The sequence below is a fragment of the Lutra lutra genome, chromosome 12 (assembly GCF_902655055.1).
Source record: "Lutra lutra chromosome 12, mLutLut1.2, whole genome shotgun sequence".
In the NCBI taxonomy this organism is placed as follows: domain Eukaryota; kingdom Metazoa; phylum Chordata; class Mammalia; order Carnivora; family Mustelidae; genus Lutra; species Lutra lutra.
Window position 1 is genome coordinate 48,776,252 of NC_062289.1, and position 144,179 is coordinate 48,920,430.

Sequence of the window (144,179 nt, forward strand, 5' to 3'; positions counted from 1 at the left end):
GTAATGGTTTGAAAACCATAGGACTATAGACTCAAGTCCAAACTCTTCAGTCTTGCCTTCAGGACAGAGTATACTGCCTCTCTTATGAATATCCCCTAGCTCTGCTCTCTAGCGGTGCCACAAGTCTAGGAAGTATGCCTCCAGCACTGAGGAAGGGGAAAGAACACCACACAGAACCCGGGCTACATTCTAGTTCTACCCCATTGGAATCTTGCCAAGTCACTAATTCTCTTTGGGCTTCTGTTTCCTTATTATAAAGGGAGGGGATTCAACTAAATTCGCTCTAGGGCCCCTTCTGATTTGGTATGTTAACATTTACACATTCAGGTGAATTTCCCGACTTAGAGTACATTATCTTTTCCTTTCTGCTTCTCTAGGTTAATTTATCCTAAGGCACAGTTTGAATTCTAATTATCCTTACTGTTTGTGTTTGTTTCGTGGCACTCATTCTAAGGTTCCTCAACCTCTCAGGCATCTTTCTATGTTTATATCTGGTCTCCCACGGGGTAATAACAAGATTTCACACATCTCTTTGTATGTGGTAAATACACAAGGATTGGTATTTTTAAGACCATGAATTACTGCTTCTGCCATTTGTTTTATTCCAACAATAGCTATGTTGAAAGCTCATTTTTGCCCACTGAGTCTTCCGTACTATACCAAAGGTTCCCAATTCATATCCTATTCATCCTAGAAATTTCCTTTTATCATAGGCCTTGCTAGTCATCACCTCTTTTCCAGGCAGTAGTCTCTAAAAACAGGTCTCTTCTGGCCTCTGTTGGTCTGACAGGAGACAACTGTTTTTTAAATTCTTTAAGCGCGCTCAGGTGTGAGCACACTGGAGTTTTGTAAGCAACCATTCTGACAGCATCAACTCAGCAAAGAGAAAGATTTTGAGATGTCTCTTAAACTGCCAGGCTTGCTGAGAACAGACGGCAGGATGGTAAAACTTGAGATGTATTTCAAATGCTCATTTCTGAAGTGGTATTTTTTAAAAATTAAATTTCACAGTTATGTTAATATGTCAAGATTAACAAAATGAGATTTTTAGGGATAGGTTTCTTTAAAATCTTGCTACTTTGGAGGAAATTTGTAAAATTTTCCTAATTCTGATACATCATTTAGTATTGTGCCTGGTAAAGATAAATATTTGTTAAATAAATTTATAAGCGCTATTTGGTTTATGTAAAACTATTCCTTTTTTGGTTTGTGTAAAACTTCCTAACTGAATTAAGAAGTGAAGGCAATCTGAGGAAGGTTTTTCAGTTATTTCTTTTAGAGGGTCCAAGAATGTGCTCTACACATTTTTATTTAAAAAAAATTTAAACAGTACCTCCAACGTGGGGCTTGAACTCATGACCCCAAGATCAAAACTTGCATGCTCTACAGACTAAGCCAGCCAGGCGCCCTCTATGCATTTTTAAACACATGCTAGACGCAGTTTATCATGTGTTACTAATACACTGAGCCTACAAAACCAGCCTTTCTGGTTGGACTTTGGGAAATTTTTCACTACATGAAAGGTGTTGGAGAATAATCTCCTTCATTTTGTGCTTTTCTCAAGACATCTTACGTCTTCTGTATACATTTAGGTAGCCATGATTAACTCACTGAGACTACAGCCTCTGATAATCTTTGGTTTCACATGCTTTCATCAGGATACTTGCTTATCAAGGGCAGGAAAGCTGTTACTTATGTGTTAAGTGCTAACCTATAAGTTTTACACGTTTCCAAAGCTTAAAATCAGGTCTTTGGGGCACCTGGCTGGCTTAGTCAGTGGAAAGTACAACTCTTGATCTCGTTTGTGAGTTCAAGCCCCATGTTGGCTGTAGAGATTACTTAAAAAAAAAAAATTTAAGAAGATTATAGGCAGGAGTGGGTGGTTTAGTCCGTCAATCCTCCGACTCCTGATTTTTGGCTCAGGTCATGATCTCAGAGAGTCTGCTTGAGATTCTCATACCAGCCTTGACCCTCCCCCTCCTCTCTCTCAAATAAATACATAAATCTTAAAAAAAAAAAAAAGCTTATAGGCAATCTGAAATTATATAAACTACATATAAATAGGATTGACATATTTATATTAAATATCTAATATGTCTAATGCTTTATAAATAAGGCTCTTTTATGTACATTTTAAAAAAAGATTTTAAAAATTATTTTTAACCTCTATACCCTACATAGGGCTCAAACTCACCACCCCAAGATCAAGAGTTGTACAGTCCACTGACCAAGCCAGCCAGGCGCCCCTACATCATCTTTTTAAGTTTGAGAATGTAGTATGTGTCATGAAATAGTTTTGCATTTAAATGCATCCTTCTAACTCGTGTTCTTAAGAAAGTTTTTTTTTTAACTTCATTTATTTATTTTAATATTTTACTTGTTTGAGAAAGAGAGTGAGCACTAGAAAGCACAACCAGGGGGAGTGGCAGGCAGAGGGAAAAGCAGGCTCCTCGCTGAGCAGGGAGCCCAATGCAGGGCTAGATCCCAGGACCCTGACATTAGGATCTGGATATTTAGCCAACTGAGCCATTTAGGTGCCCTTGACCAGTTCTGCCTTTAAATGAAGTAACAAGGGGGAACCTGGGTGGTTCAGTCAGTTAAGTGTCTGCTTTTGGCTCAGGTCATGATCACAGGTTCTTGAAATCAAGCTCAGAGGGGAGCCTGCTTCTCCCTCTCCCCACCCCACTCGTTTCTATTTGTTCTGCACGTTAACAAATAAATAATCTTAAAAAAAAAAAAAAGAGCTGGTCAATAACAGATAAAAGGGGAGGGGGAAAAAGAAAAGGAAGAGGGACCTCAGTTTACCTAACCTCACAGGTTGACCTTTAGAGAAAATGAAAAATGCTAGTTCCGAAAGGCTGGATTACTGTCAAGCTACCAGGAGGACAATCTCTTGCTTCCTGTCTGTTTAGGGTGCCTGTTACTCTTTTCTATATTTTTTTTTAAAGAGAGAGATATATTTTTCTTTGAGAAAGTGTGGGAGCAAATGTAGTGGGGAGGGTCAGAGAAAGAGAGAGAGTCTTTCAAGCAGGCTCCACACTCACACAGAGCTCGATCCCAGGACCCCGAGATCACAACATGAGCAGAAACCAAGTCAGTCACTCAACTCACTCGGCCAACAAGGCACCTCTTAGGCTTCCTTTTAAAAAGGAAAACCCATTGGAGGTATAGAGCTCTAACTGCACATCCTGTAGTGTCCTGTTCAAATCCAGGTGTCTCTCAGATTTCTGGCCACCATACTATAGTGGATATAAGCTCTGGTTCTGTAGGCGATCCTGGGCTCTAATTTCAACTCTTAGTTATCCGAGGTAGCCAAGAGATTAATTCTGGCCCTTGAGAAACAGGGAAAGTTATTGGGTTGGCCTTCTGGAAAATCTTCTCTTTTTTTTTAAGGATTTTATTTATTTGACAGAGGTAGCACAAACAGGGAGAACAGCAGGCAGAGAGAGAAGCAGACTCCTCACTGAGCAAGGAGCCCAAAGCAGGACTTGATCCCAGAACCCTGGGATTATGCCCTGAGGTGAAGGCAGATGCTTAACCGACTGAGCCACCCAGCTGTCCCTTTCTGGAAAACTTTTCAAGTTTATTTATTTAAGTGATAATTCTCTACCCAATGTGGGGCTTGAACTCACTACCCTGAGATCAAGAGTTGCATGCTCTTCTGATTGAGCCAGCCTGGCGCCAAGCCCCCCATCTCCATCCCCAAGTTTATTTAAAGTGGAAAACTTTAAAAGGGACAGAAGCAAATGACATATATTTTTCTTTTCCCTTCCTTCTGTCTAGAACATGGACATGATGACGGAGGTGGCATAACTGCTTGATAGCGACAAGGATGAAGGCCACATGCAAAGTATGAAAGAGCAGAAAGTTGGAGGAATCTGGATCTATGAGGGTGTCATGGGGTTGCACTGACGAGCCTTGAACTGCTGACCTCCAGACTTTTTAATGTGAGAAAAATAAAACCAGTCATTTGTTGTTTAATCTGTTTTTTGGGTCCATTTTTTTGCAGCTTAAATGTTAAGCTGACAAATGAATTCACAAGATTATTCAAGGATTAAAAGAGAAAAATCTATGTGAAGAGTATAACACAGTTCCTGGCATATAGCAAGTTACCACTGAATGGTTGCTATTATTTTGGAGAGGTTGGTTGACTGCTAACAGGGAACAAAAATCAAACATAGGATAAACAATTTGGGAAGTGAAGAAAAGTGCTGAATAGATGCTATGATAGGGTTGTAAAAAAATTCAGAACACATTCAGAGCCCAGCCATGCATGCTCATAAGGGGTCTGACTTATAGTAGATACTCATTATATGTGATTTCTTTTGCGATCCTTTCTGAGAACACAAACTGATGTCATTTATTCATATGAGAACCTTGATCAATGAAGGTGAGACTAAGAGAATTTTAGGACTCTGAGAAGGGCTTTATGTAAACAGTTAGATTTCAGTGAGGCATTCCATTCAGTGTTTCATGTTCTCCTGCTTAAGCAGTACTGTCAAGATATGGATTAAAGAAATACTCAAAAAAGGCACTGATAAACAAAATGCCACCGGAAATGGTGACACAGATGTGGTCTGCCATCTTGATGACTCAAGACACTAGGTCCTAGAGGAACAGAAATTTGCTGAATAGAGAAATCTATTTTGTTGCCAAATTGGAAGTTAATAATGTGAGTCATTCCAGAGAAACAATACTACTGAACTTGAACACATGAGCAGAGAAGAACTTCACAAATTCAGCTTGAAAACTGCACCAGCAAAGTATAATGAAAAGAGCCATGTGAAGACCTGGAATATTATGATCAGATCAGAGAACTACGTTAATTTGTAACATAGTTATATGTGGTTGTGATTGAGCCTCCAAAGCTATGCACTGCAGAAAAGTAACACATTTCAAGTAAACAAAAGAAAGAAACTGGAAAGTTTAAAGGACTATTAAAATTTAGCCTTTTTTTTAAAGATATAAATATCTGACACTAGAATGACCCATAGAAGCACAACTGTTCAAGAGAATGAAAAACACAAAGCCACTGCTGAATGTAAATACCAAGGGGAGGCTGAGTAAAAAGAAAAGATAGGAAAGGCAACAAATCACAGACTACAACTATCATATTTTCAAAATTGTAATTAGGTATTACCAAATAAAGTAAATAAACAACTCTTAAGTTAGAGTGCAAAATGAAAGCACCTTATTGTTTTAAAGGCGCAAAAACAAGACAATACAACATAAGCGTATCCACATTTTAAATAGTTGTGTGGTGGGTAAATGCCATTTAAAAACACTTTCAATAGAAAAATGATTTATAAGTCAGTTTACAGAAGATCAAAAAAAAAATCAATGTTTAATACCAACTTTAACTATAAATAACTAAAAAGAAACAAACTGCCCCCTATTGTGCTTTTGCTTCAACATCTATATCTTCTGCTCTTTGCTTTTTGGAGAAAACATTGCATTGTAAGGCTGCCGTCTTTTGGGACGAGGACAAGGATCATGATCTTCCTTAATGTAACCTTAAAAACAAATGACAAATTTAGAAGATTGTATTTGCAACATGTATTTCTTTCAGTATATACCAGGTAACATCTGTCTTATTTAATGCACTCTAGTTTACATGATTCTCTGATTATTAGCTGTGCAATGTTAATGATTTCACTACTTAGCATCAGTTTCCTCATTTATACTAACAATAATAGCAGCAAACATTTATCAAATGTGTTGTATACATTATCTCAGCTAATGCTTACATTCCTTTGAAGAAGCTTCCACTATATCTCCTTCACAGATGAGGTGACGGAGGCCCAAGAGGTCAAAGAACTTGCTCAAGTTCACAAAGCTATGGATGTGGAAGAGCTGGGACTTTGCCCAAGATAGGTCTAACCTCCGGAACCAGAGCTCATGAGTACTTTCCTAGTCTGTCTCCTACATGTTCCAAATGGAGACAAACCCCTAAACAAGAACTCTTCACTATTAGAATTCCAGGTGCTTATCAAAGGCTTTCTGTGGCAGCTACTTCTTTACGTATGTGCCCCTATACTCTTCAACCACCTGATTCTCCTAAGGCATCTTGAATCACGTGGTCTGCATTCTGTCATATCCCCTTAAGGTCATGGTAGGTGTAAAAGCACAGGCTCTATTTAGATTGTTTAATTCTATTTGATGACCAGGCAGCATCATTATGTCAAAGGGAATGTAATTCGGCTTGTTAATGGGGAGAGTGAAAATATGGGAATAGTCACAAGAGACTGCACCTTTTGGAAAAACTATCTTACTATTTGATATCCTCAGCTTCAAAGCTGTATACATTCTCAAATCATATTAAATGTCAGTGCCATATTTGAACGAGCTACTTGCAACAGTCCTCTAAACAAAGGTTCTTTTTACTCAGATGTGGTTTATAAATACCTAGCATTCGTAAGTGAGGTTTTAAAAGCTAAAATTCAGACTAGTTGCTTTAAGAAGATGCTCTCTTTTTAACAATATAACTTTGTTAGCAACTTTTGTAATGTTATTATTTTACTAAAAGTCATTTTGATTATATGATAAGAGAAATTAACTTTCTGAAATTTGAACGATAAACAAGGATATTGAACACACAATCATATTAAAGTGATTATACACAATCTCTGATTTCAATGGCATGACTCAGAGTTAAAGATGAGCCTTTTATCTTTAGGAATTTGTTTTTATGTCAAAGAACTAGCCCTTGAACAGAAGGTAAGAGGAACCGTGGGGGAAAAGTCTAATGGTTAGACTTGGGTATATACAGTATTTTAAAAAAAGTAATTACAAAATGTTATAATCTGTACTTTCACCTCTTTCCATACACGTCTGAGTGGAAGGAAAACCAACTTCCCAGAAATTCTCTGGTGTGTTGGGTGGAATGTAGCGGAACCGATGTCTTGAACAGGAAGCCAATTTCTTTTCTCTTTCTTCTGCTGGAATATCTGCATAATACTAATAATAAAAACTGCTAAGTTTTTCACTTAGAAATAATAAAGGGACTGTTAGGCTTATTGATTATAAACTAGAAGCTACTAAAGAAAGCAGTTAAAGTATTCAGCACATTAAGGAAAACAACACTCACTGAAGATAATATTAGTAATTAATACTAATAGTAACTAGTGCTGGTCTGTGAAATGTTTGCTCCACAAATGAGAAAAGGAGCTTGGAGCTTGTATCACAATGTAAACCAATATGCTGCTTTTCTCATCAATAAGGTCTTACAATAAAAAACAAAAAAACCCAAAAAACAAAAAAAACCCCAAATGCCAGCTTAGCTTTACAGCATGCTGAGTAATGAGCTGATTTATATACTTGTGCAAACTCAACTATCAGGCCAGTAACAAAACTGTACTTTGAACAGCACTTTTTTTCAGTTGTTATTTGGATATAACATGCGTGTTTTGAAGTAATTTTCTTATCCAAGTTTTTACAAATGAAAAGTTTAGCTTTGAATGTTGAAGCCTTCATGATTTCCCCCTTTAAACTATATATTTTTTCCAATTAGGATCAAAGACATATGATTTTTTGCAATTACAACCCAAAGAACTTGAACTTCATAAAAACAAGGTTAAAATTTGTATGTAAAAAGTGTACAAGTCCTTCAAGCTCTAGCCCTAAGAAAACAAAGCAGCAGTATAAAGCTTAATAGAACACATGACAGGATCACACAATCCAGCTAATTCCACCTCATACTTGAGAAACTGAAAATCAAATTGATGATTTATTGACAATATCTTCTATTGAAAGTGGCAGACTAAGGGCTAAAACTTAAGTTTGAAGGAAAGGTGTTTTGAATACCTCTGAAACAACTTTTTTGGGGGTTATCTTTTTCATCTTTCTCATTGCTGTGAGTACAAGTCTTGGTTACCTTAGCCTGGACATGGGATGGGATGACCCTAATTAGAGAATCATGATTATCAATTTAGAGAAACACTGCCACCAAATTACAACACATACAAGAGCAACAGTGGGCTGGTGTAGCTGTAACACAGTGAGCAACCGGGAGAGTGGCAGAAGATAAAATCAGAAAGAAGTGGGGTGTCATCCTTGATAAGGGCTTTGGGTTCTATTTCTGAGCCCAATGGGAAGACACGTAAGGGTTTTGGGCATAGAAATGACATGATTTAATTTTTATTCTAAAAAGATCATTAGACAACAAAAGATCATTGTGTTAAAAAGCACATAGTGAAGACAGAAATCAAGTAGATGTCCATCCTAGCCAAGCCACTCGGTGCTGCTGCTCTCAGGCCCTGTCCTGCCCCTTGATACCCAGGATCCTGGATTCCCAATCCTCTGGCAGGAAGACCAGGAACTGAAGCACTTAGTGCCGACAGAAGGACCCTTTTTTTTTTTTTTTTTTTTTTAAGATTTTATTTATTTATTTGACAGAGAGAGATCACAAGCAGGCAGAGAGGCAGGCAGAGAGAGAGGAGGAAGCAGGCTCCCTGCTGAGCAGAGAGCCCGATGCGGGGCTCGATCCCAGGACCCTGAGATCATGTACTGAGCCGAAGGCAGCGGCTTAACCCACTGAGCCACCCAGGCGCCCCGACAGAAGGACCTTTAATCCCAATTTCCCCACTGGGGGCAATAAAAACCATTAACATCTCAGAAATATCTTTCTTTAAAAAGAAAGAACATAAAAAAAAAAAAAAAAAGAAAGAAAGAACATACACTGTGAGGAGACAAGTATAAAAAAGAAAAACGAGGACAGAGGTATATGGGAATTCTCTGTACTTTCTGCTCAGTTTTGCTGTGATCTAACACGGCTTTCCAAAAACAGTTGATTAAAATAAAGCAACAGAAGGAAAGCACTTAGAAGCCAATTATTTCAATAGTCCAGACAAGATGAAATGGAGCCTTGGTCCAGGGGGATAGTGATGGTCATATCAAGTGCATGGAAATGGGATAACTTTGAAGATAGAACTTGTGGGATTTGCTGATAGATCCATTACTGAGATATGAAAGAAGAGAAGATAACTATAAGAACTTTGGTTTAAATAGCCAGAAGAATGGAGATAGAGAAGACTCAGGTGATGTTTGAGAATCAGTGGTAGAAACTGTTTCCTTTTGGATATGGTGAAATGTGAGATGATTATTACACTTCCACATGTGTATGACATATTCCACAGGTAGAATGTATTGGGATACATTTAAGAACTGTAAGCATACAGATAGTATTTAAATACACAGGACTAGCACTTTCACTCCTGGTCATGACAGAGTTAACAGGGAACAGATTTCTCCCCTATCTTAAACAACAAAAATATTGGAATAAAATGTATGAGACAACGGTTTTTATTTATTTAGTTTTGAAGATTTTATTTATTTGAGGGGAGGGGAAGCACAGAGGGAGAGGGAGAGGGAGAAGCAGATTCCCCACTGAGCAGGGAGCTTGATTCAGGCTTGATGCCAGGACCCTGGGATCATGACCTGAGCTTGAAAGGCAGACACTTAATTGACTGAGCCACCCAGGCGCCCTGAGACAACGGTTTTTCGAGCCTGAATAATAATATAGGAAATGATTTCTGAGAGAAGGAAGAAATATGTGTTTCTAGACAAGAACTTTTTTCTAACTGGTAGTGTTAGTTCCAGATTGTAAAGAATTACAGTTTTAACTCAAAACTGGAGGCTTGACCGTGGTCTTTAGTTAAGAAATCATGACATGTTCAAATTTGTGTTACGAAAACTCATGATACAGATTTTGCTTGTACTGTCAAACTGCTTTCCAAAATTGCGATCTCTATACTCCCACTGTTAGTTAAGAGCCTATTTCTCACCAAATGCTTACTTACCTGCACTACAAGCTATCCATAAATAACTTTAATCTGCTGGTTGTCAAATTTTCTAGCCCACAGCTGTTAAAAGGAAAATTTAAATGGAACTAAATCACTAGAGGCAAGCACCTAAAAGCCAACAGACAGCAAGGGAAGAAATAAAAAAACATGTTTCAAGAAAACACAGAGCCTGCCTGAGATACTTAGTGATTGGTTGGTTAGTACTACTTCTACTTCAATAGTCCAAGATAGCCAATGTATAAAAGGAAAATATAATTGTGTTCTAAGGATGACATAGAGCTTGCTCATTGCATTGTGTTTAGAAAGAGTGGGGAGAAAGTTAAGAGATTACAGTTATACCAGTTATTTAGGAAAAAAAAATATGAATATATCTCATTTCCTGAAAGTGCTGGGATAAGAAATAAATGTTAAAGTTTCCTACTAAAATATCGGAATTTTCCCCAAATAGTATATGAATAAGGAAGGGCCTCTGCTGTAATACAACACTAGGGGAAAGAAATTAAACAAATACAAATAAACACAGAAAAGAAAAATGGCACAAATGTTTTTAAGTTGGTAAAAAGAACGAGGACTTATTTCCAGATTCACTTAATGAAAATCTGACAGATTGAGGGCTTTCATTTCCAAGTATTTAGATCTTCCAAGTCACAGCCAGTGTGCTCTTTACTTACCCATCCTGCTATTCCTGGGTCAAATGAGGTTTCTACATAAAAATATAGCTCTATGATTTTTAAATCATGCATTTCTAATCTATAAAGCCGTATTTTAAAAAACCCACCAGACAGGATTCACATTCGTACTTACAATTTCACATTCCTTACATGTGTGTCCAAGCAATTTTCTTCTCTCTTCTTTTTTCCGAACTACCTCAATATGAGGAAAATTTTGTAAGCCAGTCTCTCTGGAAGAAAAATGAATTAAATTTAAAAATTAATCCATTTGTTATTACAAAGACCTTTGGCTTAGATTTTTAATTAACGAAGGTGAGGGCCCAGAGGAGAAATAATCCCCATTCATTCATTTAATTTGAAATGTTTACTAAGTATGTTAGAAAAACATATTTTTTCATGCATTCTTCATTAAATCCTTATTAGGTGCTTACTGTATGTCAGGTATTTTTATGTATATTGTTCTCTAATTGGAAAAGATTATTACTTTCTATTTTTACCTCTGATTGGCTGAATATAATATGTAAGATAACCTAATTTATTATTATTTAAATATTTTATGTATTTACATAGAGAGAGAGAGAGAGAGAGAGAGAGACTGAGAGGCGCTTGGGGGGAGAGGCAGAAAGAAAATCCCAAGCAGGCTCTGAGCTGAGCATGGAGCCTGATGGGGCTCGATCTCACAACTCTGAGATCATGACCTCAGGTGAAGCCAAGAGTCAGACGCTTTTAAAAAATAATTAATTAATTAATTAAAAAAAGATTTTATTTATTTGACAGAGAGACACAGTGAGAGAGGGAACACAAGCTGGTGGAAAGGGAGAAGGAAATGCAGGCTACCCACTGAGCAGGGAGCCTGATGCGGGGCTAAATCCCCGCTCGGTCCTGGGACCATGACCTGAGCAGAAGGCAGTTGCTTAACAACTGAGCCACCCAGGTGCCCCAAGAGTCAGATGCTTAACTGAGGAGTCACCCAGGTGCCCCTAAAATAACCTAATTTAGAAAGAAATACTGTACTATTAAAGCTGGGAATTGGTGTTCTATAACATAACCAAGAAAGAGAGTAACTATCTATTAACTCAGTTTTCTTTAAGAACTTGTATTTCTGGGCTAAGCCACTCCCCCACCCCCCAAAAAGAGATTTTTCTCTGTGTACATTATGTGTCATTTTCTCTAAAAATTTCTTTTCTTTTTTTTTTTTTTTTTAAAGATTTTATTTATTTATTTGACAGAGAGAGGGAGGTCACAAACAGGCAGAGAGAGGGGGAAGCAGGCTCCCTGATGAGCAGAGAGCCTGATGCGGGCCTCCATCCCAGGACCCTGAGATCATGACCTGAGCTGAAGGCAGAGGCTTAACCCACTGAGCCACCCAGGTTCACTCTAAAAATTTCTTTTTCTGCCTCCACACCCCCTGGATTCTTCAAAATGTTAGGAATAATTATTTGTGTTTGTCCTTAAATAGATCAGATCCTACTGAGAACTACTGGGAACCTAGGAGGGTCAAATCCACTGAGGTATGGATTAATGAGGTATAGAGGGCTTTGGGAAGAAAAAGCAAGCAGAAGTACAGATGTTTTTAACATACTGTATCCTGCTTTAAGTTTTAAAGCTCAATATAGAAAAGACCAAACTTACAAAATAGGTAAATAAAGACTTGTGATGGTATACATATCTGTTTATATTAGAAACATCCCCAGAGAGCTTCAAGAGCCCGGCTCACAAAAACTGATTTGTAAAACGACTTGTTGGGATGGTATCTACTCCTCTGAAGCATTCTGATCCCATGCCCCTGTAGTTGGCAAGCACTTTCTCTCAAAGGGAAGCTTTAATTGCTCTATGTCAAAGTATACGAGGTTATAGTCCTGTGGGGGCTTAAGCCCAAGAACTCTCAACTTTAGAGCAATCTGTAAGTTAAAAGGACAGATAAAAATTGCTTTCTTTCAAATGGACTCTTAAAAGCTTATATAGGGTACATTTTGGCTGTATCCTCTCCTCTGAGTATTGTTTATTCTGCTACTGTTTTTCTAATGCTGCAGGGAATCTCCTACGACTGGCATCTGTACTAGACCTTAAAGCATCACCTAAGAGATTACTAAGCTTCTTGTCCCTCATACAAAACAAAAATCAGGGTTTGCTAGTATTGTTTGTGGGGAAAGGAACAGTGCTAATTTTAAGATTTTTGCCATCCTCATGCCTTATACCCACCTCCTATGTCTCCAGCTATCTAGTGGTTTCAGAATAATATAAAATTACTCAATATTTTTAAGAAGTTAGTGGACTTTCAATATCAAACGTTTGAAATGACAGTTCTTACTCGGCAGTCTTACTTTAAGGACTCTATCGCAAAGATACACAACAATATAAAAAGAAAACGTACAACATTATTCACTGCAGCATTCAGTGTTAGCATAACTGTAAATACTCCAAATACCCATTACTAAGGAATAGACTATGGTACAAACAATAAAGTACTGTGCAACTAAAAAGAGAAATGCAGAATACCACTATACGCTATTATGAGTGATTTTCTAGGATATATACTTAAATGAAAAAAGCAAAAGCAGAACACAAAAAGTATACATAGTATTCTACCATTTTTTAAGGGAAGAGAGAATGACTAAATATTTCTGTATAGATATTGGCTTTTATTTTTTAAAATGGATTGACAACCCTATTTTTAACCAAATGGTTACCATTTGTAGGGGTAGGGGGCTAATATGGTAGAGGGGGCAATGATAGAAACCAGCTATATTGGAATATACCCTGTTTTGTAGTTTCTGATACCATGTATATATTTTACATAATTTAAGAAAAGAATGAAAGAGAAAAGAAACCACAAAATTCAAAGGCAAAATAAAACAAACTCAGGGACTGAGTCACAGTGACACATCTACACAAAAAGTAATTATTCCAAACGGCTTTAAAACACAGTGCCTGGACTGTACATTCAGAATATACCTTTTCTTTTCACTTTTAGAATTTTTATTTTATGAAAAGATGCAGATAACATGGTTGTTCCAATAGAATATATCTTAAGAACAAAAAAACCCAAAAAGGCATCTTAAACCATTTTCATAAGTCATATTATTGGTGATAGTTTATATTATTCTGAGACTGCTCTATATATTAAAAAATAAGTTAGGGACGCCTGGGTGGCTCAGTTGGTTAAGCAGCTGCCTTCGGCTCAGGTCATGATCCCAGTGTCCTGGGATCAAGTCCCACATCGGGCTCCTTGTTCTGTGGGGAGCCTGCTTCTCCCTCTGCCTCTGCCTGCCACTTTGTCTGCCTGTGCTTGCTCTCTCTCTCTCTCTCTCTGACAAATAAATAAATAAAATCTTAAAAAAAAATAAAATAAAAAAATAAAAAAAATAAAAAATAAGTTAAATGAGAAATTATGTTGTAGCACTGAGAAGTGGGATTCTTATTAGGGGGAAGTAGGTAAGATGTGAGACAGAAGAGGTTATTACATAAAAAGTTCTGAACTTGAACTGGTGCTATCAATGTGAAAAAGTGTAGTTATCGTAAAAAACGAAACAAAAACCTTAATCCTAACTGTCCACCTAAAAGTTCTAGAAACAATGACTAACTGTGGCAATGAGCAACCCTAGTAGTTAGACTAAAACACATGAAACATTTAAATCCATTAGTCATAATGACCCCACAAATAAAAACTCCCTAGTCACATTTGGGATGCTAGGGTACTATTTCTTTGGAGAACTGGTAAATAAAGGAATTGAGCATTTAGCAACAAAACAACAGCTCTTATCTATTAGAGTCTTACAGGCATCAATAAAAATTTGTCTTGGCCTGTCAGATCTCTAAAATTCTCAACAGAAATAAGTAGAAAATAAACTTTGCTTCTTAAGTGACTCAATTTTTTAGCATCATAACTTGAAAAAAAGACATAAAAATTTTTTTTTGAATTGAATTACTATGCCTAAATTCACTTCTAGAATGATTAGTACATGATTAAGAGTTATAGAATTTGCCATCGATGGGGAAGCTGGAGGCTCAGTCAGTTAAGCATATCACTTCAGCATAGGTCATGATCTCAGGGTCCTGGGATAGAGCCCCATGTTGAATTCTCCCACTCAATAGGGAGGCTACTTCTCCCTCTACCTCTGCCCTGCCTCCTGCTTATGCTCTTTGTCTCAAATAAGTAAAATCTTAAAAAAAAAAAAAAAAAAAAAAAAGGAATTGCCATCTTTGAATAAAAGGCACAAAGCAGCATTATCGTTCAAAATATAAGATGTGCAGGGGCGCCTGGGTGGCTCAGTGGGTTAAGCCGCTGCCTTCGGCTCAGGTCATGATCCCAGGTCCTGGGTTCGAGCCCCACATCGGGCTTTCTGCTCAGCAGGGAGCCTGCTTCCTCCTCTCTCTCTGCCTGCCTCTCTGCTTACTTGTGATTTCTCTCTGTCAAATAAATAAATAAAATCTTTAAAAAATATATATATATATATAAGATGTGCAGTTTTTCTTTTAAGGTTTAAAAAATTCTCATGCAACAATTCTCAAGCATAACCAAAGACTTGCCACCTAAAGTCTGATACTATATAATGGTTACAATATATAATAACAAATTCCTAAAGTTCATATAAAGTCCCTACTAAAACAGAACAAGAATAAAAACATTTGTTATAAGAAAGAGAGAAAATAACTATTACCACTGTCAAAAAAAGAGTAGTGGTGATATAGATTTCCTTATTTGTAATATTTGTCATTTTTATGCTTGAGTCCCTCTGTCATTAAATCATAAGGTAATGACACAAACTTGATTTTAACCAAAGTAGCAATTTAACAGTTCAGAGGTACTCCGACAAAGATAGTTCTGTTGTACTTCCAATCACATCGCTGGTATTAATCAAGACCAACTTACCTTCCATCATCTTTAAAATATGGCTCCACAAATGCTTTCTGTTTGACTTTATCTTGTTTATCACCAGGAACTGTAAACAAAACACACATACCATGATCTGAATGCAGAACTGAGAAACAGCTTTTTTGGAACAAGAACGACCTATATCAGAACTTCTATTCTTTTCAGATTTCATACTCTAGGCTCCTGGGCAACTTGTTTAAGTTTTCTGTAACTAATTTTCTGTTTCTTTTTCATCTGCACAATGAGATGGGTGCTGATTATCTTGTTCACCTCAGAAATACTAGAGATAAAAATCTTACTTATAAAACTATTAGATTTAAAAACTATATATACAAAGCACATGTACGTATGTGTAGATTGTATATAAAATTATTTTAGAATTCAAAAGAATTATTCTGATGCCCATTATCATTTGGCACCAAACAACAATAAGCAACTTTTAATATGTTTCACTTACTAGTCCTGCTGATTTTTTTTAAAGTAAGCTCTATGCCCAGCATAGGGCTCAAACTCACGACCCTGAGATCAAGAGTCACATGCTCCACGGACTCAGCCAGTCAGGCATCCCAGTCCTGCTGATGTTTATAATGTGTCTCTGAAGTAGATTAACTAGGAAATAGAGATTAAAGAATTTCACCAGAAAATTGGTGACAAAGTAAGAACAAAAGCTTATGCACCCAAATCCCGAGTTGTCTAGACCCAAACAGGCAACTGCTATTGTGTATTCAAATAATCAAAATTAATCATGCATGGGGCGTCTGGGTGGCTCAGTGGGTTAAGCCTCTGCCTTCGGCTTAGGTCATGATTCCAAGGTCCTGGGATCAAGCCCCGAACTGGGCTCTCTGCTCAGAGGGAAGCCTGCTTCCCCCTCTCCCTCTGCCTGTCTCCCTGCCTACCTGTGATCTCTCTCTCTCGGTCAAATAAGTAAATAAAATCTTTAAAAAAAATTAATCATGCATGGCACTAAGTTCTGGACATGCAATCTTCAAGAAGAGAAACCAGGTCTCCTATCCTCATGGAGTCTACACCACAGTGAGGGAAACAGACATTAAGTAAGTCGATAGCTAAGGCTTTTCTAAGGAAGGATATGAAAGATGGTAACTGATGAATAAAAAGAAGTCAGCTACAAGAAGCAGGAGTAGAGAATGTTCTAGGTGAAGGTCCTGAAATGGGAAAAAGTTTGGTATGTTATAAGAACTAAGAGAAAGCCAGTGTGGTTGAGATTGAGTGAAGAAAGGTGTTAGGAAAGATGAGATTGGCGATGTGGGCAAGCACCAGATCATGATGGGCCCTGGAAGCTGAAAGGAGTTTGAATACAAAAGCAAACCACTGAAGACTTCTGAAAAGACTACTTTACTGAGGGATAATTTATATAAGAAACACACTGATTTTAAGATACTCTGATTAATTTTGACAAATGTTTACTGCTGTGCAACTACCATCCGAATCAAGAGAGAGAACTTCCATTGCCCCTAGAAGTTTACTCCTATTCCTCTGCTTCTCAAACAGATGACTGTTCTCTGATGTCTCTCTCCTCTCTCTATGGAGGGATGATTTCTGCCACCACAGCTTAGTTATGCCCGTTTTAGAACTTTGTATTAATGGAATTACATAATATGTATTTTCATCTTTTGGATCTTTCTAGCTAACAGACTTTTAGAGATTCATTGCTGAGTCTAGTACCCTCCTTTTTGTTGACAAGTGGTATTCCACTATATGAGTTTACCACAATTCATATTTAATCACCTGTCGATGGACATTTGGGTTGTTTTAGTGTTAAGCTACTACAAATAGCTATGCTATGAACATTCTTGAACACAATGCTCTGTGAACATGTTATCGTTTCTTTTCTTTATATACCTAGGAGTGGAATTGCTGGGTACTACGCTAGGTGTATACATAACTTTAAAAAAACCTGACAAATCTCAATAAAACTGTTAAAAACCTTGCTGAACTCCTTTCCATAGTACAATTTTATATCCCTAACAGCAAAGTGTGAGAGTTCCAGCCTGCTCTTCACTCTTGCTAATGTTAGATAGCGCCAATCTTTTTAACCATTTCAGTGGGTGTGAGGTGGTTATCTCAGTCCCTCTTGTCCAATAATGTTGAGCATATTTACATGTGCTTATTGGCCAAATACCTTCTCATTGAGGGTTTTTAAATAAGAAGATAATACAATCTAGTTTACACTTAAAATAAGTGAGTTTTGAGTCTCTGCAGAGAATGTACTGGAGTAGAGGAAAAACTGTCATAAAAGACCAGTCAGGAGGCCTGCAGTAGAACGGTGGAGAGAAGAGTGGTTTAGACTAGGGCAGTGGCTATAGAGATGGAGAGAAGTGATATGAAACATAGTTTGGAGATGGTACTGCCAGGGTATCTATCAGACTGGGCATGAAAAGGTAAAGAAGAAGTCAAATATGACTCTCAAATTTCTATCTTTAGTAACTGGGAGAATAGTTACTGAGGTTTAATGAGATCAGGAAAGGCAGGGAAAGACCAAATTTGGGTAAGAAAATAAAGATTTCTGATTTGAATGTATTAAGTTCAAGGTGCTCATAAGATGTCCAATAGGTAGCCGGATTTGAGTTCGGGGTTCAGAAGAGAGAGGACAAAGCTAGGAGTAATGAATATATAGAAACATCTTCACTTGGTGTCCATAATAGCACATACTCTGGTTTCCCTCCTACTTCACTGGCTCCAGCTCCTTTTCAATTTCCTTTGCTCGTTCCTCTTTCTCCAACATTTCAAAGTTGCCATACCCCAGAGGTCAGAACTTGAAATGCTTCTCTTCTCTATATTTGGGTGATCTCACTCGGTTTCACAGCCTTAAGAACCATCATGTACTTGCTGTTGACCTCCTGCCCCCTAAATTATTTCTTTATTCTGGATGTCTTGTCTAAACTCAACACATATCAATTATCTACTAATATTTCCACTTGAATGTCTAGTAAGTATTAACATGTCTAGAACCAAGCTTTTGATATCCTCCCTGAAATTTGTTCTTTCCTGTGAGGAAAAGACTAGGTAGAACTTTGTGAAATGAGGGTCAAGAACATGAAATACATGAACAATAAAATCCTAAACTGTGCTCGCTTCGGCAGCACATATACTAAAAATCCTAAACTATATGCCTAGGTGACTGGGAAAAATGAAAAAGCCTAAAAGGTCATTTGGTAAGAAATAAAGGGAACCTGGTTTGGATATTCTAAGTTTAAGTTGTTGAAAAGACACAAAAGTAGCATTTGCATTTACATTATATTTCCTATAAGAAATGCAGGACTGGGATTCATCAGAGAAGACAAATTAGAGATGCAGAGGTAGTTAATAGAAGCACGAGAGAAAAGTATATGTGAGGAAGAAAACAGTCTTGGGATACTCTAGGAAGCAGAACTTTCCAGAGAGCGAAAGAACAGTGTGGAACTGCCACAAAAGATAAGTGAGAAGAAATTTTGGGATGGTCAATGTGAGAAGTAACTTTAAAAAAAAAAGGGACAGAAATTAATAATTATATCTTGTAAAAAAAATACCCCCCCTTAAGTGAAAACAACTAGCAAAAGGCTCTTCTTGGGGGATAAAAAGTGAACTGAACAATTGTAAACTTTTATCACAAAAGTTGGCTTGGATCACGTTTTTGCTACGGATTAAGCAACCATGCTGTTCTGTACCTTTGGTTAGGGTCTCAATTACTTTGAGCTAATAAGGGCTGTATTTTTTTATTAAACCTAATGGGAAGTATAAGGAAAACATAATCAAGATGGACTATTCCATAGCAGAAGGTATGCTCATATATAACCTTTGCACTAGACTACTTTTTTACTCACAAAAAGGAAATGAGACATTTAGCAAGAATTTTAACTTTCAATTCAGATTATTTAGTTAAGAGATTCACTTAGAGTATTCTTCTTTTCATTCCCACCCTGCACTATAAACTACTGCTTCTAATTGAAAGTAATTTTATTATTTATTTTTTAATTAAAAATATTTTATTTCTTTATTTGAGAGAGTGAGAGAGAGCTGAGTGGGGGGCAGAGGGAGAGGGAGAAACCGGCTCCCTGCAGAGCAGAGAGCCCAGGTGGGGCTCAGTCCCAGGATCCTGGAATCCTGACCCAAGCCAAATGCACACTTAAGTGACTGAGCCACCAAGGCACCCTGAAAAGAATTTTAAAAAGACTGATACATAGAGTTACATTATTTTGTCTGGGAAGGTAAAGCATTCAAACAGAAAATTAGTCTGAATTTTTTGCAAAACACTTTCCTTCCAACTCTATTGCAATGATAATTACTAAACAAAGAACCTTGCCAAAACTTTTTATATGAACTTTATGCACAAGTTACAAAGAAATCTGTGTATTCAATCAAGATTAATTTCTTGATGTTTTGATGAATATTTTATGGTCATATAGTAATATAAGTCATATAGTCATATAGTAATATAAGGGGAAGCTTAATGAAAGGGACTAATTTTTTTTCCTCTCTGAGCTATTTTCTTGTAATTCTTTAATTGGCCTGAAATTATCTCACTATCTATAAGAAATTTATATAAGAAATACGAAATTTTAGTTATTAATATACACCTCATCAAGTCTTTGTTAACTAGTTCATTGACTTACTGTACTGAGTAACTGAGAAGCCATGATTAAAAAGAAAATAGCCTTACTGTTTGGTTTCTTTGTGGTAGTTGACAATCCCTCTTTTTCATCTGCCACCTGGGGGAAGCTGTCTGCCAAACAGGATTCATATTCTTCATGTGTTGTCCGATCGAACATATCTTCCAAGCTATCATTCATTTTTCTTTCTCCATCTATGTAAAAGAGCACTGGCTTAAGGCAACAAGCAAGCTTTTTGCTTTCTATGCAGACCAATGTGAAACCTGTAGTAACTGCCACACAATACATTTGCCTAGAATGTACACGAGGCAACAGTAAACCCCCAAGCATAGTTACTGTATTTACAAAGATTTTATGGTAGGGCTTTAACTGTACTTTATTCATGTGCAGAGAAAGCTACTTTTTGTTATCATTACATACATAAAAATCTTTTCCTCCCTATTAGCTCATGTATAATTCATACTACACTAAAATGAGTTCTACCAAAAAACTGTAAGGAACAGAAAATGCATAAGGCATAATGCATAATGAATGATGAAAAATACTAAGCTTAAATAAAATGTGCATAAATAACTGACATTAAAATCTACAGAATCTTGCTCATCTGCTTATTTTTCTAATGTGGTAGCAAAAGAAGTATTTTCTTATATATATACATATATATATAGACATATATACATATACACTACTATTATCATCAGTAACACTTGGTAGTTGAGTATTGATAGAAATTATGAATTCAATTCCTCATTTGCTATGTTAAGTGCTAAATTTATCCTCAGAGTACTAACTACATTTCCCAATATATAATCACACTTTGAAAAATGGCAGTTTACTAAAAAACAGAAATAGGGGCGCCTGGGTGGCTCAGCAGGTTAAAGCCTCTGCCTTCGGCTCGGGTCATGATCCCAGGGTCCTGGGATCGAGCCCCACATCGGGCTCGCTGCTCAGCAGGAAGCCTGCTTCCCCCCTCTCTCTCTCTGCCTGCCTCTCTGCCTACTTGTGATCTCTGTCAAATAAATAAATAAAATCTTAAAAAAAAAATTTTAAAAAACAGAAATAGATCCAGTTGGCTAACGCACACAATAGAGCAGAAGTCTGCTGGGATTCTTCTCTATAAAATAACTACCACCTCCCCCAGTCTATGGTGCTCTAGCACTCTTACCCTGTTTCATCTTTCTCCAGAACTTGCCATCATCTATCATACCACATATTTGATGGTTTCTCCCCTTAAATCAGAAGGTAAGTTCCATGAAGTAGGTACTTTTATTCTGTTTACTCATTATTTCCAGTTACCGAAATACTTCCCTTTATAGAACTGAAGCTCAATATTTACTCAATGATTGCAAATACTAATTTTTTTTCACATTGAGGATCAAATTTGTAAATAATATACAACTTCTACGTGCTAGGCAGTGTGCTAGGTATTCCCAAAATATTCTGTATATGATGTTAGTAAATCACAAGGTTAAATCATTAGTTTTTTATTCTTAAATAAAAATTAAAAAAAAATTTTAAATTTTAATTGTTTAGAGAGAGAGTGTGAGTAGGGAAGGAGTAGGAGGGAGAGGGAGAGAGAGAGACTCTTTTTTTTTTTAAAAGATTTTATTTATTTATTTGACAGACAAAGATCACAAGTAGGCAGAGAGGCAGTCAGAGAGAGAAAGGAGGAAGCAGGCTCCCCGTGGAGCAGAGAGCCCAATGTGGAGCAGAGAGCCCAATGCGGGGCTCAATCCCAGGACTCTGGGATCATGACCTGAGCCGAAGGCAGAGGCTTTAACCCAATGAACCACCCAGGTGCCCCGAGAGAGAGACTCTTATGGAGACTCCATGCCCAGCATGGAGCCCAATGCGGGACTCAATCCCACCATCCTGAGATCATGATTTGATGCTTAACCAACTGAGCCACCCAGGTGCCCCACTAGTTTATGCTTTTGTTGGTGTGACGTCTGACTGAAATACTTGAAACGGAGACTATATCCTTATTAATCTACCATATCATCTGGGAAGTCTAATACACAGTAGAAATATAAAACACATTTTTAAACTGAAATACTAGCAGTATTTGGGGAATTTTATTGGTATGATTCATTTTTAACCAATTCTAAGTATAAAAAAGATCTACCTCATGGGTAAAATGCACGGACTGTCTTTTTCCACACATGGCTTTAAGAATATCTTCTACCCCAGGTGCTGGTCTTACACTCCTCCACTGCGTGGGAAGGGCTGCTTGCTTGCTTTGAACTTGGGTAGGTCTTTGTGACACTATACAACTTCTAAGGCCAGATCATAAAAATACCATGCACTTCTGCCTTACTCTTTTTGGGATGCTGACTCTGGGAACCTAGTCTCCACATGATGAGGAAGCTCAAACTAGCCCACGTGGAAAGTCTGTATGGAGAAGCCCTGAAACTGAGTGAAGGGAGATGCCAAGCCACCCTCATACTACACTATGCTTGTCTACCCTCTGCTGTTCCAGCTCTAGCTACCATTGGCCTACAAATGCGTAAGAGACCCTGGGACAGAACTGTCTAGCCAAACTCTTCTGGAATTCCTGAACCACAGAAACTATGAAGGTTAAGAAAATGACTGTTGTTGTTTTAATCCTTTAAGTTATCAGAGTGATTTATTATATAGCAACAGTATTCACAGTATCTTATGTAGCCAAAACTGTCTCCACTCATTAGTTCAATTTAACCTCATTTCCACATGATAATGGCTTCAAACATATTTGGGAAACCATCATATTTTTCAAATTAAATAGATAAACTTGAAGCCAAAGTAGTCATGCTTTGTTTTGCCCGCTCTTTCTTTCTTTCTTTCTTCCTTCCTTTCTTTTTTGACAGAAATAAGGAAAATATCAGGAACTGGTACCAGACAAAACAATCTTAAAAGCAAATTACCTTCTTAAGAAGAAAGTTACTTAAGTATCATTCACTATAAAAGGACAACAAATCACTGTTTTTTTTTTTTTTTTTAATACGCAGTCCTTTCAACGTGGGTAGCCAACTACTTGATTGTATGGTTACTCATTCCTAACGAACAAAGAATTAAGGCAAAGACTACTACAATTTTTCCTCACTTACTGCAATTAGGGCAGCAAGAGAGAAAGCGTTTCTTTAAAAGATTTATTTATTTGAGAGAAGGGGAGTCAGAGAGAAAAATAGAGAGAGTGTGAGAGTGAGAGTGAGCGCATGAGTGGGTGGAGGGGCAGAGGGAGGGAGAGAGAGAGGGGAAGCAGGCTCCTGGCTGAGGAGGGAAGCCCGATATGGGTCTCAATCCAATGACCCTAAGGTCATGACCTGAGCTGAAATCAAAAGTCAGATGTTTAATTGACTAAGCTACCCAGGTGCCCCGAGATAAAGTGTTTCAAAAGAAGTGGGGACATGACTGGCTTCAGCCCTGGGCAAATAGATTACAGAATATTCAGAACATGATAGGAAATGTACATACAGAGTGTCCTTAGTTTCTAACAGATTGATCACTGGAAAATGTCCTTGCTTTTGGCACTGCATCCCCTGTGGCAGGTCCTAACTCTTCAACATGAGTGTTAAGTGACATTATTCCTGGGCTACTTGATCTCATGCCATATGCCTCTGTAGTCAGGGATGTTGCTGACATGATACCAACCAAAATCCTTCCACTGTTCCTGCCTCTTTTGGAAAATCAAGGCTTTAGATGAAGAATTAATAGTCTGTTACCAGAAAAGGCCAGACCCATTTTCTGTAGAAGCAGAAATATGACAGAGTAACTCAGCATATACACTATTATTCTTGGTTTACTGCTAACTTACAAGTCTATAAGGTAGAATTTCTCCTTTTCACCTTAACAAATTGCTTTGCAAATTCCTATTTCTAAAACAGGACTCTTAAGATACCCTTTTACAGAAAATTATCTAGCGATAATACCAGGGATCAGCAAACTTTTTCTTAAAGGGTGAGTCAGGAAATATTTTTGGCCTGTGGGCCCAGTAAGATCAGTTGCTACTACTCAGCTCTGCTGTGGTACCATGCAAGCAGCCATAGGCCATAGAGAGACAAATGTGAGGCCGTGTTCCAATAAACCTTTATTTATAAAACTGGCAGCAGGCTGTGGTTTGGTGAATCCTGCAAACAATTTTAAGTTTTCCTAGAAAAAAGAGACTTTGGCTAAAGATTTTTTTCCCTTGAAATACTGAAACTGAGCTTTACTAAGAGAAACCTATTTCTCAGAAGACGAAAAAAAACCCTGGTTTATGGTGAAGTGGTCACTTTTGGTCATCAGTGCAATGGTATGACTATAAATGTCCCTCCACATTTTTATTAAATTAAAAAAAAATCAAATCTTACTTGGACTTTTCTCTCCCTTCTGCTCCTGATTCTTCATTTTTAAAAGCACAGTTTCACTAACCAATGTGCAGTCCATGTCCACTGTCTCTCCTCCTGCTAATCTTGACTGACTGCCATCCTAAATATTTAAAAATTCAAAAATTTTAACAATTATCCCGCATGGCCTTATATATTACTTTTTAAAAATTCTGGTAAAATATACATAGCATGACATTTATCATTTTTACCATATTTTAAGCGTACCCTTCAGTAGCCTTAAGTTATATTTATTTTTACCTTAGGAATATATATAAATTAAGGTTTTATGTCTGTAAGACATTTTAGCTTCAACATACAAGCATCCTCTCTCAAGCCCATGAAAAGAAGGACCACTGCCAAGGAAGGGAGAGTTGTGCACCACTGAATTCCCTGGGCTTCTCCTCCCTTTCTTCTCCAGTTGGCCTCATGGTAATGAATGTCCATGTACACACAAAGAACAAATTTCATACTGTAGCAAGTTAAATACTTCATTAATATCCTCCCAACTGAAAAAGAACTTCTCAAACTATATAGAACCCAAATATAATCCAAAAGAGTTATTTCCACTAGGAATTTTAATTATTATTTTTTAAGAGGTAGGGAGGAGAGAGGGGGAGAGGGAGACAGACAATCTTAAGCAGGTTCCACGCTGAACGTGGGCCTGGATCTCACAACCCTGAGATCATGACCAGAGCCAGAATCTAGAGTTGGATATTTAACTGAGCCACCCAGTGGGGTGGGTGCCCAGATGCCCCAGAATTTTAATTTTTTAAAAAACATACAGTATTTTAAAAATAGCCAACTAGGAAAATAAATTTTTTTCTTGATGGTAACATTAAGTTAATCAAATCATATAATGAATCACTTTGCTAAAATATAAAATTATCAAGGGGCACCGACCGTGGGGCTTATTCAATTAAGTGTGCCTTCAGCTCAGGTTATGATACCAGAGTCCTGGGATCGAGCCCTGTGTCGGGGTCCTTGCTCAGCGAAAAGCCTGCTTGTCCCTCTGCCCAAACCCTTGGTTGTGCTTGCTCTTTCTCTCTCAAATAAATAAATAAAATCTTTAAGAAATATCTATCTATATACATAAGTTATTAAAATATATAACTAGAATTTTTCATTATTTTAAAACTATAATAATATTTTCCAGAAAAGTTCTTTTTTAAAAAATTTTTAATTTTCTTTTAGAGAGGGAAAGAGAGAGGAGGGGTGGGGGAAAGGGAGAGAGAGAATCTTAGGTAGGCTCCATACCCAGTGCAGAGCCCAACATGGGGCTTGATCTCATGACCCTGACATCATGACCTGAACTGAAATCAAGAGTCAGATGCTTAACTGACTGAGCACCCCCAGGTGTCCCAGCAAAGGCCTTTAAAGTCAGAAGGTATTTTACCCTTTCAAAAATATCATGAAGTTAGAAGAATAAGCATTTTTATTTCTTTTTTTTCCTGAATAAATAAATCAGGTTTTAAGAGGTATTTGATTATCTTAAGGTCACAGAGTGAGTTAGGGGAGGAGGGTGACTAACAACTTACTAGAATAACCACATGGAGCTTGGTTTTACTTTCTAACTTACCTTTGTATCTATTACAGTAATATCCATTTTATATTGAGAAAGGTCTGCTCCTGGATCAATGCTCCACTGGATATTTTCAAAGGATACATCTTCAATAAGGAGGAAAAAATACAATTAAAAATGGATTTTTAAACATTCTTATTACTTTAAAACATTATGGGATCCACAGAATAGGAAAAAAGATTTGCAGATCATATAGCTGCTAACAGGGTTATATCTAGAACATATAAAGAACTCTCACAACTCAATAATTAGACAAATACTCCAATTGAAAATGAGCAAAGAATCTGAATAGACAGTCCTTCAAAGAAGGGTACTGGCCAATAAAGCACACGGTAAGATGTTCAATAGCATCAACCACCAGGGAAAGGCAAATCAAACCACAATGAGATAACACTTCACACCCAGTAGGATGGCTAGAATAAAAAAGACAGATAATAACAAGTATTGGTGAGAATGTGGAGAAATGGGAACCTCATGTGCTGCAGGGGAGAATGTGAAATGACATTGACACTTTGGAAAACACAAAGTTCCTCAAAAGGTTAGAGAGTTAGCATACGGTCCAATAATCCTACTCCTATTTGTAACTCAAGAGAAATGAAAATATACATTTACATAAAATTGTGTATCAATGTTTATAGCAAGCATGATTTATAATAGTGAAAAAATTGAAAGTAAAAGAAGTCACAAAAGATCATATATTGTATGATTCCGTTTATATGGAAACACCAGAATAGGAAAATCAATAGAGACAGAGGACAGATCAGTGGTTGCCTAGGACTGGAGAAGTGGGGAGAGGAATGCAGAATGACTGCTAATTGTATTGTTCTTAGAAAAAATATTTTTACTCAAGTATAATTAACATACAGTGTTACATTAGTTTCAGATATACAATATGATTCAACATTTCTATACACTTCTCAGTGCTAATCAAGAAAGTGTACTCTTAACCCCCTTTATCTATTTCTTATTTTTATTTATTTAATTAACATATAATGTACTATTTTTTTCAGGGGTACAAGTCTGTGAATCATCAGTCTTACACAATTCACAAAGCTCACCATAGCATATACCTTCCCCAGTGTTCATCACCCAGCCACCCCATCTCTCCCACCCCTGTCCCCTCCAGAAACCCTTAGTTTGTTTCCTAAGATTAAGAGTCTCTTATGGTTTGTCTCCCTCTCTAGTTTCATCTTGTTTCATTTTTCCCTCCCTTCTCCTATGATCCTCTGTCTTGTTTCTCAAATTCCTCATATCAGTTAGATTATATGATAATTGTCTTTCTCTGATTGACTTATTTCGCTTAGCCTAACCCTTTACCTATTTCACTCATTCCCACCCCTCCAACCTCCCCTTTGGCAATTATCAGTTTATTCTCAATATTTAAGATTCTGTTTTGTTTTTGCCTCTTCTGTTTATTTGTTTCTTAAATTCCACATGTAAGTGAAATCATATGGTATCTGTCTTTCTCTAACTTACTTATACCCTCTAGGTCCACCCATGTTGTTGTGAAATGGCAAGATTTTTCTTTTTTATGGCTGAGTAATATTCCACTGTATATACATAACCACATCTCTCTCTCTCTTTTTTTTTTTTTTTAAGATTTTATTTATTTATTTGTCAGAGAGCAAGAGCGAGCACAGACAGACAGAATGTCAGGCAGAGGCAGAGGGAGAAGCAGGTTCCCTGACGAGCAAGGAGCCCGATGTGGGACTCGATCCCAGGACGCTGGGATGATGACCTGAGCCGAAGGCAGCTGCTTAACCAACTGAGCCACCCAGGCGTCCCATAACCGCATCTCTTTTAAATCCATTCATTTATCTATGGACACTTGGGTTGCTTTCATATCTTGGCTATTGTAAATAATGCTGCTATAAACATAGGGGTCCATATATCTTTTAGAATTAGTATTTTCATTTCCTTTGGGTAAATATCCAGTAGTGGAATTATTGGATCATATGGTAATTTTATTTTTAATTTTTTGAGGAACCTCTATACTGTTTTAATAGTAGCTATGCCAATTTGCATTCCCACCAATGGTGCATGAGCCTTCCTTTTTCTCTACATCTTTGTTAACATTTGTTATTTCTTGTGTTTTTGCTTTCAGCCATTCTGACAGGTATAAAGTGATATCTCATTGTGGTTTTAATTTCTATTTCCCTGATGATTAGTGATGTGGAACATCTTTTCATGTGTCTTGGCAATAGGATGCCTTCTTTGAAAAAATGTCTGTTCAGGTCCTCTGACCATTATTAAATTGAATTATTTTTGTTTTTGGTATTGAGTTGTGTAAGTTCTTCACATATGTTAGACATTAACTTAATGGGTACTGTTCTTTTTGAGGTGATAACAATGTTCTAAACTTTGACTATAGTGATGCTTGCACAACTCTGCGAGTATACAAAACAACGGACCTGTACACTGTGATGAGTGATTTTTATATCAAAAATAGTTTTAAAAAGTTAAAACTGTAACACTGTTTGGGGGCGCCTGGGTAGTACAGTGGGTTAAAGCCTCTGCCTTTGGCTTAGGTCATGATCTCAGGGTCCTGGTATCGAGCCCCACATCGGGCTCTCTGCTCAGTTGGGAGCCTACTTCCCCCTCTCTCTGCCTGCTTGTGATCTCTCTGTCAAATAAATAAATAAAATCTTAAAAAAAAATTGTAACACTGTTTGGAGGAGTTTTCAATGTATGTGGATATGAATGACAATTACATAAAGCACAGTCACAAAACACAAAGTGGCATAATATTAACTTTAAGTAGATTGTGGAAGGTTAAGTGGGATTTATAAGCCCTGGAGCAACCATGAGAAAAAAAGCCCAAAATCAAAAATGTAAAATAAATAAATAAATAAATAAATAATCAGAAATGAGAGTGAAAAGAAGTGTTTTCATACAGAGACTGAAACTACTGCTAGAAGAACAACTGAAGAATGTGCTTCAGGAAAAAGGGAAAATAAACCTTGAATAAAGGAAAAATTTTGAATGAAGAAGAAAAGCAAAAATACCACATAGGAAGTACAGAAATATTTCATGGCCGAAAACCAAAAAGACTCATTTTAAACACAGCAAAATTATGAAAAGATTAACATACCTATGAAGAGTAAAAAAGGTTTTCAAGTAAGAAGTTTAAAAACCTACATAAATGTGTGTGTATATGTGTGTGTGTGTGTGTGTGTGTGTGTGTACACACATATGTTTACACATATACATGTAAATGCAAAGAAAAAGGACAGGCTACCTGTGGGGTGAGGAACAAGGTTTAGATGATGAAAATTTTACTTTATGTATTTTAAAATTCCACATAGTTTAAAATTTGTAAAGCTTCTGTAAAGAAAATAAGAAATTACATAAAATAGGTAAGTCCACAAAATCATCTATAAAAGTAGGTTTTAAAGACCTCAGTTCATTTTTTCAAAAAGCATGAGAGCAGGAAAATCACATGTAAAAGGAAACCAGGGAGAATCATCCTGTAAACACAGAAATATGCAGGAAGAAATGTTTTTCCTAGAACAATTCAATATATCCAAAGAACGTATATTATATAACACTCAAGATCATTAAAAAAGAGTAGAAATGCTATTTTCTTTTTTGGAAATACTATTTATAGAAAACATACCTTGACTGTTTTGTACAGACTTTGTTTTAGCAACTCTACATGGATTTAACTGAAGGACGGATGTAAGTTCACATGCTCCACGGACTGACCTGGCTATTTTTACTGGCTCATGAGAATCAGCTCCCTTAAACAGAAAGAATTATTAGCATCTAGATGAAATCATGAACAACCATTTTAATAAAAATACTTGAACATTTAACACAAACCTTCACATCCTTGAAAAGATTCTCGGTCTCCAAACTTTCACGTGGACGTAGAGGGATTTTAAAGATGGGATTTTCTTCCTTGATTTGTAATGGTGCTTTATTATCTGGAGATGATTTACCTAAGGACTGGAGGATGCACTCCTGTAAACAGGGTTCCTCTGGGGCATCTCTGGTTAACACACAGCTCCCGCTCAAGGTTTTGCGGCTCGAGGAAGAGCCCTTTGGAATGGGCTTCAAGGCCTCATAGAGAGTCACTTGCCTAAATCTGATTTTAGAGGTCTCACTTCCTTGGCTTTTCTCTTGACGCTGAATAGCTGAAAACCGATCAGACAGATCTAGAGGTTTATCCATCACATAGTCTCCATTCATGGAAGAATGACTATCCAGTAACAAGGGAAAGGCGTTTTCTTTATCAAAAGAGGCTTGGGGGCTGCTTACTTCATCTTCATTTTCTTCCTCAATTTTCTTCCTTTTGGATGTTCTGCCTCCCAGTGACTTCAGGGGTATCACAAGTTTGTCTTTATCAGTGACAGCATCTTTAATATGATCAAAACCGTCCTGTTCATTTTTGGATTCACTTACATTTTTATTGATAAGCATCTGTGTATTGGAAGATGACTGGCTAATGATCTTGTTCCCTTCAGACCCAAGATTATGATGTGTGAAAAGGACACTATCTTCAGATTTTGATCTAGTTTTCTCTGATTTAGAAGTAGAAGTGTTGTTGATGGGTGCTGTTTTCAGAAGGTTTTTTTTCCCAGTCTCTAAGAGAGAAGGGGATAAACTTGTATTCAAACCTAAACTACGTTTCATATTAGAAGTAGCTCCAAATACAGGAGAAGATACCCGAGTAGTCAATTCTTCTTGAGGAGGAGTCTTTGACTTAGAATCTGAAAATCTAAAAAAAAAAAATAAGGAGCGGTAAAACTTTTTTCCTACTAAAGAAATAGGGTAAGGATTTTAAGACAAGCATCTGAGAAAACTTACACTAATACAGAATTATTAATAGTAAGGGTCTTAGACTCAGTATGGTATTAGACTCAGATGATTAACCAACATTTTTTTGAAATAGGGTAGAGCTGTCAGCTTTTTTCATTTGGCTGACAAAAAACAGAGGAAAATGATACAGTAAATCTATCTTAATACCTTGATATTCTTATCCATAAATATTTTTCCTAAGTAATTCAGAAAATTTCACTATATAAGAAAATTATATTTTATTAAATTCCACTGGAGACTCAAATTCTTTTTTTAGTATGTAATCTTGTCGTAAGTGACTTTAAGAAACTTTACAGAATTGAACATAACTTAGGAGCCAGTCTGCCTGTAGCAGAGCAGATAGCTGTGATAGCAGAAGGAATATTAAGGTTAAGTCTGAAGATGTGGAATGGGTAAGAGCTCTGGCTCTAGTCATTAACAGCCATGTGGTGTTAAATCAGGCATTTAATTTCTGTGGAGCTGCGTTTCTGCTGACTAAAAAATAGGAGCAATAAAACCTACTTTAATGAATTACTTTGGTGACAAATTAAACATGATAGATGCATCTAAAAACCAAAAGCACTTTTAAAAAAGCAAAACAATACACAAATATAGTTATTATTAGTGGATGTTCTGAGATTCTTAAATGAGATACAACGCAATCTTGAAAATTCATCGAAGCTTTTTATAGGAGCATTTTATACAACATCTTTCTTTTTTTTTTTTTTTTTTTTTTTTTCTTTTATGAGAGAGACAGAGTGAGAGAGCATGAGAGGAGACAGAGAGAGAAGCAGACTCCCCATGGAGCTGGGAGCCTGATGTGGGACTCGATCCCAGGACTCCGGGATCATGACCTGAGCCGAAGGCAGTCGCTTAACCAACTGAGCCACCCAGGTGCCCCAACATCTTTCTTTTTATAGGAGCATTTTATACAACATCTTTCTTTTGGAAATACAAACACAGAAGGGATGACTGGGTCTTGATAGAGGCAGAGGAACAAGGCTGGAAACTCTTAAATAATGCTTCACAGAAGTACAAAAAGAACCTAAAAAATAATATCCATCTATCTCTAGTAATGCAAAAGGCCCTCAATTCATCATAAAGTGGGGAAAAGATGTATTTTTTAATTAATTATTTATTTGAGAGAGAGAGAATCTCCAGCAGACTCCCCTCTGAGCATGGAGCCTGATTTGGGGCTCAATCCCAAATGACCCTGACTGAGATCATGACATGAGCTGAAATCAAGAGTAGAACGCTTAACCAATTTTGTCACCCCGGTACCTCATGGGGAAATATTTTTTAAAATAAAAATTAATAGAGGTTCCTTGTTGGTTCACTTAGTAAAGCACACAACTCCTGATCTCAGGGTCCTGAGTTTAAGCCCCTGTTGGGCATGGAGCCTGCTTAAAAATAAATAATAAATAAATACAACCGGAATGACAAACTATATGCTGACAGAAATAGTTGGATTACACAGAACTCACTGTAATGAGATCTCACCAACAGTCTGTAAATTTTTTTAACCAAAGTGCCCCAAATTACCTTAAACTATCTTCATTATTTCTTATAGATTCCTCAAAAGGTTGTTTCTTGTGATCTTCTAGACATTGATAGAGTTCATCACCAAGAGGGCTCATGGGACCTTGAGATTCCTTCAATAGTTAAATATAAATACATAAATACAATGGAAGATTATTCATTCTTAAAGAGGAATGAAATGTTGATACATGCTGTGATGTGGATGAACCCCCAAAATAGACTAAGTGGAAGAAGCCAGACTCAAAAGCCACATAATGTAGAATTTTCCAGAATAGGCAGACCCTTAAGGATAAAAAGCAGACTGGTGATTGCCAGGGGCTGTGGGTAGTGAGGAATGAGGATCAAATGTTTAACAGATACAAGTATTATTCTGGGGTGATGAGAATGCTTTGGAACCAGAGACAGGGTAGCTGCAGAATACTGTGAATATATTAAATGTCACTGAACTGTAGACTTTAAAATGGTTAATTTTATGTTATGTGCTTTTCACCACAATAAAAAAAAAAATAGGACGTACTTTTAAGTTTAAAGAGAGAAAGCCATCAATATTTTACTATTTGAAGTAAGTACATTCTATTTCTGGTATGTAACATTCCATCAACTCTAATTCCAAAACACATTAAGATGAGGCAGAAGGAATAAAGATAATTATTTATGTTGATAGTAAACAAATTTAAAAGAATCCTTTAGAGAGCGGTGCTTCTCAAACTTTTACATGCATTCAAGTCAACTGGGGACCTTGTGAAAACACAAGTTCTCTTGCTGTAGGTCTGGCGTGGGGTCTGAGATGCTCTGTCGCTAACAGAACTTTAAGGTAATGAAGATGCTGTTGGCCTATGGATCACACCTGGAGCAGCATATCTTTAGAGATCAGCTCCTTAATATATTTGGTGTTTAAACTACTTACTTGTCAGATTTATGGGTAGGAGGGAATTAGAAACCATTAAGATACATTTAAAGTTCAAAGGTTAAAAACTACCCACTACCACTGGAAGAGTGGTTTAAAACTAGAAAGAGCAAAAACAAGATCCAAACGTAATGAAAAATCAATTCAATTTTTAAAAATTTAACAGTAAGACAATTTTATAAGAGCAAATATACATTTACTGACTAAAGCAAAGGAATAATATTTTAAAGTTGTATCAAAATAAAACTTAAAATTGAAGAGTTAAGTTTTCTGTTTTTAGGGATCACTTAAGGAAAAAAAGTGAATGTGCCTGATGTAAGTAAGGAAGTACTAAAACAATGAAAAGAAATTCATGGGATCAATTTCTAACTCAATCCCTAAGAATTAGATTGCACATATAAAGACAAAAAGCTAAAGCATCTATAGCAGTCCCAAGAACTCAGCCTGTTTTCCAAAACAAACCCCAGTTAAAGGATATTGAAAAGTTCCAATAAATTCTGACACCAACCTTAAGGTTTAAGTCTTTCATTGGGACAAAACAAGGTAGGAGTAGGGAGGATAGAGGAAGCAAGGAAGGGTTGGCCAAACCCTCCAAGCCATCACCATTTTCCCTAAATTTTTACTCAACCCACAACCTAGGATATAAAGAATTCTATAGACTCCAGGTCTTTCGGATGCTGGAGTAGATAATATAAATGGGCCTTTCTAACCATATCAATTTTGTTCTAGGCCTTTATCCCATGATCCTTGGATAAAATAACTTTTCTCTTGCTCAATTCTCTAAAACTTGACCTAAAAGGACACCAATTAATTCATATTATCACCAAACTAAACAGTTACTTACAGATTCTTCTGGAACACTAAATCCAAGTGTTTCAGCAACAACTGTAGCTAAGTTAAAAGATGACTTATCAGTAGGACAATTGCTTGTTCCATGTGTTTCTAAGTAAGAAAAAAAAAAACCCTGCAATTACACAATTGTAGAAATGAGATATACTGAAAAATACAAAAAAGGAAAAAAAGAAGCTCAAAGAACCACTCTATAGATGGCACTGGACAATTTTAAAATTCTGTGCAAAGAAGTCCAAAATATCTATTATAATAATAATAAATTAAATTGCAGGTACCTAGCATTTACATTTGCCAAGTTTTTTTTAGCTAAGATTTTCTATTTTTCCTAAATGAATAGAATGCAACGGGCAGATTATTTTTCTTATTGCCACTGAAAAAACCCCAAAATTCATATATAATTGTGCTGGATTTCTTGCGGTCTGAGATATAGCATGAATATAAAACTGTATTTGTAGTATTTTTCATGAAAACATATTTTGTGGGAGAGATTTTCAGCACTGCATAATTTAAGATTTAAGCTAACACATATTTACAGAAATCATCTGTGTTCAAGTATTTAACAAAGTTCTATGTGTATAGAGTTTCAACAAATCAACAGGTATTGATGGGACACATACTATGTTATAGGCATTGTGCTAGGCACTAGATGAGAAGAAAGAAGGTTCTTGTCCTCAAGGAGTTTAAGGACTGATACAGGTGAAACAGAAAGGTGAAAAGAATTGCAATAAAATGTGATAAAAATTAAAGGTACAAAACGAGAGACTTAAACATAGAGAAAGGACTCCTAAATCTGTCTTGGGTTATCAGGGAGAGTTATAACAAGTGATGCCTAAGGTGACCCCTTGGTCACCTTAGCAAGAGGATCTGGAGAGGTCACCTGGGCCCAGGCACAGAGGGAAGGACTCTTAAGTTAATGTGAAAGGGTTTAGACACGTGAAATAAAACTGCATGTTTAGAGAACTACAGGTGTTTTAATTGCTGGAAATCAAAATGCAGAAGATATAACTATAGCAGGACATAAGCCCAGAGAGGCCAGTGAGGGACCTCTCTCACTTTCTCTCCTCTCTCTCTCTCTCAGGGATGTGGAGAGGTGAAGAATGGAATCCCTCCCCTACTGGATTCAACTGGAATGAATGGGAGATAATACAGGAGAGCTACTGAACACAGATCACTTTTTCAGCTTCAAAGAGAAGCTGTAGCTAAGGACAGAGAAAATTAAAATTATTTTTAAAAAGATGGAAAGTAACATATGCGTATATTGAAAAGAAGAAACCTGAAGAGAAGCTGGAGATATAAGAAAAGAGGACAACTGAGGGAGCAAAGTCCTGGCAGCAGCAGACAAGAATGGGCTCCAGAGTGTAGACAAGTAAGGATCTGCCACACTCAGTGTTATGTCCCCAGCACCCTTTGCCAGACAGTCTGTCTATACACATGTATACACACACACACACATACACAGTAATATGAAATGACTTGTTAGCTTTTAGAGAATAAGTTTTGTACTCACATTAAGTGAATGTGATTAACCTTGCCCAACCCTTTCAACTGAGCTCTGGATCTCATCTCCTCTCACCTTTTCACGGATGTAGCAACTATTCCCTCTTTCCTTAGAATTATTCATCTCTCTCTCTGTATTTGACCATTCCATCAACTTAAAAATACGCTGCACAGGGGCGCCTAGGTGGCTCAGTTGGTTGACCATCCACCTCTTCGTTTTTGGCTCAGGTTGTATTCTCAAAGTCCTCCGATCGAGCCGGGTGTCTGGCCCCTCGCTGAGTGGAGTCTGCTTTTCCCTTTCCCTCTGCTCCTTCCCCCACCCCGCAGCTTGCTTTCTCTCTCTCAAATAAATAAATAAATTAAAAAAATATGCTGCATATGCTATAATATCCCATCTTTTAACATCCTCACTTGACCCATTTTCTAGCTACTGTCCCATTCTCCTTTCCCTTTTACCATAAAACACCTTGAAGGACCAGTTTGCAAGTGTTCTCTCTGCTTACTCTGCTAGCTTCTTTTGACAAGCAACGATCTAGCTGAATACCATTACATTTTAACAATTTGTGTTACGAGTTTTAATACTCCATGATCTGCATGAGACCACATCCAATGGTCAATTTTCAGTCTTCATCTTCCCTGACATAGTAGCACTGTCTGCCACAGCTGGCTGCCTCTTTCTCTCTCCACATGGCTTAAAGGACACTACTTTATCTCATTTCTTTTTTAAAAAGAATATGTATTTATTTATTTGAGAGAGAGAGAGAGAGCAGAGGGAGAGGGAGAGAAGGAGACTCCTTGCTGAGCACAGAATCTGATGCGGGGCTTGATCCCAAGACCATAAGATCATGACCTGAGCAGAAATCAAGAGTTAGATGCTTAACCAACTGAGCCACCTAGGAGCCCCTACCTCAGTTCTATCTTTCTGGCAGCTCCTTCTCTGGCTACCTACTTTCTTGGTTCCTCCTCATTTTCACAACCTCTAAATCACCATCTAGTCAGCTGTAATATTGCCTTTAAGGAGGTGAAAAATGGTTCTGAAAGCAAAGGAGTCTTTTTATGCATAAAGCACTTATATACATACACTAGTACTGTAGGTTGGTAGTATTGAATTTCCATGGAAAAGTGGTTAGGGGAAAAAGTGTCTAAAAAGGCTAGGGTGGTGGTAAGAAAAATAGCTGAGAATCACTACTTTATATAATTAATCACCCCAGAGCTAAGTACTTTAACTTCCTCCCTTCTCTATCTACATTCAGTTGCTTGGTAATCTCATCTAGTTTTCTGACTTTAATACCACCTACATGCTAACAATTTCCATTCCTATCTCTTAGACCTTTCTAAACTCACATCTAATTACTTATCCCAAATCTTACTTGAATGTCTATCTAGCATCTCAGAATATTCTCAAAAAACAAACTTCTGATTTCTAACCACCCCATCCCCACCCCTACTTTATAAACCTGATGCTCCTGGTCTCTTTCTTCTTAGTAAACAGTAGCTCTAAAGAACAGAGTTGCCCAGACCAATCTCCCCCTCACTCACTTGGCCCCAGACACAGAGGCTTCCTTAATGTTCCTCCTAAAGAACCAAACAACACCCTGATCCCAAGGCCTTTGTGCTCTGACTTCTCTATCTGGGGTGTCCCTTCCCCCAAATCCACATGACTCCCTTGCTTCCTTACGTCTCTCCTCAAGTATCACTTTCTAAAGTGAGGCTTCCTAATATATTTTTTAATATTTTATTTATTTATTTGCAAGAGAGAGAGTGAGAGAGAGATCACGAGCAGGGGCGTAAAAGCAGAGGGAGAAGCAGACTCCCTACTGAGCAGGGAGCCTGATGCAGGACTCGATTCTAGGACCCTGGGGTCATGACCTGAGCCTAAAGCAGATGCTTAACTGAATGAGCCACCCAGGAGCCCCCTAATATCTCTTCTTACCCAGCTTTATTCTTTAGAACACATGCTTCTACCTAATATGTATTTATTTTCTTTCTCCCTCAACTAGATTGTACGCTTTATGAGGTTTAGGGCTTTGTTTTGTTCAGTGCCTGGTATACAGTAGGCACTCAAGTATTTGTTGGATGAATGAATAAAGCACAGAAAAGCCTGTTTACTTAAAATTATTAGCTATTTGTATTAATATGGATTAATATGATTAATAGGTATTAATATGGATTAATATTACTATGAATTAATAATAGGATAACATGACTTTCCAATATGAAAAAGACTGCTATTCAACCAATAAGACAAGCAAAATCATATGGAAAATACTGTCTAATTCAGACTGTTGGCCACTCTTGCCCACCAGTAATCATAAACTTTAAACTTATAAAGTAAATCTCAGTATGTGCTTACTAGCCACCGGGGACTGACTCTGATCACAAGTGTCAGCCACTAGAATTTCACTTTCATTAGGTTTATGTTGTGGATGAGCTGAAGACTTTGGAACTTTTCTCAGTTCTGAAGGGAGAAAAAAGATTACATATAAATAAATAATTATGATACAAAATACCAAAATATAAGCCAAAACAAACTTGTCTTTAAGTGTATTAGAAGTATTATTTTACTGAAAAAATTTTTCATATTCCTATAAAGAGTTCTTTCTTTTAGTTTCACTAAGAAACAAAGAAGTTAGGACTGTGAGAGAAAAGGACTAGAATAGATAAGCTTCTTCTAACCTAACCATCCTAGAGTTCTAATATTTTAATACATCTTTTCCTTATATATTTGTTGCAAATCAGTAGGCTCATTTAAAATGAATACTGCATCATATATCTTAACAATCTTTGTTTTTAGAGTTTTTATTTATTGGAAGGAAATCCCAAAACATGCTTTATTAGAAACCATTCCAATGTTTAAGGATTTAATTTAATGAAAACCAAAAGAAGGACAAAGTAAAGGTAAAGAGACTTTTATTAACTATAACTAGAAAATAATATAACACCCTATAAACTTTAAAATAAGGAAGGGTAATAATAAGGGAAGAAAACCAAGTAAACAAGTTTTAAAACAATTTGCATGGCTCAAAAACGATCTTATATTTCATAACCAAAATTTTAGATTACCAGTAAAAAGGGATCAGAGCAAGATTAAAACAGACAAATTAAGTTTTAAAATAGTTACAGGTTATTTTGATTTGATGAAGAAATAAACCCAAAGCATTATACAAGATATAAAAAAAGACTTTCCTAATAAAGAAAACTGCTGTAATTTGTTTTTTTAGGTATTCTTACAGATGGATTTAAACATGATCTAATATGTAGAGGCTTATCTGTAGTGATTCTGTCAGATAGCAGACTAAAAGGCCAAAGAACGTTCACTTTAGATTCAAGACCTTACATTTTACTTTATTTAGTTCTTAATTAAATGTAAGATTTGTAACAGTTCTTTTATTTTCCACTAGATGGTGATGCAAGCTCATATAAAATGGAAAAAAGAAATGGTGCCACTTTTCCATATCAAAGAATAAGATCTACTTATTATTTTAAAGGCATAGCTACTCTTAGTTTATTTGTATTATGAAATTATCTCTAGAAATATGTACAATCCTTCCCGCCAAATGCTTTCTTTGTTACAATTTAGGTAAAATGAAAGTCTTTACTTCATATCAATATTAATAGAAATAATGACTGTATCATATCACATGATAAATTTCAGGGCTATATGCAAAGGCAGTTCCAAAGTATTTAGCAGAGGTGGTAAATGGACCTGGAGTTAGAAATACGTCACTGATTAAGCCACAAAGTAGATACTTTATAAAGCCATTTCTTGGTTACCATCAACTGCTGCATATTATAACTAAAACAGCCAGTTAAAGCTACTGGTAGGAGGAGCTATGGGTAAGACATGGAAAGTACAAAAGTTTAGCTCCAGGGTGATCTGAATTTGAATTCTGACTCATCTACTTAGTTGACAAGTGACCTGGAGTCAGTTATCTAACCCCTCTGAAGAGCAAATCTTTCTTCGTTACAAAATGAAGATACAGCTACCTTCCAAGCTTGTCAGAAGGATTAAAATACAGTAATAACTCACTTGAATCACTCAGCATATACCTGGCACACAGTAGGTGAAAATTAACATTAAGTTCCTTTCCCTTTTTCCTTCTAATCCCACTCAGTTATAGACATAGGGATATTTTTTTAAATAAAAAGAGAAAAACCTATACACTACATTTATAAAATGCTGGGGGTTTACATATTCAGAGAAGCAATGCATGACTATACATAACATAGGCAGAAAATGTTGTGACGTACAGTTGCAAAGTAAGTTCTGTAACAGCGACTATCTTCCTTCCCCTAGGTGGAAGAACAGAAAAACTCACCATAGCAGAACACTCCTGTATACACTATAAAACTCAAAAACCCTTACCGTTTGCACACACGGACTGCTCTAGTGTAGTGTGTGTTTGTTCTATGTATCGGACACGGAGGTTCTCTTTTCTTCGGAGCCGATTAACGCCCGAAAACGAAAAAGCTGTTATTGGTGAATCTGGAATAACATTTTCCTCAGAGTCAAGATCAGCCGCTTGGTGCTGTTGATCATTTCTAGAGGAAAATAATGATAAATGCAAGAAAATTAATGCAACACATATTTATTAAAACATCTCTATTTAGCATGGACTTATAAAAGAACACAGGTATGAAGCTGTAAGAGATGTAATTACTTGCATTTAATACTCCAAATCTAAATACAAGGATTAGAGAAGTATTCAAATGTTTAGAGTGCCAAGTGGGGAACACTACTGTAAGAAGTGAAGTACAAAGTATAGTTGGGGGTACCTCGAGGTGAAATGAAAAGAACTTCAAATGGGAGAGAAAATGAGCAGAGGAGCTACATATTTGAGTGAAGGCATTTGATACTCTGCACCTGGCATTAGAGAAGGGCAAGCTAGAACTACATGAGCAAGAGCCTTGATTAAGTTTGTGCATAACTTAGAAAGCAAGAGGAGAAGAGTTAATTAAGGTTTTGGAGCTTGGAAATAATGTGACAATTGAGCAGCAAGACTGCAACATGGACTGGGACAGAAAGAATGGAGGTAAGGAATCAATTTGGCAGTGGCTATCATGGTCCAGGCAAGAGTTTCTATGGGTTTGAATTAGAACGCTGAAAATAGGGGCGCCTGGGTGGCTCAGTCGGTTAGGTGGCTGCCTTCGGCTCAGGTCATGATCCCGGAGTCATGGGATCGAGCCCCGCATCAGGCTCTCTGCTCAGAGGGAGCCTGCTTCCTCCTCTCTCTCTGCCTGCTTCTCTGCCTACTTGTGATCTCTGTCAAATAAATAAAATCTTTAAAAAAAAATAATAAATAAAAATCTCTTTAAAAAGTGTTGAAAATAGCTATGGAGAGGAAGGGGCCAATGTTAAATACTGTGGTAGTAAAATCAACATGATTTGGTAACTGACAAACACGGGGTGATGAATAATACTAACAGTGGTAACTACCAATATTTGTTGGAGGTTTATATTGCCAGGCACGAAGTAGAAGTGCTACATGCATCAGTTTAATTATCACAACTGTATGTGCTATAAATACCACTCTCACTTTATAAATGAGAAAATGAAGATATGGAAGTTAAGTCACTTATTAAAAAATTAGTAACAGAAGCAATATCTAAGTCCCGGCAGAAAGATCCCAGAACAGTAGTGAGAAGCACTCAATGTGTTATCCTTAGTGTAGACCATGAGACTAATAATTGACTATAAGTAGGATTCACACTTTGAGTTTCCACCACTGCTTCTACCCGGCCCCCTTACAATCTACTCTCAACACGTCAGTCATAAAAGCCCTACTAAAACTTCAGTCATAGAGTATCACTCCTCCGATTAAAACCTGCCATATCTCCCCATTTCACTTGAAATACAAGTCAAAATCTTTTAGATGATCTAATTTTCCCCCTCCCCCTATTACCTCTCTGATCTTTTTAAAAAAAATTATATTCTACTCCAATCACCCTCAGTTTCTCAATCTACCCACTTTAGGTTCCTTGTTCTAGCTCTCCCATCTGCTTGGAATGCTCATCCCCAGATAACACTTAGCTATCTCATTTCCTTTAAGTCCTTGCTGAAGTTTTACTTTGCCATCAGTGCCTACCTCGAACATGCTCTTTAAAATTGTAACCTCTTGGAGTGCTTGGGTGGCTCAGTTGATTGAGCGCTGGACTCTTGGTTTTGGCTCAGGTCATGATCTCAGTGTCATGAGATTGAGCCCTGCATTGGCTCTGCACTCAGGAGAGACTGAGATTCTCTCCCTCTCCCCACTCCCTGCTCATGCTCTCTAAAATAAACAAAATCTTTAAAAAAATAAAAAAAATCTAATTTTAACCTTGTTCCCACACCTTTGGTACTCCTGTTCCTTGTTACTCTGCTCTGTTTACTTTATCCACAGTATTTATGGCTTTCAAACTTAGTATGTAATTAATTTGTCTATTGTTCACCTGCCAGAATGTAAGCTCAAAGAGGATAAAGAATCTTTGGCTCACTGATGCATCAAGTGTCTACAATAGTGGGCACTTGGTACATACTCAATAAATATTTGTTAAATGAATGAATATGAGAGATTCCCAGAATCTATTAGAAAAATAAATTTGTGCTGATCCAGGCATGTATTTTTGCCCAACTCAAATCTAAGACCAATGACACCTAAAGACTAGGTTTGGACCGATTTGTGGTTATTGAGTAAACAGTTATTTAACTTGAACTCAACTGACTTTCCCATGTGAAATGATTACTGATCTTATTGGTCAATTCTTTTTTTTTTTTTTTTTAATAATTATTGGTCAATTCTTCCCAGTCTGTCAGGCATTCAAGGCTTTATGTGAAAAAACCAGTCTATCTATTATACTCATTATCAATTTGTAATACTATTTCCAAAAAAAGAAGCAGTGAGAATTTTATAAACTATGACCAACAGATTTAAAAAAAAATTACAATATTAATTTTTCCTAATACAGATTTATATCTTAATTTCCTGGATAATATCAGTATCCTATAATTTCCTGGATAATATCAGTAGCCTATAATCCTATATTCTATACTAAGGAAAATCTTTAGAGCTAATATCTACTTTTTAACTGTCTTATTGTGGAAAAACAGAGTAAGTTAAGGTCATATGAGAAAGCCTTATAAATTAATGGAGTGTAAAATCTATCTGACCTTGCCTTAACCAATCATGTCACAGGCTATCTGCCTATTAGTCATGAAAATTCAACCTGGAACATGAATGAGTCACAAGAAATTGATTTCCTGGCAGAGTCAACCTATAAATAGTGGGGGTCAGAAAAAGAAAATAAAAACAAAGCCTAAAAACCCTAGATCTAATTAGAGGCGTCTAAGCCAGTACAAGTCAATAAGTACTGGTTTTGTCTTCTTTTGTCATAAAAGGGAAATTTGAAAAACCAAAACAACTTCCATGTATTAACCAAGTCTCTTCTTTAAAGCATTAGTCTCACTAATTTTTGAGAAATGTCAGAAGCTCATGCTATAGCTTCAGTTATTATGCACACTGGTTTACTTTCTTTCACTTTTCTAACAGCACAAGAGTAAAATTTTTTTGATTGTGTGTTTTATTTGTTGGCCTTCCCTTAAATTCCTTTCAAAATAACTTAAATTGTTTTTTTTTCTTAAGACCTATAAAGATTCAGGGTCTCACTCTGTAAAGAGTCTACAAAAAAGTTTTTTAACATTCAGCTTTTCTCCTCTAAAGAACTTAGTTAAAACATGATTTAACTTAACGAAGTAGTTCTAGCCATCAAGTTTACTTAAACATTCTGATTTTCAAAAAAAGGAAACAAACCCTAAAACACGAACTAGTGAGTCTGCTACCCTGATCTCTTAGAACCAGTATGCACTTATAATATTCGTAATTCAAGTAAGACTAATTTTAATTCTGAGGAATGTTTTATTGTATATGAAGCTCTCACAGGAAGGCATGTGACAATGATTCTCTTGATATCATCTCCTGAAGAATGATAATGAAGGAAATATGTAGTAGTATGCCTCGGGGTTCCATCCTCAGGCAGATTTTGCTCAACATTTTTTTAATGATTTTGATGAAGGGCCCTAATGGAATATTCATCAAATTGGTCAAAGACATAAAGCTGAGAATAAAAGCTAACTTAATACATGGCAAGAAAAAAAATCAACATATGAAAGACCCCCCCCCCCCCAGAGGTTGGAATAATGGGCCAAATCTAACAAAATAAAGTAGAACAGGTTAAATGTGAGATTATAAGCCTCAAAGAACTGAGTCAGAAGAGAGAGAATCCAGGTTCTGCCACCTACACAGACAGATAACCTTTGGAGGATGCTTTAGCATGAAACTACAGAAAGGGTATACAAACTCTGAAGTGAGGAAGACCTGGATTTAAATGCTAGGTCTGACACTTATCAGTCACGGTGGATAAGTCAGTTAACCCTTCTGAACCTTGGTTACCGTGTCTATAAAGTATGGTACTGTAATTTCCCACTTCCTTTTTGCAGGAAAGCTGTGAAAAGTAATATATGTAAAGATGAAATCCACTGCCCAGAAAATAGTATTTAATCAATAGTGCTCTTATTTATTTTTTTAAAGATTTTATTTATTCGACAGAGAGAGACACTGCAAGAGAGGGAACACAAGCAAGGTGAGTGGCAGAGGGAGAAACAGGCTTCCCACCGAGCAGGGAGCCCGATGTGGGGGTTGAACCCAGGACCCTGGGATCATGACCTGAGCCGAAGGCAGATGCTTAACAACTGAGCCACCCAGGCGCCCCAGTAGTGCTCTTCTTTTTAAAATGAAGGAGCAGCTAAATGGTATAAGGTTTCTTTGACAATCTACTATGAAGCTATGACTCCTTTTTTCTTTTTTTTTAATATTTTATTTATTAGACAGACAGAGATCACAAGTAGGCAGAGAGGCAGGCAGAGAGAGAGAGAGAGGGGGAAGCAGGCTCCCTGCTGAGCACAGAGCCTGATGCCAGGGCTCGATCCCAGGACCCTGGGATCATGACTTGAGCCGAAGGCAGAGATTTTAACCCACTGAGCCACCCAGGCGCCCCAAAGCCATGACTCTTAAGTCCTATATTTTTATCTAAAACAATATATCTACAAGTAGAGGATAGGAAAGACTGGCTTCAAGGTTCTAGTCACAGTAAGACCAATAAGAATCAACCAATAGGGGTGCCTAGGTGGCTCAGTAGGTTAAGGCCTCTGCCTTCAGCTCAGGTCATGATCTCAGGGTCCTGGGATCGAGCCCCGCATCGGGCTCTCTGCTCAGCAGGGAGCCTGTTTCCCCCTCCCCCTCTGCCTGCCTCTCTGCCTGCTTGTGAGCTCTGTGTCAAATAAATAAAATTAAAAAAAAAAAAAAAAAGAATCAACCAGTAATATTTATGTGCTGTGACCACATTAACATAAGTAGAAAGATACAAAAAATGGAGAGAGCAAGATTGCCCTATTAGTCAGACCACACCTAGAATATGGAGTACTTTTATTTTTCTTTCTTTTTTTAAGAGAGAGAATGCATGCGCGTGCATGGTGAGGAGGGGGAGAGGGAGGGAGAATCTCAAGCAGACTCTCCACTGAGCACAGAGCCCAACATGGACCTCGATCTCTGGACCCTGAGATCATGACCTGAGCCACAATCAAGAGTGGGACACTTGACCGACTGAGCTACCCAGGTGCCCCTAGAATACTGAGTTCTTAGTTAGGATAATGACAAACTAAAACATTAAAGAGAAATGGTCTTTGGGGCGCCTGGGTGGCTCAGTGGGTTAAGCCGCTGCCTTCGGCTCAGGTCATGATCTCAGGGTCCTGGGATCGAGTCCCACATTGGGCTCTCTGCTCAGCAAGAAGCCTGCTTCCCTCTCTCTCTCTCTCTGCCTGCCTCTCCGTCTACTTGTGATCTCTCTCTGTCAAATAAATAAATAAAATCTTAAAAAAAAAAAAAAAAAAAAAAAAGAGAAATGGTCTTTGAAGTCCTGAAGTAATGCCTCCTGAGGAACAGTTTAAGAACAGAGGATATTTACCTTAAGGAAGAGTAAGACTCAGGAGGGCCCTGACAGTTGTCTTCAAGAATGCAAAAAGTGGCTCAGTGGTTTAAAGCCTCTGCCTTCAGCTCTTGATCCCAGGGTCCTGGGATCAAGCCCCACGTCGGGCTCTCTGCTCAGCAGGGAGCCTGCTTCCCTTCCTCTCTCTCTGCCTGCCTCTCTGCCTACTTGTGATCTCTGTCTGTCAAATAAATAAAAAAATAAAGTCTTAAAAAAAAAATGCAAAAAGTAGAAGAGGGGGTAAAACTTGTTTCAGATACTCGCAGAAAGCATAACCAGAATCAACAAATAACCTGTAAGTGGACTGAATTTTACACAAACTTGGAAAGAACTTTCTATTAATATCTCACTAGAATTAAACAGGTTTGAGAGATTAAAATTACAGTGGAAGTGTTCAAACAATGGTTATTTGTTAATGAAATTATATAAGGAATTCAATTTGGAAAAAAGTGAAAATGAAACGAATATTACAGTCCTTGAATGTCTAAACTGCTTTGACCTTCACTGATCCAGTATATCCATTTCCTAAAACACAGAGAGCCATGACCTTAACACTTAGCTTATTTATTGCTTTCTGTGACTGGCAGAGTTGAATATACGTATATGCATACACATACACAATTTTTAAAACTTTAAGAGAGCAGATTTTTTTCTGAATAACTTCTTACTACAGTGTCACTAAATAACTATCCTACCATGTAAGTTATCTGTAACATTAAAACCAGCTTAGGTCAGAATTACCGGATTTAACAAGCAGAGGGGTAAGTCTAATGTTTTTTCTAAGTGAACGTTCAGAGGAATTTCAGGCACTAACAGCATAATGTTACAGTGGTTTAGGGAGTGAAAGAAAAAAGATACTACTTGCCATTTTTTTAAACTGCCAAGCAAAAGTATATTTGTTTAAGGATAGCAAGCTACAAAAGAGGTTGGCTTATGAGAATAACAACTACCTTAAACTTCAGAAGCGAACTTAAAGGCACACTAGATAAGCCCCTACACTGTTCTGATTCAGACATGTCTGAAATAAAAGATGCATACTTCGAAGCTCATCCATATGGTTACTCTTTACTATAATTTCAAACTTTAGCTTTTATTTCTTTTCTAAAATATCAGTGAGCTTTAACAGAAAAACTTGTGGCTTTCAGAACACTAAAAGTAAACTAATTCTGAGTGAATCTGAATTCATATTTCACAAAGAAAATGATATTGTCCAGTTTCAATTAACTTTATGTGCCTTGGTTTTGGAAGCGTTCATGTTTCTAATCCCATATTAACCTCTACATGCTCATTATCTTTTTTTTTTTTTTTAAAGATTTTATTTATTTATTTGACAGAGAGATCACAAGCAGGCAGAGAGGCAGGCAGAGAGAGAGGAGGAAGCAGGCTCCCTGCTGAGCAGAGAGCCCGATGCGGGGCTCGATCCCAGGACTCCGAGATCATGACCTGAGCCGAAGGCAGCAGCTTAACCCACTGAGCCACCCAGGCGCCCCTACATGCTCATTATCTTATCTTTGGTATTCATAAATACCAAGGCTGAGGTGTTCAGAATGCCATAAGCTACATGTAAATCACTTCACAAACCATTAATCAATGTAGGCCAACAATCACTTATCTGCAATCTTTGGAACCAGATGTGATGTGGAATTCAGATTTTTTTTTTAACACGATGGGTTATATGGAGCATATACAGCTTATTACAGATCCCCTCCAGGGGAGCCTGAGGTATCATCCTGTAGTTGGGCACATTGCCATTTTTACAGCAAAGCACAGGAATGCTCACGTGAGGTGGGATTGATAAGGACTATATAAATAGCATCCTGTGAGTTGGAGTGAGGTTAGGTTGTGAATACCATTAAAAAAAAAAAACAACTTTTGGATTTTAGAATCATATATAAGAGATTGTGGATGTATGTTCTAGCTTACATCAATGTGCGGTAGGAATAAAACTGGAAAGTATTGACATTTTCAAAATGTATGTTTGATAATCTCAGTCTGATCCCACAGCCTTCTTTCTTCACCTGTCATTCCCCTTCAAAATTCCCTTCACTAATATTTAGTGGACTGATAAAATGGGAGGATTATGAAAATCCTATTGGATATCCACTACTTAAAAGTATATACTGATAAGGATGTTAATTCCACATATAAGATATGTTTATACATAAGACAGTAACTATTCTAGTATATGTGCTGCCGAAGCGAGCACAAGACAGTAACTATTCCAAAGACACAATAATGTGTCACACCCACATAGTTTACCAAAGATTTTGTAGATTTCTGCTCAAATGCAATAGAATCTTTAAGAGCCCTATAAAACCACAGAGACTATCCTGAATCCTAATTCTTAAAAATATTTCTAAGTTTTATATAAATGGGAACTAAGAACTGGCTATATCTCAGCTCTGTGACAGACCATATCCAGAAAAACAGATTCTTTTTCTGAGATACTGTTGAATAATGGAAAAAACAGAGGTGTTTAAGTCAAAAGATAGGGGTGGGAGTGATAGACTTATTTATCCTACTAGCTGTGAGACAATGGCAAGTTATTTGACTTCTGTGAACTTTGGTTTCCTTGTCTACAAAAGCAGAGATAATAAAACCTTGTAGAATCATAGTGAGGATTAGAAATAATAAACATAACGCACAAAAAAGAGTAAAGTACACAGAATACAAGTTATTATTTTTATTCTGTGTGAGAAATGGGGGGAGAGGAACAGAAAAAGGAAGAAGTTTTCCAGGTCTGCAAAGTGTGTAAGAGGAAAAAGTTATTCAGATTGCTTTTATGAAGCTTTTGGGTCAGGGCTGAAAACTCATATTTATTTAAAATAGAAGTATTGGGGCACCTGGGTGGCTCAGTCGTTAAACGCCTGCCTTCAGCTCAGGTCATGATCCCAGAATCCTGGTATTGAGCCCTGCACGGGGCTCCCTGCTTGGCAGGAAGCCTGCTTCTCCCTCTCCCACTCCCCCAGCTTGTGTTCCCTCTCTGTGTCTCTCTCTGTCAAATAAATAAATAAAATCTTAAAAATAAATAAATTAAAAAAATGTAAGTATTTCAGGGGCATCTGGGTGACTCAGTTGAGTGTATGACTCTTGGTTTTGGCTCAGGTCATGGTCTCAGAGTGAGATTGGGCCCCACTTTGAGCTCCCTGGAAACTACCCCTCACCCCGGCTCATGCTCTCTCCCTCTCTTTCTCTCAAATAAATAACAAATCTTAAAAAAAATAAAATACAAATATTTCAAAAAAATAATTATAAAAATTAAAATGTTTTACATTACATTTTTTTCTTTATGTACACATTAACCTAATAGATACATATACACTCTTCATGTGTACTCCCAAAAGAGTGATTTTTTTTTTTAAAAGATTTTATTTATTTTATTTGACAGACAGAGATCACAAGTAGGCAGAGAGGCAGGCAGAGAGAGAGAGGAAGGGAAGCAGGCTCCCTGCTGAGCAGAGAGCCCGATGCGGGGCTCGATCCCAGGACCCTGGGATCATGACCTGAGCCGAAGGCAGCGGCTTTAACCCACTGAGCCACCCAGGTGCCCCAAAAGAGTGATTTTCTTTACGGTATTGCAGAAAATTGTACCATTTTTAAAAATGAAAACTGCAACTCTTAATATCTTCAGTTTTTGTATAGCTAAATGTAATAAAGGAAGAAAATTTGAGGGAAAATATTCAATTTTCTGTTGCAATTAAGGAAAGATACTTACTCAATTTTCTGTTGCAGCTGTTCAGAAAGCTTTTTATTTTCTTCCTGGAGAGTATTCTTTTCATTCACTTAAATATAATATGAAAAACAAGCATATGTATGTTAGGCTTTTTCAATAATATCAATAATTATGGAGAAATTAGGATTTCTAATTCTAAGCCATAATGTTAGTCAGAGTTAATGTTACTGTGCAAGACTAATCTGTTACTTGGTAGTGATCACTACATCGCATATTGTGCCAGTTCTATGTAACTGATTAACTGATAATTTTATTTTATGCTTGTGGGCAAAAAAGAAAAAGTACTTCATGTACTGGGGAGTACAGTTTAATTATTCCTACTGAAGTCAAGAGAGCATTCCATCTGCTACTCAGCCCTACTAATTCCAAATACCATTTTAGTAAAAGACCTTTATCTTAAAATAAATCTGATATTAAAAGTAAAATAAGACCAAAGAGCAGTATAATTTTTATAACATTAGCACATTTAAGTCAAATTCTCTTCCTTAATCATACCCTGTTCCATAATTACAGCATCAGTAATTTAAATATATCCACTGAAATAGTATTTGTTTGAATCTACCTTGACTAAATTTTCCTGTCTGTGTTTATTTAATTTAGAAAGCAGAAACTCAATTTTGGGCCAAATTTCTACTTCCGTCAGCACAAAATTATTATAGTATATAATAGATACTTTATATATACATATAGTGTACTTTATATATGTGTATATATATATACTATATATATAGTATACTTTTGTATGTCACTAGCTACACATGTACTTCCCTAGGAGGAATATCCAAGAGCTCACAGTAAATATGACTAATCTCTAGAAATAAAGTTAATCATATTCTAAACATTTGTTAATAATTTAGTGGTTTATAAATATAAACATAATTTCCTTCATTGAGTAAATAAAACTTTTTTGGCTATCTATAATTATGTGAGGCTACTAAACTACCTTCTATGGAGGATCTTAAAAAAATTAAGATATGGACAGTGTCTAGAGAAAAGTACAGCTTAATGAGGGACCAGATATTACTTAAACGTATTCTATACTGTTAAAAGCAGAAGGACATTATAGAGGTACAGAACTAAAGGAAATTTCAAGGAGAAACAGGTTACTTTGGGTTCTTGAGAAGATGAGGAAAGGATTCATCAAAGACAGGAAAACTGAACCAGATTTTTCTGGGGTTTTTTTTGTTTGTTTCGTTTTTTTAAGATTGATTTATTTGAAAGAGAGAGATCTTGAGTGGGGGGAGGGACAGAGGGAGAGAATCTCAAGTAGATTTCCTGCTGAGCATGGAGCCTGATATGGGGCTCGATCTTACGACCCTGAGATCATGACCTAAGCCGAAACCAAGAATGGGACGCTTAAGTGACTGAGCCACCCAGGCACCCATGGACAGAGTTCTATGCAGAAAATTAATGAAGCAAAGTTAGAAAAAAAGATTGGGTATAACAACAAATGGTAGGAAGCCTTCAAAATCAGGTTAAGTAATCTGAACTTCATTTTAAAAGATTACCAGGTTTTATTTTTCATAGCTGAATGATGGGAAGATTGGTTTGTTAATATGTACAACCTATACCAAGGTGAGAAAAAAAAGCACTGACAAGTCAGGTGATCCTTAAAATATGAAATGAGTATTTGGACTAATGTGGAAGGTACAGAAATAGGATTTGAGCACAGGCAGAAGAGCTATTACAGACGCAGAATCAGTAATTATTTGGCAATTTATCCTCTACAAGGTGAGAGAAATCAAAGATGATCTTAAATTTCTAATAAAGATGGTTTTACCTGACTCTCCCTCTCCAAATGCCAATGAAATGTCAAAGCAACTCTAACAATAAGTCAACTGCAATACTGACAAGTCAGAATGGTTGCCACCAGCAGATCAGAACTAAGAAAAATTCACTAATGTTTTAAAAATAGATAGACTCAGACTGATGGTAAAATCTAACCAAAGAAAAGGCCTTTTCCTCAGAACATCACATTAATTCCAGTATAGGCAGAATTCCAGAAGTTGCTGAATGAGCAAACAGTTGCCCTTAAGCTAAAATCATGAGAATAGATTTCCAGAAGTATTAACATTGGAGAGTCCATTAATAAATACTGAGACAAGGAGATCAGGGCAGTAACTTACAGTAATCACGACAGAAGGCACTCCCAGAAGTGCCTAGAAGACAAACTATCCATATACCCTACAGAAAATCTCTCCGGTCAAGTTTCCTTTTCTTCTACCCTCTGCCATTGAAGTAGGGCTCCTGTAAATCAGAACCTGCACTCACTGTTAGCAAAGTAGGCATTCTTCCTTGAGCTAAAGAAGTTAAGTCTACATTTAACAAAAGCATTAATTTAGAGACATCTATAATTATAAACAATTAAGGGTCAAAAACCAAAAAACTTAAAAAAACAGTATTTTTTAAAAAAAGAACTAAAAACTAGGACTCCTGGGTGGTTCAGTCAGTTGAGTGTCTGACTCTTGTTCAGCTCATGATCTCAGGGTCATGGGATTGAGCCCTGTGTGGGGCTCCACACTCAGCACAGAGTCTGCTTAAGATATTCTCTCTCCCTTTCCCTCTACCTCTTTCCTCCCCCAGCTCTCTCTTTCCCTCTCTGTAAAATAAATAAATCTTTAAAAAAGAAAAGGAATTAAAAGCCAGTGGAAAAAAAATTAGCCTCTGGATAAGTAGTTTTAATATAGGAAACAAGATATCTGATGACATCTTCAGATTTCAAAGGCTGATAGGTTCATTAAAAACAAGCAACAGGTGACCATGAAAGAAACAAAGGTCATAATCATTAAAAGCATAATAAATGGGATGAAAACAGACTAAATGTGAATGAAGACAGAATATCTACCTAAGGGACTCCCAAAATTCAGCATAAGAGGATAAAGTTACAAAGTGTAAAGAAAAATTAGACAGAATGGGAGGACCTGGCATCTTAATAATCTGTGTTCCAGAAGAAGAAACAGAGAGAATGGAAAGGGATACTTAAAAAAAAAAAAAGTAGAAAAAAAAAAACCTTTTTGGGCTAAGTAAACACTTGAGGATTGATGGATGAATTAGATATTCTTTTTTTTTTTTTAAGATTTTATTTATTTATTTGACAGAGAGAGATCACAAGTAGCAGAGAGGCAGGCAGAGGGGTGGGGTGGGGTGGGGAAGCAGGCTCCCTGCCAAGCAGAGAGCCTGATTCCGGGCTGGATCCCAGGACCCTGGGATCATGACCTGAGCCGAAGGCCGAGGCTTTAATCCACTGAGCCACCCAGGTGCCCCTGAATTGGATATTCTAACAGTGATCTTACTATAAAACAACTAGAACCTACAGAAAAACATAATTTTTACTAACTGCTGAGCTCACAGGAAGAGAAATGCAAGGGACTCCCACACCACCACACAATCATCAACAAAAACAAAACTGTGAGCTAAAACAGAGCAGTGTAGGTAAGCAGATACTGGTATCACAGCCCTGGTGGAGGGACTGAACCTGAGATATCCAGTTTAAGCCCAAACTCCTGGAATGGATCCAAAGTAAACCTTATCCTTACCACTAGAGTCAGCAGAAGATAACTCCGATATGGATTCCCAAGTATTTCAGATAATAGAAATATCTTATGTAGTAATGAAATGGTTAAAGATTTAAAAGATGGAATGTCCAAAATGAACACATTACAAGTGATTACAAAAAAGTGGGTAGACAGATAAGGTTGAAATAATCTGAGCATCAATAATAATGATCATAACTGAGTGACACACATTCAATATATAAAATCCTATGGGTTTATTATACTCAAAAAAGAGAAAGCCCCACTTTCATCAAAAACAAAATGAAACATCACACACACACACACACACATAACCTATTTGTCACCACTGCAGGTAACTATTACAGAAGACCCTACTCTGAAAACTAGCAATTAAAGGGAGAAAATTAAGATGCACCATGCCTTTCTAGTAGGAACTATATTCCAAGGTAGCCAACAGTCCCAATTTATAAGGGTAAAATCCTATTTTCCGAAGAACACAGCTAATAAATGTAGAAAGAACAGAAATGAAAATTTAGCATTTTATAATCTCTAAAGAATCAATTCAGGAAAGGCTCACCAGTAGATGTGAAAACCATTATGGAAAGACAGAGAGAGAATTATAATTTTTGCAAGATTTCATAGTATCACACATCCATCCCCCCCACTCAGATTACTTGGTGGAGAAAATGTGACTCTATTCTAATAAAGAAACATGGCTATCACCTTAACCCAGTGATCAATCTTAGAATCCCTAAGAGTGGAATAACCTGAAAATATCTGTCTCCTGATACAATGCAATATGAAGTAGCCAGCGTTAGCTAAGAAGTACTGTTGTCAAAAAAAATGTTTAATCTAGACTTAATCAAGCCTTCACATCCAGTATTTATTCAATAAGAAATAAAGAAACAAGATAAAATGTTAAAAAAAAAATGCAGAAGGTGGCAAAATTTTAGGAAAATGACCCTACTTCAAGAAGCCAATGTTATGAGGGTGCCTGGGTGGCTCAGTTGGTTAAGCGTCTGCCTTTGCTTCAGTCACGATCCTTGGGTCCTGGGATTGAGCCCTATGTTGGGCTCCCTTCTCAGTGGGGTGTCTGCTTTCCCCTTTTCTTCTGTTCCCCCCCCCCCCCCCCGCTCTTTCTGTTGTCTCTTTCACTTGTGTCCTCTCTCTCTCAAATAAATAAAAAATCTTAAAAGAAAAAAAAAAGCCGATGTCCTGAAAGAAAAAAAAAATAGGAAAGGGAACTATTCTATGTTTTAAAATGATAAATGCATTGTGTATGAGGGTTCTTTACTATCCTTCCTACCTTTCTGCATTTTTAAAATCATTTCATTAAAAAAAAAAATAAAGAAGGGGGCACCTGGCTGGCTCAGTCAATAGAGCATGCAACTCTTGATCTTGGGATCATGAGTTCAAGCCCCATATTGGGCATACAGCTTATTTAAAAAAAAAAAAAAAAAAAAGAAGACGAAGAAAAAGATGACTAGGCAGACTTGAAAAAGAACCAAATAGAATTTTAAGGAATGAAAAATTTGGTTACTAAAATAAAATAACTCAGCACAAGAAAACTATTGAAATACTTAGTATATTGAACAAGACAGTTGAAGGGCGCCTGGGTGGCTCAGTGGGTTAAGTGTCTGCCTTCGGTTCAGGTCATGATCTCAGGGTCCTGGGATTGAGCCCCGCATCGGGCTCTCTGCTCAGCAGGGAGCCTGCTTCCCCCTCTCTCTCTGCCTGCCTCTCTGCCTACTTGTGATCTTTCTCTCTGTCAAATAAATAAAATCTTAAAAAAAAAAAAAAAAAAGACAGTTGAAATCACTCAGAACACTGCAAAGAGAAACAAGAGGATGAAAACAGGAAAGGGATATCAAGTGATATGAAGGACAGAATGATGAGGTCTCATCCAGAATCCAAAAACAGAGAATGGAGAAAACACAGTATTTGAAAAGCCAGTAGCTGACAGTTTTCCAGATATGATTAAAGATGTGGTTTCATAGATTTTGTAATATATACTAAACAGAATTAAAAAAAAAAACCTTGGTTAATTGGTTAACTGAATTAAAATTATAGAGCACCAAAACAAGAAAAAAAAATTTTAGCAGCAGTCAGAGAAAAATGATTGTTACCCTGAAATAGCCTTACAAAAGTAAAAGTAAAAGTAAAATAAAAACATCTGTGGATAAAAACTAAGTTTAGAACCAACAAATACTTTTTTTTTTTAAAAAGATTTTATTTTTTTTTATTTTTTAAAGATTTTTTTAATTTATTCATTTGACAGATAGAGATCACAAGTAGGTAGAGAGACAGGCAGAGAGAGGAGGAAGCAGGCTCCCCGCTGAGCAGAGAGCCCGATGCGGGGCTCGATCCGAGGACCCTGGGATCATGACCTGAGCCGAAGGCAGAGGCTTTAACCCTCTGAGCCACCCAAAAGATTTTATTTATTTATTTGAGAGAGAGAGAGAGAGCAAGAGAGGGGAGAAGGTCAGAGGGAGAAGCAGACTCCCTGCAGAGCCGGGAGCTGGATGAGGGACTCGATCCTAGGACTCCGGGATCATGACATAAGCTGAAGGCAGTGGCTTAATCAACTGAGCCACGTGGGCACCCCCCTAACAAATGCCTTCTAAAGGATGTATCTCAGAAAGGATAATAATCCTAGAAGGAAACTGAGGTGCAAAAGTAGTAATAAGCAAAGAAACCGATAAAATATGTAGGCAAATCTTTTAAAAAACTGTCTTAGTAAAGTCATTTTTAGAGAACCTTCTAACTTAGAACGCTAAGAAAAAGGAAATGAAATGCTTAGGCATAAATAGCATGTAAGCAGAGTTCAGGTGTGTTAAGGTCTGTGTATTATTCGAAGGTGGTCAAGATACTAACTTTATATTTAGGAACGCATGGTAAAATTTCACAGTTGTAGGGCGCCTGGCTGGCTCAGTTGGAAGAGCATGTGACTCTTGATCTTGTAGTTGTGAGTCTGAGCTCTGTGTTGGCCTAGAGCCTACTTAAAAAAATTTGTTTTCAAGGTTGATCAAAAAGATATAAAGAATTAAAAAACAAAAAGTAAAGTATCGGATACAAATAAAATAAGAAGACAGACATCCTCAAAATTCAAAACTGGGAAAGTAAAAACATAAAAGAAAGAAAAGGGAGGAAGAAATCCAAATAGCAATGAACAGAAACATGAAAAAAATCATATATATGAAGGCCCTGGTGTTTTTTATTCTTATGATAACTTGGGACTTGACCTTGGCAATTTTTCTTTTGCTCATTTTAAGGTAAAATTAGTTTTCTTAAACTTTACCATAATCATACAGGTAGTGTTACTAATGGTGCAATTCTGAGACTACTGTGCTTATGAGATTTAAAAAATGAGTAGTTGGGGGTATTTTCATTCTATCATCCCTGTGTCTTTGAGAACCAGGCTTCTCAGTGTGGGCAGAGATAGAGATGCTATTAGAGAAAAGGTTAACAACAGATCTACAGTCTTGAATTTGCATTTTAAAAGTGAATTCATGAGGTATTTTGTCTATCTGAAAATTAGGCAAAGGATATTCAAGCTATTCTCCAAGAAGAAATGCAAAGTGAGTATCATGTAAAAAAATAACCTGAATAGTTAGAAGGAGAATGCTAATTTAAAAAAGGTATCATTCTTTACCCATAAGATAGGGTATTATTAATTCCTGCATTTTTGCTCGAAGCTAAAGAAGATGCAGGGAAATGCATGTTTTCAAACACCTCCCCCCACCAAAAATCAAGCCGTCCATCAATAGCAGAATCGCCAAATGACATCTGTGCTATAGAATATAATGCAGCCATGAAAAAGAACAATGTCTTTAGTCCTTTGAAGAGTTTGGCTATTTTTCAGATAGCCAAATTTGTTGGTAATTTGATTATTAGGTATGCAGAAATTACCAGAGATTATTGCTATACTAACAATAATTAATTGTAGATCTCAACTATGTTAACCAGAGATGTAATAGTTTTCTACTTACTGATAGCATTCTTATATTCCTAAATAAACATATGTACCCATTCACACATACACACCACAGAAGCTACAGACTTAAATTAACATGTAAAGACTTCTAAGTCATAGCCTAAAATGAATTAAAACATGTCATAACAAGAAGTATGGTATGATCTCATTAAAATTTAAGAGAAGAGAAGAGGGGAACACCTGATTGGCTCAGTCAGTGGAGCATGTGACTCTTGATCTCAGGGCTGTGAGTTCAAGAGAGAGAGAGAGAGAAGAGAGAAAGAAGGGATAAAACAAAGGAGAGACAGACAGAAAGATAAACCTGGACCCGGAAAGATACATTATCAGATTGTTAACAGTAATTATCCCCAGGAACAAAATAAAACAATATTCTTTCTCTTTTGAAACAATGAGGTTATACATACTCATTTATTCTTGTTTGAGTAACCAGAGGATAGCAATATAATAGAAAAAAAATAGAAGATGGACTTAGTTTGGAAAAGAAGATAAATTAATTAAATCTTAGATGTGTTGGTTGTGAGTTGTTTATAGAGAATCAAGGTAAAGGTCACTAAGAGAGTATATGAAGTGTTAATAGAGAATAAGGTTAAGAGAGGTATTAGATGAAAAGAAGGTTAAGAGAAGGCTAAGAATGTAAGGAAACCCTACATTAAATGTGTAAGGAGACTCAATTAAAAACGATATATTTGTAATAATATGTCATGAAAACCAAAGAAAGTATATACTTTTGTAGAATACTAAATTGTATTTTTTGTATTTAACTTTACTAAATACTAGTTAAATTATATGAAATAAAGATAACACTAAAGAAGGAAGTACAGACATAATGGAAGGAAATTTCTTTCTTGCTTTATAGCTAGTGGGACTTGAGGGCCAATGTGGATAGTATTGAGCCCACCTTTTTGTACCCTATTTCTTACTAAAATAAATATGAAGTTAAATCTACAGAAAGGGAATAAAGGACATTTGAACTTTTGCCCACATGAGGAAAAAATGTATGTGAACAATCCATTTGATCACAACGATTTTAATAATAGGTTTTAACAACAGTACATTATACTTTAAATAATTAATGAAGAAAAGGAAACTCACTAAGTTCTGTGATAAGTTTAAGATTCTGCTGCCGGATATTTTCAAACTCTTGCTGTTTTTTCCGCATGTGCTCTTCAGTTACTGCACAGCGATCACATAATCCTGCTCTTAACCTAGGAAACAAAAACAAAATATTTTTAGAATAGAACTTAAATGTTCTCACCAGAAATTAAGTTTATGAGATCATGGTTCTGTTAATTAGTGGAAATTCCTTCACTATGGATATGTTCACCAAATCATTATGATGTACACTTTATTTTACAATTTTATTTGTCCATTATACCTCTGTAAAGCTGAAATTCAATTTTTTTTGAACTACTAAAAGATACTTCATTATATTTGAAAGCCAAGATTTTTATGCTTTTTGAAGCTCTAAAGAACTGACTTGGTAAATACAGAGAAAATTAACTAGTTTAATGATGTATTATACCGTTAGCAAACACATAATGAATGTTCAACTTTTTTAGCTGAATGAATACTAAAGGTCCAAGAATACTAAGTAAACAAACAAAAAAACAAAACAACCTTTATATTTTGTTCCTTTCATCATTAAAAAAGCCCCAAAGTTAGGGGCACCTGGGTGGCTCAGTCGGTTAAGCTTCTGCCTTCAGCCCAGGTCATGATCTCAGGATCCTGGGATCAAGCCCTGAGTCAGGCTCTCTGCTTGGTGGGGATCCTGCTTCCCCTCTCTCTCTGCCTGCCTCTCTGCCTACTTGTAATCTCTCTCTCTCTGTCAAATAAGCAAATAAACTCTTTTTAAAAAAAACCCCAATGTTAGAAAAATTCACAAATGTACTATTATGCAAAAAAAGTTTTAAAAATAGTTTTCACTGATTATTTGAGTGCTGAAGGGAAGAGGGCAATACATATATTGCACATAGGGGCTGGGGAGTGGTAAAGAGAAAGGTGTACCTCAAAATGTTGATAACAGTTATGTTATAGGTACCAGTATTATAGGAGATTTTTTTCTTAGCGTTTTTCTCTTTTTCAAAATTACTCTAATTTTATTATTTGTTAATCAGGAAAAAATATAGTTAAAAAGGAGACCCCACATCAGAAATTTGGAAAATACATAATCTGAAGTACTAACTTTAACTTGATAACCTATCAGTAAGATACTAAGCATTTAAGTGTCTATGGAAGTCATAGCATGGTAGTATAAGCCATGAGGTATAAGTTAAGGAGGTAAAAAATTAAAACTGCACAACTAAAACAAACAAAAAGAACCTAGGGAATTTTACAAGAAAGTAAAACTCATATCAGCAATGTTGATATGGATGTAAAAAATAAAGATTAGAGATCATAGATAGGATGCAATAATAAAATCAGAATGCCTAGAATGAAGAAATAAAGAATTGGACATCACAGTTTAATTAGAGTATGTTCCAAAGACAGGAATTAGGACAGTCAAGATCTTTGAAACCATTTTATACGACAAATATCTAAGTAAAGATGACAGAGTTAACATTTCCATCAACTTTTGCTCCTTCCCAGGATCCTACAAAACTATAGCAAAGATAACATGTATATTTTTAAAAACACAAACCCACCAGGACAGGCCTAATGGGAGAGAAAACAAACAAAAACCTTAAAGCTTGGGTGGACAAAATTGAAACTCCCTAGGAATGCTGAATCCTAAGCCAATGATGGGAAAACTCTAGAATTGTTGTCCAATATGGTAGCCACAGCTACATATGGCTATTCCAATTTAAATAAATTAAAATTGAAATCGAACTCAGTTATGCTCAAGTACTCAAAAGCCACATGTCTAGATGTTACCGTATTAGGCAGTGTAGATATAAAATATTTCCATTATCACAGAAAACTATCAGACAGCACTGACTTAGAACCAACCTGATATATAAAGCAGAATTTGCAGAAGTTTAAAAAATTGGTACTCAGCGTGAGTGATTTACAGTATCTCAAGAAATCATCATACCAACATATTTTCTCCTATATTCTGAACACTCAAGTGATCACCCCTTCCATTCCCAGCAGAATACTGCTAGTTGAGTCTCCAGAGGGTCTAAAACAGACACTGGTTTGGGAGATATGAGGTACAGGTAAGGGCAGGAGTAAAATAATCAATGTCTATGCATGCCAAATTCTCAGGCCCTAGCCTAGGCCCTCATCATCTATTTGGCTTCCAGAACTTTGGTAGCCAACCCTATTACACATTCCAGGAGCAGAATAAAGGAGCCTCCTCTAGGAAATCAGATCTAAAGATACTGACATTAGAGAATTATCAGTGAAACACACAAGGCAGATCAACCTGCAGGGAAGGTCATAGCCTACAATTCCACTCAGAGCTTCCAACTTTCATCCACCTCTCTTAAATATGAATAGATAATGAAGATCAACAGATAGCTGAGATAAAGTAAGAGACTAAAACATGAGGCGCCTGGGTGGCTCAGTGGGTTAAGCCTCTGCCTTTGGCTCAGGTCATGAGTTCAGGGTCCTGGGATCGAGTCCCGCATTGGGCTCTCTGTTTGGCAAGGAGCCTACTTCCTCCTCTTTCTCTCTCTGCCTGCCTCTTTGCCTATTTGTGATTTCTCTCTGTCAAATAAATAAAATCTTAAAACAAAAAAAAGAGAGAGACTAAAGACACTAAAAAAAAATGAGGGTTACTTGGGTGGCTCAGTTGGTTATGAGTCTGACTCTTGATGTAGGCTCAGGTTGTTGTCTCAGGGCTGTGAGATCAACTCCTGCGCTAAGTGCCGCATCTTGCTCCGGCTCAGCAGGGAGTCTGCTGGAGATTCTCTCTCCGTCTCTCCCCTTCCCCCAACTTGCACTTGTGTGTGCTTTCTCTCTCTCTCCTAAATAAATAAATCTTTAAAAATTAAAGCTACATAGAAAGAATTAAAAAAAAAATACCACCATTGTCAAACTGTAAAGAATACTCTCAGGAGAATTGAAGAAGATACCAAACTATGACATGAAAATAGGACTGCAGTAAAAGGAAATATCCTGGGAACAAAAACAAAAAATCCTAGAAGTTAAAAATATAGCAGCAGGAAAAACTCCAAACTCAACAGAAGATGAGAAAATAAAGTTGAGAAAATCTCCCCAAAAAGCAAAGAGAAAATAGAAAAGATAAGAAAACCAGAGCATTGGGGCGCCGGGGTGGCTCAGTGGGTTAAGCCTCTGCCTTTGGCTCAGGTCATGATCTAAGGGTCCTGGGATCAAGCTCCGCATCAGGCCCTCTGCTCAGCAGGAAGCCTGCCTCCTCCCCCACCCCCACCTTTCTGCCTGCTGCTCTGCCTACTTGTGATTTCTCTCTCTGTCAAATAAATAAATAAATAAAATATTTTAAAAAGAAAAAAAAAAGACAAGAAAACCAGAGCATTATCCTTATAATGTTTACCATATCAATAATAAAGAGTTCTAGAAAAAGTGAGTCTTGGGGTGGGGGCAGGGGTGGGCAGAAAAGGAGGAACAAAAAAACTAAGACATACAGAAAGCAAGATGGCATAAATCCAACTGTATCAATAATTACATTATTAATTGATAAAACACTCCAATCAAAAGGCAGAAACTGTCAGAACAAAAAAATGAATCAACTTTATGCTATCTACAGTAGACACATGCTTTTTTAAAAAAAGATTTATTTATTTATTTTAGAGACAAATGGCATGTGCATCCTGAATTGAGGGTGAGGGGGGTGGGCAGAGGAGCATGAAAGAGAAAGACTCTAGCAAACTCCCCTATGAGAGCAGAGCCCCATGTGGAGCTTGTTCTCACCACCGTGAGATCATGACCTGATCCCAAATCAAGAGTTGGTTAATGACTGAACCACCCAGGTATCCCTACAATAGACATACTTTAGATTCCAAGATACAAATACACTCAAGGCAAAAGGATGGAAAAAATATATACCATGCAAACAAAACCAAAAGAAAGTTGGAGCATCTACCTTAATTAATATCAGACAAAACAGACTATAAGATAGAATGTGTTACTAGCACAGTAAATTTTATAATAAAAGGGTCAATTCATTACAAAAATAGAACAATGATAATATAGGCATCTAACACTAGAGCCCCAAAATATACACAGAGCAAAAACCAAGAATTTGAAGGAAAAAAGGAAAAAACAAATTCAACAATAATAGTTGGAGATTTACACTCTCAATAATGGATAGATCAAGTGAGATGGGAAATCAGCATAGATCTAGCAGACCTGAAAAAAACCAACAACCACCCTGACCTGACATCTATAGAACATGCCACCTACAACTGCTGAATGCACATTTAGAACATTTGTCAGGACCATTTCCTAGGTCACAAAACAAGTCTCAATAAGTTTAAAAGCACAGAAATCATACAAAGCATGCTCTTCTATCACAATGGAATTAAATTAGAAATCACCAACAGAAGAAAATTGGGAAAATCCACAAATCTGTGAATCTTAAACAATGTACTCCTAAATAAACAATGTGTTAAAGAAGAATTACAAGGTAAAGTATAAAAATAGGCCACAGCATACATGCACATATAAAGCAGTGGTCAATAAACAATAAAAAGTTCTTGAAGACTAAATATGTGATTATCAAAATAATCTTAATAGTAGGGTTGGAAAATAAAATAGAAAAGAAATATTCTAGAACATGGGGAAAAAAAAATAAGTAACAGAAATCAGAGAAAAGATTATAAAGAATCGGTTTATGACTGAGAACTGCTCCAGGAGGAGAAAACGTAAAAATGGAGAGGGGAAATAACAGAAAAAAATTGCCAGACCTTAACAGATACCAGCCTTCAGGTTAACAGGCTGAGTGTCCAACACATTGAAGGAAACACACATACCCTTCCCTCACATAATTTTAGAATGATAAGAAGGTCTTAAATTCCAGGAAAGAAAAAAAATCTATTATCTATAAAGGAATAACATTAGAATGGTATCAGTTTTATCAACACTGGATGCTAAGAGATAATGAGAAAATGTCTTCAGTCTGGAGGAAATCTATTTTGAACCTAGAATTTTAAATCTATTCAAAATATCATCTAAATCAATAGAAAATAACATTTTTAGACAAGCAAGGACTCTGAAAATTTACTTCCTGTGTACTTTTCCACAGTTATTTGAGGGTGAGCTATAAGAAAATGAGCATAAAAAACCAATAAAAGGAAAAATAAGCCCACATTTTATCAACCTTTTCATTGGTATATATTCAAGGTCTAAAATAGTGTCTGGCACAAAGCTGGTACCCCATAATTATCTGCTAACTTGAAGGAAATAATGGACTTAATGTAGGGATCCAGTGAAGAGAAATCCCAGAATGGCAGTTGTAGAATAACCTAGAAAGTAAATGCTCCAAATTAGTACAGGAAGTTTTTTAGCCCAAGAAGTATGCCTTCAAGAAAAGGAACAAAAAGGATTATAATCAATAAATAGAATAACTAACACACTATATAATATTAATGACCTAGTAAGGAAAACATGTTTCTTATCTCAACATGAAAAAAAGTAGTTACAACTTCTAGGACAAGCACAGCCAAGCTCATACAAATATGTCCTTGTCATAGCACATTATGGGCTGATTTGAGGTTAATTTGAGCAGCTGATTTGAAAACAGAGTAGAAAAGTAACTATGTGGCCTGGACATTAGAAACAGTCTCCTTGAGTGGCACAGAGGTCATGACATCGGATCTATAGAGAAGAAAATGTTATCCTGGCTCAGCAGAGAGTATTTACAGAGTCAATAAATAAACACTATTTACTATTTTTCAGCTTCTATAATTAAATTATAACCCAAATACAAAAGATTGAGATCTGGTAACAGAAAACAATGTAACCATTGTCAAGACTGTCAATATTACTTACATGGAAAGATTCAGGTTAACACAGGGAGGGAAGTAGAAGAGAAGAAGAATGACACAGGGAAAGGTTGAAGTATCAATACCTTCCTCCAAATACAGTGGTGAGTTCAGGGAGACTGTTCAGACATTTTCCTAAAACATATTCCTTGTAAAGACGTACTTTTACATAAATGTATGTATTAAGTTTCAAAGGTAACACAGAAGAACTAAAATAGTAACTATTCAAAAATAACACGAGAGATAAAAAATATTCTCATTGTCATAATAAGAAGTAAACAGATATTATCTCAAATTGATAAATCAAGTGTTAAAGTAAAAATACATCATTGATGGGGTGCATGGGTGACTCAGTCATTTAAGCGTCTCAGAGTCTGCTTGTCCTTCTCCCTCTCCCCCTCCTCCATTCGTGTGCTCCTTTTCTCTCTCAATAATAAATAAAATCTTTCTTTTTTTTAAAAGATTTTATTTACTTATTTGACAGAGAGAGATCACAGCAGACAGAGGCAGGCAGAGAGAGAGAGGGGGACGCAGGCTCCCCGCTGAGCAGAGAGCCCGATTCGGGACCCGATCCCAGGATCCCGAGATCATGACCTGAGCCGAAGGCAGCGGCCCAACCCACTGAGCCACCCAGGCATCCCTCAAATAAATAAAATCTTAAAAAAAAATAAAAAGCAAATACATCATTTAGAACTTTGGAAAACTAAGAACTGTGACTGACAGGGGTAGGAAAGACAGGTACAAAAAAACCTTTTTTTATAGTAACTACGTATCTTTATAATGTACATGCATTACTTGAATAAAAATTCAAAAGGGAGAACATAAAGTAAGCTAGATAGCCTATTCCTTTCATCACAGCATTTAAATTTAACAGTATTATATTCTCAAATACTTTGTATGACATCTTTTTGAGTATTAAGGCACTAAAAAGGATATATACTTTCTTGTCTTTCTGCTATTAATACTTGTGTCTTCAGATTCTCAAGCATTTCTAAAGCTAACGGTAAAGTCTATTTATGCCTTTAAAATTCCAAAGAAAATAAGTCTCTGTAAACCATTCCAAAACCCAAACACTATTAAACTATTATAAGAGGAAACTCAATTTTAACTATTTGCTTAAAGTACCTGACATTTCGTATTTACATTTCTCTTTTAAACATTGCTGTGATTAATAGCTTAGGGTCCATGTAATAAACATTGAAATAGCTGACCTGACTGTGGTAAATAATTTATACACAGAATTACTAAGCCATAAGGGCCAAAGAGAACATGACATTGAAAAGTCATTGAAGGGGTGGCTGGCTGGCTCAGTCAGTAGAGCATGTGACTCTTGATCTCAGTGTAGTGAGTTCAAGCCCCATGTTGGGTGTAAAGCTTACTTAAAAAATAAATAAAAAGTCAAATAAAAAACAGAAAAAGAAAAGTCCCTGAAAAACACTGAAAGAGGTAAATGGCACTGAACAATTCTATGATTTAAATGTCATTCTACTAGTCAGTTTGTCAGTAAAAATTAACACTATTGTTTCTAAGAAATCAAATCTAATACATTAAAATGTCATGACGTATCATCAAAAAGAATTCCTTGGAATCCCTAGTTTTCAAGTTCAAAAATGCTACTGATATAGGTAGCTATAAAATGAAACAATATTCCCTAGCTTCTTTATTACTTCTAGTTTTCTCCAATTAACTGCCATTCTTGATAACAATATCTGTGGAAAAGTGTCAACTCTTGATTGCTTCCAGATCCTAGTTTAAATTTAAATGAATGTGAGAAAATATGCTAGCTCCTATTTCCATCAGCAAGGTTCCACCGCTTTCCTCTTGCCTATTTTCCACTGATGCTATCAGAGAAAGAAACAGCCTCAATTTCACGGGAGAATGAATGCAATTTCAGTCGCTGTATATAGGTAAGAGGGAAAGAAGAGTAATTCTAATTGTAAGATCAGAAAGCAACAAATATCGTGAGTTATACTTCAGTTTGTTCATAGGGATGAAGAAGTAAAACCTTTCATTTTGCAATTGGAAAACTTAGCAGATTAACAAGTATGCTCAATTATTTGCTATACCCCAACAAGATTTCCTCAAATTTATTCATTTTCAAAATGAATAAATTTTCAAAACATGTACAAAGAGTACTGTACGTGCTAAAATACAACAGTGCCCTGTCTTTTCTTTTAAAGAGTTTATAGTGTATTAGAAAAAGAGAGGCAATAAAAAAGTAATTACGGCAAAGTAATTATGGCAAAGAATCATGACAGTGGAAATAGGGGGTACTATGAAAGTACCCAGCAGAACTAAACCCAGTCTAGAAAGTCAGAGAAGGTCTCCTGAAGAATATATTTAAATTTAAACCTATGAGTAAGACAAAAAGAGGACATTTAGTCTAGTACTTGAAAAATAGTTGCACAACCCTAAGTCCTCTGATTATGAGTACAAATTTTCCCTTTCAATGACAGATGAAATACAAGTTTCCTATGACTGCCAAAAATGCTTTTAAAAATACTGAAATCTATTAGACAATCATTACTTAACTGCTTTGTTCAGATTTTTTTTTTTAATGCATTCTATCTACTCCACACAGTAACTATTTCTTAGATTTAGTGAAATACTTTGTTTTCTCTAAGGAAAGTCTATTATAACAGCAGTAGTAGAACATAAAGCAGCCACATAAAATTATAACTTTTTAGTATCTAATTTACCTTTACTGAGTAATTCCTCTCATCTAAACATCTCACAATGTTTTTACATTAGCATAAAAATAAAATTTGTTTCATCCTATGAAGAGTAAGCAGCAAGTTGCAGAATTACTGTTTAGAAATTTTAACAAAACACGTTTTGCTTTTTAAAGGTCTTAGCAAAACATTTACTTTTATAGTTTTTTAAAAACTTGCTATAGATATCATTCTCATACAAAATAAAACTAAAATGAAATTTTAAGTAAGGCAGAACTTTACCAAATGTTATCTACTTAGACATTTAAAGACAGAACAGAATTAGTAGCAATTTAAAAGAAATAAATTAAAAAAAAAATCCCCAAAAAGTCAGACTAGAAAGTGGACAATGCTGGGGAATTAATATTTCAGAGTATCTGTTTCAATAGATGCATATTAAGTCAAGTACAAATACTTTGATATGATCAGTCTTTACATAACATTTACAAAATTAAGAAAATATACAGACAAGGCTTCAGGAAAACAGAAACTGGGGGGGTTTGTAAAGTCAAATTTAACCTAATTATCCACAAACTGTCATCTAGCGATTGTTTCTTAAATCTTTGCCAGCTCAGTTTCCTCACACATAAAATGGTTTTACTATCTACCTTACAGCATTAGTGTGAGATCAGGTGTTAGATGTCTGGATACAAAGTGAGCCCCCAATACATATCAATCGCTGGAGAGTTAAAGCCCGAGAAAGATGTCCTCTCCACCATTCCTCCCAAATGCTCCACTACATATCCAGAGAAAACAAGGATATGCCTCACTACACTAAGAGAAGAATAGCTGATGATTTCCTTTTTTTTTTTTTTTAAAGTTTTTTACTTATTTATTTGACAGAGAGAGAAACAGCGAGCAGAAGAGGAAACACAAGCAGGGGGAGTGGGAGAGAGAAGCAGGCTTCCTGCTGAGGCTTGATCCCAGGACCCAGGGATCATGACCTGAGCCGAAGGCAGCTGCTTAATGAATGAGCCACCCAGACACCCCTGGACTTCCTATTCTTCAAATGTTTCAAAACTTTTTTCTCCCTAAAACTTTTGCATTTGTCTGTTCTCTTTTTATCTCTTCAAGTTTATCTCTTCAAGTTTAGTTCTTCAAGTGACTAGCTCTTACCTGAATCATTCAGGTCTCAGTTCAAATGGCACCTCCTCTGAAAGGCCATCCTTGACTCCCATCCCTTCACTTCCAAATCAATGTCTATGATTACCTACTTATATCATTCCATTTTATTTCTTCATAGCACTTACAGTCTGAAATCACCTTATTTGTATGACTCACTCCAAACCTCTGAAAATCAAATATCAGCTCCATGACATACCATGGACAGTATTATCCCTAGCACCTAAGAGCAACACCGAGATCATAGTAAAGACTCAAATATTTATGAATCTGAATCAAGGGCACAGTATAAGCTTGAAATTCAAATTCACAGCTATGACTCCGAAGCCTATGCAGCTTTATTCCACAACAGGCTGCCTACGGCAGTAAACTGCACACCCTCTGGGACAGCAGTTGTGGAAGACAAGTGTACAACTGCAATCTGCCCAGGTGTGGATTATCCCACCACTAAAGGTACAAAGGCAAACTCAAACCACCAGCCCTTCTGTAACATAGACAAAATAATAACAAAAGAAAATTATTAACTGTTATTTATTATAGGTAGTTCAAGGTCTTAAATAGCACTTACAGTTCAGATGGAGGAATATAGCAAATCCTGGAAGTCTTTCTAAATCTAGGGTATTAATCTCATAGGTGTGAAAAGTAAAGTATGTATCTGGAAGTAAAGTAAGTGATAGGCATTATTGTAGAAATACTCAGAAAGAAGAATCCCTAGACTGCCTGCAAACAGAGAAATATGCAGGGGGAAAAGGGAAATACGAAGACAAATAGAATTGTGAAGCAGTTTCCACCTACTTAGATGTAAAAATGGAATTAAGCCATCAAATAAATCAGAACATTAATTCTAATTACTTAGACCTACTCTTAAGCTTGTCCTATATCAAACACCAGATAAAGAAATATTACTTAAAGGGTAAATTGATGAGATTGCTGTAATTAATAAAAAACAAATTGTAAGTATATATCCTTAACTTCATACAGTATTTATTCAAAGTTGACATCAGGTTGGAAAAGGGCACTTTTAGTCCCAGAACTGTTTATAAGTCAAAACCAATGTTCTATGCAGGGGGAATCACCTCCTACTCGAGAACACCGAAGAACCAGACTCACCGATCTTCTAAAACTTTAATGGTTTCATGGAGGACTTTCTGTTGCTCTCTTAGCTGTTGATTTTTGGTGAAGAATTCCTCTAGTCTCTGTGCGTCTCTGAAAGTCAAGAAATAAGTTTATAGAAAAGTTGTAATAGGATAATTATCATAAAAGGAGAATTCTACTATAAGAACCCCAAATTATGGTCTCACCCTTAACATGTATTTCTTATACTAAAATAAATAACTTCAAAGGTAAAGTTTAAATATCTTGTTAATCACAGTTCAAATTATACTAGAATTTGTTCTACAGTGTTTTTATGTACTGTGAAGGTATTATTCTAAGTACCGGGCATTCATTATACAATGCTGGAACACAGAGGAAGGAGTAGATTCTGATGCCATCATTGACTCAATGTTGTAAAAAATGCTATTAAAGTATACACTGTTCTACGTTTGTTAATGTAAGTAACAGATATCTCCACTCATCTCTATTCCAATTATGGGAGATATATACTTTCTTGTTAATGTCTGTATTGCCTAAACTTATTTGGTATTAATTTTTAGCCAGACCTAACAGTGGAGTGAAAACACATGAACCGTATATCCTAACATCTAGTTTTGAATCTCAGCTCTCAGTTGTCAGCTGTGTGACCCAGTGCAAGTTATCTAAACTCTTTGTGCCTCAAAAAATGTGGATACATTACCATTTATCTAATAAAGTATTTGCAAGGAATAAACACTAATGTATGCATAGCATGCAGAACAGTACAAGCACTCAGTAAATTCTATTTACGTGCGTATCATTGTGATTTCATAGTCAAGAAAAAACAAAGACATCTAAAATGTTCTTCTAGTAGATTACCTGATTATTTTCAAAGGTAATGTCATATTCTACCTCTCCATCATATTTTTTTAAAAAATCACATTATTATATAAAGTATGCATATAATTTTTTTTTTTTAAAGATTTTATTTATTTATTTGACAGAGAGAGATCACAAGCAGGCAGAGAGGCAGGCAGAGAGACAGGAGGAAGCAGGCTCCCTGCCGAGCAGAGAGCCCGATGCAGGGCTCGATCCCAGGACCCTGAGATCATGACCTGAGCTGAAGGCAGCGGCTCAACCCACTGAGCCACCCAGGCGCCCCAAGTATGCATATAATTTAATTCTAAGAAAGCCCATTAGAAATTTGACTGAGATTTTCTCTATGGTCTTAAAGATGAAAAAGATAATACTGTGATTGAAACATCTTCCCCAGTCCCCTCAAGGGTCTAAAATATCAGATGAAAACTAGTCCACTACAAAAAGTAGATGTCAAAATGACTGTATCAAAATGGCTAGAATGTAATATAACTGGCAGCAAAACAGAGTCAAACAACTAAGTAAAAATGTCAGATACCCAATATAGAGAATACTTTGTACATTCTGGCTGAATAATTCACATTAAATGAAAAAGGAAAAAATCAATACATCAAAGAGAAAGAGTAACAGTCTACTGCATATAGCTCTGGTAGTGTATGTAGACATCTGAAATTTTGGATATAATATAGTGATAGCTGAAACTCATTAATTTGGCTATTTCCCACTCAATTAACAAAAGATTTTTGGGGCGCCTGGGTGGCTCAGTGGGTTAAGTGCCTTCGGCTCAGGTCATGATCTCAGGGTCCTGGGATTGAGCCCCGCATTGGACTCTCTACTCAGTGAGAAGCCTGCTTCCCCCTCTCTCTCTCTCTGCCTGCCTCTCTGCCTACTTGTGATCTCATTCTCTGTCAAATAAATAAATAAAATCTTTTAAAAAAAATTGTCTATTAATACTTCTAGAAAATGTATTTAATTCAGAGGTAGTACCAAGATTTCATTGATCCTACTTTGCAAACAAATATAACCAAACTAAGAACTTATCTAAATTTGGGGGGAAAATGAACACTTTTTCTAAGTTAATGGACTGTTAGCTGCCAGCACCCATTTGAATTTATTATTTAATCTAAATAACCTGTATCATAAAAATATAACAATCAAATATTACATTCCAGATCATACGTTGAAGAATTACCCTCTCTTTTTCTCTAAAGGAATGAAAAGGTCATAGCAAAATGTTTTTTTCTTAAATTATGAACAAAAGAGAAAACTTCGTAATAGTAATGTGATATTTGATTTTCCTACATATACATATTCTATTCCTGTCTATTTAGAATGATTCAGAACATAATAGCATTTGTTTTAAAACCAAATAGACTTATGGCCTAAGTTTAAATTAAAACTAATCTCAATTAAAAAAATATTCGGGGTGCCTGGGTGGCTCAGTCCTTAAGCATCTGCCTTCAGCTCAGGTCATGATCCCAGCATCGAGCCCCACATCGGACTCCCTGCTCAGCGGGAAGCCTGCTTCTCCCTCTCCCACTCCCCCTACTTGTATTCCCCCTCTCACTGTCTCTCTCTCCCTCTTTGCCAAATAAATTTAAAAAACCTTAAAAAAAAAAAATTCATGTCCTGGGGGAGGGGGTGGGGAAGGGGTTGCTGGGTTATGGACATTGGGGAGGGTATATGCTATGGTGAGTGCAGTGCTGTGTAGTGTGTTAATCTGGCAATTCAAAGACCTGTACTCCTGGGGCTAATAATACATTTTATGTTAATAAAAAATTAAAAAATTAAAAAAAAATTTATGTCAACTCAGTGGTAAACATAATGGGATTCTACTAATTATATGAATAACTTAACAAATTCCTTAAGAAAGCAAATTGATGAATTCTAAATGGTACAAAAGACCAGTCATGCACTTTCAAAAAAATTAAGAGTGAAATATATTGTAAGATAGGTCTACCTTGGACCTCAACCAAAGGAAGCTGGTTACTACTATACAAGTAACCAACCTCAGGTGCCTGGGTGGCTTAGTCAGTTAAACATCTGCCTTGGGTTCAGGTCATGATCCCAGGGTCCTGGGATGGAGCCCTTAATCAGGCTCCTTGCTCAGTGGGGAGTCTGCTTTTCCCCCTCCTCCCACCCCCCAACTCATTCTCTCTCTCTAATAAATAAAATCTTGAAAAAACAAAACAAAAATAAATAACCAATCTCCCTTACCTAATTAAGATAATCTCGATGTATCTATCCCATAAGCAGTTGTTTTTTCTTTTTTTTTAAAAGATTTATTTATTTGACAGAGAGACAGCAAGGGAGGGAACACAAGGAGGGGAAGTGGGGCTGAGCAGAAAGCCCAATATGTGGGTTGATCCCAGGACCCTGGGATCATGACCTGAGCCCAAGGCAGACTCTTAATGACTGAGCTGCCCAGGTGCCCCTGCAGGCAGCATTTTACTGGTATCATTTTCCTAGTAGGTAGCCTTCTGTCTTTTGGAGGTAAATTAACATTTTATTTATTTTTTAAGTTTTATTTATTTATTTGAGAGACAGAGCAACGAATGGGCTAGGGGGCAGAGGGAGAAGCAGGATCTCCACCAAGTGGGGAGCCAGACACAGGGCTCGATTCCAGGACTCTGGGATCTTGACCAAAGCCAAAGGCAGACACCCAACTGACTGAGCCACCCAGGTACCCTGACAAATGCACATTTTAAATAAATGGCATGTAAATAATAACTGGCATGTAAAAGTGGATAAACCTTGTATATGAAAATGTAACTATAAAATGACAGATAACATGCCCACATACTACATATGCCAGTCTTCTCATTACTTTAAAATCAATGTCATATACTGGAGGGGTAGAGAAGCACTGTCGTAAGAGACATAGGTAGTACTATGAATGAAGAAAATGGAGAAAATTATGTGTTCAGGTTATATGCTCCATAAACTTTGTTATAAGGAATTAAGAGTATGCAAATAGTCCTGCACAACTACAGGATTTTTTTCTTTGTAATTTTTAAAATTTCTTCATTTCAAAATAATTTCATGGGCACATAAGTGGTTCAGTTGATTAAGCGTCTACCTTCAGCTCAAGTCATGATCCCAGGGTCCTCGGGATCGACCTGGGTCAGGTCGACCTTGGTCAGATTGGGCCTGTTTCTCCCTCTGCCTCTGTCCCTTTCCCCTACTCATGCTCCCTCTCTCTCTCAAATAAATAAAATCTTAAAAAAACTAATTTAGGGGCGCCTGGGTGGCTCAGTTGGTTAGGCAACTGCCTTCGGCTCAGGTCATGACTCTGGAGTCCCGGGATCGAGTCCCACATCGGGCTCCCTGCTCGGCAGGGAGTCTGCTTCTCTCACTGACCTCTCTCCTCTCATGCTCTCTCTCATGCTCGCTCTCTCTCAAATAATTAAATAAAATCTTTAAAAAAAAAAAACTAATTTAGAAGGGTTTATTTGTAGGTGGGTAGTTTATACTTTAGAATTTTAAAATTTCTTGGCAGCTAAAAAGGGAATTATCTTGACTATTATAAAGCTGGATGGCTGAATATGGTAAATGTTATCTTTATATTTCCTCAGAGGAAATTTAAGTAGTTATTATTTTTCTTTAAAGAATGGCAAACAAATAGGATGATCAGATTCACTGGCCATTAAGACAGTCAATCGGTTGGTAATAACGGATACACATTGGCAAAAACAGAGGTAGTCCATGTTCACAAGCAGGTGAAAACAATCAGACACAGCTGAAGTAGAACTTTTCAAAACAATCTCATAATATTCAGATATCAATGCTTTTACATGTTTAATTTTATAAATGAATTTGTGTAAGAGAAAAGCATTAACGTGTAGAAACAACTATCATCTAAACACAGGTCTGAAACAACCAAGTGAGGGACAAAATATGGTGTAGTTATTGACTCCTCTTCTAAGGATAGGGAACCTTATAAATACAGCTATTCTAACAACATGGAAACAAGGCATCCTGATCATTCTTACACCAAACTGTATCCTATAAAACATACTGACAGAGAGGGATTATGGTAATATACGCAATAAAAGTAAAGGGCATTCAATTACTTACCTATGCTTCCAAAATGACAACCCCAAGCTACCTGATGTACATAGGTACAAAGCAATTACAATATATATTAGAAGGTTGCTAAGAGGATCAAATGACTCTGTAAACTACAAGTGAAGTAAGATATTATTATCAGCTACTGAAAAACCAACTGGGTTTCCACTCTAAAATTCAAAAGTGTAGGGCACCTGGGTAGCTCAGTTAAGCATCCGTCTTTGGTGCAGGTCATGATAGCGGGATCCTTGGATCTAGTCCCACATTGGGTTCCCTGCTCAGAGGGGAGTCTGCTTCTCCCTCTTCCTCTGCCTTTCCCCCCTGCTCATTCTCTCTCTCTCAAATAAATAAACAAACAAAATCTTTAAAAAAAAAATCACAAGTGTTATAGATGATCTTTGAAAAAGTAAAATTTGGCAGTCATTTACAAATTTAATGTTTCTCATGTAGCTGATTGGTAATATAGGTTACCAATTGGTAACCTATATTATAGGTTGGTTATAGGTATAGCAAAATACATTCTGTGTAAAATGTCTGTAATAAAAAAGTATATTTGTGATAAGCAAATCTAGATTGTTTCTAATTATGCGTCATGACTCAACTTCAGGGAAATATTCTGATTCAAGCTAAGAGGAAATATTACCTTGTAGTTATAGATCTATCATTTAAAATAGTAATACTGTAGAAAATAGAATCACTAGACCTACATGAAGAATCCATTTTAATAAAACTAAATTCCTTTAGGGGCGCCTGGGTGGCTCAGTGGGTTAAGCCGCTGCCTTCGGCTCAGGTCATGATCCCAGGTCCTGGGTTCAAGCCCCACATCGGGCTTTCTGCTCAGCAGGGAGCCTGCTTCCTCCTCTCTCTCTGCCTGCCTCTCTGCCTACTTGTGATTTCTCTCTGTCAAATAAATAAATAAAATCTTAAAAAAAAAAAACTAAATTCCTTTAAAAACATGTAGTGAATGAAGTTTGAAATGTGCAGTCAAATAGTAAACACAGTAATTTCTGGGTTTCAGTACTGCTTCTTATTTTTTTTTTTTTAAGATTTTGTTTATTTATTTGACAGAGCGAGAGAACACAAGCAGGGGGAGCACCAGAGGGAAAGGGAGTAGCAGGCTCCCCACTGAGCAGAGAGCCTGACTCAATCCCAGGACCCTGCCTGAAGGCAGATGCTTAACTGACTGAGCCACCCAGGCGCCCCTCAGTACTGCTTCTTAAAAGTGACCAACATTGTGATTAAAGGATGTCATTCTAATCAATGGTTGTTAATCCAGCATAAAGAAAATCATTAATCAACAAGGAACCAAGGCACAATATAAAGAACTCATTGTCTAACTACTAATCAACTCTGAAACATTATGTGTTTGGTAGTAGAAAAGCAGAAGTGGGGCGCCTTGGTGGCTCAGTCAGCTAAGTATCTCACTCATTTTCGGCTCAGGTCTTGATCTCAAGGTGGTGAGATGGAGCTCAGAGATGGGCTCCACTCTGAGGTGGAACCTGCTTAAGATGCTCTCTCTCCCTCTGCCCCACTCTCTGCTCCTGTACTGCCCGCACTCTCTCTTTCTCAAAAAAAAAAAAAAAAAAAAAAAAAAAAAGAGCCAGAGGGAATAAGTTTGGTATGGTACTTATCTTGTGATTAGCAATGTTTGTAGCAACCAACACTAGTTGGGCTGTAAATAAAAATGGAGATGAAAACAACAGAATAAGTACAGTTCATAATTTTAAATCTCAAATGATTAAAAATATTTTCATCAGGGGCGCCTGGGTGGCTCAGTGGATTAAAGCCTCTGCCTTCGGCTCAAGTCATGATCCCAGGGTCCTGGGATGGAGCCCCACATCGGGCTCTCTGCTGCTCTGTGGGGAGCCTGCTTCCTCCTCTCTCTCTGCCTGCCTCTCTGCCTACTTGTGATCTGTCTGTCAAATAAATAGATAAGATCTTAAAAAAATTTTTTTTCATCATTGAAAAGAAGTGTATTGGGGTGCCTGGGTGGCTCAGTGGGTTAAAGCCTCCTTCGGCTCAGGTCATGATCCCAGGATCCTGGGATCAAGCCCCGCATTAGGCTCTCTGCTCGGCAGGGAGCCTGCTTCCCTTCCTCTCTCTGCCTGCCTCTCTGTCTACTTGTAATTTCTGTCTGTCAAATAAATAAATAAAATCTTTAAAAAAAAAGAAGTGTATTTATTCCTAAGTAAAACAATAATGTTTCACCTTTTTGATTTCAAGTGAATTAAGAAAGAGAAATTTTACTTATTAACCAAGAGAATGATCCTGTTTTCCTCAATCAACTGACACAGTTTCAATGTATTTATTTTTGACATAACTCTTATCATGGGAAGAACTTACAACATATAGAGTTTTCTTCTGCAACTATGCAAATAATTCTGACATACATAAACTATCAATACTAATTAAGATACACTAAAAAGCTGCAGAGTTTTTGAAATCCATATTGCCCACAGAAACAAAAGGTAATTTGTGCCATAAAAGGAAATCATGCCTCAAGAGCTGTGCAGGCAGCTCAGTAGGAATAGGATTAGTCTAACTAGTGATGTTTTTGATCGCCTATCCAACAGCCATTTCCTTCTCATTCCTTGCTAAAGAATACTGAATTTCTTGAATATCCAACAGTTGCTTGAAGAGAAGTTGATTTCTCTAGACTCACGGGATGAATGTTAATTTTTTTCATTTTTTTTAATGTACATCTTAAAATAATTTCAGACTTACTATAAACAAGTTATAAACATAGAAGAGAGTATCTGTATATCACTCGACTTCTCAAAATTTCACATCTTGCATAGCCATAATATAACTATGAAGATCAAGAAATTAACATTGATACAATACTATTACCTAATCTACAGACTTCACTCAAATTTTTCCAATTGTCCCTCTAATGTCATTTTTCTGTTCCAGGATCTAATCCAGAACCCCACATTGCATTTAATGTCATTCTCGTTCCATCTGTGATAGTCTGTCCATCTTTCTTTGTCTTTCACAATCCTGACATCTTGAAAAGTAAAAGCTAGTTATTTTGTCCTTCAACTTGGGTTTTTCCATATTTCCCCATGATAAAACATGGGCTATGCATTTTTGGTAAGAGTACAACAGGAGTAATGTTGTGCTCGTCTTAGTGCATCAAATCAGGAGGTAAATAAGACTGACATATCTGATTTCTAGTTAACTTTGACAGTTTAACTGAGATGAATTCTGCCTGGTTTCTCTGCTGTAATATTATAATTTTGCCTTTTGTAATTAATAAGTATCTCACGGGGAGATACTTGGAGAACTTTGCAAAGTCCTAGCTAGTAAGATACACACCCTAAGTTTACTATTCAGGAAAGGCTTAATTTCCTCTATAAGTTAAGAAACATCTCTCAGTTGTGGGAACTAAACATAAGAAACAGAGAAAGGAATTATTCTGTGGTTAAGATATTTAAAATGACAACCAAAAGGCAGGAATATGTATACTGTCAATAATACAAAGCATTTAAAATATTGCTAATTAAATAGCATCATAAAATCACTCTTCAAAAAACCCTGTTTCAAAAATTTATGATTTTATATTTCTGAATATAAGTCATTTCCCATACATGATTTTTTAGGTGTGAAAGAAAAGTTCCCAATTTTCATTTTCAGATTATAATGGAGAAAAACAACTGGGTGTGTTTTGATGGGTGGCTGTTAACTCCAGCTTTTGGTTAGAGCCTTGGAAGCTCTAGGAATATGAAGTAACTGAGGCCCACTGGTATGTATATACCACAGAGCAAATGCAATATTAGTCATAATGATACCAATTTTTGTTATGAGCAATAATATTCTATGATGCCATCTGTTTCAGATTACTGAATGTGGAAACCCTAGGGAGCCATGAATAAAATCTGCTTCTGACTTAGAAATTCAGATCTGATTCTAGGCGTAATAACCAAAACAATTCAGGGGAACCTCTGGTAATTCCAAACTGATTAAATAAAAGGCTCTCATTTGTTCCCATTTCTTATATCAGTTCAGAAATCCCAGAATTATTCTGCTCCCCTCTTGTAGTATCTTAAATTCTAGGTGTTAATCACAGTTGAGAAAAGAATGCTACTGACAGATCAAAATGAATGTATAGACCAGGTCTCATCTTAATAAATACCTTATGGGAAAAAAAAAATAAAAATAAATATACATATATATATACACACACACACCCATTTATATGTGTGCACATATAAAAAATTATATTAAAATATAAATGAAGCAAATATTAACTAAGGATATACTCCAAATTAAGTTAGTCTTTTTACCTTAGAATTCTGAAAAATTCGTTGTCAACTATCCAAGGTCGATGCTGTAAAGCTAATTTCTTATAATGGGGCACCTGGGTGGCTCAATGGGTTAAGCCTCTGCCTTCAGCTCAGGTCATGATCCCAGGATCCTGGGATCAAGCCCCGCATGGGGCTCTCTGCTCAGCGGGGAGCCTGCTTTCCCCTCTCCCTCTCTGCCTACTTGTGATCTCTGTCAAATAAATAAATAAAATCTTCAAAAAAAAAAAAAAAGCTAATTTCTTATAAATAAGACATTAAGGCCAAATAGGACATCAGTATCAATTACTTTAAACATAGGAAATCATTGTTATGCACTAATACTTACAAAATTCGTTCCTTTTTGAGTTTGGTTACTTTTACTTGCAAACCTAAAAAAGAGAAAAAAAAAGCCACAGTACTTTACTTATCCATTTACCATCTCTAAAGCAGTTGATCTGAGTTTATGAGTCTAATGCTACACTATTAAGTCACTCGACTCTGGGATCTGTATAATGAGCCAGGTCCCATTAGTTTGGAGAGTGTATTTCCCTTGCTTGTACCCTGAGGTCACAAAAGTATGTCAGCAACATTATTGCTTTTAGTCTGTGACAGCTAAGTAGAATAAAATTTTCTCCACCTAAACTGAGTTACTTCCTTTATAATAGCAGGGGCAAGCATATAATTAGAGGTTCACTATAAACGGAGGTCTATGTTCTGACATAGCCTATGCATTTGCTAACAGTAACCGTGCTTATGTAGACTCAAGTCTTCTGGGATTAAAATAGATTATGGCAGGAAGTCTTGGATGAAGAGCAAAACTGCTAATGCTAAAGTACTTAACAAAGGACACGCAAGATAGCTGTTATATGTATTTTTAATTCTAATTGAGTCTGACACAGAACATAAGAGAAGACCACTGCCTTTGGGACTCATGTAGTTCTAATGAAGAAAGGCTGAAGGGCACTTAAACTGCAAGGAAGGATATGGACAAAATAGGGTAAACATTTTTAATTTTTAGAAACAATAATTAACAAAAGGAGAAAAACAGTCATTAAACAAATATGAAAATCTATTCAGCATTCAAAATAAAACAATTACTTAGCAAAATTATGAAGATCGTAATACCCAGTATGTTGATTAAAAAAAGTGTTGTAAAACTATATTCCTATACTTTGCTGGAAATACTACAAATTGATACAATTCTTATGGAAAGCAATTTAGAAATATGTAATAGGACTCTTTCATCGAGATCTTCTTTCTTGGATTCAAACCATAGGGAGACTCATAGTCACAAAGAATACTGAGCAATTCATAGCAATACAAACTGCTTAAAATAGGCATATGTTTAAGTAAATATAACACTTGTTTTTTAAAATAATAGTTACTAAAATCATTAAGTAAAAAGAATGTCGATTTAGCAACACTGAACTATATGGTTTTCTATTTTCTCTATGACCTCTATTTTCTGCAATATGATTATCACAAGGGGAGGAAAAAGTTTCTGTATTACTTTTTCTGATTCCTATATCAATCTTTTTACTGTTCTACAATTTTCACAATTGTGGGTATTTTATTTACTTTTAAAAATACTGCTTAGCAAGTTTTTAAGTTCTATATCTACTCGAGAATTTCTTTTATTTGGGGTAGAGTTAGTCCCCAATAAATAGGTATTAATTGACTAATTTTTGAAAAATCAAAGGTTTAGTGTTTGCCTTTGGTAGTTTATGGATTCTAATAAGCCATACATTTCAAAAAGCTTTCCATGTAATATATATAGTAACATTAATAAATTTGTCATTTTTGAGAACAGGACTTTTCATTATTGGTTTAATTTAGTACAAGTTTTTGAACAACATAATTTAGACAAATAAGAGTTTTCAAAAACTTATACATTTCTCCCACCAATCTCCCTCCATGGTGCTGACTAGGGATGAGGCTAAAAGTCATATAAATGCTAAAGGGAAAGTCACCTCTTCTTATTACACCAAATAGTAATGATATGCTGCTAGGAAATCTAGATATTATAGAAAAATGAAGGCCCTGGACAATTTTTTTGTGTTAGACTTTGGCCCTATTTCTCAAGTTTCACCTCTAGGAAATGTCCAACTGATATGACACAATTTTACCCCTATTTTCACAGCCTAAAATTTGAATAAACAAGTATTACGAACAGTATAAAAAAGTTATAATCAAATGTTCACAGCAGCTTTATTTATAATAGCCAAAAACTAGAAACAACCCAAATACCCTTCAACAAGTGAACTGTTAAAAAGAAAAAAAAAACTGGTGCATACTCATAGCACATGCTATGATTATGCTATAATCATGCTATTGATTATTCATCAATAAAAAGGAATGAACTATTGATACATGCAACAACCTGGATGGTTTCCAAGGAAATTACGCTGGCTGAGAAAAAGCCAATCTCAAAGAGTATGCCCAATGTGATTCTACTTAGATAACATTCCTGAAAGGAAAAAGTTATAAAGAACAGATTATGGGTAGCCATAAATTGGAGGGGTTGGGGTGGAAGAAATGGGGTCAGGAACTTAAGAAACTGTTGTGAGGGATCTTTGGTGGTAGTCATAGGAATCTACGTGAACTACATAGAAAATACCGTGTAGACATATACAAGTAAGTGCATATAAAATTAGAGGAACCTGAATAAGGTTGATAAATTGTGCCAATGTCCATTTCTTGGTTGTGCTATGGTACTTCAGCTATAAAATATGCTACCATTGTGGGAAACTGGGTAAAGAGTATAGGACCGTTCTTTGTATTATTTCCTATGACTTCATATGAACCTACAATAAGCTCAAAATAAAAAGCTAAAAATAATTTATGGAAAAAGATCTTCCCTAAGAATTGTAAAACTGTTAAAATACAAAACATAATAAAGGAAAATATTTCTTTTAATGTCAAGAATTAAAACTGGTATGATCTTTTTTTTTTAAAAAATCTTTTTCATCTGTCAAATTCAGGTAATGACAAACTCATGAGAACTTAAAGGTACTTAGTAAAGCATCAAATCATTCCTGAAGAATTAAGAAAAGAACTTATGACCTGACTAGGCTAAAGACTAAAATCAGCAGTTTTTCACTCTCTTTCCTTCCCAAAGTGTGTGAAAATTTACTTATTGATAGATTTTATTTTTAATTTTAGCCGACTTCTAAAATTCAGTGCAGCCAAACATGAAATGGATTCTTGCCATGACCATTTTAAGGAAAAGGAACAACGAGATAGAAAATCCATATAAACATCAAAAGAAAATTCTTGGGAAATATGGAAAGAGTACTCTTTTATCTTGTTAGCATTCAACACCTGTGAGGCATTTGTTCTGTCACGCAGATCAGCCCCGAAACAGGTTTATGTGTGTATGTGTATGTGTTTAAATTTTAGCATTTACTATTCATCAAGTCAATTAGGCATCTACAATTAGAACCCCTATAAAGTGTGCTTTAATCCTGCTCCACACCCATCGGAAGGAATGAGGCTATACAACAATGCAGCTCCTGTATGAACAGGTAGTCTGTTCAGTAAAGTATTTGGGATTGTAACACTGGCAACCTGAGATACCTACTGAGGAAACAGCATTCACAAGACTAAGCACTGAACTACAAATTAACCCTACACTGGTGAACCCATGAATATTGGAGGAAATGAAAGAATTAAGAGCCTATATATGTAGTTCTAACACATGAAACAAATTTAAGTAAGAATTTAGAAATGAGGCAAGAATTCATTTTAAACAAAAAAAACATCAGTTAATATTTTTACTTATTTTAGTTCTCTATGCAGAACAACCCATATATAGTATACATACTATCACTTTAAAACAGGTTACTATGGTTTTGAATAAGCCTAATAACACCTTTCTTGACAAATAGTGGCTTTATGTGCATAGCTCAAATAATTTAATTTCTACCAAAATACATAATCACTAGTATTTCCGCAAGGACCTAATAAGTTATTTCAATACCAAAGTGAAAACTTTTGACTTTATAAGATGCTTAGTTTGCTCTTAAGGTTTAATTATCTCAAGGATGACTGGGTGGCTCAGGAGGTTAAGCATCTGCCTTCAGCTCAGGTTAAGATCCCGGGGTCCTTGGAGCGTGCCTGGGTGGCTCAGTCATTAAATGTCTGCCTTCCGTTCAGGTCATGATCCCAGCGTCCTGAGATGGAGCCCCATATCGGCTCCCTGCACAGTGGGGAGCCTGCTTCTCCCTCTCCAGCTCCCTTGTGCTTGTGTTCCTATCTCTCTCTGTCATAAATAAATTTTTTAAAAATCTGAAGGGGCATCTGGGTGGCTCAGTGGGTTAAGCCTCTGCCTTCAGTTCAGATCATGATCTCAGGGTCCTGGGAATGAGTCCCGCCGCATTGGGCTCTCTGCTCATCAGGGAACCTGCTTCCCCTTTTCTCTCTGCCTACTTGTGATCTCTCTGTCAAATAAATAAATAAAATCTTAAAGAAATAAACAAAAAAATTTAAAAATCTTGAAAAAAAAAAAAAAAAAAGATCCCGGAGTCCTGGGATCCAGCCCTGCATTGGGGGGGCGGGAGGGGGGGGTCCTTGCTCAGTAGGGAGCCTGCTTCTCCCTCTGTCTGCTGCTCCCCTGCTTAAACACTCTTTCTCTCTCTCTCTCTCTGCCAAATAAATAAATAATCAATTTTTTAAAGATTTAATTATCTCAAAATAGATAAATTACTTTTTGTGCACTCCAATGAACATATACATGTTAACGCAAACGGAAAAATAATAGATGTGAGAGCTGCTGATAGTACTCTTAACAATGAATATGACAGTGATGTTATGGACCAAAATTGCACGCAATTCTTTTCACTGTAAATTTATATGTCTTAGTATGAATGTTATCTTAGGAATTTTTGATGAGACATCTGAAAAATAAATGAAATAGTCCAAAACTTAATCAAGATGTATTTATCCTGTTGTATTAGAACCTCTATAGTTTCCTATTTCTTCTTTTTTTTTTTAGTTTATTACCTTATTTTTTTTAGTAATCTCTACACACAACAGGGGGCTCAAACTCATGAGATCAAGAGTTGCACGCTCTTCTGACTGAGCCAGTCAGGTGCCCTATATTTTCCTATTTCTTCAAAGGGTTTCTAATTTTGTCCTGAAAAATGCCTAGTTTTTTAAGAAATTGATCATCACATTTATCAAAACATTATTAGATGAGATGCTGACGGTAGAACATGGCATGAATAAGAGACCATTTACATTCTGAAGTCTAGCAGCGTCTGTCACAAAAGGAACATAAGACACTAGAGTAAACAGTCATGAAAGGATACAATTATCCTAAAGATAAAAGATATAAAAACTCAGTCACAAATGTCTCCAGAATTTTCTAACAAAAAGGTCTCATTTGAATATTGCTATTCAATAGAAGTTGAAAGACTTTATTTATTCAAGCCATTTTAAGAGAAATGCATGCAGCTTAATATATTCTTGTGATCAGTGTACAAATTGTCTTGTATATGGCATGTTTTAGCTATCATTTTATCATGTTTTGGTCAAACGAAGCAAAAAAAAATCTCAAGATACAGTGGGAGTATTCAGATGCATGTAAATTTCTTTGGGTGGGTAGACTTCTTTGGATATCTAAGTAAAAATTATGTATTTCAAGTACCACCATTCAAAACATTTCTTTTCTCTCTCTTTTTTTAAACTGACACAAAGATTTAAAAGTAATGAGTCACTTTTGATTCCTATATATACTTCAAAACCAGCAAAGTCCAGACAAGTCCATGTTTGATGTCTTTCAAATAGCCTCTTATACTGGTTTCTCCAAGTGGATCTCCCACTTAAAAAAAAAAATTTAGTAGCCTTCAGGCATGTCTTTGATGTTATCACACAGTTGGAAGATCTAATTTTATATGGAACTATGTGGAATACATTGACAAAGAACTGTGCTTTAAAAAGTCTGCTTTCAGCAAATTTGCCTTGTCTGAATCCAAACATTTTAAAATAACATATTAATTTTTTTAGCAGTGTCCGTTCATTTATACCTTTAAGAATCCATAGATGAATTTGAAATGGAAAAAGTACCCTGATCAATCCAGTTTTATAACGTACATAAATTATCTTCTCTCATCAGTTCACATATATATCTAATACCTACCATTCATAAAGCAGATGGATGTTAGCTAAGTATACTAAAAACTGCTGTATTTCTCTCTTAACATTTTCAGTGTATACAAACTAACTCCCTCTTCTGAGAGTGTGATGAGTATTAGAGCATAGCTATGAGTACACAATTTTAAAGAATTACCCGCCATGTAATATTTGTAAGTTTTACATGTTCTACAATCTGATGAATATGGCATGCTGTTTCTGATTAAAAAGTGTCTTATTTATCTTGACTCTTCCTCACCATTAAATAGGGGTTTCCTGAAGACCTTGAAATACTGAGGAACATGAAGAAGAAATCTGCCAAATATTTTATCCCTGGTTAAATCAAAAGCCTAAAAATAAAACTAGCCCAATTTTAAATGTGGATATATAAATGGGCACATATAAAAATTCTAAAGTTCTACACAACAAAAAGCAAGTAGAGTTTAAATAATGAAATAACAAAAATAAGCCAGATATAAAATACTATGTACACTGATCACAACAATACAATAAGCTGCACACATTTCTTTTAAAACTAGGAACGAATGGACAAAAAACCACAGATGCTGTTCTTGTAGAATGGTGATTTATTTTTCCTTTCCCAACTTTCTACGGTATTACCTAAAAAGAGAAATTTTAAAGTATAAAGGTAGTAAAGTATTTCAGGGTTAAAACAGATATAAAATATTTTCATATATTATGGGATTTAAAATACTAATGTTCAAGAAAATATTCCATTGACCAAGTTATAAACATGCAATTCATTCAGATACCATTTATTAATTTTTTACCATGTGCCAAGCACTTTTACCTACAGGAATGTAAAGATGAGTAAGATAGGGACTCTGCCTAATAAAAACTTAATGATCTTCTTCAAACTAGTTATAAAACAACAGAATGTAATTATTTGAAGGATAAAGAACTTAACCTTATGCTTGAAGATGGCAGAATGCTAACTCTATCAAAAATACCAACTCTCGGGCGCCTGGGTGGCTCAGTGGGTTGAGCCACTGCCTTCGGCTCAGGTCATGATCTCGGGGTCCTGGGATCGAGTCCCGCATCGGGCTCTCTGCTCAGCGGGGAGCCTGCTTCCTCCTCTCTCTCTCTGCTTGCCTCTCTGTCTACTTGTGATCTCTGTCAAATAAATAAATAAAATCTTAAAAAAAAAAAAAATACCAACTCTCTGTCCCTACCTAGCAACTCAAATGTGTCTGGTCCTATTTAAAATATTTCAAAATATTATATTAGCTTGACTTCCGGGTCACAAAGAATAAGTCCCAGTTTTAAAAGTAGTGCCTATAGCAGATTACATTGTTGCTATTAGTGTTACCAATATCGGGCTTATTTTTGCTATCCTTTCATTATATAATGACATTGTATAAATATTTTCCTAAAAAAATAAATGGAGACCCTGGGTGGCTCAGTGGGTTAAAGCCTCTGCCTTTGGCTCAGGTTATGATCCCAGGGTCCTGGGATGGAGCCCCACATCGGGCTCTGCTCAGCAGCGAGCCTGCTTCCCCCCCTCCTCTCTCTCTTCCTACTTCTGATCTCTGTCTGTCAAATAAATAAGTAAAATTAAGGAAAAAATAAATGAATACAAAGCTCCCCACACCCACTGTGTCTTCTTGACTGTTGTATCCTCAGCAACTGCTATCATTCCTAGCATATAATCCAATTACTACTCGCTCAATGAATGGCAGTCTGTATTAAAACTCAGAATTATTCCTCAATGTCTTACACTAGATTTTTGGGGGGAAAACAGTATAGTCAAATGAAGAGCAAAATTAATGTAAAATATTCATATTTATCCTTGGACATATGACCATGAGCATAGTTCACTTTAAAATTAGATCTTGGGGCGCCTGGGTGGCTCAGTGGGTTAAGCCGCTGCCTTCGGCTCAGGTCATGATCCCAGGTCCTGGGTTCGAGCCCCACATCGGGCTTTCTGCTCAGCAGGGAGCCTGCTTCCTCCTCTCTCTCTGCCTGCCTCTCTGCTTACTTGTGATTTCTCTCTGTCAAATAAATAAATAAAATCTTTAAAAAAAAATAAAATAAAATTAGATCTTTATCACTAACAACAAATTTGAATTTCCAATTTTTCAAATCCTTGAAGTGAATTAATCTGCCTTAGTCAACTAAACAGCTCACAGAAATTGAGAGGAGAAAGGCCAACAATCCTAGAAAATACATGAAATAAAGTATGTAACAGTTCATAAAAAAGAAATATAAATACCCTTAAACATAAAGATGCTTAATCTTATAAGAGAAACAAACTAAAACTATATTAAAAAATTAATTTATATAGTAATCAAATATAACAGAGATGTCTAACATAAAGACTTGAACAACTAACTAACTATAAAGACATTTCAGAGAATTGTGGAAATTTGAATTCTATCATCTCATAGGTATCAGATGTTAATAATTTGTCTTGTTAGCGTGAACAAAGTCCCGCATTGGGCTCCCTCCTCACCAGAGTCCACTTCTCCCTCTGCCTTCCGCTCCCCCTGCTTGTGTTAGTGTGGTAATGGATTTATTTGGTTAAAGCCTACTGGAAATACACACTAAAGTAATTATAAATGAAGTATGTCAGAGACTCCAAAATAACTGAAAGAGGAATAAGAAGGATCTGGAATACAGGTAAAATAAGACTGGTCATTTACTGATAATTCAAGCTGAGTGATGAGTATACGGGAGTTCATTACATAATTTTCTTTACTTTTGTATATATGTAATATTTCCTATACAAAACAGAACAAAAGAACAAAAGACTTAAATTTTAAATTAGAAAAGAACTTAAGAGAACACAAACACAAAACATTATAAAGGGGTGCCTGTGTGGCTCAGCCAGTTAAGTGTCTGACTTTGGCTCGGGTCATGATCCTAGGGTCCTGGGATCAAGCTCTTCGGTAGACTCCCTGCTCACGGGAAGTCTGCTTCTCCCTCTCCCTGCCTCCTCCCTCCCCCTTGTGCTCGTTCAAATAAATAAAATCTTTAAAAAAAAAAAAGATTATAAAAGTAGTTACCAGTTTGTCTTAGGGGGCTAAATTTTTTACTTTCTGTTTTGGTGTTTTTAGGAAAAAGCTTAAGTTTAAAAAAAAAAAATAAGTGAATTGATGCCTGGATTTCTCAGTGAAATTACTCCTTAACTGCACCAGCAATCCTATATGCTGAAAACAGGCTTTAATGAAACAGAATAATCTATCAAAGAATGAGCCCAATGGAGCAGTAAGGGATACATGGATAGTAGAGGTACTTGAACTCCAACCTCTCATAATAAAAAAAAAAAAAAAAAAATTAAAGAACTTCTACTGTTTACTTCAGCTAGGAAATTAAAAAACAAAACAAAACTATAATTAAGGTGCCTGGGTGGCTCAGTCAGTTAAGCGGCTGGCTTTGGTTCAGGTCATGATCCCAGAGTTGTAGGATCAAGCCCCACATCGGGCTCCCTGCTCAGCAGAGTCCGCTTCTCCCTCTGCCTTCCACTCCCCTGCTTGTGCTCTCTCCCACTCTCTCTGCCAAAGAAATAAAATAATAAGTAAATAAAAATTTTAAAACTACAATACTTTAAGCAAAGTTGCAAGAAACAAAATCAGTATGCAGAAATCAGTACTGTTTTTGTAAGCTAACAACAAACAACTAGAAAAGGAAATGAGGGACACCTGGCTGGGCCAGTTGGAAGAGCATGCGAAACTTGATGTTATTAGGCTCGTTAGGTTGAGCCCCAGGTTGGGTGTAGAGACTACTTAAAAATAAATAAATAAATAACCCAAACAAACAAACAAACTTTAAAAAAAGAAAATGAAGAAAACAATTCCATTTATAGTAGCATCAAAAAGAATAAAATACTCAGAAATAGATGTAACTAAGGGGATGAAAGATTTATACACAGAATACTACAAAATATTAAAGTAATTAGAAGACATAAATAAATTAAAAAACATGGCATGTTCATAGACTGGAAAACATAATACTGTTAAGATGTTAAAAAGACTTCTTTTTTTTTTTTTTTTAAAGATTTTATTTATTTATTTGTCAGAGACAGAGGGAGAGAGAGTGAGTGAGCACAGGTAGACAGAGAGGCAGGCAGAGGCAGAGGGAGAAGCAGGCTTTCTGCTGAGCAAGGAGCCCGATGTGGGACTCGATCCCAGGACACTGGGATCATGACCTGAGCCGAAGGCAGCTGCTTAACCAACTGAGCCACCCAGGTGTCCCAAGATGTTAAAAAGACTTCTTAAAAAGATCTACAGATTCAGTTTAATCCCTATCAAAATCCCAATGAGGATTTTTGCGGAAATAGAAAAATCCATCCCAAATCCATATGGAATCTCAAGGGACTCCAAATAGCCGAAACAATCTTGAAAAAGAACAAAACTGGAGATCACATACTTCCTGATTTCAAAACTTACTAAAAGTTCCAGTATTCAAAACAGTGTAGTACTGACATAAAGACAGATGTAGAGGCCAATGGAATAAAACAGAGAGTCCAATATGATCAAATGGTTTTTGACAATGGTGCCAAGACCATTTAAGGGGAAACTGTCTTTCCAACAAATGGTGTTGGGAATACTGGATATCCACATATAGAAGAATGAAGTTTCGCCCTTACATCGTATACAAAATATAACTGAAAATGGATGAAAGATTTAAACATAAGCGGTAAAACTATACAATGCTTAGAAGAAAACAGGGTAAAGGCTAAATAATATGGGATTTGGCAACGATTTTGGATGTCTTGGATCCAATGTCTTGGACAAGACACCAAAAGTACACGCAACAAAAGAAAAAAAATAGATAAATTGGACTATATCAGAATTTAAAAGTTCTGTGCCTCAAAGGACACACATATAAACAGAGTGAAAAAGCAACCCACAGAATGGGAGAAAATAGTTGCAAATTATGTATCTGATAACGGCTAATATCCAGGGGCACCAGGGTGGGTCAGTTGGTTAAGTGTCCCAACTCCTATTTTAGCTCAGGTCATGATCTCAAGGTCCTGAGACTGAGCCCTGCATCTTGTTCTGCACTCAGTGGGGAAGGTGCTTGAGATAGTTTCTCTCTTCCTTTCCCTCTGTCCCTCCCCTGGCACATTCTCTTTCTCTCAAATAAATACATCTTGAAAAAAAAAAAAAAAAGATTAATATCCAAACTATATAAAGAACTTCTACAACTCAATAACAAAAACCAAAACTGATTAAAACAATAGGGAAAGGACTTGAATAGACAGATCTCTCCAATGTTACACCAATGGCCAATAAGCACATGAAAAAAATGTTGAACATCACTAATCATTCGGTAAATGCAAATCAAAACCGCAGTATCACATTACATTCACTAGGATCGCTACTTCTATTCAAAAAAAGAGAGAGAGAGATAAACAGAAAATAACAAGTAGTGGTGAGAATGTGGAGAAATTGTAATCCTCATGCATTACCAGTGGTAATGTAAAATGCTGGTATGGAAAAGAGTATGGTAATTAACTTACTTTATTTTTTAAAAGATTTTATTTTTTTGAGAGAGACAGTGAGAGAGACTGAGATCTCAGGCAGGGGGTGAGGGTAGAGGGAGAAGCAGACTCCCCACTGAGCAGGGAGCCCAACTTGGGAATCCATCCAAGGACCCTGGGATCATGACCTGAGCCGAAGGCAGATGCTTAACCGACAGAGCCACTCAGGTGCCCGAGTATGGTAATGTAAAATTAAAGATATAATTACCACTTCTAGGTAGATACCCCAAAGAGTTGAAAGCAGGGTTTTGAAGAGACTACTTGTACACCCATGTTCAGAGCAACATTAGTCACAGCCAGAAAGATGGAATTATTTATTCATAGCCAAAAGATGGAAGCAACTCCAATGTCCAATAATGGATTGATAAAGCAAAATGTGGTATATATAATGGAATATTATTTAGTCTTAAAAAAGAAAAAAATTCTGATGCTACAATATGGATGAATCTTGAAGACATTATGCTAAGTGAAATGAGCCAGTCACAAAAAGACAAATATTGTATGATTCCACTTTTATGAGGTACTTAGAGTAGTCAAAATCAGAGATAGAAACTGGAATCATGGTTGCCAGCGCTGGAGGCAGGTAAATGGGGAGTTATTGTTTAATAGATATAAAATTTCAATTTTACAAGATGAAGAGCTCTGGAAATGGATGTGGCGATGGTTGCATAACATTATGAATGTATTTAATACCAATGAACTGTACACCTGAAAATGGTTAAGATGAAAAATTATGTATATTTCTTAAGAATTTTTTCTTAAGTATCCCCATTCTTCCCCTTGTCAAAAAGAGATAGAAGATAAGAATTTTCTAAGATCTCTTAAGCATTTATGTTTCCTTATGTTTACTTTGGCTACTCTTTTTGTTTGTTTCCAGAAATTAGCAGTTTAAAAAATCATAAAGAGGAAAATAAATGGAATCAGTACGTGAAACCTCTGTTACAAATGTTTTATAGTATCTTATTGTTACTAGCTGGGATGGTTCACAGCAGGCATTGATAATATAATGGTGCTGCTTCAGAAGGATAGCATTCTAATATCTAACACATGATCGCTAACACATATATTGCTTACTGTGTGCTGGAAACTTTCCCAAATGCTTTACATATATGAAACTATTTAATGCAGTATGAAGTAGCTATTAATAGTATCTTTATTTTATAGATACGGAATCTGATGCACTATAAAGTTAAATAACTTGGACAAGCTCACCACCTTTGTGTGGTGAGATGGCTTTCAAATGGCATCTCAGAGGGCAGCCCTCATCCAGAACTCATAGACTTAATAAGTACATCACATGACCTCTTTCTGAACATGGCACTACTCCCAAGCAAGAGAAGGAGACACTTAAGATGAAAATTTAGACTAAATCCTAAAGGCAACGCATGATAACAATCTCTTCAGCATAATAATGTTTTACATAATCTGAGCCTATCTCTCTTTCTAGCATCAACTCCTGTCCACCTGCCCAATAAAATCCCACCTCCTGCCTCATTCCATCTGTGAGCTATACCAACCTGTCTACAGTTCCTTGATTAAAATCAGGCTGTTAGGCGCCTGGATGGCTCAGCTGGTTAAGCAACTGCCTTTGGCTCAGGTCATGATCGTGGAATCCTAGGACGAGTCCCGCATGGCTCTCCCTGCTCTGCGGGGAGTCTGCTCCTTCCCCGACCCTCCCCCTTCTCATGCTCTCTCTCTCATTCTCTCTCACTCTCAAATAAACAAAATCTTAAAAAAAAAAAAAAAAAAGATAAAATCAGGCTGTTAACTGCCAAACTTTTCCACATGCTGTTCTCTTTCCTTAAAACATTCCCTCCTCTCCTCCTACCATCTTCTTTGGCTAATCAGACTTAATTAAGTTGTAAAGTCCGGTCTGACAATAAATCTCACATGCACCCCCATTCTTCCTGTATGTTCCCAGATAACATGGTACACTAACAAAATTTCTTAGAACTATAACTATAGGGGCACCTGGGTGGCTCAGTGGGTTAAAGCCTCTGCCTTCAGCTCAGGTCATGATCCCAGGGTTCTGGGATCGAGCCCCACATCGGGCTCTCTGCTCCATGGAGAGCCTGCTTCCTCCTCTCTGCCTGCCTCTCTGCCTACTTGTGATCTCTGTCTGTCAAATAAATAAATAAAATCTTAAAAAAAAAAACAAAAAGAACTATAACTATATATGACTCATTCTTACTCACAAGTTGTGGCCTATGGTAAGTGCATCCCTTGAATAAGTGTCTCCCGAGTACACTGGGGCATGCAAGAATACTTCTGGGGTTCATGTTTCAGAACCCATTAATTCATGATGAGTCCATTATGATGAGGTTCTGCCAGAAACAACACTTACCACAGGAAAGTTCCAATACAGACCCACATACTATAGATTTAGGTGGATTGTGTTTTAATAGCACCCCGGTGTAAGGTGAAAGCTGTAAAGCACTGTAATATTAAACCTATAGTTACAGCAAGAAACAAATGTAAAACTAAGCATTTCCCCTACATGGGGAAAATGTTTTATGTTAAAGTCACAGAACTAGAAAGATACTAATATCAAACCTTGAGTTTACCTTTAATAGAAAATTCTTTTACATGGAGTACATTTTAACACAATCACAAATAATATTTATATACTTATTCCAACCATAATAGCTGAATCCTCCGTATACTCATTGCACTTCATATAAACGCTTTTGCTTTTATGTCATTATACTGTAATTACCTGTTTACATGACTCTACCTCTATTAGACTACAGGCTCTTTGAAGGCAAACTACCATTAACTTTTATATCTCAGTGCCTGGTAGCAAAGATTCCCAAAGCCTTGAAGAATAACTTAAGTAGTATTTCAAAGTCTATAAAGAATCTTGGAAATAATCTTACAGAAAAAAATTAAGTTTAGAGGTTACATAACTTGGCTGATATCATAGAGCAAACAGATAAATGAATTTAGAATTCAAATCCAGGTCTTCAATCAACAATCTCTATGCCCTTTCCACGACACCACACATATTACCATAAGTAAATAACTATATATTGTGCAGGTACTATATCCTATAGTAGTTGTCTATAGTTATAAAGCAACAATTTAGCCATAACTGATCACAAAAAATTACAATAATAGAGGTTCTTTAAAAATGAGATCTCTGAACTGTCACAGTTAGTTATCACTATTAATCTCAATAGAATACTGCTATAAGTATTTTTTAAAAAGATTTTACCTTGTACTTCTTTATCATGATACTCTTTTAGTTTTGTCCAAAGTTCCTTAAAGTCATTAGATATATCTACAGAATTAGGGCTTCCACAACTGCTTCCAGAGATGTTCATCTTGCTTAATATGCACCACACTTCTATTTGCCTAATGTTTTCTGACCTTTTTCTGTTACATTATATAGGTATGAAGTTGTCTTTGACAGTTGAAATACCTGAAACGACAAATTGCAACATAAATGAATTTTGCATTTATATGTATGTAATTTGAAGTCAGCCAGCTCTTCTCAAGTTTTCCTTATTTACCTACAACCAACCACTTTGAGAATTTGGGGGATGGGAAGTGAAGATGATTATGGTGACAACCCTGATTTCAGTTATTTGGTCCTTAGTTAAGCTAAATTTTCAGGCAAATTTTCTCTTATTCTTCCTAGAAAGAACTTACTTGAGATGATTCTGCTATTGAGAAGTTTGTAGTCATTCACACTCAGTATTCATTGATTCACCATTCTAAAATAACTTATTCCTTTGTTGAACTTTTGATATGGAGTACAACAAAAACTGGAAAACATTCTGAAATACTCTTGACTTAAATATTCATAGAAACACAAATCTTATAAAAGAGCAAGAAAGGTGATTGTGATTAATATACTTGAAGATTTGAATACCTTTCTCATAACAAAGGAAATAAGTGAGCAAGACATAGGCACAGCAAAGATCTATGAATACAGAAATGTCTAGTAATGGGGCGCCTGGGTGGCTCAGTGGATTGAGCCGCTGCCTTCGGCTCAGGTCGTGATCTCAGGGTCCTGGGATCGAGCCCCGCATCGGGCTCTCTGCTCAGCGGGGATCCTGCTTCCCCCTCTCTCTCTGCCTGCCTCTGCCTGCTTGTGATCTCTCTGTCAAATAAATAAATAAAATCTTTAAAAAAAAAAATAGAAATGTCTAGTAACAAGGCAAAAAGTGTAAGGCCATTTTGTGCCCCTCTGAGAGTAGAGGTGAAATGATTATTACTTGTGTAGCCCCCAAAGGAAGCAACAGGATACTAAGAAGTTCAAGTGGATTCATAAATATTTTAATATGTGTCAAGGTGAAACCATTAACTAGCTACTAGTTAAAAGTCAAGTGATTAACAAGTCTACTATATCTCAGATATGGCTCTTTAGCCAATGCCTTACCATTTAATGTACCCAAATTGATGTAAGCGTCTCTTAAAACCATTTCTCAAGGTCTCTGATGATGAGGCTAAAATAAGCAATGACCTTTTTTTTTTTTTTTTTTTTTAAAAGCAGGCTCCATGCTTAATGTGGGGCTTGAACTCACAACTCTGAAATCAAGAGTCCTATGCTCAACTGACTATGCCACCCAGGTGTCCCAGCAATGACATTTCTAAAGACTGAAGTCACTTTGAAAAGCACTAGAGAAATACTGTAAAAATACACTTTTATTAAGCTTTTTAAAAATTGTGATTTAGTTTTTGAGACAATCAGTGAAAACTGAACATGTACTAGATTTTAGATGATGTTCGAGAATTATTTTTAATTGTCTTGGGTATTAAAATGTGCTTATATAAAAAAAAAAGTCCTTAGCTCTTAAAGAGATACATACTGATATGTTTACAGGTAAATTCACCTGTTCTGTATTTGCTTTCAAATATTCCGGGTAAAACAAACAAAAAATGTTGGGTAAAGAGATGAAACAAGAAGGGCTGCTTTGACAATTACTGGAAGAGGGTAATGGATGAGTCTGTGACAGAGTTGTAATTCTAGTCTCTCTCTTGTGTACATTTATTATTCCCATAATAAGGTTTTTAAAAGAGGGGTTGGGTGCATTAATTAATACAGCTTTATTCCAAAGAGGCTGGACTTCTACTATTTCTTAACCCTAAAAGATAATAGGCCTATTGTCAACAAAAGTCACCATTTGTTGTCTACTATATAACAGATACCGTGCTGTTTTATAGCCATTTTTAAAAACTTCATCTGGAGAACTCTATAGAACAGTTACTGTTATTAATTTCCTTTTAGAAAAACAGGTTTAAGAGATTAAATGACTCGCCCAAGTTCATACAATTAGGTCCCACGCTATGGAGGGCAAAGGTAAGGAGGTGAGGGGAGGGGCGCCAGGGATGCTAATTAACCACAAAATACTTTAGCCCAAGAAAAATATTTACTTCTATGAGGTAATAGTTTAAAACAAGGTTTTAATTACTTTAATGAATAATTTAAAATTGCATTGTATTAAACTGCTTAAAATCAACCGTGTTAAACAAGCATTTTAAAATATATCTTCAGGGGCACATGGGTGGCTCAGTCGTTAAGCGCCTGCCTTCAACTCAGGTCATGATCCCAGAGTCCTGGAATCGAGCCCCGCGTCGGGCTCCCTGCCCTTAGAGGAGTCTGCTTCTCCCTCACCCACTCCCCCTGCTTGTGTTCCCTCTCGCTGTGTCTCTGTCAAATAAGTAAATAAAATCTTAAGAAAAAAAAATTTTCCCACATGAAAACAATTTACCAACACAACACTAAATTTGCAAATTCTGGCTCTCAAAATCCTCTCCAACCTATGCTGCACGCCCAGCACTTCTGTCAGAATCTCTCTTTTGGCCTGAACCGTTATCGATGCAGGATGAGGCGCCTTAATTTCGCAGAAACGTGCACTTGTGTCTCCAGGTGCATCCCGGGCTCAAAGGTCTGTCATAATTTAATACATTTCTGTGCATCCTGCAGCAGTGCAGACCACTACAGGGAACGTGCTCCGTAAAATACTTCTTTCCTGTCGCACCCACCACACATATTCTCACACAGGTAGGGCAAGAGCCGCGCCTGGAATCACACAGGTGCCCGAGATAACCGAATAGGGACTTGGGCTGGTCCTCTTACAAGCCAAGCAGAGGTCGAGGGGATCCCGTCCCAGGACCCATAGTCACCACCTCCTCCCGCGCGCCGCCTTCACTAAAGGTTCCAAAAGCCTGAGTCGCTACGAGAGCGGAAAGCGCGCACCGCGCCCCCCCGGCGCATGCGCGGGGCGGACTCGGCCCCAGTAGGTGAGTCCTCAGCCCGCGCGGGAGACCGAAGAAGCCCAGGGAGCGCAAGTTCGCCTCTCTCCGACTCACTTCCAACCGAGTTTAGCCGGGCCCTAGTGTGCTCCCTGAGGCAGCCCTAGAAGCCAAAAGGCTTACCAGAACTTGGGGGCCAAACGCCTGTGTTCGGCCTGCAGCTCGAGACCGGAAGTAGCCGCTACGACCCCCACTCCGGATTGGGGAAAGGAGATTCCTCTTTACTCACGGCTTCCAAGATTTCCTCAGAGATTCTCGAAAACCTCAGCACGGAAGCAGACACGGCTTCGGGGCTGTGAAGAGGCAGCGGCCTGCTTTCCTTCCCCTCACTAGTCTGCCACACCCCCTCCGGGAAAGCCGGCCCTTCAGGGCTACCCGCGCTTTCTGGGGTTGGGGGAGGGCCCGAGGGCCACCGGCCGGGTTGGGAGGCGCCCAGACCCGCCCCCCCTTAGAGCGCGTTCGACGTCACGCGGGAGTTCCCGCCACGTCATGCCCCTCCTCCCGCGGCGAAGAGAGGCGGTCCCCCGGCGCTCCTGTAGCAGAGGAGCGTGGTCGCTGGTGTGTCCTCTCTCCGAGGGCTGTGACTGGAGAGTGGAGCGCCAGCCTCTGCGTGATCGGGAGCGGCTCCAGGAGCCACAGCATTTTTGTTGAGATGCCCTGGAGAAAGCGCAAGCTTTTCTGTTTGGGGAACCTCAAGCCTTTGGTGTGTCTGACTTTAGCACATTTCAGGAAAGCGTGTGTGAGCGGCTAGTACCGCATGGAAAGTTAAAGCTAACTGATGGGAGAATGGATACGGATCAAGCTAACGTAGTTTCTGCCTCGTAGCTGTTACCTGCAGTTTAGTGATGTGACCCGACAGCACTGGGTTGTCAGGCCGTGTAGCAAAACGATGTGTATTTTGCTGAGGTTAAATGGAAGGTTCCTGAAGACCCTGAAATGAGACGGAATCAGAATGACCAGCGTTTTTTGTTGGAACAACAACCTGTTAGGTAATTTAATGTTTTAAAAAATAAATCCTTCCCGTGGCTGTTTGTAACGTTCACAACGTTAGTATGTTTTCTTGTTTTGGTTTCTAAAAGAACCATTTTAGCATTAGCAATTCTACAAATGAAGTTAAAAATAAGCAGAATAAGCTAGAATCACAGAATCTTTTAAGCCAGCTGAGTACTTTTCTGTAATTCTTGTAAAATCTGGGAGGAAGACAGGAGAGCACTCTGAACTTCTGAAAGCTAAGTGGTATTTAGGAAATCATAAGTGCAAACTGTGAAGATAATTTTTCCACTCAGTCCCAGTGTTAAGGGATGAGTATCAGAGCTTACTCCTTGGAACTGCACCCAACAGGATGTTTCTGTACCATTCTAACAATGTTATAGGAACATTGGTTTCTTTAGGGGAGAGGGTTGCTGAGTCTTCATTACACTATTACAGTAACTGTCATTCGCTTCCAAATTTTATGACTTCATTCATTATACTTTTAAAGAAAATGGGTGACAAATTGTTATTTCTATTATAACACAGGCATAATTGCTTGTATGAATGTTTAAAATGGAAACAAAGTTTTGTTATAAATGGAAAGAACTTGTAATTAGTTTGTCATTTAACAGTATATTGAAATAGCAGTGTACTTGTCCAAGGAAACACTGAGAACAAAAAACCTAACCTGTTCCTCTGGCCTCTGCTAAGGCTCCACTGTCCAATGCATTTATACGAATCAGGATCCAAAGAATCAGCTTTGACACCTTTTTCCCCTTTAATTCTTACCATATCCAATCTATCACCAAGTCCTTTCAGTTTTACTTACCAGATAGATTCCAAATTAATCCCCTTCTTTCCTTCACCACCATCATATTCTGAAATACCACTTTCTCTTACCTACTCTCGTAGTCTATTTCCTATATCCACCCAACCAAAAAACCCACCTAAACCTTTCTCATCACTGGTGTTCAGAAAATATGAGTATTCTCAAATCATGCATATATTTAAAATTTGAATTGTACACATTAAAAAAAATAATAAGGGCGCCTGGTTGGCTTAATTGGTACAGTAAGCAATTCTTTATTTATTTATTTGACAGAGAGAGACCACAAGTAGACAGAGAGGCAGGCAGAGAGAGAGAGGGAAGCAGGCTTCTTGCTGAGCAGAGAGCCCGATGCGGGACTCGATCTTGAGGTTGTGAGTTCAAGCTCCACGTTGGGCCTAGAGCTTACTTCAAAAAAAAAAAAAAAAAAAAAAGAGGCCTGGGTGGCTCAGTTGGTTGAGTGGCTGCCTTTGGCTCAGGTCATGATCCCAGCGTCCTGGGATCAAGTCCCATATCAGGCTCCTTGCTCGGCAGGGAACCTGCTTCTCCCTCTGTCTCTGCATGCCTCTCTGCCTACCTGTGATCTCTCTCTCTCTCTCTCTTTCTGACAAATAAATAAATAAATCTTAAAAAAATAATAATAAGAAGAAAATAAATTGTGTACATGTATTGTTGAAAAATGGTGTGTAGTCTAATGGTTAAGTCAGGCTCTGGAGACCGACTTCCTGGTTTTGAATCCTGCTCTAATACTTCCTCACCAAATTACCTTAGACTGATTTCTTAACCTCTCTGTCTCTTTTCTTACCTATAAAATGAGGATAATAGTACCAACCACATAGGGTTATGAAGAGTAAATGAGTTAGTGCATATAAACTGCTTAGTACAGTGTTTAGATACACAATAGGGGCTCAGAAAAAAGCTAGCCCTTATTAGGACTTCTGAGCTAACGCACGACCTACAAAGACATTTTTTAAAAGGTTGAGAAAAAATGGAAATTAATATTTTTTCCTCCTCCCACCTTAAATTTTACCAACTTTGAGCCTTTAGACGATAGCTACTGTGATCTTCCTGAAAAATAAATCTGATAACGGCTGCTTATATCCTTCAGTGGCTTATTGTTACTCTTAAGATAGTCCCTTTGAACTGCCTTTACTGTGTCTCCAGGCCTCACTGACTTTTTAGTGTCCAGTAGATCTTTGCATGCCTTTGCTTCTGTTTGGAATTATGAACCAAACCTACCCCTGCCCTTTGCCTAGCTACTTAACTATCTTTTTATCTTGTTTTAATAGTCTTTTCTATTAAATCCTCTTATAGCACTATGTACCTTCCAATCTTGTACTTACTGGTTTTAATTATTTAATTAATTCTCTCTCCTCACACACTAACTTTTTTGAGGTCAAAACCATGTCTTTACCTTTTTTGTTTGTCTTGTTGTTGTTCACCATTTTACCGCCACAAACTAACTCAGTGCCTCCCATAAAGTGAGTACTATGTGGATAAATGAATAAATTGAACATCTGTAACGGGATAACTATTTTTTATGTAAGTGGATAAAATCTTTGAATCCATTCAAAATTCTTAGATTCTCCATGTAAGAGTTTATGATGGTCATTTTGGTGTAGAAATGGTGGGCATACTCATAGATATTCTCTCCCAATGGGAGCTTTAAGACCCACATGGTAGATTAAATTATAAGGTCCTAAAGATATGTGAGAAAACTTCATGGCTTTGAACAGTGTTCCCAAACTTTTCCAATACTTGGAAAATGAATATTTGTATTACATATTGTAATCAAAAGAAAAGGCTTCTTCCATCCAGAGACAGCAGAAGTTGGAACTCCACCTCCTTACCCTGCACCGTACCCCATCAGCAATGCCCCCTTGAGGACTGGAATTTTAAATGTCCTAGCATACCTATAACTCAATAGAGTCCCCTGGTTAGGGTGCGTGGCTTAAAAATTGTGTGGTGAAATAATTAGAATGGTGAATTTTATATTATGTACATTTGTACATTTAACCACAGTAAGAAAAATTGTGTGGTTGCTGTAATAACTCTAGGATTCTTAGAACTGTAGAATTTTGGAATTTTAAAATCATCTAACTCACATCATTTTAAAACTGAAACTTTTTGTTGATTGTACAATCTGCTTAACTCTACAGTTGGGTAGCTGAGGGTTGCAGAGGGAAAATCACATAGCAGGTTAGACTGATATCACTAAAATTACGTGGTTTCAAATCTCATGTAGGGCATCAATTAATTCTTAAAATAGGGGAGCCTGGGTGGCTCAGTTGTGAAGTGTCTGCCTTTGGCTCAGGTCATGATACCAGAGTCCTGGGATGGAGCCTTGCAATCAGGCTCCTTGCTCAGCGGGAAGCTTGCTTCTCCCTCTCCGACTCCTCCTGCTTGTGTTCCCTCACTTGCTGTGTCTCTCTCTGTCAAATAAATAAATAAAATCTTTAACAAAACAAAACAAAAACCCCTAAAGTCAGGGGCACCTAGGTGGCTCAGGTCATGATCTCAGGGTCCTGGGATGGAGCTGTGTGGGGCTTCCTGATCAGTGGGGAGTATGCTTCTTCATCTACCTCTCCCTTTGCTTGCATGCTCTCACTCTCTCTCTCTCTCAAATAAAATCTTAAAAAAAAAAACACAAAAAACCGAAGTCAGAACAAGATGTTGCCCTGCTAAAAACATCCCAGGGTCTTCCCATCACCTTAGAATAAAATCAAACCCTTTTCCATGGAGTCAGGACAAGTAAATCCCTATATTATATTGTTGTTATCTCCTGAATAATAGTTTTGAATTAGTGTTTTCCTTTCCATTCCCTTATGCCTTGGTTTCAGCCCTGATATTTCTTTTTCTTTTCTTTTTTTTTAAAGATTTTATTTATTTAACACAGAGAGAGAGAGAGAGATCACAAGTAGGCAGAGCAGCAGGCAGAGGTGGGGGGGGGGGGAAGCAGGCTCCCCGCCGAGCAGAAAGCCCAATGCAAGGCTCGATCCCAGGACCCTGAGATCATGACCTGAGCCAAAAGCAGAGATTTAACCCGCTGAGCCACCCAAGCATTCCAGCTCTGATATTTCTTACATAGACTATAGCCTCCTTGCTTCCAGGCTTCCTTGCCTTAACGAGGTCTCCACACAGCTGCCAGAAATCTAAACCATTATTTCTGATCCTAGCATTTCCTTGCTTAAAGCACTTAGTGGCTCTCCATTGCCCAAATATGATCAATATAAAAAATTATTCATGAGTACAGCACAACTCAATTTGGATTAGCTGCATTTCAAGTGCTCAAAGCCACATGTGTCTAGTGATTACTATATTGGGCAGCACAGACCTAACATAGTTTATATAATGAATAAACGAATGTTGAATGAACAAGTGAAGTTACATGGTTTAGCTGAAGAACCAGGAACTAGGACGAGGACACAGAAAACTGATTCCTAAACTGAGGCTCTTTTTGCTGTTTGTGCTGGGCATTTCTCATCTCTTTCCCACTCCCCACATCTTCCCATTCCTCTCCTCCCACCCGCCATTGCCTGTATCCCCAGGCAAAAATTTTAAAAATGATTAAACCCATTATGATTATTTACATAATACCGTCCTGTAATATGAGCACACAATACTAGTAAACTGGGGTGGGCTGTCTACAGTTAGAACTACTTCAAGAAGAAGCAAAAGACAGAGATAAGAAGGAAAAGTTTTGAGACAAAAGAAAATTATGTTAACTGTCAGCATTTGTGTCAACTTGAACACTTGATTTAGTTTTTTAAGTTATTTACAATAAATACTAAGTGTTGTTTGGGGGTAAGAGTATATATCAGTTGTTGATCTTGCCCCAAGTGCCAAATGTTTTGTTTATGATTTGAATTGATGGTGGCAAGATTCCAGTTGGGTTGAGCAGTTTTATAATTGTTTTAAGATATGTATTTAACATTCTACAAAGGATGTCAGTATTACAGTTTTTATTTTGGCAGTCTTAAATGGTCATTAAGGTACTTACAATGAACATTAAAGATTATACATTGCTTTCCAATTAGAAAAATTAGCCTCATGTATTCTGGCCAACTTCCAACTTAGATATCAGAAGCTTTGTTTTGATTTTTACTATGGCTCCATATACCTTCTTCATTTCTCTTTATAAACAAAAGAATTTTTTTGTTTGTATTTTTAAATATCATTCACGTAGCTACTTCATTTCACATCAGTCATGGGCAGAGTTTTATTACATATATAATTTGTCCAATTTAGAAACTATCTCTTTATGCTTAATAAAGATTTCTATACACTACATGATACGCTCTATGCTTGGTTAGGTGCCTAGGTTTAAACTGATGGCAGGCTGATCAAGAATGCTAATGATCTGTTATGGCAAATGACTTTTTGTGAATGGAAAGGGACTTCTTCCAGGTCAACGATTTTATAATATAATGGCTCCTTGGTAATATTTCATACCTATGCGTATAGGTCTATGAAGCCCAGGAATTTTGTTAGCCCTTATGTCTTATCTCCTAACACTGACTTATAAGAACTTCAGAGCTTAACTGCTGTGGAGATGATAAAAGAATTTAAGAGCGATCACTAAGACTATAGAATAGAAAAGTGGATTTTATTTTGAGAATCTTGTAAAAAACTAATATTTCCCTTTTTATCCAGTAAATCTAGTACTATACTTGCATTCTGTTTACATATGCTACCATGATGGAAGCTGTGGGAAAATATTTATATACAGTAATGTAAATGGGAAGTATTATGAAGGATTAACTATAGGAATAAGTCACTGACAGTTGGACTCAATTAAAGCATTCCTTAGTAGGTTCACAAGAGCAAACACATTTAATATTCATTGCTTTGTCCACTTTTAAAAAAATGATTTGCATCTTATATGCTGTTTTTTCCATCAATTTATTCAATCCTGACAAATAGTTGTGATCTTTAATGTACTCATGCCTCACAAATTACAGGTATGTTTTCAAACACACTGGCAGACTTTGTTTCTCAATTTTTCTCTATTCTAACTATGTTAGAGAAAAATAGACTTTGTTTAAAATATCATCTTTTTGCTTTTCCTAATCTATATGTCAATCTAGGTTTAAGGAATCTTTGATAGTTACCTTTCCAAAAATGTTTTACATTCAAAATTTAGTTCTTAGAGAAGACCTTCAGTTTTGGCCAAGACTTTATCAATTTTACTTAAGTTATAGTCAGAAGTATTAGAAATTAAATTATGTTTAATTTACCTCACACCCTTAATGACTATTTATGTGGATTATTTGGGATACTAAGACAAACCTAATATATATTTTTAAAGATTTTATTTATTTATTTGACAGAGAGATACAGCGAGAGAGGGAACACAAGCAAGGGGAGTGGGAGAAGGAGAAGCAGGCTTCAATGCTGGGATCATGACCCAAGCCAAAGGCAGATGCTTAACGACTGAGCCACCCAGGCGCCCCTCTAACATGCTTCTTTAAAGTGACTTGGGGGGCCTGGGTGGCTCAGTGGGTTAAGCCTCTGCCTTCGGCTCAGGTCGTGATCCCAGGGTCCTGGGATTGAGCCCTGCATCAGGCTCTCTGCTCAGCAGGGAGCCTGCTTCCCCCTCTCTCTCTGCCAGCCTCTCAGCCTACTTGTGATCTCTCTCACTCTCTGTCAAGTAAATAAATGAAATCTTAAAAAAAAAATTAAAAAAATAAAAAAATAAATTGACCATACCCCTGGCTTACTAGCAATAGGTCTGGTTCATATCTGTTGTTCTGGTTTAATTATTATTTTTTTAAAAGATTTTATTTATTCATTTGACAGAGAGAGATCACAAGTAGACGGAGAGGAAGGCAGAGAGAGAGAGAGAGAGGGAAGCAGGCTTCTTGCTGAGCAGAGAGCCCGATGTGGGACTCGATCCCAGGACCCTGAGATCATGACCTGAGCCGAAGGCAGCGGCTTAACCCACTGAGCCACCCAGGCGCCCCTGGTTTAATTATTAATAGGGCTCCTGTTTACTCTAAAAAAATGTCCTGGTTTGGGTGATAAATCATATGGTCAGAAGCTTTAAGGTATTTTGAAATATAAACTTTAATAAAAAAGGGAAGATTTATATGACTCTTTGTAGTCAAGAGTATTTCCTTCACAACTATGTACAGACCAATCTAAATTGTTTTAAAGAATATTTTGGTATAGATAATATAAGCCATAAAAGGATTGTACTTTTTGACTTAATCGATACTACTCTGAAATTCCCTATGAGTTGAGAAGTGGTTTAATACTGATAGAAAATGGATTCAAAACAATTAGCTATAGTAAGATACAAAGTACTTTTCCTATGTATCTTCTCTTTGAACCTAAAAGTAACTGTGTCATAAAGGTAGAACTGTTACAGTTTTCATCTTTTCACAGAGGTTGAGAAATTAGGTGGTTTGACTAACACTGTATGTACAAACTAGTAGGTAAGTTGACCCAAGACACCAAACCCAGTTTTCTGGCCATTAATCCTGTATCTATGCTCTTTTCAATACACCATATTATTTTTGAATAATAAAATCTACATAAAGGTTATTCTGTGCTTTTCTATTTTTTTAACTTAAAAACTATTTTTGAGAAAATAAATAAAGCTTCTGAATTTTGATCAATAATTATACCTATCAAAAATTATTTTTTTAAAGATTTATTTATTTGACAGAGAGAGAGATCACAAGAGGCAGAGAGGCAGGCAGAGATGGAAGGGGAAGCAGGTTCCCTGCTGAGGAGAGAGCTCCATGTGAGGTTTGATCCCATGACCCTGAGATCATGACCTGAGTTGAAGGCAGAGGCTTAACCCACTAAGCCACCCAGGCACCCCTCAAAAAAAGTTATTACCTACAGGCTCATTTGCAGTCTTGGTACATCTTTCTATTTATTTCAGAAACTTATATGAGGTCACTAAAAGGACTTTAAAATTTGATAGTAATTTGTCTCATAATTTAGAAAAGGAAAATAAATTGGGCTGTCTCATTCAGGGTTGAAGTGAGGCACCTATTATATGGATGAATTTCAGTTCATTTTGTAGACTTTCTGCATTAATAGTTATACTTAGTAGAAATTATGGCATATGCATTCTTTTATGTGTCTTATAATGGTGGACATTTGAGAGATGAATATAAATTGACTTTTTTTTAAAGATTTTATTTATTCATTTGACGGAGAGATCATAAGTAGGCAGAGAGGCAGGCAAAAAGAGAGGGAGAAGCAGGCTTCCCGCTGAGCAGAGAGCCTGACGCGGGCTCAATCCCAGGACCCTGAGATCATGACCTGAACTGAAAGCAGAGGCTTAACGCACTGAGCCACCCAGGTGCCCCATAAATTGGCTTAATGAAGTTAGCAAAAGTGTTTGTAGTAGCTTTTCCAGCCCTAAGTTTTAGCTTCTTCCATGTTGGAAGTTTAAAATTAAATTGATGAGGGGGTCTTGAATTATGTTGCTATCTCAGAAGGGACCAGAGCAGGGAGTGCCCCCAAACCTATGTTCTACATTGATGATGGCATATAGACATATTCCTGGCCTATAGTTTTGTGCAAGTCCTGAGCTGGAGACAGGACCCAGGATTTAAGATTTAAACTCTAGTCCTATCTCTGTTAATTTGCATGTTTCCTAGACAAATCTTATTTCCCCAACCGAAAAATGAGAATACTTATACTTACTGTGTCCAAAGGGATTATTATAAAAGAATATATGTGAAATTTCTATTTTAAAGATTTTATTTATTTATTTGACAGAGAGAGAGAGTGTGAGCAGGGGGAGGTGCAAAGGGAGAAGCATCAGCAGGGAGCTGGATGTGGGGCTCAATCCCAGGACCCTGAGATCATGACCTGAGCCAAAGGCAGATGCTTAACTGACTGAGCCACCTAGACACCCCTATATGTGAAATTTCTTAAGGAAGATGTCATAGAAGTTTGAAGCAACTTGCCTATTGGGAGCAGAGTGGTAGATGGCTTTCCAGGCAGAAGGCATGTGCAAAAGTTCTGCTATGGGGAATCATTGTGAGTTCTGGAAACTGTAAGTATATAATGTATTTATAGCGGTTGACAGTGAGAAATCAACAGCTCCACCTAATTTGTTGAATGAATTTTAATTCTTAATAATAATCCTACTGAACAAGTAATTTAATTTCTCTGTGCCTCAGTTTATCAGTAATAAGAAGGTAATACATACCTTGGGGTATTTTACATACAGATTGTTGATGGAAAAAAAAAAAGATTGTTGATGGGATTGAATAATTATAGATGTATCGAAATAGGGTAAGAAATTGTGGTTAATAGATTTAAGAAGTACAGCTGATAAGAGAGATCTCTTCAATTGCTGAAGTTATGTAATCATAGTGAAAATTACTGAATTGTTACGGAAATTAGACATTTATAATTATAGAAGGGATTAAATTACAATGTAAATGCTTTTAGATATCTTATTTGATTTATGTAATTAGGTTTAAATAAGTCAGGTAGAATTATTATATTGGTAGAATTATCATATTAGATTATTTCTGTATATTCCAAGGGACTTTAAAAATCATCTAGCCCAACTGCAAAACTGTATAGAAAGGGGAACTAATTTCTTCATGTATTTTAGAAATTTGTGGTTGTAAGAAATTATTTACCTAACAGATTTGTGATGTACTCCGCTTCAGGTGCAAGAAAGGGGGTGTTTGGCATCAAGTTGATTGTGATCTGAGCTAATTAGTAAAGATCTGAGTATATTTGATAACTCCTTCTGAAAATAGTATCTCTTCTTAATGGCCTTTGTTCAACAGTATGTGTCCTCTCCTTTTTTATTCTATGCCCTTTGCATTCCAGTTTTTCTATTCGCCCTTATGAATTCATTAGCTAATTTAATCACTGTCTAAAAGAGGGTTTTAAACTGTTTTAAAAACTCAGATATTTGATTTTAACATAATTCAAGTTAAATGAAAGATATACTTTTAAGTAGATTTCTTTTTACTTATACCTATTTCTTCCTCATTTTCTCTAACTATGGTTTTTATTATGTAACAAATACGATATTTACTTAAGTAAAGCACATAACTGGCTATTTCAGTTTTGTTTTTAATCTACTTGACTAGAGCCTTTCTCTAATGTATTCTTCAGAGCCATGCTCCAAGATCACATAAAGGTTATAATGAATTAGTTCTTGTAACCAGACCCTCTTGGACATAGTCCAACACAAACTTCTACTATTCAAAATTCTGTATTTTGCTGTAATGAGAAGTGTTACTTGAGGGTTTAGTGTAGTCAATCTATTTTTACTATAATTTTAGCAATGTAGACTAATGTAGATCAATACTGGACATAAAACTATTTTTACAGAGTACATACTAATTGTTCATTTGGTGCTGTCTGGCCCTTTAAAAATTGGCAGCCAAATTCAGGAAATGAAATGTAGTTTATTAGAAAATGCCTTTCTCACAAAAGATCAAGTTTCCGTGCATCTCAGGTTTTGTGGGAATGGATCAATACATCAGACAAAAATAGGCTAAAGTTCCTCATTGCCTCTTTGAAATTGCTTTACCTCATTTCTCAGAAAATCCATTTTAGTTTCTTAGTGTATTAGTTAAAATTATATTGGTCAATTAAGGAAAAAGCAGTTTGATCCTCTTTGTCCTATAATAGTGAGGTACTGGACACCTCTTGGATCCCGCTTGCTTTAACCATTCCAATGGCAACGAGATTCATGAAGGTGAAACCTGACAGCCCTTCCACCTGGGGCTTCTCTGAGGCCTTTAGAAACAGACGCACTCCTTGAAAATGTGAGGGAAATTAGCAGCCTATGAGGCAACTCTTCACTACCTCTCTCTCATCTTCTGGCAGGCAAGCCTGAGGCAGCTTCATGGCTCCTAAGGGTCCTGGGAGAATCTTTTCTTGCCACTTTTAAAACTTTACTGACATTAGAATAATCTGGAAAATATGTAAATATGTAGATTCATAGGATCTACCCACCAGAGATTCTACTGGGATATGTCTAGAATGAAGTTTGGGAATCTGTATTTTTTAATAATCCTCCAAGTGAGTCAGATGGTCTACAGACTACACTTTGAGAAGCATTGATAAGTTATTTACAGTGATAATACCACTGAGGATAATCTGTGACTATGCAATAAATGAAAGCCAATTTACTCCACAGGACTGAATGAGTATCAGGATACCATTAATCACATGTTCTAATATAAACGGAGCGAATAAACCACAGACTGGGAAGTCAGATTAAAAAGATAACCCAATTTTAATTTCAGAGTCACTGTGCTCTTCTTCTGTAGAAATTTGATTTGTATTACTTACTTGGCTTTAACTTAGTATAATTTTGTGGTTTGTTATGGTACCAATGAACGCTGAGAATTTAATTTATGCTAGATGTGTTTTAACTTACATTTATTGATGGAACTAGAACAGCATGCCCATTAATCTCAAAGATGTAAACCATCACATCTTAACAAGCAAAGCTGGTGTAAAAAAAGACTGATATTATCATGCTGGATTGGACTGAACAGTTTTCTTGCTGAATGGCCTGTAGCCAAGTCCTAGTGGCTAGTTCGTATTATATAGTTAAAAATAGTATGCTTATTCCCGAACAACATATGTTTGTTTTAAATTTTGTTAAAACAATTGCTGGGAAAAGTGACTAGAACAGAATTTAACAGCTCACTAAAATACTATGTAGATGGTATTTACCATTCAGTAATTATTATATTATTGAAAATTGGTTACAATATTTATATTTTTAGAGATGTGACTGATTTTACCATCTACTTTCAGTTAGGAGACCTTGCCCTCCAAATTTAGACCTGTATATATTAATGTAGATTTTTTTATAGACTCTACATCACAGAGTCTATAATATTGTTCCATGTCAGTATATGTTGTACTGCAAGCTACATAAAGTTACTGATACTGTATTTCTTAATGTTTCAAGATTCATTTAGAAATTCTTTAGATTTAAAATGTTTTCATGTTGGAGGGAAGTGTTTATCATTCCTAATCTAAGTTACTGTGCTTGTGATAGTCAATAGGGAATAGACTTTAGATAGAACTTTGAAACTAAAAATTTGCCGTGCAAGTTATATTTTCACTTTGTCAGTAATATATAACTTCTAAGGCAATAGTTTTCTGATTACTTTTAAGTCTGTATGTCTTTAAGAATGAGCTATAACATTTTCTATTTCCTAGTTAGTCGTTGATCATAGCAAGTTTGGTTGTTAGTGCCTATTTATCCAAATTAGCTATTTTATGCAGAAATTTAAAATATTATCTTTTTTTAAAAGCAAGCTCTATGTCCATGTGAGGCTTGAACTCACGACCCCTAGATTAAGAGTAGCATTTTCTACTGACCGAGTCAAACCCGGCGCCCCTATAGAGAAATATTTCAAAAATATATTTTAAATTTATGTTACTCCCTGTCTTCTTTTCAATTTTTTATGGTAATATCCATTCAAAAGCATGAAAATAAATAGGCAAATTGAATACTAATTTAATGAGTAGTCAATAAACTAAATTTTTATGTATATAATAAATAGTTTAATAAGAATGTTATATAATTAGTGGGCTACGTGTTGAAGTGGTATTTTTTCTTTAGGTATACCATCTACATACAAGCTTTTTACTTTAAGAGAAAAACAATTTGGGGCTTCTGGCTGGCATAGTCACTAAGTGTCTTGGTTTTGTCTCTGGTGGTGATCTTGGGGCCTTGATCTCAGGGTCATGAGATCCAGCTCCTCTGTTTGGCTCTGTGCTCAGCAGGGAGTCTGCTTGGCATTCTTTCCTTCTGCCTCTTCTCACTGCTCATGCCTGTGCATGTGTACCTTCTTTCTTTCAAATAAATAAATAAATCTTTTTAAAGAAATCTCTCAGGAAATTAAAGTTGATTGCAAGAGCTCACTAAGATCAGTTTGTGTTGTAAGTGGATCTATTTGTTGGTTCTAACATCAATTCATAATCTATTTCCTGCTTTTTATTTACACCCTGGGAGATGTGTCATCAACCCAACTTTGTTTATTTATTCTTAAGTGCTTTTATTTTTTGTTTTTTTTTTTTTAGTAATCTCTACACTCATCATGGGGCTTGAACTCATGACCCCAAGATCAAGAGTTACATGCTCTTCCAGCTAAGCCAACCAGGTACCCCCCTTACCCAACTTTAGTTAGGCAAGTTCTTAGAATGTTTTGTCACACTATTCTGAACTCCTTTTTGACCCATGATATAACATTTCATAATATCTCATGTGTGAACTTTGCTCATTGGTTTCATCTCTTAATTAATTTATCCCTTATTTAGTATTACTTTTAGGAAATGTTAAATCCTTGTCCATCCTACTTCTTACACCAAACACATTTTGGACTCAATCTCTCTATCATTATTTATTATCAAGAGAATAAAATATAATTTAATAGTACAATAAATTTAATTTGGAAGAGAATCTTTTGGAGGAACAAACATATTCTAGAGCCCTGAAGAAATAACTCAATTAGTACTAGAAAGAATACAAGGCTTAGAGCATATAGAAATCTTTGGCCAACTAATCTGATGTCATATAAAATAATAGCTACAAATAGATATGAACTGTCTCTGAAAAACCTAGATGTGAGGCACAAGTAAAGTATAATTTGTACTATCCATGCTACAGTTCCTTCCTTTGGCATAGATGATTAAAATTTGAAATTTTAGGGGTTCTTGGCTGGCTCAGTCAGTCAATAGATCATGCAACTCTTAATCTCAGGGTTGTGAGTTCAAACCCCACATTAGGTGAGGAGCCCACTTAAAAAAAAGAAAAAAAAGAGAGATTCTCCTTTACCTAAGGAACCTATCTGCATAATAAGACAAACTTTATTTTTCCAAACACCTCCTTTCACCTTCTTGGGAATGGTCTTCCTTGTCTTTGTATCATAAGACCCTACCCCTCTCCTTGCTCATATAAGTTTCATGTTGCCTCATTGTCTTTGGAATTTCATGTCCATGTGGATTCCCCAAACAACTATTAAGTTTGATTTTCCCCTGTTAATCTGTCTCATGTCAGTTTGATTCTGAGTCTGGCTAGAAGCACCATAGTGTGGGAGAAGGCTTTCCTCCTTGATACCTCCAAGTTTGCTAATTTAGTTGTTATTTCTCTGACAAAAATAAAATATGTATTCCAAGCTAAGTTTTGACTTCTCTCACTTAAGCCATTTGCTGAAATTTATTATATGTTCTTTTAAAGAGGTGGGAAGGATATTGACATTTGTTGCACCTACCATGTTCTAGTGGCTATGCTAGGTGTTTTAGGCACAGTATCTCATTTAATCCTCCCAACAACTGAGAGAATGGTATTAGCTTCCTTAACTTACAGACAGAGGAAAGAGAATTCAGAGTTAATTCCCAAGGGTAAGCTAGTTTGTAACAGCCAGTATTCAAATTCATCTTAGTTTGACTCAAAAGCTCATATGTTTTCCTGTGTACTTCCTTTTCTCTTGATTTTAAAAATGAGAAACAAATGAAGTGATTATTTTTTAGAGTCCACTTGGGCTGAACTGAATTTACCAAAGTTAAGAAGCATCCTTCAGGTAGAAGTTTACCTGTGAAAAAATAAGGGGATTAGGAGAATTAACTTTAGTTCTAGGAATCAGAAGTAGAATCTTTGAGCCTTTGGTTCTCAAGGTTTCTGTGGCTCCATTTCTTTGGAATTTCTTAAGTTAAAAACATTTAAAACATTTTTTGAGAACTTGCGTGCAAAGCACTGTATTAAGAATCTTACCCCTTAAAAAACATTCTATTACCTCTATTACCTCTTAAATGGGTTTTGCATTTGCGATTCTGGTCTTTATAACCTTATTGAAACTTTCCTGCCAATTCTAACCAAATTTTATTTTATTTTTTGGATTTTATGTATTTATTTGAGAGGGAGTGAGAGCCAGAGAGATCACAGAGGGAGAGGGACAGGAAGAAGCAGACTTGCCGCTGAGCAGAGAGCCCAGTGTGGGGCTCAGTCCCAGGACCCTGAGATCATGACCTGAGCTGAAGGCAGACACTTACCGACTGAGCCCCTCTAACCAAATTTTAGAAGTACTAACTTCTTAGGCAAATCCTAAACTATATCCTAAGCATATGTACTAAGAAAATAAGCATTTTTATTGTTTATGAGTCAGCAGAGACTCATAACATACCATAATTTTACCTTTTTACAATTCTTTTAGAAAATGTAGATTAGATTTAATGTAATATTCAGATGACTCAGTGTAGGATAGTGAAAAATATTAGTTTGGGCTGGTATTCTGGAAACTGGGGTGTTCTGGTCCCAGCTCCAACTTTAGAGTGAAGAGTAGTGATTTAACTACGTTTGGGGTTTTTTATTCAACTGAAAAATGAGGACCTGGATGCATTATTTACTTATTTATTTTCAAGTAAGCTCCTGGCCCAGTGAGGAGCCCAGTGTAGGGCTTGCACTCATGGCTCTAAGATCAAGACCTGAACTGAGATCAAGCGTCAGATGCTTAACTGACTAAGCCACCTAGGTGCTTCTGCATGAATTATTCTTTAAGAGTTCTTCAAGCTTAAAAATTTCATGATTCTAAGTGCTTTTTGTAGGAAACATATGAAGAATTCAGGAAGGAAAGAGGTTGCAGTTGTTAAGAAAGCTAGCATTGTTGACAAAAAGAGTCATTGTGTGAAACTGAGTGGCTAGGAATAAGGACAAAGGAATGCATCCATGACTTCATTTAAAGAATAAAGAGATTTTTAGATGAGTAGAAAACTTTTTGACCCAGACCCTGAGATAATGTAGGGCTTTATAAAATATACACACATAAATTTACAGCTTCCTAATTTGATTTATAAATCCACATGTCCTTAATCTTAACAAAACATCACAATGCATCAGTATTTTAAAGGGGTCAATTTACAGGAAATACACAAAGGTTATATTTAATAGGACTTTCATAGATTTGAAACTGAAAATTCTATTTTAAGAAAGTTGTAGAATCCCTCTCCAGAGTGCACTTAGGCTTGAAATTTTACCCATAGATTTTATACGAAATATATATCTAGTTTCTAAATAGCTTTCCTCAAAACCATAAACATAAAAGATGCTCACTAAATAAATTGGAATCCTCACTTAAATTTATCTTTAAACAGTAAGCTCTGTATTTTAAACACACTATAGTTTAAAATTTTTTAAATTAATATGTATAACATACTTACCAGAAACACAAAGTATACTGTAATGACATATATCTGTATCTTGCCCAAAAACTAATTGAAAAGAGAAGCATTCAACTGACGGAAAATTTTGATCCAGATTCCTCCCTAAAATAGTCAGAATACAGTTTATGCTGAATAAAATTGCTTTCAGTTTGCTGAATCAGCATATTCCTTATGCAGATTCAACATTACCTAGCTTTTTAGAAGTTTAGCTGAATTTTCAGAAGTTTTGTGCAGAATTGCCTTTGAGTGGGACTGAAAAGCATCCAAACCTTCCCTGCAAAAAAATGATATCTCATCTGAACATTATTTCTCACTTAAAAAAAAATTCTTTAATAACATCCTAAGGAAACTCTTAGAGCCTTTGAGTTTGAACATCATGACAAAGTGAGGACCCTAGGGACAATGAAAAAGATGCATCAGTCTTGCTCAGTTTAAAACAAAGTCATATTGAAATGACCTACAAGTAGCTCTTGACAGGAAAGTATTCAGTATGATTCTGTTTTTAAAAGTTATTTTAATTCCCAGATAAATTCATATGTCAGCTGCTATGTTAATTGATGCCCGGAAGGTATGTGCATTTAATTTAATCCAATATTAATAACGAAGAGGGGAGTTTGGTAACCAAAATAAATATAAAGGGATTGGTAACTTTGATTTTAAATGACACAAACTACTTAAAAATAAAATAATTGCTTCAGTGGAAGAGAGGGGTAAAATAATTATTTTAAAATATAATATAAAGCGAGATCCAAATATTCTTTAACTTAAAAAGTTTTTCAGACCTAATAGGCATGACAAAACCTGTCTTCATTCCTTTCTATTCAGCTCAGCGAGTACTTTTGAGCTCCAATAGTTAATCAGTTACCAGATTCCACAATCTTTGTTTTTCACACTCCCCAATTCTTACTGTGAATTGTTCCTGTAATGTACTTAGGAACACCAGGCAGGCCAACACTATTTTTTTATGCCTTAAAAGGCAATTATTATCATATTCACAATTAGATTTACCATATAAAATTGTTACCATATAGCAACAGCCTATAAAACACAATAGTATATTATCAAAGAAGTAGATGGCTTAAGATGAATCATTAATAGGTGAATATATTTAGCAAAATTATTCAACCCAGCTTTCTTCATGACTATAGCCATGCCCAACTTACAGAAAAGTGTAGCAAAAGTCTAGTATATTTTATACAAAATAATCTTTATCTAAACAAATCAATGAACTTATGTGTATCATGAAACAATATCTAACCAACTTTACAGAAAAGGTATAATCCAGGTATTATCCTATTAAAAATAGATATCTGTTTAAACATTTCTTAATTTAACCTTCAAAAAATGCATAGAAAATTGAGGAATATAAAAAACATGTTAACTTACCTTTCAATTTATTTAGAAACTCTCTGCTCTGGGTCAAAAGCATAAGGTGTCTCACTTCTGACTTCTGAAGCTATGAACTTTAACCGTAAATCAGAGGAAGCCACCTCTCTGGGCCACTCTAGAGTTTGCTAGACACTACTGCTATGTGGAAGAGTCCTGCTGCATCTAAGCTATATACAGTGTGCAATGGATAACCTAATATGCCTTTCATTTAACTGGCTGGGCAGGTTTCTACCGTCTGTGGAACATGGAATCAAACCAGAATATGTTGGCATAACAGGCCAGTCAAACCGGTTCTTCTGTAGACCCAGAACCTGTCCAACCAGTCTGCATCAAAGGCTAGCCCAACAAGCTGCAGCGGCTCAGCTCTGCTAAGCTTGTATGGGTGAGTTATCCCCACCTCCCATCAACTCCCAACAAACTACTCAGAATGTTGTAGCCTCCAGCAAAATAATTCAGAGTTCTAGTGGGAGGGATAGATCTATGTCAGGCATAGCAAAAGTCCATTGTTATAAACCTCTCATTGTAGATACTTGAGTATCTATCAGCCTCAGAGGTAGGTAATCCTTTTTAAAATGTACTCCAGGGCTTTCTGCAGATTAAAGCCTCTAGAAAGAGATTATCTACAATGAAGAAGAATCCATAACGCCTGACCTCTTCCACTAGTCTGCTTGGTCTAGCTTAGCCTTGAGAGGGAGGTTCATATTCCCCACAAGGGTAGTGGCCCTGAGAACTAGAAGAAAGAATTTCTAGAGGGAGGAAAACAAGGTATAGGTTGATCAGATGTTTGCCTGTATGTTATCTTCCTTGTACTCAAATGATCTTCATATCATTCCAGTCTAAAGCTGGAAAAACTCCTATTTCTACAGGCTAGGACACCTTGGATATTTGACAGTTGAACACAAATCATTGATACTTACTATGTGCCAGGAACTGTGCCAGGTACAGGGTTAAAATGTATAAAAGAGAAGTTTAGTAAGAGAGGGGAGCAAGGTCCAAGTTCTCAGTTAAGTATGCCTAGTAATCTTTTGGAAGGAAGAAATAAACAACAGATGATCATATTTTGACAGAAATTGGTTGTATTAAGAGGGATCAAGTGAGATTTGTTCTTCTCATAATATTTGCTCATTTAGAAGCAGCCTTTCCTATCTACTGATGCAGTGATTCTCAAACTTTCCTACTTAAGTATCACCTGAAGTGCTGATTATGAGCAGATCACTGGGCCTTACCTCCGGAGATTCTGATTCCGTAGGTCTGAATGTACCTCAGCACTCTGGTGATCTGCTGCCGCTATTGCAGGGACCATGGGCCCAGACTCCATGCTCAGTCTCTCTTCTATATTAAAAGTTGCTATAAAAAAAAAAAAGTTGCTGTATTTACTTTTATATCACCAGTGTCTAGAACACTGACACTTAGAAAGCATTTAGTAAATGATTATTAAGTAAATATCTACTCAGGCCCAGCACTTGCTAGATCCTAAGGAATCACAACTGGTAACTATTATGTGAATGAAACTGCATTAAGTACTATAATTATAATAATTGAGGTAGGAGCACAGAAAAGGGAGCAAGTATGATTGAGTATGGGAAAGGCTTCACAAAGGAGATTGGTTTAGAGACTTTCTTTTTTAACCATGACCAAAGATTGCTATCTGCAGGATAACAAAAGGTTGAGGGAACAATAAAAAGAATGTTTTTGATTTGATACAGTAATACAAGCTTTAAAAGTACCAGAGGACACCATGACCTCAAAACTTGTAATAAGGTTATTTTCAGCAAGTTTTTCCACAAATGATCAAAGAATAAATATCTAGCGTTCGTGGGACAGATTGTCTCTGTTTCAACTATTCACCTAGGACATTAGAGCACAAATGCAGACATAAACCATAGTCAAAGAATGGGTGTGGCTATCTTCCAATAAAACTTTATAAAAACAGGTGATAGGATGGATTTGATGAGTAGGCTATAGTTTGCTGACCCATGCTCTAGAGTGAAATGTGTATAAATTAACAAGATTGCTTAATTGTTTAGGAAAATGGACTTTGGGAGTCGGAAAGACTTGGTTGGTTTCCGTCCCAGTTTTGTTCCATTAAATTAGTTTTGTCACGTGAATTAAACATCTGTTTTACTTATAAAATGTGAATGAAAATAATAGTACCTACCCTCTAGAGTTACTGAAAGCTTCAACTACTGCAATTCATGTGAGGTATTATCCCAAATCAGTAAAGTCCCCATAAAATGTCAGCTAAAAATAAAACTTGTTAAATATGGTAGTTAAACATGTGAATGTTGATTTCTATTATTTTTTAAAAAGATTTTATTTATTTATTTGACAGAGAGAGAGAGACCACAAGTAGTCAGACAGGCAGGCAGAGGGGGAGGAGGAAGCAGGCTCCCTGTTGAGCAGACAGCCCAATATGGGGCTCTATCCCAGGACCCCAAGATCATGACCTGAGCTGAAGGCAGAGGTGTAACCCACTGAGCCATCCAGACTCTCCTCTATTATTTTTTTTTTTTTAAGATTTTATGTATTTGACAGAGAGAGAGTGTGTGCGCACAAGCAGGGGGAGCAGCAGGCAGAGGGAAGGGGAGAACCAGGCTCCCTGCTAAGCAGGGAGCCTGATATGGGACTAGATCCCAGGTTCCTAGGATCATGACCAGAGCCTCAGGCAGATGCTTAACTGACTGATCCACCCAGGTGCCCCATTTCCATTATTTTTTGAAAGTCCTACTCAAATGGCAGTAAAGAACCAAAAGCACGAGCTCTTAAGGATCAAAAAGAATGAGAAACGTAGCAGACGAGAGATGTCCATAAATTTTGGAAGAAGGAATGAGGATGAGTGGTGATTGATTTAGCGGAACAGAGAAAGAGGAATGTATTTGTAATAATAAAAGCAACTTTATCTCTGCTGCAGAATTCTAAGTAATGTTGGGGATTAAAGGCACAAGATACCTCTAAATAGTCTTGGGCAGTTGGTGGGGGTGGGGGGCTTGAAATGGAAGGATTAGTTAAAAATCTGCTTAAGGAGCAGTTTGCTCCCTAGGTCTTTCCTAATCCAGATGCCTGGAAACTGCCCATTCTTCAACCTTAAGAGAAGATCAGTGGGAGTTATTGATTTATCAGGAGAAAGATTGTCCCAAGTTGGTTCTGGTCTTGAGGATATTAAGCAGAGGGGAGAGTGATGATAAAGTACCAAACTGAAAGCAATGCGATTGTGTTCATTTCCTATGGCTACTATAACAAATTACCACAAATTAAGTGGTTTAAACGGGCACAAATTTATTATCTTATAGTTCTGGAGGTTGGAAGTCCAAAATGGGTCTCAATGGGCTGAAGTCAGGGTGTCAGTCTCCTTTTTGAAAGCTAGGAGAGAATTTGTTTTCTTGTCTTTTCCAGCTTCTAGAGGCTGTTTGCATTTATTGGCTCATGGCCCCCTTCCATCTTTAAAGCCAGCAATGGTCAGTCACTCATGCTATATCTTTCTGACGTTGACTCTTTGGCTTTCCACCTTTAAATCCAACCGTGTTATCCACCCAAATGGGTGATCTTCCCATTTTAAGGTCAACTGATTATCAACTTTAATTTCATCTGCAAATTTAATTCTGCCACATAACATAAAATATTTACAAGTTCCTGAGATAAGGATGTGGACATCTTTGAGAGACCATTATTCTGCCTATGGCAGAGATTAAGTCAAGGTCTCTGTATTGAGTGGTGAGATATGCAGGTCCAGTCTTCTGGTAGGCTTCTGAGTGCTAGCAACCAGGTTTGTACTTCTCACTCAGGAAGCAGACAACTGGAGAGTTTATCACAAGAAACTCTCAAAACTCTCATTACTATAACGTAGTAGTTATTAACCAGAGATGATTTTGCCCCCAGAGGACATTTGGCAATGTCTAGAGAACTTTTCTATTGTAAAAAACTGGGGGAAGTGGGAAAGAGGTGTGCTACTGGCATCTAGTGAGTAGGGGCCATGGATGCTGCTAAATATCTTAACAATGCACTGCATTACATCCTTCCTTGTCCTTACCCCCCAAAATAATGATCTGGTCCAAAATGTCAGTAGTGCCAACGATGAGAAACCCTACCCTAATGTTAAGACAAATAGTCAACATCACTCTGATATAAATTAATAAATCCTATCTAGGCACACAGAGTTGCAAATCAGCATTTTTGCTCCTCATTTTAAGATACAGAGAGCATGTAGCATGAAAGAGATAAAAAGAAACGAATAGATAAAATGAATTTACAGAAAACAGTCAATGTTGGGAGCAGAATGATAATTTTTTAGAAACTACTATATTAATATCTTCAAAGAAATAAGATACTGATGACTTAAAACAAGGACAGAAAGCTATCTAGAAGTGGAACTTTGGGAGAATAAAAAAGGAGATATTGGAAAGTAAAACTATGATAGTAGAAATGAAGTCTATAGGCATTAGAAGATGAAGTTGAGGAAATCTACTAGAAATGAAAATTAAGAAGCTATTGAGGGATGTGCTACAAATAAGAGAAAATTAAGAAAGATGAGATCACGGAATCCAGAAGCATGGAAATGGAGATATCAGTCCCAAAACCACAGTACCATGTAGATTGCTGTGTGCCAGTAAGGAATTGAAGACTCTGTGATTTTTACTTCACATTTGAAGTGCTATGACTAAGGGAAAGAAGGGAAGATTAGGAGGGGAGGAGAGAGTGAGGGAGAGGATAGGAGGGAAGGAGATGTGAATATGACTGGTTTTGGGTATAACATTTAAAAATTTAAAACATTTTTAAAAAATGCATGTGTTCACTTGCTTCACCATTAACCAAGGGTTAATGTTCAAAGATCATAAAATGAGGAAGGTAATCAAACTGTACAAGTACAAACTTGCACCTGCAGAAAAAGTTTGCACAAACATATCTGGCAGTATTCATAAGGAAGGGTTTGCAACATACTATCCAATAGCTAGTAAAATTTGATCACTGTAAAATTAAAAGCATGTTTCACCCATATAAGCCCACATGAAGAAACCTGATTTTGAGCTTGTCTCAGTTACTCTTATGTAAACATGAATTAGTTATTTAACATCCTGAACCTGGGTTACTTCATTTACTAGCTGAGGGAGTTTAATTGCATATATTGTTTAAAAAAAAACAAAAACATTTAATTTATTTATTTATTTGAGAGAGAGAGAGAGAGAGAATACGAGAGTGAGGGGAGGAGTTGAGGGAGAGGGAGAGAGAGAGAATCTCAAGCAGACTCCACACTGAGCATGGTAACTGACTTGAGGCTTGATTTCACAAACCTGAGATCATGACCTGAGCCAAAATCAAGAATCAGGCTGACTGAGCCACCCAGGGTCCCCTTTTTAAGTAGGCACAGGGCTTGAACTCACAACCCTGAGATCTAAGACCTGAGCTGAGATTGAGTCACTGAGCCACCCAAGTGCCCTGGATATATTCTAAATATCTATTCAGTTCCACACTTTTATTCTAAAGTTCTTTTGAAAAAATGAACAACTCAAAAAACGTAGCAAAAGCAAAATAGACCAATCAAGGAGACATTTTACAGAAAAGCAATTTAAAAATACAAGCTAATTTTAGGTTGTGTTCTCCAAAGGCTGACACTGAGATATGGATTCAAGTCCAAGTGATTAATTAGAGATGTGTGATAATATGAAATCAGTAAGGTAGTCAGGGAGGCAAGACAAGAAAGGAGAATACAAAAAGCCAGGCTATGATTTCAACATCAGCCTAGTCCCAGGGAGCTCCAGAGCATAAATTACAAAGAAAGAGTTTATCTCACCTAAAAGCAGAGGAACTAGGCTTTCATAGCCTGAACAAGTTACCAGCTTCTGGGTACTCCAGGGATTTATAAACTTCTAGGTACTTTCACCTCTCTGCGAGAAGTGGCTCTCGTAACCCAAGAATATTCCTTTGAAGAAGGTTGCAGGTGTTATAACATTAAGAGTGAAGCGTTTAAGACTTCTGCTTCTATCTAAGATGGAAGTTGTATAAATAATACCCTACCACCTGAAAAAACAACAAGGACAAAAATGTGTAAACAAAGGTTTCAAGACAGTGTATATCAACCAACAAAAAATAGTTAATGGATAGAAAAAGATATACCATGTTACAGAAGATAAAAGGGTCATTTCAAAATAAAGGGGTTAATTCATCAAGGAAACCTAATCTACATATTAATGCATCTAATCATACAAATAAGAAAATACATGAAAACAAAAGCTGATAGTACTGAAAGGAAAAGAGAACAAATGCATAATTATATTGGTACTTGTATCTGGGAATTTCAACACCCATTTCTCAGTAATTGATAGAATAAATAGAAAGGAAATCAGATTTAACACTATGAACCCACTTGATATAATTGATATTTATTTGTTTTATTTATTTAATATAATTGATATTTATAGATCACTCAGCCTAAATAAATTGAATACACATTTCTTCAAGTGTGTAATGGAACTTTACTAAGTTAGACCATATTTTAGGTACTTAAAAAGTCTTACATTTAAACAGATTAGAACTATACAAAGTATACAAAGTATGTTTTCTGACCACAGTGGAACTAAAATAGAAGTCAGTAAAAGAATGATGTGTGGAAAATCCCCAAATATTTGTAACTAAATAACATACTCCTAGATAACTAATGGGTCAATGATGAAATAAAATAGGAAATTAGAAGCACTTTGAATAAATGAAAGTAAAAATACAAAAATATTAAATTTGTAAGGTAAATATATATTTAAATTCAGAGTGCTCAAAGGTAATGGTGGTAGGTAAATTACCTTTAAATCTAGTAAGAAGACTATAAGACAAAAGTATTAAAAATAACTATAATTATAGGGCACCTGGGTGGCTCAGGGGATTAAGCCTCTGCCTTCAGCTCGGGTCATGATCTCAGGGTCCTGGAGATCGAACCCCATATCGAACTCTCTGCTCAGTGGGGAGCCTGCTTCCCCCCCCCCCACCCTGCCTGCCTCTCTGCTTACTTGTGATCTCTCTCTCAAATAAATAAATAACATCTTTAAAAATATAACTATAGGGGCGCCTGGGTGGCTCAGTGGGTTAAGCCGCTGCCTTCGGCTCAGGTCATGATCTCAGAGTCTTGGGATCGAGCCCCGCATCGGGCTTCCTGCTCAGCAGGAAGCCTGCTTCCTCCTCTCTCTCTCTGTCTGCCTCTCTGCCTGCTTGTGATCTCTCTGTCAAATAAATAAATAAATCTTTAAAAAAAAAAATAAAAATATAACTATAATTATAGTAATCTGTTAATGGATACATAGGTAAAAAGATGTAAATTGTGACATCAACAACAATGTGGTGGGAGAGAGAATAAAATATAGAGCATTAGTATGTGCTCAAAGTTAAGTTAGTTGCTATCACATTAATACAGACTGCTGTAACTATAAAATGTTTTTATGTGAGTCTTGGGCAACCACAAAGCAAAAGACCTATAGTAGTTACATACACAAAAGATAAGGAATCTAAGCATAGCACTACAGAAATCACCAAACCACAAAGGAAGGGAGCAAGGGAAGAAAGGAACAAAGGAATTATAAGAAAGGCAGGAACAATTAACAGAATGGCAATAGGGAAATCCACTTTTATCAATAATTATTTTAAATGTAGATGGACTAATTCATCAATGAGAAGACACAGAGTGGCTAAATGGAAAAACAAATAAATGAACACGACCCAACTATGTGCCCACAAGAGACTTACATCAGTTTTAAGGGCATACATAGACTGAAAGTGAAGGGATGGAACAAGATATTCATGTAAGTGGAACCAAAAGCAAGCAGGGATTGCTATGCTTATATGACAAAATAGATTTCAATCAGAAACTTAAACAACAGACAAAGGAGGTCGTTATGTAAAAACTAAAAGGATCAATTCATCAAAAGACGTAACAATTATAAATATTTATACTCCCAACATCAGAACACCTAAATATATAAAGGAAATATTAACAGATCGAAAGGAGAAATAGACAGCAATACAATAATAGTAGGGGATTTATACATAGATGGACAACTAATTTATGACAAAGGAACCAAGAAAATACAATGGGATAGGACAGTTTTTTTAATAAATGTTGTTGGGGAGACTGGACAGCCACATGCAAAAGAATGAAAATAGACCCTTATCTTATACCACACACATAAATCAACTCAAAATAGATTACAGGCTTGACTATAAACCTGAAACCATGAAACTCCTAGAAGAAAACATAAGCAGTAAGCAACTCAACAGTAGTCTTGGAAAATAATTTTTTAGATTTGACATCAGATGCAAAGCTAATAGAAGCAAAACATTAATAAGTGGAATGCACCAAGCTAACAAGCTGTATATTGTTCTGTGTATTTGAAACTTTTAAAGTGTTAGAGAGTTGGGGTGCCTGGGTGGCTCAGTTGGTTAAGCATTACCTTTGGCTTAAGTCATGATCCCAGGGTCCTGGGATCCAGCCCCTAGAACTCCCCTAGGGAGCCTGCTTCTTCTTTTCCCTCTGTCTGCTGCTCCCCTTGCTGTGCACTCTCTCCTCTGTCAAATAAATAATGAAATCTTTAAAAAAAAAAAAGTCTTAGAGAGTGTATTTTAAAAGCTCTCATCACGAGAAAATTGTAACTGTGTACTGTGATGGTTGTTAACTAGACTTATTGTGATGATTATTTTGCTATATATACACATATCAAATCATCATGTTGTCTCCTGAAAGTCATAAAATGTTATATGTCAATAATATGTATGTGTGTATTTATTTTATATTTATATATTGTATGTTATCTATAGCAATATAATATTAATATTATAATATATATTTTATTATATTAAATTTGGGGATTAATTTGGGATATATATTTATATATGATATATAATATATATAATACATATAATATAATATAATGTATATAAAATATACATATTTTAGCCTTCTTATATATATATTTAAGATTTACATAAGTATTTAGAGAGTATGAATTGGGGGAGGGACAGAGGGAGAAGGAGAAAGAGAGAAGCAGACTCCCCATTGAACATGGAGACTGAGGCAAGGCTTGATCTCATAACCTTGAGATCATGACCTGAGCTAAAATCAGGAGTCAGATACTCACTGACTGAGCAACCCAGGTGCCCCATTATATTCAGTTAAAAAAACAAAGTGAAGTCAGAGCCTTTGTCTCCCTTGTTTTGCATTGTACCTCCAATACCTAGCATAGGATCTGCCTTACATAGAGCGAGCATTGAATAAATACATGTTGCGTGAATGTGAAACCAAGCGTATTTGACTTGGTGATCTGAAAAAATTTCTTTTTTTCTCTAAGCGTTAGTTTCCCTCTCTGTAAATGGAGGGCTATGGGCTAGACACTCTCTAAGGTTCTTTTTGGATTTGTCATTTTATGGTTTACTTTCCTTAAACTTTAGTCCCACTCTCAGTAACATTTCTCATTGATGAAAAAAATAGTAGGGAACTTAACTTCTTGCTTTCAATGGCTGATAGGCTATCTGGACAGAAGATCAATAAGGAGCACTGGGCTAAAACCTCGTATTTGATTAGTTGGACCTAATAGACATACACAGAACATTCAATCCATATTTGACTAGATGGACCTAGCAGACATACCAGGACATTCCATCCAACAGCAGAGTACACATTCTCAAGTGTACATAGAACATTCTCCAAGAAGCCTTAGCAAATATAAGAGGACCAAATATCTTTTCTGACTATGCTGGTATGAAACTAGTTATCAATAACAAGAAGAAAAGTAAAAAATTTGCAAATGTGTGGAAATTTAATAACACACCCCTGAATAATCAGTGGGTCAAAGAAGTGATTAAAAGGAAAATTAATGGGCGCCTGGGGTGGCTCAGTGGGTTAAAGCCTCTGCCTTCGGCTCAGGTCATGATCCCAGGGTCCTGGGATCGAGGCCCGCATTGGGCTCTCTGCTCAGCGGGGAGCCTGGCATCCTCCTCTCTCTCTGCCTGCTCTCTGCCTACTTGTGATCTCTCTCTCTGTCAAATAAATAAATAAAATCTTAAAAAAAAGGGAAATTAATAAATCATGAAACAAATGAAATGGAAACACAGCATATCAAAATTATGGGGTACAGCAAAAACAGTTCTAAGGGGGAAGTTTACAATGATAAATGCCTACATTAAGAAAAAAGAAAGATTTTTTTTTTTTTAAAGGAGGCATCATGCCCAATGTAGAGCTTGAACTCATGATCCAGAAATCAATAGTCAGATAGTCTACTGACTACTGAGCCAGCCAGGTGCCCCAAGGATAAAGAAAGATTTTTTTTTAAATAAAGATTTTATTTATTTGACAGAGATCACAAGTAGGCAGAGAGGCAGGCAGAGAGAGAGAGGAAGGGAAGCAGGCTCCCTGCTGAGTGGAGAGCCTGATGCAGGGCTCGATCCCCGTCAGGACCCTAAGATCATGACCTGAGCCGAAGGCAGAGGCTTTAATCCACTGAGCCACCCAGGCGTCCCCAGAAAAAAGAAAGATCTTAAATAAACAATGTAACTTTACATCTCAAGAAAAAGAACAAACTGAGTCCAGAACTAATAGAAGGAAGGAAATAATTGGAGCAGAAATAAATGAAAGAGAAACAAAAAGACAGTGGAAAATATCAAAGAAATTATGATAGTTTTTTTGAAAGATAAAAAAATTGACAAACCTTTAGTTAGACTAAGAAAAAAAGAACAGGCTCAAATCAGAAATGAAAGATGAGATATTAAAACTGATAACAATTACTAAGGATCATAAGAAATATGTGAACAATTATAATCTATCAAAACAAATAACCTACAAGAAATGGGTAAGTACTCAGAAGCATACAACCTACCAATATTGAAGCACAAAGAAGAGAAAATCTGAACAGATGAATCACTAGTAAGGAATTGAATCAGTAATCAAAAAACCTCTCACAAAGAAAAAGCCCATGATGAAATGATTTCACTAGTGAATTCAACCAGACATTGAAAGAAAATTAATACCAATCCTTCTTCAACTCTTTTAAGACTGAAGAGGAGGAAATACTTCCAAACTTCTTTTATGAAACCAGAATTACCCTGATACCAAAGCGAAAAAAGACACTACAAGAAAAGATTATAGGCCAATATCTCTGATGAACATAGATGCAGAAATTCTCAATAAAATATTAGCAAACCAAATTCAATAGTATATACAGCTTGATCAAGTGGGATTTATTCCTAGGATGCAAGGATGGTTCAACATATACAAATCAATAAATGTGATACACCATATTAACAAAATGAAGAATAAAAATCATATGGTTAGCTAAATAGATGCAAAAAAAGCATTTGACAAAATTCAGCATCGTTTTATGATAAAAAAATTTCATCAATATGACAAACCCACAGCTAACAGTACTCTATAGTGAAGAGCTAAAAGTTTGTCTTCTAAGATCAGGAGCAAAACAAAGATGCCCATTCTTACCACTTTTATTTAACATAGTACTGGAAGTCCTAGCCAGAGCAATTAGGCAAGAAAAAAGAAATTAAAGGCAGCAAAATAAAAAGGCAAGAAGTAAAATTGTCTCAGTTTGCAGATGACATGATATTACATATAGAAAACCCAAAGACCACCAAAAAACTGTTAGAACTATAAATGAATTCAGTAAAGTTTCAGAATACAAAATCAATATAAAAAATCAGTGGTGTTTCTATACACTAACAGCTAACTAACAGGAAGTGAAATTAAGAAAATGGTCTCATCAAAATAATATAACACTCAGGAATAATTTACTGAGGACGTAACTATGAAACATTTGAAAAAAATTGGGAAGATGTTCTGTGCTTGTACATTGGAATATTATTAAAATGTTCACACTAGTCAAAGCAATCTACAGATTTGATGTAATCCCTACCAAAATTCCAATACATTTTTCACAAAAATAGAACAGACAATTGTAAAAATTTTTTTTACCTTTTTTAATCATTTTTAAAATTTATTTTCAGCCTAACAGTATTCATTGTTTTTGTACCACACCCAGTGCTCCATGCAATCCGTGCCCTCTCTAATACCCACCACCTGGTTCCCCCAACCTCCCACCCCCCGACCTCTTCAAACCCTTCAGATTGTTTTTCAGAGTCCATAGTCTCTCATTGTTCATCTCCCCTTCCAATTTCCCCCAACTCCCTTCTCCTAACTCCATATTTCCTCCATGCTATTTGTTATGCTCCACAAATAACTGAAACCATATGATAATTGACTCGCTCTGCTTGACTTATTTCACTCAGCATAATCTCTTTCAGTCCCATCCATGTTGCTACAAAAGTTGGGTATTCATCCTTTCTGATGAAGGCATAATACTCCATAGTGTATGGACCACATCTTCCTTATCCATTCGTCCGTTGAAGGGCATCTTGGTTCTTTCCACAGTTTGGCAACCATGGCCATTGCTGCTATAAACATTGGGGGTACAGATGGCCCTTCTTTTCACTACATCTGTATCTTTGGGGTAAATACCCAGTAGTGCAATTGCAGGGTCATAGGGAAGTTCTATTTTTAATTTCTTGAGGAATCTCCACACTGTTCTCCAAAGAGGCTGCACCAACTTGCATTCCCAGCAACAGTGTAAGAGGTTTCCCCTTTCTCCACATCCCCTCCAACACATGTTGTTTCCTGTCTTGCTAATTTTGGCCATTCTAACTGGTGTAAGGTGATATCTCAATGTGGTTTTAATTTGAATCTCCCTGATGGCTAGTGATGATGAACATTGTTTCATGTGTCTGATAGCCATTTGTATGTCTTCATTGGAGAAGTGTCTGTTCATATCTTCTGCCCATTTTTTGATATGATTATCTGTTTTGTGTGTGTTGAGTTTGAGGAGTTCTTTATAGATCCTGGATATCAATCTTTTTTCTGTACTGTCATTTGTAAAAATTTGTATGAAACTAAAAAAGACCCTGAGTAGCCAATGCAATTGTGAGAAAGAACAAAGCTGTTCTTGCTGATTTCAAACTATATTGCAAAGTACAGTAATCAAAACAATATGGTATTGATATAGATCAATGGAAGAGAATACAGAGCCCAGAAATAAATCCACACATATATGATCAATTATGACATAGGAGCCAAGAACATACAATGAGGAATGCATAGTCTTTTCAATAAATAGTGTTGGGAAAACTGGACAGCCCCATGAAAAAGAGTGAAGCTAGGCTGCTGTCTTATACATAAACAAAAATTAACTTAAAATACATTGAAGAATTTAAGGGCTTAAACTGTAAAACTCCTCGAAGAAAAAAATAGGAGGAAAGCTCATTGATATTGATCTTGGCAATGATTTTGGGGGGGGGGATTTGAAACCAAAAACAAAGGAAACCAAAAGCAAAAATAAATAAGTGGGACTATATCAAACTAAAAAGTTTCTGCACAGCAAAGGAAATCATCAACAAAATGTAAAGACAACCTACTGAATGGAAGAAAATATTTGCAAACCACATATCTGCTAGGTGTTTAGTACCCAAAATATACAAGGAGCTCATACAACTTGTAGCAAAGACCCATAAAACATAAATATATATGGGCAAAGAACTTGAAGAGACATAAATAAATAAGTACATGCTACGGAGAAATCATTCATGAAAGGTGCCAAGGTGGATCAAGTCCCACATCTGGTTCCTTGCTCAGCGGGGAGCCTGCTTCTCCCTCTCCCTCTGCTGCCTTTCCCCCTGCTTGTGCTCTGTATCTCTCCATCTTTCTCAACAAACAAGTAAATAAAATAAAATTAAAAAAATAATAATATAATTTTTACCTTTGTTACTTTTGCTTCTTAGTGTTTGGGAGGAGAAAAATCCTCCCTGTAGCAGCTCAGTTTAAGCAAGCAGATTAGCTGATTAGAATTGGGTTTCAATTCTAAATCCCCAGGAAGGAGAACCAGATTGACAGATGTTAGATTATATATCCATCCCTGATCACTCAGTTTTGGCCAAGGTCAGGTTATTCAGCACATAGCAGCCTGATGGAGCCCATCCTTGTTGACCAGAGGCAGTTTCCTGTGAAGTGAGAACAGGAGCTGGTCAGTTACCTTAAACAATATTTACCATTATAAAATTGGTGTACAAACTATTTAGAATTAAATAGAAAAGAGAAATATGGTATATTTTCCAACTTAATTCCTAAAACTAACTATAGTAGTAATAGAATAAACCCTTGAGAATTTATGACTTAGAAAATTTTACGATTGAAAAGACTTGAAAGAAAAAGAACTTGAAATGGGTATTTTTATCTATATTTAATGTTGGAGTAATTGGTGTGCTTAAACATCCAATATGAAGTCATAGAACTACAAAGCAAAATGAATTTATGGTTAAATATTGCATCTTGCTTTGTCTGAAATTACCTAAGTACTATATAGGTGCTAATGAATTCTCCAACTTGAGGAGACATGTAATGAAAATTGCATCATTCCTTTGGTTCTGAGTGCTGCTGTAAGCAGTGATTTTTTTTTCCACCCATACTTTTTTCCTTTAAATTGCTACCTTGTGCCAAATTAAGAGATATGAACTTGCAAATAGCTTCACTTTATGTTCTGCAATAATAACTAGACTCACCAAGGAAAGGTAACCTCAGCCACCTTTATGAAATTTCATATTTCATATTTCTTTTTATCACTTTATACTTGTGTCACTACAATTTGTTTTTTTCTTTGCCACATATTAGAAGGAAATATCCTATGTCTGAGGGTGTCATGACCACTGTGTTTAATGCCAGAGAAGTTGTGATTAGTTGGAAACATGCCTGGAGGTCATATTTTCTAAGTAACAACATGTCTTTACTTCTGGTTGGAGGGCAGTGACAAGCTTCTCTTTTATCCTTTCAGTTCTTTTCTCCTGGGCATTATAGTATAGCAGTTAGGAGTCTGGGTTTCAGAATGAGAAAGGCCTGAATTCAAAACCCTGTCAGCCATGTACTAGTTGTAAATTCTTAGGTAAATTACTAGGCTTCTGAGCTTAGTTTCTTTATCTGTAAAGAGGGATAATAAGATTATTACAAGGGTTAAATGGGATAATATTTGCAATGTGCTTAGAAAGAGCTTGGCACATAGTAAAAAAAGTAGTAAGGATGGTTAAAAATAATACTATTATCTTCAGTGTTAGTTCTGGGGAAACAAAGATGCACTAAGGCAAGGTCCTTGTCTTGAAGGAACTCATAGACCAACAGAGTAGGGGACTCAGAAAGTATCATTGTAAATGTATCTTTATGTTGGAGAGGCGCTTCCAACTTGATAGTTCTTGATATGTCCATTAAGATCTACATTATTATTATTTAATAATCTATAAATAAAATTTATTCTTAACTTTAGATTTTTTTAAAAGATCATATTTATGTATTTGACCCAGAGAGAGAGAGAGAGAGAGAGAGAGAGAACACCAGAGAGGGAACACAAGCACAGGGAGTGGGAGAGGGAGAAGGCAGCTTCCCGCAGAGCAGGGAGCCTGATGCGGGGTTTGGTCCCAGGACCCTGGGATCATGACCTGAGCCAAAGGCAGGAACTTAACAACTGAGCCACCCAGGTGCCCCTTAACTTTAAATTTTAAGAGCATTATACTTAGAGCAAGTTATTGTAAATGACTCACTAGAACTGTAGGTGTTGGCATCTTTCCCTTGTTCTTAGTTCCGTTCCAGTCACACAGGCTTTCAGGCTCTTTCTTGAGTACAAGGGAGAGATAAAGATTAAAAAGAAGAAGAAAAAAAAGAAGAAGAAGAAGAAGTCTAGTCAATCTAGAAGATTGCCTCTAGTACCAGATTTGGAGGTGGAGATGGGGGACTAAACTGTGAGATGCAAACCCAGGCAATCTCTCTAGAATTGAGGCAAGAGAACAGGATTAAGTCATTCAGTTGATACCCAGAGCCAGATGTTTTCCAGGCATCTGTATCTGGGGAAGAGGGAACAGAGACACTAGGAATTCCAGAAGTCTGGGTAGAAGTTCAAGCCAGTAGCCTGATCCTCTCACACAAACAGTTGAAGCTGGGGGTTAGGTGAGAGAGGTAGAAAGAACAGCGCTACCACTGCTTTGCCCAGTGGTGTCCAAGCCTTTCTGACTGTTGATCTTTATTTATTTACAAATTATATATAGGTACCTGTATATAATTACTAGCAGCATATTAATGCATAATAAAGTTCTTTGTTAATGACAATTGCAACTTGAATTTTTGTTAATGACAAATTTGCAACTTTGTTAATAATAGTTACCTTTTTTGTAGTAAAAAGATTATTAAGAAAGCTTTGTGCAATTACTTTAAATAATTTAAGAAGTAAAAAAAGAAGTAATTTAGAATTATTTTTGGCTGGCTTCTCAGCAGATTTGATTATACAGTTACTGTTTTTTTTTTTTTTAAGATTTTATTTATTTATTTGACAGAGAGAGATCACAAGTAGACGGAGAGGCAGGCAGAGAGAGAGAGAGAGGGAAGCAGGCTCCCTGCTGAGCAGAGAGCCCGATGCGGGACTCGATCCCAGGACCCTGAGATCATGACCTGAGCCGAAGGCAGCGGCTTAACCCACTGAGGCCACCCAGGTGTCCCTACAGTTACTGTTTTTAATGAAGATAGGCTGATGAAGAAGAAGAGATCGGGTTGCTTTTTGATGTTTGGTGTTGCACTTGCTTTGTCAGTGTTATATTCAATTTGACTTTGTATTTTAAAGTCATCATGTGAAGGTTAGGTTAGTAATTCATAATACACTTAATTGAGCTCACAAAGACAGAAACAAATTTCTATATACTGAAATTTAGTGAAAATTAGGGTTCCCTTTTTTTCTCTTTTAATTTTTAAAGCTCCTTTCCCTCATATGACCATACATCTCATAGGGAACTTCTTCTTTTTTTTTTTTTTAAGATTTTTATTTTTTTAAATTTATTTGATAGAGAGAGATCACAAGTAAGCAGAGAGAGAGAGAGAGAGAGGAGGAAGCAGGCTCCCTGCCAAGCAGAGAGCCTGATGCGGGACTTGATCCCAGGATGCTGAGATGGTGACCTGAGCCGAAGGCAGAGGCTTAACCCATGGAGCCACCCAGGCACCCTCACAGGGAACTTCTAAACTCACCACATTAGAAGGATCCTTTTGTTTTTTTCTGAACTGATGTTGGAAGACATTGGGAGAAGTTAAGGAAGTAACACTTTGCTTCTTAAAGAAGGAGGAAGGAGATGGTTTGATGTGCAGGGTTGCAGAGAAGAAGAAGAAAAAAGGGGAGGATACGGGAAATTACCAATTTTGCAATGGCAGAGTACATACAACACTGCACACTCAATATGTCTTTCCTTGCCCTTGCCTGTCCAAATTCTGCTCAGCTCAAAATCTACTTTTTCCAATTAGCCTGTACCAGAACATTTTCTAACAATGGAGACAACAATATCTCCCATCCCACATAATCTTTTCCCAAGGTGACCTTGACACTCTTCCATTCACTCAAGAGGTTATATAGATGGCAAATTAGTGCGTGAAAAAATGTTCAACATCACTAGCTATTAAGGAAATGTAAATAAGGACTACAATGAGATACTCCTAACATACCTAATTCAATAGCTAAAATAAAGAAAATAGTGGCAATACCAAATACTGGTGAGGATAGGAAGAAACTTTATGGGTGGGAATATAAATTGTATGGCACCCTGGAAATATTTGGCAGTTTTTTTTTTTTTAAGATTGTTACTTATTTATTTGACATACAGAGATCACAAGTAAACAGAGAGGCAGGCAGAGAGAGAGAGGTGGAAGCAGAGGCCCCGACTGAACAGAGGCCCTGATGCGGGGCTCAATCCCAGGACCCTGAGATCATGGCCTGAGCCGAAGGCAGAGGCTCAACACACTGAGCTACCCAGGTACCCCATTTTGGCAGTTTCTTTAAAAACTAAACATATATCTAACATTTAATCTAGCAGTGATACCTGGCATTTATCCCAGATAAATGAAAATTTATGTTCACAAAAGAAACACTTGACATAAATATTCATGGTATCTTTATTTATAATAGCTCCAAACTGTAAACAACCAAAATGTCCTACAATAGGTAATTAGCTATGGAAATGGTGGCATATTGATACCAGGGAATACTACTTAGCAGTAAAAAGGAACCAACTTTTGATAAATGCCATATTTTGGTTGAATTTCAAGGGCATTATGCTGAGTGAAAAACATCAATCTTAGAAGGCTACATACTATATAATTTCATTTATATAGCATTCCAGGAATGACTAAATTATAGATATGGAGACAAATTAGTGGTTGCCAGAGTTTGGGGGTGAGGAGGGAGGGAGTGGCTATAAAGGGGTAGCATAAGAGAGTTCTTTGTAGTGATAGTTCTGCATCTTAATTGTGGTGATGGTTCTGTGAATATAGAAATGTGACCAAATGGATGGAAAATGAAAATGTCAGTATCCTGGTTTTGAGATTTCTTGATTTTGAGTAACTATAGTTACTAAGATGTAACTGTTGGGGGAAACTGAAGTGAAATGTATGTCAGACATCTCTGTACTTTGTGTCAATCTATAATTATCTCAAAATACAAATTTAAAAGAATGGAAGAGACTAAATTTAGGTTAGATCCTCATCAACCTTTGTCTTCATTCTTTTCCTGACCCTAAAAAGGCCATAGAGGAGTGTCAAGGGGGCACATATGAGAAATATTTTATGATTTCTCTTGTAAATTTTTTATTTGATTTCAGTATTATGTAAAATTGTGTTAATTTCCAAATATCTATAAATAATTTGATTTCTAGATATCTTATTATAATTAATTTCAAATTTAATTTCATTATGTAAGATTTATGGAAACCAAGAGTCAGATAGGATGTGTAACTGACTGAGCCACCCAGGCAATACTCCTGTTTTTACTTTTTAAAAAATCTTTTTTTTTTTTTTTTTGACATCAAGTTGGGGAATCTGGACTTTCATTATATTTCTCTTCCTAGATGGTTCTCTGCAAGCATTATGCAGTGAGTGAAGGGAAGTCAAACAAATTATAGTGTTCTTTACATTATTTTTCTCATAGTTTTAGCAATTCCTTACACTTGCTAAGATTTGTTACACTGAGCCAAGATTTGTTATTTCATTTGTTCATTCAGCAAATATTTTATTGAGCAGCTACGATGAGCTAGGCACCTTTCTTCTTTTTTTTTTTTTTAAATGAGGTATAATTGACATATAATGCTATATTAGTTTCAGGTACAAAATAAGGATTTACTGTTTGTACGTACTGCAAAATGATCACTGCAATATGTCTACTTACCATCCATAATCATACATAGTTGTAAAATTTCTTTTCTGGCAATGAGGGCTTTTAAGATTTACTCTCTTAGCAACTTTTAAGTATGCAATATGGTATTATTACCTATAGTAACATGCTGTACATTACATCCCTATAACTTATTTATTTTATTCCTAGAAGTATGTGCCACTTGACCCCCTTCACTCATTTCATTTACCACCACCCCCAGTCCCACCTCTGGCAACCACCAATCTGCTTTCTATATCTAAGTTGTTTTGTTTTGTTTGGATTGGTTTTTTTTTTTTTTAAAGATTTTATTTATTTATTTGACAGAGAGAGATCACAAGCAGGCAGAGAGGCGGGCAGAGAGAGAGGAGGAAGCAGGCTCCCCGCTGAGGCAGAGAGCCCGACGCGGGCCTCGATCCCAGACTCTGAGATCATGACCTGAGCCGAAGGCAGCGGCTTAACCCACTGAGCCACCCAGGCGCCCAGGTTTTTGTGTTTTAAATTGCACATATAGTGAGATCATATGGTTTTGTCTTCTCTGTCTGACTTATTTCATTTAGTGTAATGCCCTCAAGATCCATCGATGTGTTACAAATGTCAAGAATTCATTCTTTTTATGAGCTGAATAATATTCCATTATACAATTTCTTTATCCTTTCATCCATTGATGACACTTAGGTTGTTTCCATATCTGGGCTATTGTAAATAATGGTGCAGTGACATGGAGGTGAATATACCTTTTTGAGTTAAACTTTTAATTTCTTTTTTTATTAATTATTTTAATTAATATATAATGGATTATTTGCCCCAGGGGTACAGTATTTTTTTTAAAGATTTTATTTATTTATTTGAGAGAGAGCAAGAACACTAGTGAGCATGAGCAGGGGAAGAGGTGGAGAGGGAGAAGCAGACTTCCCACTGAGCAGGGACCCTGAGATTGTGATCTGAGCTGAAGGGAGATGCTTAGCTACTGAGCCACCCAGGTGCCCCTAAAGTTTTTCATTTTCTTCAGATAAATACTCAGAAATGGAATTGCTGGATCATATGGTAGTTCTATTTTAGTTTTTTGAGGAACCTCCATATTGTTTTCCAGAGTGGCTGCACCAGTTACATTCCCACCAACAGTGCACAAGTGTTCCTTTTTTCCCCCACATCCTTACCAACACTTGTCATTTCTTGTCTTTTTGATAATAGCTCTTCTAACAGGTGTGAGATGATGTCTCATTGTCCTTTTGTTGTGTATTTCTCTGCTGAGTAGTGATGTTGAGCATCTTTTCATGAACCCATTGGGCATTTTTATGGCTTCTTTGGGAAATGTTATTCAGATCCTTTGCCTATTTTACATTTTTTTTGTTATTATATGAGTTTTTATGTATTTTGAATATTAATCTCTTACCAGATACATCATTTGCAGATGTTTTCTCCCATTCAGTAAATTGCCTTTTCACTTGCTGATGGTTTCCTTTGTGTGCAGAAGCTTTTTAGTTTGATATAGTCCCACTTGTTTCTTTTTGCTTTTGGCCTTTGTCTTTGGTGTGAAATCCAAAAAGTCATTGCCAAGACTAATGTCAAGGAGCTTACTATGTTCCTTTTAGGAGTTTTATAGTCTCTCGCATCTTACATTTAGTCTTTAGTTCATTTTGAGTTAATTTTGTTTATAGTGTAAGATAGTGGTCCAGTTCATTCTTTGGTATGTGGCCTATGAAGACACCTGTCCTTTCCCCATTGTATATTCTTGAAGCACTTGTTATAATTAATGAACTATATATGCATCAGTTTATTTCTGGGCTCTCTATTCTGTTCCATTGGTCTATAGATCTGTTTTTATGCCATATCATACTGTTTTGATTACTATAGTGTGATATAGTTTGAAATCAGGAAGCATGATGACTCCAGCTTTTTTCTTCTTTCTCAAGATTGCATTGACTATTCAGTCTTTTGTGGTTTCATACTAATTTTAGGATTGGTTTGTTCTATTTTGTGAAAAATGTCCTTGGAATTTGAAAGGGATTGTGTTGAATGTGTAGATTGCCTTGGGTAATATGGACATTTTAACAATTTAACTCTTCCAATCCATGAGCACAGATATCTTTATATTAGTTTGTGTCTTCTTCAGTTTCATTTCATTAATGTCTTACAGTTTTCGGTATATAGTTCTTTACCTCCTTAGATGAATTTATTCCTAGATTTCTTGGATACAAAGCTTGGTTGTTGATTTGAGATTTCTTGTTTTTAATATAAGCATTTAGAGCTATAAAATTTACCCCTCTGCATCTCTTTCCTGCAGCCCATAAGATTTGGTATATTGTGTTTTCACTTGTGATTTATTTTTTGATTTATTAGTTAGTTTCCACAGTTTTGTGAATTTTCCAGTTTTCCTTCTGTTATTGCTTTCTAATTTCATACTGTTGTGACTAGAGAAGATACTTTATGACCTCTGTCTTTTAAAATCTTTGAGACTTGGGCATCTCAGTGGCTCAGTAGGTTAACATCTGCCTTCATCTTAGGTCAACCCAGGGTCTTGGGATCAAGCCCTGCATTAGGCTCCCTGCTCAGCAGAGTCTGCTTCTCTCTCTCTGCCCTTCCCCCACACTCATGCGTGCGCACGCACTCTCTCTCTCTCTCCCTCTCAAATAAATAAATAAAATCTTTAAAAAAAATCTATTGAGACTTAATTTGAAGCCTATCATATAATCTCTTCTGGAAAATGTGCATGTGAAATTGAGAAGAATATGTATTCTGTTATTGGTTAGGATTTTTCTGTACAGGTCTGTTAGATGTAGTCAGTCTATCATTGTCTTTAAATCTTCTGTTTTTTTTTTTTTTTTAACCTTATCTTTAGTCTGGGCTTTCTATCCATTATTGAGAGTGGGGTATTGAAGTATATAACTATCTGTAGAAACTCTTTTTCCTTTAATTTTGTTGGGTTTTGTTTATATATTTTGATGGTCTGTCATTAGTTACATAAATGTTATAATTATTCTATCTTCTTGCTGTATTAAAACTTTCATTAATATATAGTGTCCTTTTGAGGCCTTTTTTTAAAACTTTTTTTGATTTAAAGTTAATTTGTCTGATATTAGTATAGATAACTCTGCTCTCTTTTGGTTACTACTTGCATGGAATCTTTTTCCATCCCTTCCCTTTCAGTATGTTGTGTCCTTGGATAGCTATACTTGAAATGTGTGGTTTATCCTAATGCCAATCTCTGTTTTTGATTGGAGAGTTTACTCCATTCACATTTAAAATAATTTTTGATAATGAGGGGCTTACATCTGTCATTTTGCTATGTGTTTTCTGTCTTATAGCTTTATTGTCCCTCGTTTCCTATATTACTATCTTCTGTTTTTAGTTTAAAATTCTTTTCCTCATTTGCTCTTGTATATATTCTATAGCTTCTTTATTTGTGGTTACTGTGGGATTACATTTAACATCCTTAAGTGTAACACTGTATTTTGAATTTAAGTAGGTTAACTTCAATAATATATAACTTCTCTGTTACAGGTCTGTCCCCACCCCTTTCAATTGTTGATATACAAGAATGACGTCATACATTATGTGCCCTAAAATGTAAACTATTAATTATTTTAAAATGTATTAATCTCTTAAATTGAAGAAATAAGACTTGGAGTTGTAAACCAAAGTTGCATATACTAACATTTAGGCTAATAATTATTTTTTCCTTTATATGTATTAGTCTTTTAAATTATGTAGGATATTAAAAGTGCAGGGGTGCCTGGGTAGCTCAGTCACTAAAGCATCAGACTCTTGGTTTTTGCTTGGGTCATGATCTCAAGATTGTGAGATTGATCCCTGCATGGAACCTAGTGTGGAGCTCCACGTCAGGCTCCCTGCTTAGTGCAGAGTTGGCTGCAGATTCGCTCTCCTCTTCCTCTGTCTGTCTCCCCTGATGAAGTCTTTTAATTTTAAAAAAGGTTCCAAAAAAAAAAAAAAAAGAAAAGTGCAGTTACAAGATCATCATTACAACAATACCTAGCTTTATGTTTGCCTAGGGTACTTACCTTATTGAAATGTTTAATTTTCCATGTGGTTTCAAGTTAGTGTCTAGTACCATTTTATTTCACCCTGACAGGACTCCCTTAAGCATTTCTTGGCAGGGCAGGACTAGTGGTTTAATGACCCCCTCAGTTTTTTTGTTTATCTGGGGATATCTTAAATTTTCTCCCTCTCTGTTGAAGGGCAATTTTGCCAGATACAAGGTTTTTGGTGTGACAGGTTTTTTTTTTTCCTTTTTTCCTTATTTCTTTTTCCTCTTTTTTCTTCTTTCTTTTAATACTTCTTTCTTTTAAAACTTTTTTTTTGGACCTCCCTGCCTACTGTCTCCTGGCCGCTAAAGGTTTCTGATGAGAAAACTGCCTAGCTATCTTTTTGTGATTCACTTCTCTCTTGCTGCTTTCATGATTCTGTTTTATAATCTTTGAAAGTGACTATAATGTGTCTCAGTGTGCACCTCTTTGAGTTCATCTTACTGAAGCTTGTTGAGCTTGGTGGATGTTTTATATTCATGTTTTGATGATATTTTCCCTGCCCCTTTCTCTCTCTCTCTCCCCTCTGGACTTCCAAAATGTGTATATTGGTCTGGTTTTGATTTGTACCAGAGGTCCTTTGTACTCTGATTACTTTTCTTTAGTTTAACTTTCTGTTTCTTTTCTGTTCAGATGATAATTTCCATTTTCCTGTCCTTCAAGTTCCCTGATTCCTTTGCCTGATCAAAATCTGCCTTGAATCCCCCTAGTGAATTTTTCATTTCAATTATTGTACTTTTAAGCTCTATATTTCTTTTTGGGTTCTTTTAGGTTTTCTGTGTATTGCTATTCTGATTTTTTCCCATATGTCTTTTCTTGACTTTGTCCTCATCTTCCTTTAGTTTTGTGAGCATCTTTAAACAGTTGTTTTAAAATCTTTGGTACATCTGCCATGAAGGTTTTTCAGGACAGTTTCTGTTGATTAATTTGTTTACTTGAATGGGTCATACTTTCTGCTTTCTTTGTATGCTTTTGTGATTTTTTTTTTTGTTGTTCAATATTGGATATTTGAATCTAATTATTGCAACTCTGGAAATCACATTTTCCCCGTCCCCTGGGTTTTGCTGTTGTTTTTGAATGTCCTAATCTTTCATGTCTGACGCCAGAGGGGTAGAAGAAGACGAATGAAGGGGTGAGGGCAGTTCTTTAGGTCCCCTGAAAGTCACTACGGCAAAAGGGAAAGGGGGCTTGCATCACTGTGGTGAGGTGCAACAGACAATGTCTTCCCACCTCTTTGCACCTCTGTGCCCAGAGCTAGTAATCAGTGATCAGAGCATAGATCCCAATATTTGGAGGACAGGGTCATTTTTCCTCACTCTGGCTCCCACAAGCTATGTGCAGAGCTGCTCCAAGAACATGTGCACAGGGCCTGCCCTATGACTGGGCTGTGAGATAGGTAGCTACTATTATGCTAGGAGCTGGGATTGACCAATGTTAACTGTAATTCTTCCCTGGAAGTTGCAAGCCTTTAAACAGACTGCAAAATCCAAAATAGTTACACCAGACAGATTCTGCCTGTTTAATTATTATCTGGGTTGGGAAGACAGATTCCTGGTGCTTCCTATTCCTCCATCTTTTCAGAAATCTCCATTATATCATTTTCTAGATTATCACTCTTACCATTTCTGTGCTCTAACATTTATGTATGTATGTATGTATGTATTTTATTTATTTTTATGTAACTTTTGTTTAACATACAGTGCAATATGGGTTCTGGAGTGAATTCACTGATTCATCACTCACAAACAACAACTGGTGCTCATCACAACAAAAAAACCCTCTTTAATACCCACCATCCATCTGACCCTGCTGACCTTCTTCCATCAACCCTTAGTTTTTTTCTCTATCTTTAAGAGGTCACTTATGACTTGTTTCCCCTCTCCTTTTCTCTTGTGCTCTAATATTTTAATATCTTTGTTAAAAGCATATAGCTGAATTTAAGAAAGTGCCAGTTTTGGAGTCTCTGTTTGTGTGTTTCGTGAGGTATCCCACTTAGTGATTATGGCATATTTAGAATTATTTTTATCCTCTTATTTTGAACTTCATTTGCTCCATTTTTCCTCTGATTTTTTTTCCTTTTCTCACTTTCCTTCAATTAATTTGATCAATTTTGTTCTCTCCCCTTCCACTGTTTAATAGCTGTTATTCTATATTCAGTGGTTTTCTTGAAAGTGTATGTATTTCTTAACAAATCTAAACAAATCAGTATCCTCTTGGTAAACAACATAGGAACCTTAAGTTACTTTAATTCCAGTTATCCCTCTCCAATGTTAGAGAGAGAAAAGATAGATTGCTTATAAATGAATGACAGTCTGATGGAAAATTTCACATCAGCATCAACAGAAAACAACTGTGAAATAATATCTTCTGAGACCTGAGGTAAACTGTTTACTTGAAGGTTGTAACCACCTGAAATATCATTTAAGAACAAAACTCACAGATCCTTTTTGAAAGAACACTAAGTGTATGTACTTTGATCAGAAGAAAACCAATTGCAGGGGCGCCTGGGTGGCTCAGTGGGTTAAAGCCTCTGCCTTCGGCTCAGGTCATGATCCCAGGTCCTGGGTTCGAGCCTCGCATCAGGCTCTCTGCTCAGCGGGGAGCCTGCTTTCCTCCTCTCTGCCTGCCTCTCTGTTTACTTGTGATTTCTCTCTGTCAAATAAATAAAATCTTTAAAAAAAAAAAAAAAAAAGAAGAAAACCAATTGCAGAACAAGAGTGGGATTTAAGAACTGATGTTGATCAAAAGATGGGTAAATGTATTGGTAAATTTTTGTAAGCACTTACTGTAAGATCTAATACTCAGAATAATCCTTAGTTGGCTCCCCCTTTTTACAGATGGAGAAAAGAGGGTGGAGAGCTAAGTATCAAACTTGTGTGAAGTCACACAGCTAAAGAAGACTAGTGCTGGGAGAATGCCCTCTGTTCAGAAATGCCGTGAGACTCAAAAAGCAGGTACTAGCAATCTGTGTTCATTCTTTAAGCTCACTTGTGACTCAGAGAATTTTTGGATCTATGAGTTCTAGAATGTATAAGAAAAATTCACTTCAGGTGTTATCCTTTGAATTAAGGAGAACATGGAGCAAGAAGACCCACCAAAGATAAATTGTGATAGTTTATCTTACTTGAAATCCCCAGTTGTACAGAATAATTTTTTCAGTCACTTTGCCAGATTACATAAACTTTGAGAAATATTAAATAACTGATGGTGATATGACCATGTTAAGAAACAAAGGTGGAGGGGGACCCTGGTTGGCTCAGTTGGAAGAGTGTGTTACTCTTGATCTTAGGGTCCATGAGTTCAAGCCCCACATTGGGTATAGAGATTACTTAAATAAATAAATAATAATAAAGTTTATTATTATAAAATTTATATATAAATATAATATATAATATAAATGTACTATATAATTTATTATAAAATTTATTATATTATAAAAATAAATAATAAAGTTTATTACTTAAATAAATAAACTTTAAAAAAAGAAACAAAAGTGGAGAGAGAAGCTGAATTGAATCATAAAATTACTCTTTGTAAATAGCAAAACATAGAGTTCCTCTGTATTCTAAACAATAAAACACATGTGTGTTGTATTTTATTAAAAATCACCTGATTTGTTCTCAAACCAGGCTTATAAGCTACAATGTAATCTTTTGAAATTATAGGTAATTACAAGAAGGCACGTTAAACCTCAGTTAATCACAGTTGTTTCAAAAGTATGTCCTCTCTCTTAACAAAGCAGTAACACAGCCAAAGCTTGGATAAACTGGCATTTCCCTAGATCACATGTTTCATTCCTAAACACAATGCCCCTTGTGTTTCTTTCAGGTGTCCATACTTTCTCTGAAAAATAGATCTCCCCTTCTAAAGCTTGAGTATTATCTGCTCTTTGTTTGAAAATAAATGCATTGTTCATGTGTGGACTAGTCATGCAGGTGTTTTACCTCTCTTTCCCCAGTCAGGCTGATTCTTAAGCCTTTCTTGAAATCTGTGCAGTTTAGTTAAACCTCTGACATTCATTTCTCATTGCCATTTCCCTTTATAGCCATAATATAAGCCCCAAATACAACCAGATCATCTTTCATTCCATTATGTTTACATTTTAAAAATTATCTCAGAAGTTTGCCAACACTACATCTTTCTCAGTTCTTGAAGGCTAACCCCAGGGCAAGGCCAGAGTTCTGATCATTTCAGGTTGCTTTCATTTTCCCTAAACTTCCAACTGCCGCCTTATGGTACAGATTTGCTCCTGACACTGGAAAGAACTATCTGAAAGCTTTGCATGAAATTAAACTCCCTGAGGTGTAACCAAACTGAATATAGCCACAGAAGCGTGTATTGAAACAACTCTTTTTCTGAGTAGGGCATGTGAAACACTGACATTCTTAACACAGTGAGGATTGGTATTGAATGTCAGGTAACTGGTTCTGTCTTCTGAAGTATAGGATTTCAATCACTCCTTTTATTTTCAAACAATCACTTTCATGTTATTCCCTAGAGAATGAAGATGGTATGAATCTCAGATCACTGGATAAACTATAGCTGAAAAGGGAAAATGAGGGGTGGGGGACAGAATTACTTAAAGACTTCATCTATTCAGTGCAAAAGATAGTAATTGATATTACTTATCAAAGTGTAACCTAGAGTTTTAAGCAATTTATTATTGTCATTCATGTCTCTAGATTTTTTGCATAATCCCCATTCTCTGTCATTCTCTGTAACTCAAGTATACTTTAATAAAACATAGTGCATATTTTTAAAAAATATTTTATTTATTTATTTGACAGACAGAGATCACAAGCAGATAGAGAGGCAGGCAGAGAGAGAGAGGAGGAAGCAGGCTCCCTGCTGAGCAGAGAGCCCAATGTGGGGCTTGATCCCAGAACCCTGAGCTCATGACCTGAGCCGAAGGCAGAGGCTTTAACCCACTGAGCCACCCAGGCGCCCCAAACATAGTGCATATTTTAACATTTCATTATTCTTATTGCTTTCATGGCTAAGAGTTTAAAAATTTCATGTTCCATTGTAAATGTTGGAAAGTTTATATGAAAATAGTGAATAATTATTCATTTTCATAGTGAAAAGAAGTAAAGAATCTGTCTGCTTTACTCTTTCTAATTTGAATATTTTGCTTAACACAATGTGCTCAATGTGTTGATTAAGGAGAATGTAATAAACGTATAGTGAATATTATCACTTCTTTTGCCCAATTAATCAAATGTGACTAATCTGAATTTAATTGTGAAACACATTATCCTCTTCTGAGTATCTGTAGCATTCTTGTATAATGTGGCAACTCTGTTTTAAAAATGAGTACACATTTCTTCAGTTGTTTTAAAAAGTGGTTTTAGGGATGCCTGGGTGGCTCAGTTGGTTGGACGACTGCCTTTGGCTCAGGTCATGATCCTGGAGTCCCAGGATCGAGTCCCGCATCGGGCTCCCGGCTCCGCGGGAGTCTGCTTCTCTCTCTGACCTTCTCCTCGCTCATGCTCTCTCTCACCGTCTCTCTCAAATAAATAAATAAAATCTTTAAAAAAAAAAAAAAGTGGTTTTATAGAAATTAGCAATCAACCTCAAAATCAATTTTGCTTTATGTTTTTGGACTTGATAATGCTATAGAAGATGTTAGACCAAAGTTTGGTATTCGTATTTCATGTGGCAATTCTCTGAAACATGGTGGTGTAGAGTTCATATGGACTATACAATGGAAGTCAGCATTATGTAAAGATAATAAGATTTTACTTATGAGGAGGTGCCATGCTTCTGGCCTTAAAGAAAGTGTTAATCAAGACATTTCAGTATTTTGAGATTTTGATATCAATGGCTGAAGTGAATTGGCAAAACATAATCTTTTTTTAAAAAAGATTTTATTTATTTATTTGACAGGCAAAGATCACAAGTAGGCAGAGAGGCAGGGGGCGGGGAGCAGGCTCCCCGCTGAGCAGAGAGCCCAATGGGGGCTCGATCCCAGGACCGTGAGATCATGACCTGAGCTGAAGGCAGAGGCTTTAACCCACTGAGCCACCCAGGCACCCCTATCTTTGAGTTTTGAATGACATTTTATTGTGGACATTTTCAAGTGTATGCAATAGTAGAGGAAAAATTAGTCTGAACCTTATGTGACCATAGTCCAACTCTTAATAATTTTTAGTATTTTGCCTTTTTTATTTCCCTTATTCTTTCAAAACAAATTTTAATGTAAATACCAGATATAATATCATTTAGCCTATAAATTATTCAGTAAGTATCTCCAATCTCCAACAGATGACCTACAGTGATAACCACAATGCCATGATCATACCTTAAAAAATGAATGATAGTTCCCATATATGATACCTGATCTATGGTCAAATTGTCTCAGTTCTGTGAAAAGTGTCTTTTATAGTTGCTTTGTTTGAATCGGTATCTGTGACAGACAGAATAACACTGTTCTCCCCTCATTAAATGTCCATATTCTGGGCGCCTGGGTGGCTCAGTGGGTTGGGCCGCTGCCTTCGGCTCAGGTCATGATCCCGGGTCCTGGGTTCGAGCCCCACATCGGGCTTTCTGCTCGGCAGGAAGCCTGCTTCCTCCTCTCTCTCTCTGCCTGCCTCTCTGCCTACTTGTGATTTCTCTCTGTCAAATAAATAAATTAAAAAAAAAATCTAAATGTCCATATTCTAATCCCTGGAACCTATTAATAAATTATCTTATATGGCAACAACAACTTTGCTGTTATCACTAATGTAAGGATCCTGAGATGGGAATGTTATCCTAGATTATCTGGGTACGCTCAATGTAATAAGAAGGGTCCTTATATGAAAGAGATAAGAAAGTCAGAGAAGAAGATGATGGCAAAGGCAGATGTTGGA

General features: G+C 36.5%; 1 protein-coding gene across 5 annotated transcripts; it reads right to left on the reverse strand.

The window, feature by feature from the left end:
- Window positions 1-5,109: 5,109 nt before the first annotated feature.
- RBBP8 (RB binding protein 8, endonuclease) lies at window positions 5,110-96,602 on the reverse strand. 5 transcript variants are annotated; one of them, XM_047697585.1, is made up of 19 exons: window positions 96,507-96,602; window positions 92,628-92,834; window positions 78,122-78,164; window positions 68,582-68,677; window positions 57,826-57,938; window positions 49,207-49,273; window positions 39,841-40,016; window positions 37,828-37,932; window positions 33,970-34,067; window positions 32,222-32,331; window positions 29,702-30,599; window positions 29,496-29,619; window positions 25,877-25,965; window positions 24,283-24,400; window positions 20,005-20,148; window positions 15,345-15,414; window positions 10,605-10,701; window positions 6,816-6,957; window positions 5,110-5,513 (listed from the first exon to the last, which is right to left on the reverse strand). In XM_047697585.1, exons 2-19 carry the CDS (start codon window positions 92,734-92,736, stop codon window positions 5,416-5,418), a joined length of 2,697 nt encoding a protein of 898 aa, XP_047553541.1. In that variant the 5' UTR covers window positions 92,737-92,834; window positions 96,507-96,602; the 3' UTR covers window positions 5,110-5,415. The 5 variants fall into 5 exon arrangements, with proteins under 5 accessions (XP_047553541.1, XP_047553540.1, XP_047553539.1 ...); XM_047697584.1 differs by lacking the exon at window positions 96,507-96,602 and adding an exon at window positions 95,904-96,132; XM_047697583.1 differs by lacking the exon at window positions 96,507-96,602 and adding an exon at window positions 95,798-96,132.
- Between the last annotated feature and the right edge of the window lie 47,577 nt (window positions 96,603-144,179).

Bases quoted from the DNA above. Each gene is read 5' to 3' on its own strand.
- RBBP8 (XM_047697585.1), bottom strand. From the start codon at position 92,736: ATGAACATCTCTGGAAGCAGTTGTGGAAGCCCTAATTCTGTAGATATA. The intron at 29,620-29,701 runs GTTTGTGTTAAA...TTTCTGTTTAAG, and splicing joins ATCTTTTCAAGGATGTGAAG to GGAGCTGATTCTCATGAGCC. The intron at 20,149-24,282 runs GTAAGATTTGAT...TCTTTTACATAG, and splicing joins GAAGGGAGAGAAAAGTCCAA to ATGGAGAAAGAAAAATGAAT.